We start from the raw sequence: 144,179 nt of genomic DNA on the forward strand, positions 1-144,179 counted from the left end.
CTTCTGGCGGGAGCTATAGAATCTCTTGTTGACTCTTTTTCTCTGATGTTAGCAGCCATTGATGTTTATTGATAGACCCAAGGACTCTTTCAGGTGTTGCAAATAATATTGTAGTGCTGTTGTTGGGGTTTTTGTTTGTTTGTTTATTAGGTTTATTATACTTTATAAAGAGAAACCTCTTTTCATCAATTTGGTTATCCTGAGGTTTGGTATGTATAGGAAAGGCAGGATAAATCCTTGACTTTCCCTTTTGTGTCACTTTCCAGGGTGGATACAGTTGTTTTGTTTGCTGCGTACATGATGAACCCATGGGTAAAACATAGTTGTTGTATGTTTCAATCCATTGCAGTTACTATTCTCCCTGTTGCTCAAACTGTGCTCCCTTGGCCCTTGGAAAATGCTTCAAGTTGGCTGGTTCCCTTTGCCATGGCCTTGGTGGTCTTTGATAATTGTGTAGTCATCTTGTATATGCTGTGCCCCAGCCATGAAGTCATCCATTTCCTTGGGAACCCAACTTCTTTCCAGAGAGTGATAATTGTAGATCAAAATTGAGGTGTTAGGCGTGCTCTGTGGTAGTGGTTTGGTCTTTGTTTCTTGATTTTAGTAGACAGAACTAGGAAATACATGCTTTAGCTTTTTTTTTTTTTAAAAGAAAAAACTACATGAATTTATAGTGGTATTTCAAATTCAGCTCAGGACTACAGGGTTTTTAATGTAACCTCATTGATCTTATACCTGCTCTTCTTTCTCTCATTTGAAAAACTGCCTTCTTAAAATCACCAAAATAATTACACAATGTCTTAAATCCTCAGAATAACAAAGTCCAAAATTATCACAAAATTATCACGAAAACAGTTAAAGTTTTCTTTTGCAATTCATATTGTCCTTAGGGTTTATGCCATTAGAGATGTACAAATTACTGTTTTAAAATAACTTGGAACAGTTCCTCTCTGTGGTTTTACCCCAAACTTGAATTAGGGTTATGGTTATGGTTATTGACTTGGTGTTGCTTTACATTTTTAGAGACTGCTTTTCATTTTAATTTTTTAAATAATTAGGTAAACTACTTACATGGTTCCAAAGCCAAATTCACAAAATGAACTATATTTAGAGAATTCTGTACTCTGTATTCCCTCCATCTTATTACCTTGTTCTGCGATAGGTAATCCTTTTTTCTTTTTGCCCTTTCATTTAAAAAAATGTAAACAAATGGTAAAGGATAGCATACTCTATACACTTTCCTCAATCTTGCTGTTTTTCCCTTTACAATATATTGGACATCACTTCATAGAACCAGACAGAACATTTTCCTATGAAGTGTTCCATTATAAGGACATAACAGTGTTTATATAACCAGTAACCCTTGATTGACATTTGGGTTGTTTCCAGTCCTTTCATATTAAAAATATTGCAGCAATATGCATTTGTCTTTTTGCCTTTGTATCTCTCTGGGGCCAGTTTTTCCTCTCTAAGGATTCTACCGCTTTCTCTCCCCAACAACAATATATGAGAATCATAATCTTGAATCAAAGAAAGCCTGGGGCGTCCCTGGTTCTCATATCTGCACGTTGTACCCGCGACCCCGCCTGGCCCCCGGAAGGACAGAGAGGCGTGAGTGGAGGGCTGTTCCACAGCCAGCCCACCTGCACACACTGGAGCTGTGGTGGCAGTCAGCAGCCACCAGGAAGAGGTGAGACAAGCCAACTGGATCACTGGCTCCTTGGTGATAGAAAGGTAGCTAGGTTTTTGGATAACTTTTAAAAACTCATCTTATTTATAAAGTGTGATACCTCCAATACTAGCAAACAAAAGGGAAAATAAGTTTAAAACAAAATATCACTGCAAAGTCACAGTCAACTTGTTGGGCTTATGGGGATCTAAGCATGTGCCTGGGAGAGCCGTGAAGTCAGACTCAGTGGTCACGTTCCTCCAGCTACCACCTCAGCTCTTACCAAGCTCACGCTGTAGAGGTGGAAGGTAGGCTTGTGTGACTTTTACCTTGTACATTTGAATATATGTAGGTTTTTCTAAGCTGCATAAAAATTCCTGAATGACTCCTGTGTTCCAGGTGCTGTTTTAGTTGCTTAGGATGTAGGGGATGACCAGATGGACAGGGACGCCGACCCCGCGGCGCTGGCGTTTCGGCGTGTGAGGAGACAATGTGCATGTGAACAAGAAAAGGATTCGGTTCTGAGGAGGGATGAGTGCTATGAAAATGAAAGCAGCCTATGAGGGTGGTTAGTGCATGGGGAATGCGCGCAGCTCAACCATCCATGTAGCCCAGATGTTGTAAACACTGTCATTGTGTGTAGTGACAGTTAGATCCCAGCTCGTGGTGTTTGGATTGTGACTCAGAATTTTGAGTGTGTGAATGCAACAGCGATAAAAGGAGGCCTGGGCTGCCCCACTGGGTTCATGGGCACAAAGCGAAGGCAGCATCACGGAGACAATGGTGCTGACTTGGAAAAGAGGGAACAGGAGACCCTGGGGGACCTGCAGGGACAAAGCCTATTGCGTTTTTTTTTGTTTTGTTTTGTTTTGTTCTGTTTTTGGTTATTACTGCTGTTATAAAATATCCCCACATTTAGCAGCTTAAAACAACTATTCTGTCATGCTCATGGGTTCTGTGGGGCAGGAATTTGATGGAGCACAGGGAGATGGTTCACATTTGCTCCACAACATCTGCACCCCCCTCAGCCGGGAACATTCCCAGCAGGTGCCGGGTTCCCTAGGGGGTCATGCACGGACTTGCACGTTGGCCTGGGCGGGGAAACCTTGCAGGCCGGACTAACAGGCAGACAGCTTTCCTTGGGCTCTTCATGTGGATTAGCTTCTTCAGAGCATGGTGGCCTCAGAAGGGTGGGACCCCTGACGTGGTTACTCAAAGTTCCTAGAGTGAGTGTCCAGAAAATAAGGTAGAAGCTGTATGGCCTTTATGACCACCTTGGAAGTCACCTGTGCCATACTTTGTTGGTCAAAGGAGCCACAAACACCACTGAGTCAAGGGAAGTGGGTGTGGACCAGTGAATCCTCGCTGAGTTGTGTTGAGTTGAACTGAGAAGTTTCAAAGGGTTTTTAGGGCCATGTTTTAAACTGCCACCCCTAGTTTTCTGTGTGGGGACCAGTGTCTCATGAAACCTGGCTTCCTGTGGGTTTACGAGAAACTCCTTGTCCTTTCCTTCACGCCCAAGCTCTTATGGGTGTTTGGTTCAGACAGACGATCCCTGCCATGGACAGGTTGTATACTCGCACTGGGAGAGATCTCACTTCTCCCTCAAGAGGATACCTTTGACTACAGTGAAAATGGTCCAAACCCAATGGCATTGTAAGCTCGCTGGGGCCAGAGGTTGGGGAGAGAGACCACTGGTAGGGTTGGGACCAGTTCGTGGAGAACTTCGCACTAACGATGGTTCCGATTAGAGAGACTCTTGTGGGAAATGCAGGCCACAGTCGGGCACCCTCGCTCTCACCAGGAGGATTTCCAGCCAGACCCAGCACTGGTAATGCCACAGAAATGTCAGCTGCCTTGCAGACCAGAATATGACTTGGCGGAGAATGGGCTTGGGCTGACAGAATTTTCTAAATCTGACCACCTTTAAATGAAAAATTAGACATTTGCAGTCTAGTTCTTTATCTCCAGGAAGCTCTTTAGGTCTACTTTCGAGGGGAAAACAGGCTTGCGGCATGCACCCCTCACTTACTTACGCAGGAGTCACAGCCACAGAGCAGGGACGTTTATACCACGGCCTGCCTGCCTTCCTTTTACAGTCGGCTGAGTGGTCGGATGTGTTTCTGTGAAGATCTTTGCTTCTTAAACTGACTTGTCTTCCCCAGCCAGCCCTCTGGTTCCATCCCAGGAAGACAGTGTTCCTCACCCGGACTGAGCCCTGCAAGTACCACTGCTTCATTCCCTCCTTCAGCCAGGGGTGGGGGCCAGGCCGGGTTGGAGGCTGCGCCCTGAAAGCGGGGCATCTCTCTCATGCCAGCGCGGTAGTCTGCCCAGGGGACAGATGTGTCGCTACGGAGCATGCACTGTTTCCCAAAGGCAGGTGGAACTTAGAGCGCAGCCCCAACCGCTAGAGCCCTGAGTGACCTGGCCACAGCCCACCGCTGGCCCACGCTGAGGGCACTCCCACACCCACGCGCGCCAGCCTCCTTTCTGCCCCTTGACTCAGCCACGCTCATTCCCGCCTTGCTCAGCGCTTCACTTGAGGTGGCTCTGAGCTCCCCTTCTCAGGCTGCCCCAGCCCCACTTGGCAATGCTGCTCTTCACTCTGCAGTGCCCCAGGCCCCTTATCCTGTTACATTTTCTTGAAAAACACTTTTCACTTCCTGGAATTAATGTGTTGTTTTTTTTACCTGGTGTTTTCTGTCTCTCCCCAAAGCACAGAAGCTGTTGGTTCCCCATCCAGGACCCATTTCCCTTTACTACCTTTCCAAAAGAAGACTGTTTTGCTCAGACCCCCTTTCCTTCTTGTTATGGGCTGAATTGTGTTCCACCCCAAATTCCTATGTGGAATTTGCTTTTTAAACCTGACCCCCAAGACCTCGGAATGTGGCTGTACTTAGAGATGGGGTCTTTAAAGATGTAAGGATAAGGTGAGGTCGTCAGGGTGGACCCATATGCAATATGAATGATGTCTTTATAGGGAGATTAGGATATAGACACACACAGAGGAAGACCATGTGAAGACAAGGGAGGAGAGGGCAGCCATCTACAAGCCAAAAAGAGAGGCCTCAGAAGAAATCAACCTTGTTGACTGATGCCTGGTCTCAGACTTCTAGTGTCCAGAATTGTGAGAAAATAAAGGTTTGTTGTTTATGCCACCTGGTCTATGGTACTTTATCATGGCAGCTCCGGCAAACTAACACACTCCTTGTTCCAGCCTGTGTCTCAGAGGAAGGTGACCCCCACCCTCACCCCCTAGGCTCCAAGGCAACCATAGTGAATCACCCTGGGCCAGTGAGTGTCAGAGACCAGCCCAGGGCAGCCATGCATGGCATTCCCCAGGGGGCTGTGACATGTCCACATGTCCAGGGACTGTCCCAGGCAGAGTTCAGGGAAGGGCTCTTTTCCTATGTGTGTGAAAAGGCCTCTTCTGTACTACATGAGAAGAAATAGGCTGGAAGCCATTTTTTTGACAGTGAGAGAAGCTGGTTCATTGTAAAGAAAACTGGTGAAAAGCAGAGCCAAAGGAAATGGGGCTGAGGTCCCAGTCAGAATTTGCCTGGAAACTTCCCGCCTCTGGACTTCCTGTTACATGCAATGGCGTGGTAATGGTGTAAGTGGGTCTGAGATGGAGCCTTGATGTTGGTAGCCCAGAGCACCTTGGTCTCACTGGCTAGAAACCCAGCTCCACGAGCTCAGGCCCCTTGTCTGCATGTTGCCTGATGCCGCCCCAGCTGCTGCCTGCCCTGCTGGGTGTTCCGTACTTGTCTGTGGACCGATGACTGATGAGACCAATGTGAATGTGTTAAGAGGGGCCACCCATGGCTGTCACCAACAACTTGGTTTTAACTTACTTTTTCAAGAGAAGGGCCCTGAGACAATGGGTTGGGGAAGGGAATATTAGAAAGGCGAGCATGCCCTTGCCGGTGTGGCCCAGTCGGTCGGAGCATCATTGTCCTGTACACTGAAAGGTGGGGGGTTTGATTCCCCATCAGGTCAATTGCCTGGGTTGTGGGTTTGGTCCCTGGTCAGGGCACATATGGGAGGCAACCGATCAATGTTTCTCTCATTTTTAAATCAATATTTTAAAATTAAAACAAAAAGATGATGAATGTGAAGAATACAGGAGTGAGGGCCTCCTAAATATGCAAATTCTTCATAGAAAGCATGGACAAATTGACAGACAAGCCACAAAACAAAACAGATGGTGTTTGTGGCAGATATTGGTGAATTTGGCCAAATCTTTCTCATTGTCCCCACTTTGGGCCCACAATAGGGCTGGCACTTCTGTCCCCAGTGGCTGGGCCTGGTGGGCCGGGTCTTGGCTAAGAAGGGATGCAAGTCCCCGAGGGCCTAATATGGAGAGTTCTCACTAACATCGTTGTATATCCCACACTTTAAGTGAAACAATACATAATGAAACCAGTTTTACAACACACTAATTGATGTAAATGGGAGTTAAGTTCCTATGGCATCTCATCAATGTCATAATGAAGTGACGTTACTCAAGGATCTGCTGTACATCCAGCTGTGACAGTGCAGCCCCCCAGTACTCTCTCCTCTCCAGCACGGCAACTGGCCCCATGACAGGGTGACGCCACCCGGTCAGCTCAGGTTCCCCAGGGATACCGTGAGCTGTTGACCAAGATGTGGGCAGAATGTGGAAAAAATCATCCTTTGTTATTTTAAGCCATGGAGATTTTAGGACTGCTTGTTACTTCAACATAACTCTCCTGAGTGATACAGGAAAGAAAGAGAAAAAAGAGAGACTCCCTTATCATAGATGCTGATAACAAGCTATGGACTGAGGAGTAGAATGAACTCAGTTCCTTATGCCAGCTTTACCAAAAAACAGTAAGAAAACCATACACACATAACTGATGCCTGCAACCGCCAAACCAGCCTAGAATGATTCATCTCAAGGTTGAGGCAGGCTTCCCACTGACATGGAAGAGTTTTAGGTCCTAAAGGTGAACTCAGCTCTGTCCTAGCCTCTTGCCTTGGGAGCAGAAAAGGCCTTGTGTTGTTAGCGGAACTGTGTCCTCCAAAAAGGTATGTTCAGTCCTAACACCTGATACCTGTGAATGTGACCTTGCTTGGAAATAGGTTCTTGCAGATATAGTTAGTTAAGTTAAAATGAGGTCATACATTACGGTGAGCCTTAATCCAATGACTGGTAACCTTATAAGAAAAGAAATCGAAGACATAGACACACATACAGGGAGAAGACAAAGGCAGAAACCGGAGTTAGGCTGTCACAGCCAAGAAATGCCAAGGATTGCCAGGAATCACCAGGAGCTGGAAGAGGCAGGAAAGACCCTCCCCTGGAGCCTTCAGAGGAAATGCTGCCCTGCCCACACCTCGATCTCAGACTTGCGGCCTCCAGACGGTGAGAGGGCACATTTGTTGTTTTTAGGCTCCTAGTCTGTGGTCCTGTTACAGCAGCAGTAGGAAACTCAGATGCCTTGTACCCCAGTCTCCCTTTTAGAACATCTGCTGAGAGTCAGTCGTCTCCATCACGGGGAACACGGACAGCCATCGACTGCCAAGCACACACTTCTCTTGGAAAGCCCCTCCCCCAGCCCAGCCGTCCCAGTCAATAATCCCGGATCACTGTACTAGTGTAACTGCTGCCACGTGAGATTTAGAGAAAGCCACCTTGCAATGAGTGCAGGGTCACTCTGGGGACATTCAGGAGGCCGATTTTCAAACACGGTGTCCTTTTTTCTTTATTTTTTCTTTTTGAAAGAGAAGTTGGCTAATTTTATAGCAAGTAATGATATAATTCTACTTATTTCAGCAAGAATAGCTGAAACAAAGTGTCAGTCAGCATGTTTAATAGAGATTCATTGACTCCGGGGAGAGGGAAGGATTAGCCTAGAGGATGGGGACGGAATGAGAGCCACTCTACCCTCAGGCTCTGCAGGGTCCAGAACTGCCTCCCCAGCTGCCTTCCCCTCACCTTCTCTGTGTGGCTTTTCAGAGGCTGCTTCAGGACCCACACAACCTGTAAACTATACCCTTCAGAGCACCCGCATCACACACGGCTAAACATAAACACCTGCCACTCCCTCACTCAGAAAGACCAGACACGTCACTCTGCCAGCAACTCTCCAGTTGACACACCTGATCCACCCCTGCCAAGACCATCCCAAGATTCCCTGTAGTCTCAAAATCTCCATAATTATCTTTCCCTAAGATCCCCTGGTCCCTCGAAATGCCACCTTTCTCTGGTTGCAGCTAGTGATAAAACTGACTTTGTTGGCTGTAAATGGGGTCCAGGTAGTCTTTGAGAGATGGGCCCCAACACCCAGCTCAAGCAACCAGTGGCCTCCACCACGGTCTCTGGATCCACTGGTGTGTTGCAGTCAACTGTGAAGTGTGTACTAGGTAGCTGGTGACTGGGACTAGTTAGGAGTCCCACATCTGCAAATGAGAAAGGAGGAGTGCTTGCTCAGGGGGAAGTGTGCAAAGCCTTGGAGGGCACCTTGTATAGGCAGGTGAATGTCACATAGAGAGAAGCATCTATGCATCTGGCTGTGTGTAGGGGATCCACCGGCTGCTTACTCATGTTCTCTTCCTCTCTCAATTCTCTCTTATCTCCTCTCCTTTGTTTCTGCCCTTGTCTGGGGAATTCTTGAATTACTTGACCAGAAAGGCACAACATTCCCCTCTGTGTTGTTTCCTGGTTTGGCCACTGCCACTGCAAACCTCGAATGTTCAAAAAAATCTTTTTCATCCTTTCACCTAGAAGTTCACCATTTTTCATATGGTTGGGGGACAATAGCAGTATATTTTTAATGTTTAATACTTGAATGATTTAATGACTATTGAGTGAGGGCTTTTTACGTGCCCAGTCCTTGCAGGGACATGGCCTTGAACAAGACACAACGCCCCTGTGCTGCTTCCAGACCATCAGGGAGGAAAATTTTAAACAATGGTGTGAGAGTTGCTGAGCCCAGAAAAGGGAGGGAGAGGGTTCCTTGCCCAATGTTCACTACAGCTGCCCCAACAACAAAGGACATGTGGGTGAGCCTCAGAGAAAGAGAAGGGCCAGCATGAGGCTGGACTGCAGGCCGCTGCCATCCCGAACGCCCATCTCCCAATCCGGTGACGGGCCTGCAGCGTTGTGGACGACAGCCCCTGCTAACCCGTGGGTGGGCCCAGGAGGCCGTTTCGTGGTCCTGCATGCAGCCCCACACCACAGCCCCCTGTGGCAACGGTGTTCTCGCTGAGATTTCACCGGGCACCAGCAGTGTGTTCCTGGCCGACTATCTCCCAGGTCTCCCCCTTCTTCGCAGGTTCCTCTTCCCTGCCTTGCCTTTTGGCCTCCCAGATGGAAGATCCCGTACATCCCATTTAAAAAAGTCAAGGTCGTTTTTCTCTCCTGCCTTTCCCTGGTACAAATCTAGTGGTAGGGTGCGTCCCAAAGAACACACAACCTGCAAAGCTGCTGGCAGAGGGGAGCGGGAGCAGCAGGGCCTGGGGAGGCGGGCCTCTGCTCACATCGCCTCCCCTGCGCGTGAGAACACAGAACCCTTCACGGCAGCACAAGGACAGGCATTCAGCCCCTGAGACAATCAGGAATTCACTGGGACCAGGTTTTCCTTCTTCGTGGACTGAAATGGCTGTTTTATGTGCATTTGGCTGAAATAAGGGGCACTTCTGTTGATTCCGGGTTTACCTAACTGAGTTCAGCTACAGGAGGAAGTTTAAGTTGGCTTGCAGTCCTCGGGCACATGGAAAGCTGAAAAGAGCTGGTTTGTCAGCAGACATGGGGCTGAATCACAAATTTGTTCAGGAAATCCAAGATTAAAGCCCAGTTTATATTATTATGTAACAGATATACCTGCCAAGCAACATATCCAGGCAAATAAATTTGAAGTATTTTTTAGTAGAGCTGGAATACAAAACTCATATTTACTTAAGACTCATGTGAATGATAAATAAGGCCACTTCTGTGGAAGCCCTTAAAAAAGTAGTTTAAAAATTTGGAGCTGAGTGATCATCCCAAACACTCTGGAATGAGGAGCATCTTGCCAGCAGGATGAGTCCCTGGACAGCCTGGCAAGAAAGAAGGCCTGAGAGAAAAGGACTTGAAGGTGGCACGCGTCAGTCTTCCTACCAGTTATGAATAACTGTTACTGAAGTGCAGATATTGAAAAGTGGACCAGGTTTCCACTTTTGGAAAAAAGGATCTCTGAAAATCCACTTCACAAAAGTCATGGGAGAACTCTGGCAAAAACAATCTAAAGCCATTCCCGCCCCCCCCACCCCCCCAGAATTCTGGAAATTAAGTTCAAAGAGATGAATTCAAAGAGAATTTACTGAGGAAAAACAGCTGAGCCTTGGTAAATGGCTGGTGGTGAAGACCTGCCTGGATCTCACTCTGCCCTCCCCAGCCCAGTTACAGTAAGAACTAACATTTCGGGAGTCATCAGATAAGTGCAATGGATTTGGAGCTCCTCAAGAGCCACCAAAACCATCACTTTTGATCTACATGACAGCTCACTGACAAGGTATATTCTCAAGGCGTCATCTGACCAGACTCAGGAACAATGAAAAAAACTCAGGGCTCCTTTGAGAAATGGCTAATTTGAGGACTGAGGTGGGAACATACAAAATGAGCCCGGAGCACCTCTGCCAAGTTCATTCAGGTTGTTGGCAGAATTCAGTGACCTGTGGCTGTAAGACTGAAGTTCCCATGGCGCTCTCACAACACGGCAACCTCTTCAAGGCTGGCAGGAAGACCTCCTGATGCTTCTCACCTTTGACTTCGAGAAGGGCCCAGTGTCTTTTAAGTGTTCAACTGACCAGTTGAGACCCACCCAGGAATCTCAATTTCAATGAACTCAAAACGAAGTGAATTGAGACCTTAATTATATCAAAGGTAAACTTGCTTAGTCTGTTATGTATCATAAATTAATCCTACCGTGAAATCCATCACTCACAGTAATGCCCACTCAAAGGGAGTGGTTCAAGTATACCAGGGCACAAACTCTTGGAGCCATCTTAGAATTCAGCCTACCACAAAGTGGGCGGGGCATGGGGAAGAAACAGAAACCACTTTTTCATAACAAAACTTTTTCTTTTCATAATTTATTAATCCAAAATAAACCTCATAACAAATTTCATCACAATAAACTTTTGACTATATACATATATAACTTGTTTAAAATTACATTCAAGTCTAATGTGTCACTAACTTAATAAGACCATTTTTGTGTACCAAATGTAAACTGCCAATTAAAATGTGATATTCTATCAACTGTAAAAGACAATCCAATCTTAGAGATGTTAGCTATAACAATATGTACCCCAGAATTAATGACAAGTTTTTTTCCACATTTTTAAATAATGTAAAGGAGTATAAATTTCACAGGAATCAACCAACACCACTTTGAGGTGAGTTGGGTAGCTTATCCCTTCCTACTAAAAACACGTATATTCTCTTCTTTCCTCTTAACCCTCCAAATACGTCTATTCCTAGATGTTGTGTTTCCTCTTTTCTTATACCGGTTTCTTACTGTGTGCTGTCAACAGGAGTCAAGACAGTGAACAAAGCCTTCAGTGAAGAGGGGTAAGGGGCAGAAACGTGGATTTGGGGAGATGAATGTAGGTTTGATTCTTGGCTCACATTTATTATCTCGCCTTTGGCTGCAGGTAAGAGAACCCAAGTCAAAGGGGCTTAAACAGTTAAAAAAAAAATACACACACCCATACATCAAATTTCATGTGGTGTAACATGCACTCTGTAGGCTGGCTGTCTTCTAAGGTTGGTGAATTCCATGGCCCAGCTAACAAGGAGCCAGCTCCTTAACTTTCTTCTGTCATCTTCAGCTGGTTTGCTAGCTCCCCTTGAAGTCATTAGACAGCTGCATCCGTTCTGGGTGTCATATTCAGACACGGCAATGTCTAGCCTCTTCCTGTGTCTTAAGAGATGATCACTTTTCCAGAAGTGTACCAGAGGACATGTATTCCTATTTCAAGCCTAGACCAGCTGCTGGCAAAGAGAGTGGCACTTCCAATATTTGTTGTGACCAGCGGTTTTCAACCTTGCCGGTGCTTCAGAATCACCTGGAAGCTACTGAAAACCTCATGTCCACACCCCAGCACAACCCCCCAGCACCACCGCACAGCCAGAATTTCTGGGAGTGGGCCCCAGGCATCAGTGTCTCTTACAAGTCTTCCTAGGTGACTCCAATGTGAAGCCAAGATCAAGGACCACAATTTTAGACCCTTGTTTAAACACCACAAAGGGTTGAGGCCAGGGCCCACCATCCACAAAGCACAGACAATGCCATAGAAGAGGGGACGTTTCAGCACAACCGAAGTTGTTGGGAAGGGGGGCACAGGTGTGTGCTGCTACACGCCTAAGAACATGAGCTAGGAGACCTTCTTATAGATATGGTTTCCTCACTGGTAAATAGTAACAACTGATTTTACTATCAAAATGCCAGTGATAGAACTGTGATCGGTATTAAGAAGGATGTCACGTACATATCCTAGCAATTGTCCCGGAAGTGCTTACCCTGAGAGACTCTGATTTCACTAACCCCCTAATGGGGTGCTGGTGCTTCTAACTGGCAGTACAAGCCCCTAATATTATTTAGGCTGGATGACCAATCACAGTATTTTGATCTGTACAAGTGACCTGGGAAGAAATCTTTAACTGTAACCCCCCCTCCCCTGGCCCCCAATGGGTATGCTTATCAGAAACTAGCCGGTGAATGGAGACAGCTGTGCAGGAAGTCAGGATATCTACGAAGACAGGGGACAAACTACTTAACATCTCTGGGTCTGAATTCCTTAAGTACTACACCTGGATCAAGTTGAAACACCAAAAAGATTATCTTATAAACTGACAGAATTTGAGTTTTACTGTTATGTGCCTTTTAGTAACTGATCACAAAAAGTTACTGTCACACAGAATCTTAGAGATGAGAGTTTTGTCTATTATATTCAGTGATTTCAATAATGCAGACCTACATAAGAACTGTTTTTGTGAAATTATTATTAGGAGAGGTTTTGCATTCTACCTTTCTGATAATAAGTGGTAAATAGATTACCTCTTCATCCTTTCTGTTTTGGCTCCAAAAAAGATCAGACATAATTTTAATATAGCCATGACAGCCATGTTGGTCACGTAAGTGTAAATCCATTATAGCTTTCTTACTGATATTTCCTCTGCTCCAGATGCTTTAATTAATGTGGCTGTATTACAAGTACACTTGCCTGGAGCTGCAGGGGTCAGTGGGATTTAGTTCACAGGAGGAAACCAAGTGAAGCAGAGAGGAGCCAAGGGCAGCAGGAACTAGATCTCGGCAGGCTGAGATGGTGAGACTGCAGAGAACTTAAAACCCAGCAGACAAGTGGGTTCTGATTCGGGGTACTACACAGTAGAGGCACAGCTGAAGCAGTACACTGGGAAATCTGCTCTAAGGAAAGGGAAGTGGACCAGAGGGGAGAAAATGGAAAATGGAGGCAGGTCAGCTGGAAGGTGCTGTAACAATCCAGTTATGAGAGACTGCTTTACGTGCACAGGGCATATTTAAGAGAGTGTCTCTCTTCTAACTTGATTGAACACAATTTAAGAGATTTCACTGACAGGTTTGCCTCTTCATTTCCTCTCTTGCTTTAGTGGATTAGGTTGCAACCAAGTAACTTTGACTCTTATTTTCAAGTAGGACTTTGCTAAGAAGTGTCACTAACTTTGGTGTCCTCTATTCAGCAATTTAGTGATGCTATTATTTTTCCCAGCAGTAAAACAATGGTGATAGTTTCTGTTTCACAGTATTTTTCTAATAATAATCAATACCACTCTATGTAAGTGCCCGTTTAGAATCTCATTATCCGTGCTTGGGCAATTCTGTATTTCAGTATTATGTTACAGATGTCATCACACTACTGAAGTTTACATTTTACATAAGTGTATAATCTGACTACAGTTTCTGAACCAATGAGAAAGATAACCACTCCAGTATCTTAACAAAAAAGTTAAGAACTCAAAGTTTTGGAATGGTACAGTAAGAGACTTTGTTCCACTTTTATTTTTCATAGTAAGAAAATGGAAACAACTTAAATGTCCAATGACAGGAAACTGGTTTAAAAAAAAGTCACAGAACCATTAATTTAAGTCATAAAATAGAATCGTGAGCAGCCATTAAAAACATTGTACAAGTATTTAATGACATGAAAAATTCTAACTATATATCCATCTTCTATCAATTACCCCATGCCTTCCAAGAGAAACCCAAGTTTTCTCTCTTCAGTCTTGCATCTCTTCATTATCACTCGGCCTAACCGTGCTTCCTATTTTATTGAGAAAACTAGATGAATCAAAACAGACCTCTGTAATTTCCTACTGTGACATTTACCCAGCAGCCAGCAGCTATGCCACCCATCTCCTCTCCCGTTCCAACGGCTGAACTCCAACAGCGGGGTGAAGAGAACCCTTTCACTTATACACTGGATTCTGTCCCTCCGAGGGCGCCATCCATTAAAGAAACTGCATGTCATCCTAATGATACAAGAAGGTGCTTTAAATGAGGAATCCAGTACATCACTCCAAATCATTGGTCTTGAACAGTCCTGAACATACGTATAAGCACTCTTCATCCATACAAAGCTACATAAGAAAAAAGAAAACAAAAACACTTCAGCTGGTGAAAATTAACCAACATAGCCACCCTATTTCTTCCCCCTGAAAAACATATAGCAGAAGAAAACTGTAACACAAAAATCCAAACTGAATTAAATATCCCTGTTGGGAATCTGAAAAATCAACTTGAATTGAAATTCAAAAGCTAAGGGTATAACAGAAAAAGAAATTAGAAGTAATGAAACAAGAGTTGACTGACCTCGGAAATAATACAAGAAAAAAATCATATAAAAAATGAGAACTGTATTACAAGAAAGATTTGAATGGAAACTTAATAAGGGCTATTAGACTAAAGTGGAAAAGAAGAATAAAAATGAGTTGAAGAAAGTAGTATTTATGAAAGAAAGAAAAAACATTATGGAGAGGGAAAACATGCATATACAATATACACATTAACTATAATATGACAGAAGCTAAAAGCAAACGTTCAGTCATTAAACAGATGTGAATGGATTAATTCCTTATCAAAAGAAAAGAATTTTTGGTTTGGCTCACAAGCAGAACCCAACTATATGCTCCATATAAGATATAAATCTAAAACTTAATAAGAAAAGCTAAGAATAATGTGATGGGCAAAGGAGTATTAAAAGCAAGTGCAGGGGTCAAATATATGGTGATAGAAGGAGATTTGGCTTTGGGTGGTGAGCGCACAATGCAGTATACGGATGAGGTATTTTAGAATCGTACACCTGAAACCTATATAATTTATTAACCAATGTCACAAGTAAGTACTACAAAAAAATTTTAAATAAAGTTTTCTGTAAAAGAAGACAAAAGTAACTGCAAACAATTTCCAGTTGCAATGCAGAATCTGAAACCACATCTGGAAACTTCCTTCACTGTTATGTGAAAATCCATTAGTCCATACAGCACGTTGCGTGGATGTTTTACCCATGCATAATTTTGTAATGTCATATGTTGTTTATTTGGAAAATGTTAGCTTAATAATTTGTGCAGATACTTCAAATGTTCTATTATAATCATTAATATTATATGTTCTATTCAAATGTTCTATTATAATATTATAGTATTTAAAAAATCACACTCTTTAACATCACCAACTGCACGAAAAAAATCTTTATGTACAGGAAAGCTTCCAAGCTCACATAGGCAGATAAAATGTTCCTAAATTGTCCTTATGCTCAAAAGCCAGAATTTTATAATTGAAAACAAATATTTTCACTTGTTTTCCTTAAAGTGACAGTCACTCCATTCATTTGTGGAAAAGTGCCTGCCAAACCTGCACACCTGAAGAAACCAGCTGGCCCCACAGTTGTTCTTTTAAATAAAGAGTATTCATTAAAAAAAAAAAAAGCAGCTAATTCTGCTTGATCTCAGATGATAGCACAAGTGCTTGTCCTTAGAATACCACTTAGTAGAAATACTTGATACATCTTCCTATTTTGCTAGACATAATACTGAAAGATGGGCACTCAAGAATTGAGGTTTAATAGCATGAATACTTTTTACTGCTTCATCAAGGGTATTCTTAAATGAAATTGGTGCTTGATGCAAATGTTTTCAGAGAGAATGCTCTTCAACTTTTAGAAACTAGAGTCCCATTGGACTCTTCCAGTGGAAATGCCTCTACTGTTTGCCCATTAAGTATAATATTGACTTTCTCACTGAATATAACATATTATATATTATATTTAAAAAATCCATCCAATGGTCTCATATGCAGAAAACTTAAAAATATTCCAAAAAGAACTGTTAAAATAAACAAATTCAGCAAAGTAAAAGGATATACAGTCAACAAACAAAAATCTGTTACATTTCTATACACTAACAATACACAGTCTGAAAAGGAAATTAATTGATTAGTAAATAAATTGATTAGTAATTACTTGATTAGTAAATTCCATTTACTATATTGCAAAAGAATTCAAATACTTAGGAATTAACTTAGCCAAGAGAAGACTACAATGAAAACTACAAAACAATGCTGAAGGAATTTAAAGACATAAAAAAATGGAAAGACAGCCCTTGTTCATGAATTAGAAGCCTTAATATTGTTAAGATGTCAATACTACACGAAATGACCTACAGACTCAATGTAATCCCTATCAAAATCCAGAAAGAGAGAAATCCATCTTAAAATTCTTATGAAATCTCAAGTGGCCCCAATTAGCCAGAACAAAGCTGAAAACGAACAAAGACCAATGGAACAGAATACGGAGCCCAGAAATAAACACTCACATACTTGGTCAAATGACTTTCAACAAGGAGTCAAGATGATTTAATGGGGAAAGGACATCTTTTCAACAAATGGTGCTGGGAAAACTGGATATCCACATGCAAAGGAGTGACGTTGGACCCTCACCTTACAGCATATACAAAATTAACACAAAATGATCAAAGATCTAAACTTAAGAGCTAGAGTTATATAACTCTTATAAGAAAACATAGGCTAAGTGGGGGTCAAGAGGTGGAGGGATTGACCAAAAAGGAAAAAGGACTCACAGACATGGACAACAGTGTGGTGACTGTAGAAGGGAAAGGGGTAATGGGGAAAAAAATGATAGTTAAAAAAAAACCTTTCAGAAACACACACACACACACACACACAAGCACATGCACACAGGATAAAAGTTTCACAACATTGGATTTGGCAATGATTTCTTGAATATGACACCAAAGGTATAGAAAGTGAAAATAAACAAACTGGGTTTCATAAAAATTTTAAAATCTTCTGCACGAAAGGATGCAATCACCAGAGTAAAAAGGCAACCTACAGAATCTGAGAAAATACTTGCAAATCACATATATCCACAGGTGATTAATATCCAGAATATATAGATAACTCCTAAAACTTAACAACAAAAAAAACCCGAATTCAAAAATGGGAAAAGGACTTCAATAGACATACCTCCAAAGAAGATATGCAGATGGCTAATAAGCACATGAGAAGATGTTCAACATCACTAATCATTAAGGAAATACAAATCAAAACTATGAGATACCACCTCTCTCACATACTCACACACACACAAAGTGTTGGTGAGGCTGTAGAGAAACTTTAACACTGCACTGTTGGTGGGAATATAAGTTGGTATAGCTGCTGGGGAAAAGAGTATGGTGATTCCTTGAAAAATTAAAAGCAGAGGGGAGATGCAAGATGGCTCAGGAGTAAGCGGAAGCTACACTAACCTACCAGGACCAATCTGGAATTGCAACTAAATTGTAGAGAAATCATCCTGAACAATCAAGTGAACACTAGCTGGAGAGCAGCCTTATAACCAAGGACAGATAAAGGAAACCATTTCACCATGAGACTGGTAGGGAGTGCGAAGGAGATGTGAGAGGGCTGGCTGGGCCCCCACGGGTGGCAGTTGAAGTTCCAGAGGGATATTTCAGCGGCCAGGGGCATGGTCCCCTGACAAGTGTGGGGTCTAAACTCCAAGCTGAGCTCCCCAGCCTACAGCACCAGAGCCAGAAAGGATCCCAGAAGACATCCAGCTGTGAAAAGCAGAAGGGTTTCTGTCCACCAGGGACAGATGGCTCTGGAGATGCGGCGAGCCTCCTGAAGGGCCAACACACAAAATTTTGTTTGCAGGCATTTACCCTGGGCTCTGGCAGAAGGAGGGCCAAGTGGACTAGAGACACTTGAGGAGAGTCTGGGGATGGTGGATCTGGGGAGAGAACTGAAGGACCAGCCACCAGAATCCCTGTGATGAGTCATTCCCCATATTGCAGGAGCTATCTCTCTCAGGCAGAGCACTCCTCTCCAAGTGGCATCAGCCTGAGAAGAAGCAACAGCACCATCCACAGGAATTACTCTTCTTCACTCTCTAGGGAGCTTAAGCCTGTGGTTGATTACAGCTTGATTAGTTTAACAAGTGATTGGTTTAACAACTAAGGCAGAAAATAGAAAGCTGCAGCCAAAATGGGAAGACAAAGAAAAAGACCCCAAATGAAAGAGGAGAATTCTCCGTAAGAACTGGATGAAATGGAGGCAAACAATTTATCAGAGAGTTTAGAGTAATGCTTATATGCATACTCAACAGCATGAAAAAAGACACAGAAACCATAAAATGACCAGTCAGATATAAAGAATGCAATATCTGAAATAAGTAGTACACTGAGGGAATAAACAGTAGGTTAGATGAAGCAGAGGATCAAATCAGTGATTTGGAAGACATGGTAGAAAAAAACACCCAGGCAGAGCAGCAAAAAGAAAAAAGGATTTTTAAAAAATGAGGCAAGCTTAAGAAATATTGTGGACAACATGAAGCGTAACATTTGCCTCACTGGAACATCAGAAAGAGAAGCTATTTGAAGAAATAATAACCAAAAACTTCCCTAATGTGGTGAAGGAAAAAGACACGCAAGTCCAAGAAGCTCAGAGAATCCCAAACAAGCTGGACCCAAAGAGGCCTATACCGAAACACATCATAATTAAAATGACAAAGAGAGAATCCTAAAATAATCCTAAAATCCACAAGAGAAAATCTACGAGGGAAGACCAATTAGATTATCATCTGATTAGTCTACCAAAACATTTCAGGCCAGAAGCGAGTGGCGTGAAATATTGAAGGTGATAAAAAGCAAGGATCTACAAACAAAGCTACTTTACCCAGCAAGGCTCTCATTTAAAATTGAAGAAGAAATAAGGAGCTTTCCAAACAAGGAAAAACTAAAGGAGTTTGTTAACACCAAACCAATACTGCAACAAATGTTAAAGGGCTTACTTGAAGAAGAAGAAAAAGAGAAAGAAAAAAGAAACAGAGGAAAACAGTTTAATAAAATTGCACTACATCCATGTCTATTAATAATCACCTTAAATGTAAATGGCTTAAATACTCCAACCAAAAGACACGGGGTAGCTGAATAAATAAGAAAACAAGACCCACATATATGCTGCTTCCAAGTGACACATCTCAGATCAAAAGATATACACAGATTAAAAGTAAAGGGATGGAAAGAGGTATTTCATGCACATGGAAAAGAAAAAAAAAAAACCTGAGATAGCAGTACTTATATCTGACAAATTAGACTTTAAAACCAAGGCTATAGTAAGAGAAAAGGACACTACATACTGATAAAGGTAACAATCCAACAAGAGGATATAACCCTAGTAAACATTTACACACCCAACGTGGAAGCACTGAAATATAAAGCAAATACTGATGAACATAAAGACGGACTGACAGAAAAAGTCATATTTGGGGGTTTTAACACCTCACTGACTTAAATGGATAGATCTTCCAGACAGAAAATCAACAAGCAGACAGTGGCTGGCCTTAAATGACATACTAGATCAAACAGATTTAACTGATATCTTCAGAGCATTTCATCCCAAAGAAGCAGAACATACATACTTTTCAAGTGCATGTAGAATTTTTTTCAGGATAGACCACATATTGGGACACATAACACATCTCAATAAATTTAAGAAGACTGAAATCATATCAAACACCTCTGACCACAGTGCTATGAAACTAGAAATCAATCACAAGGGCACTGAAAAACACACAAAGACATGGAAGCTAAATAGCCTGTTATTAAATAATGAATGGTCAATAATGAGGTCAAGGAAGAAATCAAAAGATACCTTGAAACAAGTGAAAATGAGGATACAGCAATCCAAAATTTGTGGGATACAGGGAAAGCAATCCTAAGAGGGAAACTCAGACCATTACAGGCCTATCTCAAAAAACAAGAACAAGCTCAAGTAAACAATCTAACTTTACACCTAAAGGAACTTGAAAAAGAACAACAAAGCCAAAGTGAATAGAAGGAAGTAATAAAGATCAGAGCAGAAAAAAATGAAATAGTCTTAAATATGATACAAAAGATCAATGAATCCAAGAGCTGGTTCTTTGAAAACATAAACAAGATTGACAAACCTTTAATGACACTCATTAAGAAAAAAAGAGGAAAGACCCAAGTAAGTAAAATCAGAAATGAAAGAGGAGAAATAACAACTGACACCAAAGAAATACAAAGTACTGTTAACAAAATAGCATGAACAACCATATGCCAACAAACTGGACAACCTGGATGAAGTGGATAAATTCCTAGAAACATAGACGTAATCTTCCAAAGCTAAATCAGTACGAATCAGGGAATCTGAACAGACAGATTACAGCTAGTGAAACTGAAGCAGTAATCAAAAAATTACCAACAAACAAAAGCCTGGACTGGACGGCTTCACAGGTGAGTTTTACCAAACATATCCCGAGAAGAACTAACACCTCTCCTTCTCAAACTATTTCATAAAATTCAAGAGGAGAGAAGGCTCCTAAACTCATTTTACAAGGCCAGCATTATCCTAATTCCAAAACCAGATGAAGACACTACAAAGAAAGAAAATTAAAAGCCAGTATCACTGATGAACATAGATGCTAAAATGCTCAAAATGATATTAGCAAACTGAATACAGCAGTGCATCACAAAGATCATACACCATGATCAAGTGGGATTTATTCTGTGAATGCAAGGTTGGTACAACATTTGCAAATCAGTAAATGTGATTCACCACATAAACAAAATGAAAGATAAAACTACATGATCACATCAATACATGCATAAAAAGCATTTGATAAAAATCCATCACCAATTTGTGTTAAAAACCCTCAGCAAACTGGAAATAGAGGGAAAGACTCTATTTAGAATCTTTCTAAATATTTATATCTATATATTAAATGTTTAATATATAGATAATATAAGTAAATATTAATATCTATATTAAATATTTAGTTTGGTGTAAATGGGATTACATCAAACTAAAAAGTTTTTGCTTAGCAAAGGAAATCATCAACAACATAAAGACAACCCACAGAATGGGAGAACATATTTGCTAGTACATTTCCTAAGGGGTTAATATCCAAAATTTATAAGTACTTATAAAACTCAATACCAAAGAACCCTCAAAAACCCAATTAAAAAATGGCGAAAAGACCTGAATAGATATTTCTCCAAAGAAGACATACGGATGACTAATAGACATATGAAAAGATGCTCAATATCACTAGTCATCAGAAAAATGCAAATTAAAACTACAATTAGATACCATCTCATACCTGTCAGAATGGCTATCAACAAACAGCAAGTGCTGGTGAGGATATGGAGGAAAGGGGAACCCTTTTGCACTGTTGGTGGGAACGCAGACTAGTACAACTGCTGTGGAAAGTAGTAAGAAGATGCCTCAAAAAATTAAAAATGGATCTGCCTTTTGACCCAGCGATCCCACTTCTGGGAATATATCCAAAGGAACCCAAAACACTAATTCAAAGGAACATAAGCACCCCTATGTTCACTGCAGCATTATTTACAATCACCGAGATAAGGAGCAGCCCAAGTGTCCATCAGTAGATGAGTGGATAAAACAACTATGGGACACTTATACAGTGGAGTACTATGCAGCCATAAATAAGAAAATTGTACCTGTTGTGACAGTATAGATGGACCTGGAGAACGTTACGCTAAGTGAAATAAGCCAGGCAGAGAAAGACAACACCATATGATTTCATTCATATGTGGAATCTAATGAACAAACTGCACTAACAAGGAAAATGGGGATGGGTTCATAGATGAAAAGCAGATGACAGTGGGGGAGGGGGAGTTACGGAGTAGAGGGATTGAGCAAAAAGGAAAAAGGATTAGAGTTACAATATGAGCTAGCAATTCTACCTCTGGGTATATATTTAGAATTGAAAGTAGGGTTTCAAAAAGGTATTTATATACCCATGTCTATAACAACATTATTCACAGTAGTTAAAACGTGAAAGCAATTCAAGTGATCACCAATAGGTAAATGAGTAACTAAAATGTAATGCCATTTTTTGCCACGTATAATGTGCTCCCCTGTATAATGCACATCCATGTTTTTAGTCCAAACTTTCAGGAAAAAATCTTTCGTTTTAATTTTCTAATTCAATTATTGTTTACTTATATTTAGATACTTTATTTTGGTATTATAAAGGAACTTTAGTATTTATTTTTGAACATACAGATATCATTATTACTTTCTAGAGTTTCACTTCTAATGCAAAAGCATAAATAAAATTAAAAACATTTATATACAGAATTAGAACTACCCATGTATAATGCGCATCTTTCTTTTTCTCTCAAAAATTTGGGCTAAAATTGGGCATTATACATGGCAAAATGTGGTATATACATACAATTAAATATTATTCAGCTTTACCATTAAATAAAAGAAACAATTACTTTCGATTCTTCCATTCTCCTTATAGCCACAGCCACATCCTTTTTTTATGTAATCTAGCAGTTCCCCCCACAGAGAAAGTACACGAGTGTAATTCCTACCCTTGACTTTGGCCAATGGGTTGCAAGTAACAGTGATGAGAAAAGGGCCTCCTGAGCCGCTGTGAAATGACCATGCCCAGTAGCCCACCGGTCCCAGACAAATGTGGGGCAGAACCATCCCAATCAACCTGCTATATGAAGTAGAGCCAGCCCAGCCAATCTTTCCTACAGATGCATGAAAAAGAATCTTTATTTTTACATGGTATGGAGTTTGTGGTTGTTGTTAAAAACCATTATGGCAGCAAATGTTAACTTATACAATTTACAAAGGATTAAAATATAAATGTAAGAAAGTAACACTTAGAAAAAGACTATCAAAGTAAGTAATTCTGCTCACTGAGACACCTCAAAAAAAATGAAGAGAGCCCACAAAATGGAAGAAGACCTGCCACGTATCTCACAAAGCATTCTATCAGGAATACATGAAACCGATTTACAGAGAACAATCAGCCCAATAGAAATGTAAGCAAAAGACATTAACAGGCACTTTGCCAAAGGTGAAACTTAAAAGCTAATAAGCGTAAGAAAGGATGCCAAACTTCATGAAAATAAAGCCATATGAGACACCATTTTTACACCGACTAAATTGGTTAAAAAAAAAGTTAAGTCTTAAGAAAACAAAGATTGGCAAATGGATCAACAATTCTTTTAACCAGTTGGTGGGAGTACAACTGCTTTACAGAAAATTGGTATCATCTTAAATACTAAGAGGATGCAACAATTCTACTCCTTGGTATGCACCCAGGAGAGCTCACACATGTTTTTATCAGGAGACAGGAACAATTATTTGTAGTATTTAAAAAACTGAAAAAAAACCCCCTCAATGTCCATGAATAGTAGAATAACTAAATAAACTATATTTATATTTATATAAATTTATTACTTTATTTATTTATAAAATTTATTATTTAATATATTTTATAAATATATTAAACTATATTTAATGACTGAAATGAGATGTAGGAGTAAAAATGAATGAATGACAGCTGCATGCATCTACATAAATCTTAGAAGGGTAATGTTGAGTGAAAATAGCAAGTCACCAATTAATATAGAGTATGATAATATTTAAATAAAGTCCAAACACAAACACAACTGAATATACTATTTAGCGAATCATGTGCCTTCGGTAAATTTACAGAGAAAAAGAGGAGGAAAATAAAAATATAAAAGATAGTGATAAACCCAGAGGAGGAAGACAGTCCATGGAGACCTACAATATACTGGATCTGGCACAAATAATGCCCCTATTTTATTACAAAATCATAAGCATGCAATTCTATAGCATAACAATCACACTCAAGCACGCCATATGACATTTTAGGTCAAATGTTCAAATTGAAACTATAACTATGCCCATATTATTACCCTACCAACCACACTCAAGCAGGTGTTACTTCTGCCAGACCCTATATATCTATGCCTATGTACCAAATATTTTAAAATTTTTTTAGTGGAGGAGGAAAGAGAAAAGATTTATTTTTAAGAAAAAGTAAAAAGTCTTGTTTCCATGCCAACTTCTAGAAATGTTTAAGAAAAAAAGAAATGTGCTAAATCCTAATTTTACCTTTTTAAATGTATTTTATTTTCATGACTTCTTTTCAGTATCCAAAACCTAATATAAAAAAAAAATCACGTTATTGTTTTTATGCATCATGTGTATTATCCTACTCCTGTAATTTTCTCATGATCCCCAAAATAGTCATTTTCTCATGATCCCAATAATATTCATTCTAGTAATAATCTAATATTATTGACTGAAAGAGAAACTGATAAACAAATTTTATGTCACTTTTCCATATATATTTCATACTAATAAACAACCATCCACATATTTGGTACGACTTCTAATTCCAGAGTAATCCTTCAGATTTACAACCTAAAAATATCCAGAAATAAGCATCTTTGATTTTCTAACATTTGCATATGCTTCAAAAAAAACCCCAAAAACCTGCTGTAAGATGGTATGGTTTCGGTTTAAAAGAATCTTTTATTTTCAAGTTATATTTCAAGTTAATTTTGGAGATACGTGCTCCAAATAACATATGGGAAATGACAATATAAATGACTACAATTTTTCAATTACCCTTTCTCATAGACTGAAAGAACATCTGAAGAAAACATTTTGAGGTAACTACAGTATTCTGTGATGTAACTCTAAAATGCTTATCAACCAATGATCTTTAACTTTCCTTCCAAGAGTATAACAGGGAATACCTTTCTCCTATTTGCTGTTTCCCTTTTTTAGCTGAGCTATTAGCACTTCTAATTGCACTGAAGGTTTTAAGAACATTCCAATTTCATACCAGCAATGAATGTAAATTTTCCTTTAAGCTACAAGGAAAAATGTAAAAATGAGTAATAACATTCTAAACTGAAGGAAATTCTTAAATTATCAGTCCTAATGTACACCACATGCTAAGCTATGAGGAACTTTCCTTCAAGAACAGTAGCTTTTCAAATTCTCACCCTCAGTTCAGATTCTTTAAAAAAAGACAAAAGATGACTAAAATCGTACTTACTTTAGCCAACAGTTCCTGTGTTTCAGCAGTCAGAGGAGCATGTGAAAACTTGCAGTGCTCTCCCTGGTAACATTTTGTTCCTGTATGGTAAAACTTGCAAGGATATTCATGTATCCCAAATGTTAAGGAAAAGAACAATCTTCATCCAAATAAAATAATTTGTTATTCATTTAATGACTTTATTTTTCTTACTTAAAGGCCTTTCTAACTATCAGAAATACTGAACTGTCCATTTAAAATTCCTCATTTAAGACAATAAATTATTAATTGGGTTATATGAAAAAAACCTAATTTCAGGATGATGATTTATATAAATCAAGTTTATTGGCTATCACAGGACTCTTTCTGCTTCATATCCATTCGTATAATAAACAACAGATAGGCTTCACTGATATAAGAAACAGATGTGTATAAATACCTTGAGATGTGTGATTATTTTTAAAACATTATTTTGGGGTAGAGGAAGTTAAGTCAATGACAATGATTACGTCTTACCAAATCTGGATCCTCATGTTATAATAAGAGCAATTTATACAGTGTCAACATTGTTTCCTAGGAAAAGATTCTTGAGTTAGAATTTGAGATTTTTTGTACTGGATAAATGAGAATGACCAAAGCTGCTATTAGCCTAAAATGTTCATGTTCCATGTTTTTATAGCGTGTCTGTACCATGAGCACTGCAGTGAGGGTTATTCTTCAAATTAAGTGAGAGCTAACCCTACAGCGGTGTCCCGCCCACAGTCTGCGGGCCACATGTGGCCCAGGATGGCTATGAATGTGGCCCAACACAAAATCATTAATTGACTTAGAACCTTTTTTTTTTATCAGTTTTCATTAGTGTTTGTGTATTTAATGTACGGCCTAAGATACTCTTCTTCTTCTGATGTGGCCTGGAGATACAAGAATTTGAACACCCCTGTGACTACAGAATACAGAAAACAAGCATTCCCAAATTTAGCAGTTCCTGCCTCTTCTTATGAAAGAGCTTACATGAATATAGATTCAATGAGTGAATGTCAATGCAGAAACTCTGACAAAGTCTTTCTGGGACCTGAACAGGCCTTATGAAACCTGCCATGCTTCTGAGAGAATTTCTAAGGGATCCCTCTTTTCTTACGGGGGAAAAAAATCTGTGTACAACTTAATCATTTCAATACTTACTGATTTGAGCTTAGATGATATAATTTTGCCATAGCTAAAACACCAAGTTTCACTCAAAATTATACATATTTAAAATGTTTGTGTTAAGTATTTATGAAGAGTGAAGTTATAATATCTTGTGATAAAGGATATTATGCAAATACAGACAGTTTTCACCTCTGGTACAATATCCTTGTACGTAAAACTTACACATTTCCTTTTTCTTCTCTATCTCTGCATCATGATCAAATTTACACTCGTCTCCCTGTGCCAAAAGAAAGAACAAGGAAAAGGCATTGTTTCTCCAAGTTAAGTCATTTTAATTTCTACTAAACTCTAGATAAACAAATAACTCCAGAAAAAAACCCCAAAGTCTTAGAAGCTGTACAGTCTAATTCTTAATGAGTTATCTTATGACATCACATTCATCTACTTAAAATTTTAAGTCCTAAACATTTGTAATATAAAACATTAAAAAAAATATCTTTCTTAAACATAAAATAGCAAAATTTTCCATGTGAACCTTTTCTAGAAGGAAACAGGTATGCTTTTAGAGTGTTTAATGGAAACAGGAGTTGGTTTTAGTACATTTTTGCTACACCTTAGATTTTAGTATATTTTTGTTTATAAACTTTTTATACCTTAATACATTTCCTTTCAAGGAAATATTTACAAACTTGTTTTCCCTTGCGTTCCACTGTGTGTTGGTTGATGAACCCCTGACTCATTCGCACGTGCTGCTTCTCTTTAGGTTTACCATCCTTTGAAAACAAAAGCAAAAAACTAAATGTGAGAAACAGAAAAATATTTTATTACACTGCACAAAATTATTTCAAACCACCTATAAAACATTAAGAGGTGACTCTTCTAAATTGATCCTCATGTACAGATTTGGACTTTTGTACACCAGTTGAAAAACGAATGCTCTGTCAGTTTCAACAGCATTTCATCATTGGACATTAGTATTTATACAACCTGTTTATTGTACTTTGTCCTTACTTTTTAAAAATGAATTTAAAAAATTAAAAATAGAAGTGTTACTACTTGTGATAAAAAGTGAAGTGTAAGAACAAGGCTCTTCAGAACAATGGAGACTAAGCTGGAAATCATAAGGCGAACTGAAAGCAGTGGAATGTTTCATTTCAACGAGACGCTCTCTGGGTGTGAGCTGAGTATACTAATCAGATCAAATAAATGTAACTAGCACTGTACCATCAAAGATTGTGATGAAAAAAAAAAAGGGGGATTTCATAAAACATTTTAGCTCTTTAGAAGCATAAACCACTGTTAGCATGTTAACTTGTAATATACCTTCTAGCTTCTGCACACAAAGTTTCTGAATAGTTTGAGAAATACAGTATGTACAAAGAAAGAAGCTGGCCGTACATTTATATGTCTGCTTCGCAAGAATGTCAAATTTCCACTTAGCACTATCAAATATGTCTTATAAATAAGTTAGTTTAAGTCTGCTTTTATTTGGTTATGTTATTAACTTGTACCATGTTTATAATTTGTTCTTCATGTAGAGGAGCTCTCAGCGCTGGCTGGGTAGCCTTTTAAACCAATGCAAACCAAATGGAAGGAAAGACTGACGGGGGCGCCAAGACTGAAAGTCCCGGCGCTGGCCCGGCCCTGCGTGACCACGGGCAGTCACCCGAACCTTGGGGCTTCAGATTTCTCATTTGTAAAATACGGAAGCAGAGCCAGACTTTACATAAATATGTTTCAATCATAATATTTGGTATTTCTAGTATTGTACCACTTGTCCCCTTGGCCAGACATAATAAAAATGGTTGCCACACATTTTAGAAACCCCTTAGAAAGGCAGAGTCCAGAGGAGTCACTTACTGTCCCACCCTGACTACATATACAGACCGAGGAAGAGGAACTACAAGCAAAATCAAAGTACAAGGAAGGTAGGGGATGGCTCGTAAGGTCAATGCTCAGATACATTCATTTTCCAGAGACAGTCAAGAACCAGCAGACTAGGGAGTGCAACAGCAGACTCTTTGTAAGACTGTGGCCTTTCAAATGTGCTCATGTTTACTGTATCTTCTCTCTGCTACTCCATCTGTTTTCCCATAGACACTGACAGCACAATACTAAAAAATTCAGGGGCTCATGGGCATGTATCCAGGGTATCAGGTACAAAGTGCTGGTGGCTCCTGCGTGAGAGAGAACATGGAGCCCACTGGGCTCGGAAATTTCACTGCCGATGACCCTCACTTTGTGGCCTGTCATTGAGGATAAGATAGAAATCGTCCCTGTACCTGTTCCTGTGAGCCATTGTTCCTCACTGGTGCACTGGATCCCTTGTTTGCAGTGCCAGGCCATTTCCGCTTCATTTTCTTCTGTTTACCATTCTTGTGGGCAGCTTTAAGGTTTTTCTTTTTTTGTTTAACAGCTAAAAATAGAAAGTTTATTTTTTTTAATTTTTATTTATTATTTATTTTTTTAAAGATTTTATTTATTTATTTTTAGAGAGAGGAAGGAAGGGAGATAGAGAGGGAGACAAACATCAATGTGTGGTTGCCCCTCCCACGTCCCCTAATGGGAACCTGGCCAGCAACCCAGGCACGTGCCCTGACTGGGAACCCAACCGGTGACCCTTCGGTTCATAGGCCAGCACTCAATCCACTAAGCCCCACCAGCCAGGGCAGAAAATTAACTTCAATGATGACATAAAAGTACAATAGCAATTTACTCTTTAAAAGTACGCTCTAAAATAATCCAGAAGTACTGCTCAATGAGTGAAACAGGCATGATGCTGATCTGTCTTCCTAGAAACTGGGAGATTAAGAGATCAAAGAGAGAATCAATACATTCTGGATGCCAATTCATTCTCTGTGAAAACATATACAGTATTATAAGGAAAAAAAAAAGATAATGACTGAAATCAGCCTTGCTGGCCACAAGCCAAATCCTTCTGAAGTGTTCAGAGTATTAGGGCTCTAACTAGGAACTGCTGCAGCACTATAACAATAAAACTTCATGTTTAAACTGACTACATATATTACTATCACGTTTTCCACTGAAAACATTTTATAATAGATTGAATTTATCTATGACCCATTGTAAACAGAAAAACATTTATAGGGGGGAGTTAGTAAAATGAGAGGATTAAGAATTTCATCTATACAATGATATTGTAGTAACTATGTATGGTGTCAGACGGGTACAAGACATAATTATATAACTGATTTTGCAAGTTGTATAAATGACCATCACTATGCTGTAAATCTGAAACTAAGATACTCCCATATGTTAACTATAATTGAAATTTTTTTTAATTAGAAAAAAACCCACAAATACAAGCCTTAGAAAAAGAATTTCACTTATAATTCTCATTTGTCCTCATTATCTATGGGTACATTTCATTTCAGTAATCTAAAAGAATATATGTCTGAGTTTAGCCTGACCATTATCACTCCTGACATTAAGTCGATTCATCTTCAGATGACAGCAATACAAACAGGCATATCTTGTCCTTTATACATGCAGGGGCAGTTTCGCATTCTCCCTTTCAAAGTAGTCATGGCCTTTGATAACCCTCCTGAACTCAGTTCCTCCTGCAAACTGAGAGTTGTACACTGAGGGGCCAGATCTTAGTGGGCGTCTCAGGCCACACAAGCCCACATCTGGTGTAAAGATTCATTAAAAACTATTATCTTAGAAAATGCCCAATTCATGGACAATTGTGACTGCTCCTCTATATAGACTTTATATCAGGCTCCCCGCCCCAACCACATGGAAAAATGTGTTCCATGAAACCTATGCCTGGTGCCAAAAAGGTTGGGGACAGCTGCCTAAATGATAAAATAGTTAGACCTTTACCTTTCTGTGTACACTGCGCTTCCTCTTCCTTCATGGATTCTTCAGGAAATGGTAAGGATTGAGCAGCATTTGCCATTTCTTTGGCTTTTATATACTGTTGAAGCTCTTTAGCAAAATTATCTTCTGATTCCTGATTGCAGATATCATTATCACTGTATACATCATAGTCTTTGCTTCTTGATTTTCTACGTAGTAAATTCTTCGGTGATGTTATAGAGTTTCCAAAGTGCCTAAACTAAGTAAAAATTAAAATTTCAATTTAAAAAACCTAGCATTATTCAAAATAATGTGGTTATGAAGAAGAAACAAAGACTGGCCATAAACTGATCATTGCTGAGGTTGGATGATGGGTATACGGGGTTCATATATTATTTTTTCCACTCTTACATATTTGAAATTTTCCAGAAATTAAAAAAATAAGTGCCTAGCATGACAGCCATCCTTAAAGATAATTTGAGGGAAGATTCTGAATTGGTATACTTTATGTGCTCTGCTGGATTAAGAGTAAACCCCCAAATCTTAATTACTTGGTATAAAGAAATTACAATATTATAGTTCACATTTCATTTCTCCCTTTGCAGTGACTATACTTTTAAATGGTTTAATTCAGTAACTCATGATTTCATAAAAGTAAATGGTAACGGTCCGATTAAAAACCCACTATACTAAGATATATCATAGCTACCAAAGCCCACTCTCTTTCCCACAATTCACAGCACTGTTGGCATAAGAGGTGGCAGCCACAATGACAAGGGAGGAAAAATTGCCTGGTTCTCTACTCAGGTTATCTTTACTTTCAGAAATCCTTTTCTGACTGCTGCTGGAGCTGTTCCGAGATGACAGCTGCAAGCACAGGCACCCACTGTAGCGGAAGCCCCACAGCTGGCAGCTGACCCTGGAGAGCCTGGGGTGATCACAGCAGACAACTTAAACCACTCTGAGTATAAAAATTTCCAAGTACTGGATACACAGGTGTACCCAGCTCTATACTTATAATCAATATACATAATATATTTCAATTAAAAAGTTTATTTAAAAAATCCACATGTAAAGGGCTCCTTTTTTTCTTCTTTTTTTAAGGGATCCTATTTTGATGTCAGGAAGAGATGACATGTCTATTGTTAAACTGGCCAATGATTCTGCTCCAGAGGACACTTCTAGGCCTGGTTTCTTAGTCTACTTTCTCATCACTGATGGAGGCAAAGAACTCAAGACAAACAATAAACAGAACAGAAGACTCACTATTATAATCTATATGAGGTGGTCCAATTTAAAGGTTTAGTAACTGTAGGTCTAGAAAATGAATGTGCTCCTGCTTGAAGAATCCAAACAAACTGAAAAAGTCTGCTAAACTACAAAGCAATTCGGCAGTTTTTAGGCCACCAAACTCTTCATCTCCACATCCTCAAGGAAGAGCACTTTTTCCCCAACTAATACCATACAAAAAACCTTATAAACAAAAACTCTGGTTAGGAGTTGGCAAACACTGGCCTGGCCTCCTGTTTCTGTAAATAAAGTTTTGCTGGAGCACAGTCACACTCATTCATTCATCACCTTTTATCTATGGCTGCTTAGTTGTGGCAGAGACGATATGGCTCACAAAGTCAGAAAGATGCACTATCCGATCCTTCATGAAGAAGCTGGCTGGCTCCTGTGATGACTACTGTGTTTACCTTGCTTTTATGCTCACTAGTTTTATTTAGTGGGCAGAGAAAGAACCAAAAAAATCATTCCATATGCCAAAGCTCCTACCAAGTTCAGCTTCGTCAAATACACTGAGATAAGATTCATTCAGAGTATATGAACCCAAATATTACAACAATCCAAACGAGTGACTAAGTGTCTTTCCTTACGTAAAACATGCAGGTCTAAAGTACTGAAGCAGACCTCTTTAATTTCAAGTAATAACATGCCTGATTTATTTGCATTAAAGAAAGAGAGTAAATGACTTAGTAACATAATAAAACTAGGACAATCATCAGCTATGTTGCTTTACCACACATTAGAGATGAGTATTTCCAGTTGATATGATTCTTTTCAGAAGGCATCGAAATACACAAAATACAAACGCAGCTTAAATACTTTTCTTCACACAACTAGCTATAAACTCACTGCTTTGATGTTTGCTGTTTTCTATATAATTTAGAAAGCATACAAACATGATATAACTTTTTCTCCCTTTTGTAAAGAAAACTAAATAAAGTAGTTTTAAGTAAAAGCTTATCTTGCTTTTGATTTGGGATAGTTTATTCAACTAGTCTTGCTTCCTGACATTCCACAGAAATAAAGTACAGAAATGTAAAAATTCATAGTTCCATGGTAGGGTGGGGGTAAGGGTAGGTGGAGAGGCCATCAATAATTGAGAGGAATTCAGCAAGTAATTGAGAGGAATTCAGCAAGTTCTTGGCAGATTTTTGATAAACAAAAACAAGTTCTAAGATGGAGGCTGGGCTTCTGTTGAGTGCGAGAAATGAGGCTACAACGGAGGACAAATTAAAATTCTACATTAAAACAGACAAAGCTATTCTAACAAGTTCTCTCTGCACAGCCCTCGCCAGAACACAATCAAAGAGAAGTTTACCCTTAGAGAGAGCGGGGAGCGGGGTGTTTACCTTGGGCAAAATGAGAAGACCGTTCTCCAAAGAAATGGAATAAAATGCCAGATAAAAGCCAAGTCCCGTATGTGATTAGTAAGACGTCAGAGCAAGTTCTCCACGTTCTGGCTTTTGGAAGCACCTCAGTGCACTATAAATTTCAGTGACAGAACTTGATAGCATTTTGCCAAGCCATGACATTTTTTTCATTACCAGTGCACAACCACCATGTCAAAACATGAAAAGTAAACTTCAAATGCCATGTATTGGGTTGGCCAAAAAGTCCATTTAATTTTTCCTGTAAAATAAAAGACAGATTTCTCATTTTCATCAATAACTTTATTGATTTGGATATTTTTAGTATGTTGACTATCTCCCACTATTCGCTCGTAATGGGTAGAGGCCAGGGCTGCTTCTAAACATCTTCCAGTACATAAAACAAAGTCCCACAGCAAAAAATTATTTGGCCAAAATGTCAATAGTACCAAGAAACTTTGCAAACCACTTTTGACGTGATCGATCAGTCACAGTACCTTCCCCACACACTACATAAGTCTTTCTTTGCATTTCAGTTGTGTTTTTACCTTTCTTAAAATAATAAAGCATAATATGCTGAAAATATTGCATAATTTCTTCCATATTCAACATTAAAATGGCTGCACAAAAATTCACCATTTTTGATGAGTTTTTTAAAAAATGCACACCGATATGACAGCTGTTACAATATAATCTAACAAAACTGTTTCAAATGAAGTTCAAGACAACTAAGCACTACTAAGAGCCATTGTATGGAAAAAGACTAAAACTTTTTGGCCAACCTAATATTTAAGGCACAATGAAGTGTGGATTACTTTATTGTCCAATTAGATGGCAAAACATTATGGTGATTATGTAATGATTCTTTAATGGTTAAAGAACATAATATATTTCAACAGTGCCATATTAAGCATTCATCACAATGGTCCCAACTCAATGATTAGAAAAATTCAAAAAAGTAAAACAAACTATCACAGAATTATTTCTTCACAAAAATAAAAAATGAAAATGAGGATGATATCAAAGCAAGTTTCTGAATGGGTTGTTTGCTGGCCACCAAAGAAGGCTGAGAGGGAGTTAATGAAATCTTGTTTGATTGCAGCAATTGAAAAAGTGGCCATAGACAATAAAGTTACTTAAGACAATTGGCCTTTTGGCAAGAATAGCTGCTCAAAGACATGAGGAAATTGGGAGAAACTTTGACAATTAAAAAAATAATACAAATATTATCAAGTGGCTTTCCTTGGCTCTTGAAGAGTTGACAGATGTTATTGATACTGCTCAGTATTACTGTGCTGTCCAAAGATAAAACAAGAAGCAAGATGCCCATTCCCACACAAATTTGTAGCAGGTATGGTTTCTGGGCTCAAACCACAGTTCTTGTAGTGACTTTAATACAAATGCAAAGAAAAATGTCATTTCAAAATCCATTTACCTCTGCCACTGAGAAACTATCACCTAATCTTTAAATGGAAATGATTAATCTGCAATGTAATGACATGCTACAAGACAAACTTAAAGCAAAGAGTCTAATAAAGTTCTACAAATGCCTTCCAAGCAATAAATATGCCCAATGAAAATCATGCTGTGGACTGGCAGTACCTGTCAGTAGTAAAAGACATCTTCAAAGATGGAAATGTATAGAATCTAATTACAGATCAGTACTAACAGAAGAATCTTTGCCATCAATTTTGATAGGAGCACTAACTCCAATTAAACAACTTACTATCCCAAAAAGAAGAATCCCATTCTTTCATTAGTAAACCTGTATTACAAAACCTTTTTTCCCTTGCTGTTTTGTCCTCTACAGAAAATGTTTACTGACTTCTATCTAGAGAATAAAACAAAAAGGTAGGAAAAGGAGAAAACTGATCCAGAAGCAGCAAATATGATTCAAGGGAAAAAAAAAGAAGTTAATAATTAAAAATACACAAAAATATTCAAGATGATATTACATTCCAAAAAACAATGCTAGAATGCAGCAACAAAATAGAGAACAAGAAATAACTCTTGAAAAGTTAAATCATGATTCACTAAATAAAGATAAACAAAAATAGGGGAAATTTTTTAGAATATAAAAGATGCCCTGACCAGTGTGGCTCAGTTAGTTGGGCACCAACCCACAAAGTGAAAGGTCACTGGATTGATTCCCAGTCAGGACACACGCCTGGGCTGCAGGTTTGGTCCCCTTCAGGGTTGCGAATGTGAGGCAACCAATCAATGTTTTTCTCTCACATCAATGTTTCTCTCCCTCCCTTCTCTCTCTAAAAAAAAAAAGCAAATATTTTTTTAAAAATATAAAGGACAAAGAGAACAAAAATAAAAAAGAAGATATGCCTCTTATTTGAAGGGTGTGAATGGAGTATGAGTGAACAGTCTCACCAAACACTAAGCACACTAAATGAAAAAAGATTCACAATCTTTAGGAACACCAAAAAATAGAGAAGAACCTAAAAGCTTCCAGAGAAAACCAGATACTTACCACGGAACTAGAATCAGACTGGCAACACTTCACATTAGCAACACTGGTGGACAGAAGAAAATGAAGCAATTTAACCTCAAACTTGATACTATTTCAGCCAAACTACCTATCAATTATGAGGATAAATTCAAGATATTTCCAGAAAGGTTAATAAGAACTGAAAAGTTTAACCTCATAAATTACTATATATGCCAGCCAAATGAGAAACCAACATAAAAAGGATGTAATTAACAACAACCTCACCAAACACCTAGCAACAGATCTAATAACAAAAAGAGTATAAGATGTAAGACATCTACCAAGAGAATGATATAACACTGCTGAGAGAAATTAAAGAGGACCTAGAGAAAACTCATTGTTCTGAAGATGTCAACAGATTCACGTCAAATGATCTATATATTCAATGCATTCTCAATAAAATTCCCACTAGGGTTTTCTGTGGAATTTGACAAACTGCCTCTAAAACTTATATGAAAATACAAAGGGCTAAGAACGGCCAAGACATAAGGAAGAAAAACAAGGTGTGAGGACTTGTTTACCTGATACACAAACTCATTATAAAAAGCTGGAGTAATTAACACAGGTCTTGAGGGACAGAACAGACAAATGAACCAGTGGAGGAGGATAGTCCAGCAACAGACCCATTGGAACATGAACACTTGGCTTTTGACAACGGTGACACTGCAGACCTGTGAAGGCAAAAACAGTCCTTTCTTCCCAATGAATGGAACCAGAATGACTGGGTACAATAACAGAAAAGAAAAGTAAAACAAAATGTGTTGTTCCCACTGCCTCATAGTGTCTACAAATATCAATATTGGGTGACTATAAACTTAAATGTGAAAGGCAAAACAATAAAGACACTATTGGAAAATATTTTTATCTTAGGATATTTGAATAAAACAGAAAGCAGTAACTATAGAGGAAAAGTTTAACAAGTTTGAATATATTAAAGTTATAAACTTTTCATCACAAAAAGCCATTGAGTGGAAAGCAAGCCACAAAATGAGAAGATATTTGCAACACATAATCCACAAGAAAGGGAAAACCCCCTTTATATCCAGAATAAAGAACTATAAATGAAGGTAAAAACAAAAACAAACCAATTTAAATAAAGGACAGCCCTGGCCAGGTTGCTCAGTTGGTTGGAGCATTGTCCTGTGCATGAAAAGGCTGTGGATTTGATTCTGGTCAGGGCACATGCCTGCGTTGCGGGTTCGATCCCCAGTCAGGGCACATACCTAGGTTGTGGATTTGATCCCCGGTTGGGGCAGGAATGGAAGGCAACCAATCAATGTTTCTCTCTCTCTCCCTGTCCCCTTCTCTGTCTCTCTCCATCAATAAACATATTCTTGGGTGAGGATTTAAAAACAAAAAAAGGACAAAAAGACTTAACAGGCACAAAAAAAGGGGGGAATCCAAATGTACAAATGTACGTAAAGATGCTCCATCACAACAGTAATCAAGAAAATACAAACTTGTTTACAATGAGATACCTCACGAGATGGCAAAAAACTAGAAATATAGCAATATCAAGTATGGAACACCAGAAATACAGTCCTTCATACTGCTGCCTCTGGAGGAAAAAGAAAAATCAGAACCCCTTTAGAATACAGGTTGCCATTACGGTAAAGATAAAGATGCTTAAAAACTCAGCAGTTCCACTCCTACATAAATGCAGAGTTGTCCCCACTTAACCATTCCTAGACCTGCACTGGATGCCTAAAACTGCTGGTGGTATCAAACTCTATATATGCTATATTTTTTCCTAATATGCAAACCTATGATACAGTTTAATTTATAAATTAGGCACAGTAAAATATGAACAATAAGAAAATAGAACAATTGTAACAACATATTTGTTATAATAAAAGTTATGTGAATGTGGTCTCTCTCTCAAAATATCTTATTGTACTGTACTCACACCTTTTCACAGAAAGGAAGCACCTTCCAGCTTCTCTTTAAAATATCCAAATTGCCAGCATCACTACTCTTGCACTTTGGGGCCATTTTTAAGTAAAATAAGGGTCACTTGAACACAAGCACTGTGATACCATGGCAATCAATCTGATAACCAAAATGCCTACCAAGGGATCAACGGGCTGGAAGTGTCTACAGCGTGATGGGCTGGACCAAAAGGGACGCATCACGTCCTAGGTGCGATGGAGTGGGATCGCATGAGATTTCATCATGCTACTTAGAACAGTGTTCAATTTAAAACTTACAAATTGTTCTTTTTTGGAATGTTCCATTTAATATTTTTAGACCATGGCTGACCGTGAGTAACTGAAACCAAGGAAAGCAAAACTGTAAGGGGAACCACCATACCTGTGCAGCAGGGTACCAGCAGCAGCACTGCCACAGCTCTGAAAATGGGACTCCGATCCAAAGTCTACCAGCAATAGAATCTAGTATGGTCAAATAATGGAATACTATGCAGCTAAGAAAAGGAACAAACATGTATATACCGTAGTACCTATAAATCTTACAAATATAATGTTGAGAAAAAGAACATACAGGGCACTACTTTTTCTATTAAATGCAAAAACGGGAAAGAAAAAACCTGTATTCTTATGGGTGACAGCTTTCGTAAAACTGTAAAGAAGAACAAGGAAATGATTAATAGACAAGTTAGGACTGTACTTATCTCTAGAAAGAAACAAGGGGTATGGCTGAGAAGAGAGGCACCAGAGGCTTGATGGTAATGATCTTCCTTGACTTCCAACGTGCTGACCTGGGTGCTCTCTTTTTAACTAACTGAGATACGTTCACCTTCTACATACTTGTGAGTAAAGAGCCTAGGCTAAAGCACACCTCCTTAGGAGTAATTTAGGTGTTCATCTTCTCATAGTGCTGTTTCTTAGGAACTACTGAAGGTAATCCTGGAATGCTGCACCTGCCCATCTCCTATACGGGGTTATAGTACACATGGATTAGAGGACTTTAAATGGGCAGGGAGGATTGGGACCCAAATTAATAAAACAGTAGAAAAAAGTGGGAAATTCAAGCTGCATTTTTTCCCTGTCAATCTTGGCTCTCGTCCACAGCAGCATACATGCCCCAAAGGGCAAAAGAAGTGATATACTTGGGTAGCTGAGAGGCTTCCTGAGCAGCTAAAGATGCTACACCTGCTATATTTTCTGTCTTAAAACCTTTTACAAAGCTAAGTACAAGAGTACCAAAGTAAAGCCTATTTGTGTCTGTGAGTCTTATTGTCAATTAAAACCAATTCTTTTGTAATGTGTCAAAATTCATAATTTAAAAAAAAAGTTCAAAAGAAAAAAAAGGCAAGAAAGGAATAGATATTGGCTTTGTTATGGGTTGAGTGTGTGCCCCCATAGTCTTATATTGAAGTCCCAACCCCGAGTACCTTAAAATGTGACTTTGTTTGAAAATTGGGCCATTGTATATATAATTACAATAAGGTATTAGGGTGTGCTCTAATCCTCTATGACCAGTGTCCCTATGAAAAGGGGAAATTGAGACACAGACACACGCACAGGGAGAACACCATTCAAACATGTAGATAAAGGTCCTGGCGCTACGTCTGGGAGCCAAGGAAAAGAACACTAAAGATGGCAGCAAATCACCAGAGGGTAGGGGAAAGGCCTGGGACAGATTCCCTTTCACAGCCCTAAAAAGGAGCCCACCCTGCCAACACCTTGAGCTCAGACTTCTGGACTCTAGAACCATAAAACAATAAATTTCTACTTTTTAAGTTCCTCGTTTGTAGTACTTTGTTATGGCAGTCCTAGCAAACTAATACAAATTTTAAGCTTCAAATCACTCAAAGTTAGCAACAAATATCCTTAATATTTTGATCTGATTTGAAAGAAGTTTCAGAAACACTTCACAACCCATTTCAGAAATAAGGAAAACAAAAATAAAACCAGTGCACTGAAAACAGTTCATGTTAAAAGACAAAGTCCTTAAATGATAATTTTTATAAAAAAGTGCAATCAGGTTTGATATAAGTAACTGGGTCTCAAATGTCAACTAAAATGGGACAAACAGGATCCCTAAAAATGTCTCATATCCATTCCTATCTGTTTTTTCAATATGCCAACTTATCTTACTTTTTTGGGAATATGCGCACACTCCAGTTTTACTTCCCATTTTATTTTCTTGTCTTGTGTTTCTTCAACTTCTGTATCATCTATTTCATCATCGATTCTGTAGCAAAAATATCAAATAACACAAGAGGAGTTTTTTCAACCTGCAAAGAGTTCACATCACAGCATCAAAATCCATATCTTTGGCTTATCTTCCACTTGCCCTCAAAGAAATTCCAAATGCAAATTCTACTCCAAATACTCCAGAGAAATAATGAACAAAATTATAAACAGCAGTAAATGGCAACATTTTTATGAGTAAAATATGAGTAAAAAGTAAAGCTGCAATTTTAGATCTCATTATATAGCCTCAATGTTCAAGTATTAGGAGCTTTTAAATTTATCCATTCACTTATCATTCCATTCATTCAAAAAATACTGAGTATTTACCATACACCAGGACCTGGACCTTAAATCCTAGGATACAACAATCAACAAAACAGACCTTGTCCCTGCCTTCTGTGAACTTTCTATCTGCTAGGGAGAAAGGAGGAAAGCAATTTCAATATGGTATGGTAAGTACAGGTGTATATAGATGAAGAACACAACCTAGGTTTGGGGGCCAGAGGCTTTCTGAACCTAAAAGACATGCAAGATTTAGCAAACAAAAAGGAGTGCAAGGGAGACCAGTATTTCAGGTAGAATTCTGGGTGCCTTCCCGGGTCAGGAGAGCCCCAAACTTATATTCTAAGTGGGAAGAGGAAAAAGAGAAGTTGTTTTCACACTCACAAGGACTGAGAAGTTGAACCTGTATACACGTCGTCTGAAACAATTACTTGATAACCCAAGAAAACTAGAAGTGAACCCAAGAAAGATAAAGATGGGAAATACAAAAAAGTAATGAACAAAGAAGCCAATATAATTTATAGTAAACCTAAATAACGGTTGATACTATAGATACAGGGGCACTGAACACAATTTTGTCTCAGAAAGCAGTGGCTATTGAAGAAAGCTTAAGACATGCATTACATGCCAGAAAAAGGCGAAGACCAGACAATGTGTACATACTCAAAACAACATCTTATAAGAATGTGAAGAGTGGCTTTGTGCTTCTTTCCAAGTTATAGGAGGAGCTTGGGTATCACAGTTCCATCCAATCCAACAGTTTACCACTGATCTGTCTCCATTCAGAGTTTCAGAGTTACACCCATCAGATAAGATACCAAGTTTTCAGCCTCCCACAGAAGCTACCATTGTTCTACCAAGAGCCAATAAACCAAATACTGTGGACTTTCATTGTTCTGGTTTTAGGTAATGAATCATAGGTAGCAAGAAGTAATCTATCCTTGGGCAGAATAATAATGACAATAGCAGATTAACACTTGCATTATGATTACTCTGTGCTAGGCACTGTCTCATACATATTTCGCATATCATGACAACCCTATGGCATACACACTACTGTTTAAAAGCCTGTTTTACAGATGAGAACACTGAATTATGGAAAGCCTATGTAACTCATCACAGACCTAATAAACGGTGGAGCTGAGATTGAAACCCAGCTCCCAGGGTAAACCCAGGCGGGCAGAGCCAAATTGCAATTCACCATATCCAATTCAAATCTACCAGACATAATTTTAATATATGCAAATCTGAACATTGATCTAATTCTCCTGCTATCTTAAGCTCCAACTCCAACCTTCTAACAAGACTGACCAAAAACTCTGAAGTTGACCTTGACTTCTCTCATATCCGTCATTCAATACATGAGGACACCCAGTTTATCTTTAAAATATTTCCATATTTGACTACTTCTTGACACTAATACTATGATGCAAGCTACTCTTGCCCCTCTACATTCTACTCTCAACACATGCGGATGATCTGCCTAAACTGTCCCTCTCTGCTGAAAACCCTCCAATGGCCTCTCATCTCATTCACGGAAGGAGCCAAAGCCCTTACAATGGCACCTGTAAGTCCCTACACGATCAGTTTCCCTAACCTACCCTGTACCACTCTACTCTTACTCCACTCGTCATTCTGGCCATTTTGCTCCCACCACCTAATCACACCGAGTTCACTGCACCTGAGGACCTGTAAATGGAACACTGTCCTGCTAAACGTCAATCTCCCTCGCGTCCTTTCAGTCCCTACTCAAATATTACTTATCAATGTTGTAAGTCAGGCTCTCCTTGACTACCTTCTTTAAAATATCTACATTCTCCCCACTATCCCATCCTCTCCTCTTATCCAACTACCTTTCTTTCATTTTCTCTATGGCACTGATTGCCTAAAATCCCATACAGTTAAATCCTCACTTAACATCATTCATAGGTTCTTAGAACTGTGGTGAAGCCTATAATGAAACTAATTTTACCATAGGCCAACTGATACACGCCTAAGTTAGGTTCCCATGGCATCTCATCAACGTTAGAACTAAAAGATATTGAACAAAATTATATTACTTGAGCACCTATTATATATTTATATATTGTCTGTGCCCCAAGAATATAAATCTCACGAGTACAAGATTCTTTAATCTCTTTTGTTCATTGCTATAGCCCCAGGGCCTAAAATAATGTCTTGTACATAGCAGGTCTTCAATGAATGAATAGTTCCATAATAAAATAACTAGGAAAAAAATACCCATTTAAAACAAAAACCTTTATGCATTGAAAATAATGCCATAGGCAAAGCCAAAAAATAAATAATAAATTGAGGGTAAATATCTACAGACCAGGGATCCTAAAAGTTTAAAGAGAAAGATATGCAAAGGATATGAACAACAGTTCACAGGTGCTCAACAAAACCATAATACAGTACTACTCTTCATCTGACATTTTGGCAAATATCCAAAAGTGTCATTAAAGTATGACATAAAAATGGTTCAGTAAAATTTTCAAACCGATGAGTGTTATTGGTTTTTTATATGTTGTTACTGTCTTTTTTTGTGATGATTCACCTTGCTGAATTCTCTGATGTATTTTAATAGTTTATTGATTCCTTTTCTTTTTCTTTGTAGATGATTCTATCATCTGCAAGTAATTAGTGTCTTTGTCTCTTTTTAATATTTATAGGTCTTATTTTAGCCACTGTGCCCTACAAATATTGAGATGAAATCACGGGTTCTAGAGAAAGACTAAGTAACTTAATCCCACTTTTGCTACTTACATTGTGTAATCTTGGCAAGTTTGTGCCTCAACTTTCTCATCTACAAAAATGAAAATACTTTCTCTTAAAGGTTGAGAAGGTTAAATGACATTTTGCGTAAAGTACCATAGTAAACCTGTAAGTTGGAGACTAAATTAAAGAAATAGTTTCAATTAAGGTATGTGAGACAGAGAGAAGTGAAAAGATTTGAGTGATACGAAGGTAAAGTCAACCAGATTAAGAGATTTATCACAGATGAGAGAAATAAAGGAATAAGGGCAGTGTGTTATGGTTTTTGCCTAAGGAAACTGTGGCAAAGATGCAGATTTAGAAGAAAAGGTGGGTTTTAGCATTTCAAAGTCACAGAGAAAAGAGTGAAAGAATATCTGAGTGTAAACAAACTACACTATCCAAGAATGAGATCAATAAATTAGCGCCATTTAGCCAGCGGCCTCTGTTCATATTTAGTAATTATATCTAAATGGTGTTTGCTGACTTATGACGGTTTTTAGGGTCTTTGGATGCTGATCAGTGGACTAGAAGCATACTACTCACTCTTTATTCTTCACTGCTTGGTGAACTGACGGTTTGGCATTTTCTACAAAAAAAAAGTGCCTAGCACGTGTCGGTGAGAAATGACAGATGATCTCTGTGTCCCAGCAGCTCACACGTGCTATCAGGACACAGGCGGCTCCCAACCCGCCCGGAGGAAGAGGGGGAGCATTCCGGTGTCGTGTCGTTCTGCCCGCGCCCCGCGCCCCTGGCTTCCACCCGCGCACTCGCCCAGCTCCGTCGCCCCACATCCGAGTGGCCCGCGAACCCCCTACCTCCTTACGCCCCGCGCAGCACGGAGCCCACCGAAAGAGCGAGGGGGTCGAACCCGCTAGGGCCCCCGCGCTCAAAGCAGGAAAACATGGGGCATCACCTGTCGCCGGAGTCCGCGGCGTTGGAGTCCGTGGGTGGTTTCCTGCCCAAGGCCGGGTTCGGAGGTTTGGAGAAAAGATTCTCAAAATCCATCCTCCAGCCAAGATCCCCGCAGCTGCAGGAGCGGAGAAATGAGAGAGCCGCGCAGGCCGGTGGCGCATGCGCCACCAGGGCCCTCGGAGCACGCGATTCTCGCTCCACTACGCACGCGCTCTACCATTCCCCAGGTTCCGCGCAGGCACCGCCCTAAGTCTGTGAATATTCTTGTTGTGCTTTTCGACCAGTTTTGTGAAAAATATTTACTGTAGTTTTTAGCTTTGGTCCTTAGGATTCTCCTTTGAATCGAAACCCCAGCAGCTACCATTGATTTGAGCACTTGCTTGATTGACAGTAGGCATGTTTCACATTCAACCTCCCTAATGCTCACAAGCTCGCAGGACTCCTACTACAGATGCTCTTCCTTGTGTTCTAGATGAGGATACAAGTGTGGACAGTCTACGTGACTTGGGGAGTGTTGTCATACAATAGGATTAAACACAACATTTAGGCAGAAATTTCATTAAAAAAATACCAAGAACTAATAAGGTTCAGAAGACAGCCTGTGTGGTTGGTAAGTTTTGAAAGGGGAATATTTGAGCTCAGTATTGATGCAATTTCGACAGGAAGAGATGAAGCTAGGACTGTTAAAAATGGCGGTCTGGAGAATGACCGTTTCCCTGTCCCTTTTATACAATAGAATCAAAGGAGAAATTATAAAGTGCACAAAATCCATTGGTGGTAGATTAGGGAGGCGGGACAAAGCTATGCACTCAAATCATTAGAACGGGATAAAAAGCAAAATGTAGAGATACCTAACTCTTTTACAGGGGTGGGTATAGGATAATTAACATTTACAATCAATGGGCAGCAAGATAATGAGGAGTTTCACTGTCTCCGTCTTTGGTGCCGGGGAGGTGTTGAAAAGAAAATTACTTTTACTTTTTAAAGACTTGTTATCCTAGATGCATAAGCACAATGGACAAGGCTCACTTAAGGCAAAGAGTGAAGATGCTAAGAAAGCTACACGCCTGGAACTTATGAATTGCCATCACCTGTCCAGTTGGCAACTGGTGATCAAACCCTCCTGGGTAGCTACTCAGTCACCCAGCCTGCCAAACCTGCCATGCGGCACCCCCTGAGCGTGGCTGGCCTACTGTAGCCCGTTTTCGTTCACATTAAGCAGGGACAAAGGAAATCAGGTATTTGGGAGGATCAACCATGAAGTCCACCATTTTAATAAAAACCAAGGAATTTTCCTCCAGGACTAAGCCAAGCTATTTCCCCAAAACGCGATCCTGAACACTAAACATTACAAAAAGAAAGGCTCACTACAACTTTTAACGAGAAAGTACATTCCTCCATCATTTAGCAAAGATTTTATTAAAAAACGAGTGAACAGTGCACGATCTTTACTACCCCACACCGGCGGACGGCTTCGGAAGCCGTTTGTTAGGGGTCTCCCTAAACTTCGGTTGGCAGCATCCCCGGGACTGCACCGAGACGCTGCGCACCGACTTGCCGGGGGTGGTAGCGTCCCAGACCCAAGCGCCTCCGCCGCCCGGACCGAGACGCCTCCTCCGCAACACCAAGGCTGGGGACCCGCCCCTGAAGATTACTGACGGCTGTATCACCCAATGGCTGACATGCTCGGGGCTTTGGGCGGGGCGCGCGGAGGGATATTGCGCCTCTATCTCCGACTGGAGTGCGGCGCCATCTTGTCGAGCGCAGTCTCGGGGCCGCCATGTCGGTGAGGAGCAGTCGCCACTGCGGCCATTGTCCAAACCCCCGCGTCGCGGCGCTCCCGCCCGCCCGCTCCCGAGCCTCGGCCGCCGGCGGCGAGTAGAGACTAGCGCGGCGGCGCCGGCCGCGGCCGCGCCCCGTGTTTGCAGAGAGCCCATCTCTCTGGCGTGGTTGTTAACAGACTGGAAAGTCTGTGTCTGTGTCGCTCACTAGTAACCGTGAGTTTTTACCGCCTCGTCACGGCGGGCGGCCGGGGTCCCGTGCCCCGCAGACCGGCCCGCAGCCCCGCCCCGCTCCTGACCAAACATGACAGACTGTGAACACGCAGGGCGCGGCAGGTCGGAACCTTGTCTGTCTGTGTGTCGGAGGAGAGGGCTGGGCGGGGGCGGGCGGGCCCTGCATGACCGAGGTGTCTCCGGGCCGCCGCGCTGGACGGCGCCCTGGGAGGCCGGGCTGGCGGCGGCGGGGAGGCTGGCCCCCTCCCGTCCTGTCCCGTCCCTGCCCACCGCGCGGGTCCTTCCGGCCTCCTGCCCCGCCCGCCGCAAGTGCGACCCCCGCCCCGGGCTGGGGCTGCGGGCCAGGGCCAGAGAGGACCTGCCACGAATTGGTAATACTGGTGTTGTCTTTGACCGGTACCCTAGCACATTCCGAAAAATAAACATGTTTGGGGTTTTTTTTTTGTTTGTTTTTTGTTTTGTTTTGTTTTTAGGAAATATTTAAGCAACCCGAAATGCCATGTACTTGAAATGGCAAATACCAAGTTTAAAATGTTAACACAAATACTTAGGCTCTGCCAACCTGAGTGTAGCACTTAGTGGAAGCTCCATGTATTATCTATCCCATCTAGCCCAATTTTGTAAATACGGTATATCACTTGAACATTTAACTGAGAATCTGATTTTTAAAATTATGTTATGCCTTTATAGGCATACTCTTGGTTCCATTTAATGGTTTGGGGTATTTACGGATTTTAAATAGCGTAACCAGCATATTAAAGTTTTGGTTAGGCTTTTAGCTTAACAGTCTTATGCGGGGGTTGGGGGGGGATGGTGAATGACGTTTTGGTCAACAATGGATCGACTGTACCACGGAGGTCCTATAGGATTACACAGTAATGGAGCTGAAAAATTCCTATTGGCCAGTGACGCGTAGCTGTTTTAACATTTTAGCACAAGACATTATTCACTTGTTTGTGGTGATGCTGGTGTAAACATACCCACAGCGCTGCCAATCCTGTAGAAGTATAGAACATAAAATTACAGTAGTAGGATGCACCATCTAGGTTTGTGTAAGTGCACCCTGATGCTCACACAATGATGAAATCACCTAACTACACGTTTCTCAGAATACATTCCCTTTGTTAAGCAGCACATTCCTGTACATTGATATCTTAATGGTTAAGAAAAAGGAAGAGCTTTCCTTAATATTGCTAGACTCCATTAAATGTGATTGAAAAACTCATTGCACCTAATTCTTATGTAGAATATTTTAAAATCTAGAACCTGGCAATTATTCCTTTGGGAATATAAGTAGTGAAAAGTACACATTGCACCCTAGACTATATAGAAATTCTACCTGTGGAGTAATGTGATCTGCTTTTGGTAAAGCATTCCAAACACTTAAAAAAAAAATCCAGAAGCAGAAATCTGGTAACCTTGAGAGGGATAAAAATTATATTTTGACAACTTTGGTACTGTTCTAATAAAAGTAGATCACCAGAAAGCATTAAACATGTCGTAGTTTTTAGAAAGTTAAAAAAAAAAACACACTTAAAATTATGAGTATATAAGCTTGTACTTGACATAGTCTTTTTCGTGTTTTTTTAAACATTATTTTGTTCCTAAAATGAGAAAATTGTTGGAATAGGTTAACTAATGTCTTGAGAAGTTTTCCACTGTGAATACCTGTGGACTAACCGATGATGAGATTTTGCCTATGGAGGCTAAAATTCATTTTTCTTTGTGTATGTGGAAGAAGAAAATCTGTTCTCAGTTCACAGAGCACTTCAGTATGTAGAATTATGTAGTCTGTGCAGTAGGAAAACCATGTCACCAAATTCAGGTGTCAACATAATTTTGATAGTAAGGAACTGCGATGCCAGACTTTAAAATTAATTTGAAATTTTGAAACACGGTTAGAAGTTAAAAAGAAATTTTTAAGGAATTCTTTGTAAGATATTAACAGCTTGGTAGGAATTTAAGTAGTAGTGATATTTCATCTATTGTTTTACACTAGGACTAAGAATATTTTCTACTGATTTCTAAAACAAAAACATTTGTTCCATCTTAATTTATTCAGTTGTTACGTGGCAGTATTATGAGGCAAAAAGAGATGGTTTATTTTTTTCATGTATTTTTTGGGGGGGGTCTACCTATATGAAAAACAAAACAAGTGCATCAAAAAACAAAGTGAACTGGGAGTCAAGAGAAACGGCTCTAGCTCTACTTAGCTTTATGAACTTGAGTGGGCCTAGTTTCTTAACTGATCTGAGGTTTCTACAAGAATTTGTCAAGTTCTACAAGATCTGGTTCTCAAACATCTCTGGGGAGTGTTTTAAAAGGTGTTGGTGTCATTGCCATGTCTGAGTCTCAGCCTGAGTTTTGAGGTCTTCAGAAGCTCAGATTATTCTATTAACTGCTAATTTGAAAACTACTATAGTAGATAACTGTTTTCCAAACTTAATCATTGAATCCCTTTGAGGAATCAGAATCTCTAGAGGAGAATGTTGGTAGTCTGTATTTTTAATAAACTCCCCTGGTAATTCTTAAGAAATTTGGAAAAAAATTCACTAGTCTGTGGAATCCCAAAATATTCTTCCTTCTACATTTTAGTTATTTTATACTGTAATAAAAGTTTCTGTGAATTAGGTGGTGAAGATATATGAATTCTGGTATTTGAAGCTAGACATTGTCTCAAGGGTATTCTTTTTTTGATGTTCCTGAAAATTAAGGTATATTGTGAGTGAAGGAAAAAAGGTAAATGTATGATTTTTATTTACAACTGCTTTGATTATACAAATTAAAATACTACTATTTCAGTTTACCTGTGAATGAGATTCTAAATGTAAATGAATAGTCACATAACACATTTTTTCTCTTTAAAAAATGTTTCTGTGCACGTTTTATATGGTGAATATTTTGCGTAGGATTTGTTTGCCAAATAAGTTAGCTTTTTAAAAAATTACCCATTTGGTGTCCTTTCCTCTAAATATCTTCATGCCTGGAGTGAAAACACTGTATTTTTATAAAGTGTTATTAATACAAAAATACTTAACCAATAAACGTGACTATGTAGAATGTTAGTGGAGGACTTCTGTCTAGGTCTTTAGAAATAAATAATAGAGGTTGGCGAAAATCAAAGGAGGATAAAATTCTTGTTTCTTTTTTCATTCCATTCTTCCCTTTCATCCAGTTCCTGTAGCACAATTCCAACCACCTACCTTTGTATTGTAGCTAAATGTTTACCCAATTAAGACAATTCACAACTCCTAAAAGCTAAATAATGAGTCCTTGCTTTGGACACATCTGCAGCAGAGTAGGAAAGATAAATATACATCCAAGTAACTCTTGTACAATTTTCTGAAATATTCTAAAGGTAAAAAGTTTTACAAGTACCTCACTGGGGAAAAAGATAATTTTAACATGAACAGTATAAGGAGCGTATGATTCTCAGAGTCTTCAATTGCTAGGTATGGTTAGTCTTTGCTCATTACGAGCAAGGAATGTTATTCTTTGCTCATTACGAGCAACCTTCCTATCTTCTTTCCCTCCACTCCCACTTTGCTTCCTCATGTAAATTAAGAACAACAGAACTCCACATAGTCAGAATGGTAGGGCTTTTTATACCGCCCTGCCCCGCCCTTCCTCTCCCTCACCCCCACAGAATGATTGAAACCTTACTGAGAGACTTGGGAAATACGGAGGAATGAGGATGGAGGAGATGATAATACTTTTGATTTGTAGTGGGGCTTTCCTTTGATTCTCACATTAATCCATGAGATGGTGTAGCATTACAGTGTGTCATATTTGTTTGAGGTTCCACAGATAGAATCTAGATAAGAACACAGGTATGCCAACTCCTCCCTGCAGTATTATTTTCACTTTTCATTAAATTTTCACAGGCAAGTAAAGCAGTAAGTGCTAGCCTTCACTTCTTGGATTGTTTGGTAATGTGCTGATATTTTAAAAGAGCCCTGCATTCTAAATAAAGCCTGGGTTCTGATCCTAGTTTTTCCTCTAACTTGGTTAGTGCTCCTCTCTGTTTTGTGATTATTTTTTTTTCTTTGTGAAATCAGGTAGTTGAGCTAGATTACTTCCAACTTCCCTTCTCATTTTAATGTCAGTAATTTTAATTAAATTGCAGATGCAGTTTCTTACATCAGAGTTCAGTTGATGCTCTACACAATATCTGGTTTGTACTTTAGTATGTTTACTGAAGTAAATGCCTTCCCTCACTAGGCCATTAATTAATTAATTAATTACAATCAATTAATTGTAATTAATTAATTAGGTAAAATATGCATGACATAGAATTTACCATCATAATCATTTTAAGTTTACAATTCAGTGGTCTTAAGTACAGTCATACTATTTTGCAGCCACTCTCCAGAACTCTTCATTGAACTCATTTTGAACTCTTCGGTTGCAAAACTGAAACACTCAATATATTTTGATTCCTGAATCTGCTAATTTAACTATTATAAAAATTAGAGTGAGTTTTTATCAAAAAAACTCAAATTAGACATCATGTTCAGATTCGATGTTGGAAAGCACTTTGACTCTTAGGAAGACATTTTTCTTTTCCTTGCCCCTTATAGACAAATTATTTCATTCACTTTTAAATTTCATTCATTAACTTTTTATTCAACAGATATTTCTGTGCCATGTTAAGCACTGGGAAAACAAATCTGAGTACAACATCACTGAAGTTGCTTTCCAGGATTATGATTTAGTAGGAGAAACATTGGTAAATACCTAGTGATAGCACCATGTATAATGGAGATGTGAACTGAGTGTAGTGGTGGCGTAGGTGGAAGCGTCAGGTAGGCATTATGAGATACCTAGGTCTGGAGGGTGAATAAGAGTTTTGGCCAAGCAAAAAGAGAAATACATGGACAACATGGAGAAATGAAATAGTACATTCAGAGATGGTACAAGTATTAGTATGTGGAGTGTGTACAACACATTAGGCAATGAGGAAGAGGCTTAAATAAATTAGGGGTCAGAACCTGAAGCATGTATAGGTACTGGCAGTTTTTTAAGCAGAATGATCAGATGAGTTTTGGGGTATGATACACCTTGAGACTAGGAGAAAGTGGACTACTGAAAGGGATCAGTAGAAGAAGACCAGTTAGGGAACTTTCAATCACCTTCCTTAAGTATCAGGCACCTAATATTTACTATATGTTGTTCTGGGCTCAGGGAAGAGAATAAAGAAAAGAATTCTTTACGTAATGGAACTCACATTTTCTTTGGAGAAAGAAGCAATAAACATGAAAAACATGTTAGATGATAAAGAATAAAGGGTGATGGGGCATCCCATGGGTGGAAAGGGTATTTCTATTTTAAATAGGGTGTTTTGGGGCAACACTTACTGAAAAAGTAACATTTGAGCAAAACCCTGATAGGGGAACAATCCAGGCCAGAACATCTCGGGGAAGAGCGTTCCAGATAAGGGATAAGAGAAGGTGGAAAAAGCCAGGAGCCCGGAAGGAACCTAGTGTCATTTAGGTTGAAACAGTGGAGCATTGTAGGTACAGAAAAGAACAAACCAAGGGGAGAGCTGTAAGAGATGAAGTTAGATGGGCAACAGGTGATTGTGAGGGCCTTGTAAGCCATTGTAAGGAACTTGGATTTCACTGAGTGGAACGGAAGCCACTGGAGGATTTGAACAGAGGAGGTGTTAACTCTTTAGTAAGAGGGGTAACAAGAAAGCTGCTTCAGTGACCTTAGTGACAGGTTATGATTTAGCCAGAGAGGTGAGAATGGTTGGATTTTGGATATGGTTTGAGGTAGAACCAATAGGATTTGCTGCTAGATGGATGTTGAGCATGAAAGCAAGGAATGAGAGCTATCATAAAAGTCTAGAAATTGGGTGATGAGCCACTGGTCAACAGCATTGGCAGTGAGAAAGCAGACAAAAGGCAAAATTTATGAGCTGTTTCTTAAAGTTGATAGAACTGGAGATAAAGATCGGAGAGTTTTCAGCAGACAAGTTAGTTGAAATGATGAGATCACACATGTATGTGGAGGAGACCAGAAAGAAGATGGAAGTTTTCTAGAAGCCAAGGAAGGGATGATCACAGAATAGGTAAAGGAAAGTAAGACTATACTAAAGTAGGACATTTAAAAACGAATGAAGGAGTGCTGCAGGATTTGCAGACTCATGGTCTTGAGGCCTAATGTCTGCCCATATTGTGGTTTGCCTGACAGGGTGTCTAAAAATATTTGTGTTTGAATGCCATCAGGTTTGGTTTGTTCTCCAACCTCCACAGTCCTATCACTCATATGTTGTCTGCTAACTCGGCTCCCAAGCAAAGTTATCTTCACTCATTAGGCGACCTGCCTGCACTTACGAATCTGAGTTTGTGACCCCTTGTTACACAGTCAAGTTATGTTTTCACCTGGGCAGACAAGCAATCTGGCTACCAAAAAACCTCACAGAGATGATGACTTTGAATTCACCAGGTCAAGCCTCTACTTGCTGTCAGCATATTCTTTTGTCTATAGGTGCCCCCTGGAGTTATACAACATAGGGTCCCTGCTTTACTTTTTCAGATTCAGAAACTGATCAGTCTCAGAGCTGATCAGACTTCAGTATGTTATTTCATGCTCAAAAATAATAACAATGGCTAACATTTACTTGGCGCTTACTGTATGACAGGTTCTAAGTGCTTTGAATTATTTAGCCTTCACAACAACCCTAGAAAGTATTCCCCATCTTTACAAATGAGGAAGCAGACACTAAGAGACTGATGTATTTTTCCAAGGTTACAGTAAATCAATGGAAACTCAAATAACCTGACTCTAGAGCTCAAACTTTTATTGGAGGAAAGACATCACCATCACCAGAGAATGTATATGTATGTATGTGTACATATCAGAATGCCAATTTGGTCATGTAAAATGAGGATTGGATGTTGGAATCAGGGAGTATATTATTTTGTAGAATGATACTTGGAAAACCAAATTATTAAAAGTTGCCTAATAAGACATGCGATTAGAACAAGGCAGTTGATTATAAATTACTGTAATTTTAAATGGCATGAGACTCAGATAAAGTGATATTTCCATCTCCATAATACATTTGCCAAGCAGATTCTTGTATCTTTCTGCCTTACAAGGTCCTCTCTCCTGGGCAGTGCTTCTGCAGGCACTGGTCACATTTGTTTCCATGTTTTCTTTTTCATCACTTCCATTGCTCATCAACCCTACTTTCTCATAGATAAATTTCTTTCCATTTCATGTTAATATCTTAAATTTAGTCAGTCATCTTTTACTTGGTTCCATGTGTCTGACTTCCTGATCTCTGTCCTGGTTCATCTTGTTTTGGTTTTATGGTTGAACTTTCTGAGGGCATTCTTATTTCTGGTATCTTTTCTGAGGTGTTTGGGTCCTGGGAGGTATTACTTGACTGCTGATGCTATTTACCAACCCAGATAGTAGTCACTGGATGTCCTTAGCAAAAGCAGTTCCAACAATTACTTCTCTTGGCAAAGAACAACCTTTCTCTCTGAGAGAGAGAGCGAGTGCGCGCTTTGTTTATACTGTGAGTTCAAAGCTTAACACTATAAATGAACTGTTTTAATACTTCAGCTTTCATAAACCATAGACACGTTCTTGAGTGGCAAATAAATAATAACCAAAGCAAATTCCAAGGAGTTTTTAAAGAGAGACCTAAGTTAATTGTCATTAAAATTATACATAAAACAATTATGAAAATCAATAACAATGTTATAAAAGTGGTAGAAAAATAAAGAATGTAGGTTTAGAACTCATGATACGTGATATTTTACATATATTGCTGTTTACAATTCATATACTTTAATTCATTTGGTCTATATGACAGCAGTTACTAATAGTTTAGGAAACAGATTCAGAGGGTAAATAACTTGTCCAGAGTGACTAAATATCTGAATGAGAATCAGTCTGTCTTGTGATAGAAAATCATAATGATAGTAAATTTGGTATCAGATGCTGGGTTAGGTTTTGGACACTTAAAAGGGTTTTGGTCTTTTTTTTTAAGGTATTACTCGATCACAGGCAATTTCATCCTAGTTCATTATAAATTCATCTTATACGTCAGTTTTTTCTGAATCCAAAACATTAACAATTGAATTTATAAAGAATATTAATTTTCACATACTTTTAGGGAATATGAAGTAAATTTAACAGATCTGCAAACTTTTAGCTACAAAAAACACGTTTCAGTCTGTTAAGGAAATTCATTGAAAATGCATAAAGAGCATGAGAACTGATACCTCTTTTGTTTATATTTTCCTTGCCTACTAGCAGTTGACAATAAAATGTTAGATCACTGGTATGTCTGTAGGGTTGAATTCTTTATAACCTCTGCTCTTTAGCCTATAAGGGGAGAGTCGTGGGTTGATTTCTATACCCTTGGAGAACATAGGAGTCTGTTTAAAAATTACAGTTTGGGTAAGCAAATGAAAGTGAATAATGCATTTAAGTAAGAAATACCTACATCTTTTGGGTGTATAAATACATTGCACCAAATATGCATTTTTTTGAATGTCAAATGTCGAAGTGTGAAAATGAGTATTTGACCAAAGCTGGGACTGAAGCCAGTATCATTATCATATACTGATCTTCTGGAATATGTGGATCAATCTTAAATATTCTTCAAATTATTATAATTTATTAAACATTTTAGTAGTCTAATTAAAAAAATAGTACATGATAGTACAGTAACAATTTTCAGCACTGCCTATTACTCTGTTCCTCCTATGATTGCTGTAGTGCACATGATGGATACTGAATGGAGGGCCACTTTTAACTAAGATTAGTGGAATACAAGATAGTTGGGGGAACTTTTTTCCCCACTAACATTTTCTTATTTATATATTTTTAAAACATCTGGATGATTGATTATGTTGCACATAACTTCAGAGTTTTTTCTCATGAAATTTTGAGGTAACAAAATTAACCTTCTGTTTTTAATTCATAATAAAAGATATGAATTCCCAAATAGGACTTTTTTTTGAAAGATTCATGGAACTAAATAATTAAAAATTACACATCATCTTCAGAGGTTATTTTATTGAATGCTGTGAATACTAGTATACCAAATAATTGAACAAAGTTAGAATTATTACAAAAATTTCTATAATTCACCCTTGTATATTTCATTTAAAGTTTATTCATTTGTCAGCTCAAAAAGGATATTTTTTCTGAAGTCAGCTATGAGTATTATTACTCTATTTGATTATTTGAAAATTTTTAACTTATATTCTTCATAAAGTAGCTCTTATAATCATCAATAATTACATTTTTCTCTTGCATTCATGTATATTTATGCTTTATCTGATAAGATGTCAATATATAAAGCACAGAATGAGATTCTCATTCTAAGTTGTACCTAAAACACCTTCTTAACTTAGAAAATAAATATGTAGATACTAACAGTAAATTCAGATGACATGGCTTTTTTATGTATGACTTTGTTACATTGAATAATACTGACCTAATGGTCATAGTCGCTGATCATGTTACATTCAGAGACACCAGAAGTGACTTGAAAGCAACTGAGGCATAATGGAGAAACATGCTTTAGCTGAATACTTAAGCCAAAGCCTAATTTTGGAACATCTTTTAAAAAAAAACAACCAACACTCCCATCACACTCTCAAATCTTGAAGCCCCTGTAGCTCATATTATAATTAATCTGGTATCAGTTAATTTGAGAGGTTGGACACTTACAAAGCAAGTGTCCTCAGATACTGAGTCAGAGGCGGTTTCATTTGGTGGTCGTAGATTCATCCAACAAGACTTTTTCAGCTTTTGTTTGACATCATGACACCTAGCCGGTTGCTTTCTGGCTTTCAAATTCTAAGGGTATTTTATTTGCCGAAATTTGTTTCTATTGAATTTCTAGTTTCTCTGAAGAGCCTATATCAAGAGGATGAATTGAAAGGGAACGAAAGTAAGTGAATTTTGGCTTAGTGAGATATCCCAGATAGAATATCAAATATAAAAATAATTTTTAAAGTGTAGTCTCAAAAAACTATGACAAATGTGTTCACAGTTTTGTTTGAGTCATGTAATAGTCTGTCTCTGCTTATGGCATAAAGGATATTTGGGGAATGAAATGCTTTTCCTTCATGATGTCAAATGTACAAATTTAAGGATATATTTTTAAATTCTTAATTTCATAGATTAACATACAGCGATCTCTTCTGCCTGGCATTGGATGGGGGAGGAATTAATAACATTTTACAAGAAAGCAGTTGTAAATATTTTCAAAGGAACTCTGTAAAATAAAATACATGGTGTGCTTTTCTATCTTACTAAATAGACAGTTACTGATTTATCCTTTTCTTTTAAAAAAGATTATTTATAGGAGAAGGGAGGGAGAAAGGAGAGAAGCATCAATGTGTGGTTGCCTCGCACGTGCCCCCTTCTGGGGACCTGGCCCACAACCCAGGCCTGTGACTGGTTCACAGGCCAGCGCTTAGTCCACTGAGCCACGCCAACCAGGGCTGATTTAACCTTTTCTAAGTTACTTTGGGTCATCATGAATATTTGTTGTCACCATAGTCACTCTGAACACTAGGTATTACATTGTGTCTCGTATTTTGTTGTTACATTCAAGAGACTTTGGAAATATGGGAGCTTCCACACACGTTGTTGTTGTGTTGCTTAATGATAGAAGTAGAAATGCCCTCATGAACAGACTTCAAACTTGGTCCACTCTAGCTTCCTTTCTGCTTTCCCTTGTTTTGGATAGTTTTTCATTATTATTTATTCTCTGAAGGAAAGTATGGAAAATTTCCCCTTAGAATTCATGCCTCTTGGATTTATAACCTTTTCCAATTTCAATGAAAGTACCTGTAGTCTAGCATACCCATTTTATTCAAATATATCTATTTCAAGTAAATCATAAGAGGAAAGGAAACTTTAGTTGAGGGCTGTCTGCCTAGGTACAGTGCTAAATGATTATCTAACTTTATCTCACTTAATCCTTAACTGCATTGGTAAATTGGTTAATCCCATTTTGTAGATGAGCAAACTGAGTATGGGGTGTGAGACAGTTTGTTCAAGTTCATACAGGTAGTTTAAGACTGAGAAGCAGGACTTGAACCCAGATCTTTCCAGCTCTAGAGCTTCTGTTCTACCCTATTGTGAATGATGTCTTCTTAAGTACAGTATTCAGTTTTAACATGCCATGAATTTAAAGTATTAATTAGTCCTTTTAAGAAATCTATTGTTGTTGGTTATTGTTCTTATTAACACTCCTTTAACTTTCAGTTTCAGGTGACTTCCCTTGGCCAAACACTTAGTCTTCATTAAATAAGAGGGTTTTTTTGTTTGCTTGTTTGTTTTGTTTTGTTTTGTTTTTGGTGTGAGTCTTCTTTAGGTGAAAATTGCTGCTCTAGCAGCCTCATTAGTATTACACTGTCTTATCTGGATATTGATGCTTAACCCCTTTTTGTCTTAATTAAATGGCAAATCTTAGTAATAGCAGCAATTTTCATTTCTTCTAGCATCCCCTCTTTTCTTTCCCTCTTCCGACCTTGATGTGGAGGCTTTCACCTCATAGGCTGTTACTTATACTGCACCACTCTTTATTAGCTTGTGGAAGATCCTGAAATGAAATAGGGAGACCTGTTTTTTAATTTCTGTGTGATTTAGGTCTTTTTACATCTTAAAAATCTATGCAATAAAAATTTTTACTAAAATTTTTTGACTGATTTTCTTTGAGCACTTAAAAAAATACTGTTCAATAAAAAAAGAATACCTTATATCCAGGTTCTATATTATCAGTCCAACTAGTCCAGACTGGTGGCTACCATTTCCTGACAATCATTCAAAGAACTGGAATTGAAGTAACTCATACCTACTTTAGCATATTAGAAATTCAATTTTCAGACCTTAACAGTCTTTGTATCATCTCTTAAAATACCACCTAAATGGTGCATTGATGAAGTCCCCTTTTTCCAATATTGTGAAAAATTTTAAACATAAAAATGTGGAATTTTACAGTAAATGTCCCCATATTCTGTCTACCAGGTAGTGAGGTTCTTTAACTTTTTAAAAATTGATTTTTAGAGGGGGGAGAGAGAAAACCATAAATTTGTTGTTTCATTTATTTATACATTCATTGGTGGTTTCTTGTATGTGCCTGACCGGGGATCAAGCCCACAACCTTGACATAGCAGGACAGTACTCTAACCAACTGAGCTCCCCAGCGAGGGCTTAAATGATCTTCTTTATATCAGCTGCTATCAAGTGGTTTGTCTGGTTGCAAGTTACTCCTAAGAACAAACCATTGTGGTTAAGATGATGGGCCTGAGGATCAGAGTGCCTGGGGTTTGGGTTCTAGCTCTGCCATCTGTTAGCAGTTAAGTTCTGTCTCCTTTCTTTACCTGGTTAATGAAGATAATAATAGTATTTGATAGGGTTCACCTGGTGGTGAAATGAACTGATTACACATGTCTGGCAGCAGAGTAAGTGTTCATTGTTAATTATCATCACACTAGTTTTATTTTTACTGCAAATTTGAATCAAGATGTTATTTTGCTTCAGAATTATTTAATTATGAGCACATTAGCTGGAATCAAAGATAGACAAATAGTGAAAGAATTAGATCATTAAAATTTAGACTAAAATTATTGAGCATTGTTCTTAAATTATTTGTTAAAGTATGTATCCATAATCCTCTGATGGCTCCAAGATTTTTAAAAGTTCTTTTCCAGGCAGTAATTGGTCTTGCAGGGTTAATTTGTTCTCTCTTATTTTTTCTTAAATATTTTGTTTGTTTATTTTTTAGAGAGAGGGGAAGGGAGGGAGTAATAGAGGGAGAGAAACATCAATGCAAGAAAGAAACATTGATCGGTTGCCTCTCATACAAGCTCCATCCTGGGACTGAACCCGCAGCTTGGGCCAGTGCCCTGACCTGCAGTCGAATTGCTGACTTTTCGTTTTTCAGGACAATGCCCAACCAACTGAGCCACACTAGTCAGGGCAAATTGTCCTCTTTTAAAGGCACAGCTGAAATGTAATTGTTTACATTTTCTGTTCATATCTATATTAGAATGACTGCAGGACTACTGAAACCAACTGGTATGATAATGAGTAGTGGATGGTTATGCCTCTAAAAATAGCCTGAAGTTTTATTTATATTCTCTGTTGCTTTTGTTATTTTATTGATTTCTGTCCTTACATTTATTATTTTCATTCTTCTTGTTCTTTTGGATTTGCCCATTTTCAAAGTCTTTAGTTGAATGTATGTATAGTTCATTTGTTTTTAATCTTTTTTTATTATCTGAAAATGTGTTTAAATAAAAGCATAGATCTCCCTTTAAGGACTCCTTTTCTTTGTTCAAAAGGTCTTTTAACTTAAAACTTCATGGTGTACTCTGCACCAAATTTATACTGGGAAATTCATGAGGAAGATGTATTGCTTGAATTTAGATTTTTCATTAATACAGTACTGATATACTTATTACCTATACCAGGTGATATATATGTGTGTGTATTTGTGTATACATGTATGTGTGTATGGATGTATACATGTACATGTATGTACATATGGATACTTTGAAAATTTTGATTTCTGGAAAGATTGGAATTATCTGCTGCTATGATATAGAAAATTAACTCATTATAATTCATATCCTTACTATTTTTAAAGAAAATCTTGATGTTATGAAAAGGAATGGTCTTGGCAGTAATAATGATAATGATATAAAAGTATAAATCATGGGAATATTTGTAATATTCAAGAAGGATTTCATGAAGGATAATAGCCTATTTACTTCTCAGTATTTGTTGCTTTCCAACTAATTTTTTCTTCCTCAGCACTGTCGGGGAAAAAGCATTCCCATCAGTGACAGTGGGTGTATCTAAGTGAGTGTGGCTAGTGTCAGAATCTCCATGTACATGCCATTCTTTTAGGCTCCCACTGGATTATTGTAGTGTGTCCCAGCTGCTTCCCTGCACCTATTCTCTTCCCTCTAGGTCTGTCTTTTACTTAGAGTGGAAGCCATATTACATCACTTCCTTTCCTGGAAACGCTTCAGAGCTTCCTTATTTCTCTCAGGATGCTCAAAGCTTTGCATGATCCTAGTGTCACCTGTCACTTTAGCATAAGTTTGAACCAGCCACCCTCCTTTCCTTTATGATACAGTGACACTGGCCTTGTCTCAGTTCCTTTCTCAGTTCTTCTACACAGATATTTTGCTCATTCTATTTCCTGTTTGCCAGAAGTGTCACTCCCCCACCCTTCATCTCTCAGTTAAGTCCTTATCTCAGTTCATTCATGACTTCCTCAGGGAGGGCCTTCCAGACTTTCTCCTGCTGTGTGTGTTCATAGCACTATTTACCTTCCTCACATATTTGTTTGGCTGTTTATTTTTATGATTCTTCGATGTCTGTCTGTCTCCCTCACCACTAGATTGAAATATTATGAGAGAAAATCATGTCTTTTTCTTTTTTGCCAGTGTATGCCTGCTGAAAAGGTAATGAATAAGTATTTAAGTGGATTTCTGGCTAAGATGGAGGCGTAGGTAGATAAGCTTCACTTCCTTGCACAACCAAAAGAAGGATAACAACCAATTTAAAAACAAACCAACCAGAACTGCCATAAAATCTAATTGTATGGAAGTCTGACAACCAAGGAGTTGAAGAAACATTCATCCAGACTTGTAGGAGAGGCAGAGATGGGAAGCCGGGGTAGACAGGACACGTGGTAAGGCAGTGGTAGGCAGACCAGGTGGTCCCACATTCATGTGCGGATAAACCAGGAGGAACAACTGGGAAGTGAAACAGACCACGGAACCCCAGATTCCAGCGCCAGGAAAGAAAGCTTCAAAACCTCTGGCTGTAAAAACGTGTGGGGGTTGTAGCAGCAGGAGAAACTGCCAGTCTCACAGGAGAGTCCATTGGAAGAGCCCATGGGGTCCTAGAATGTACACAAGCCCACCCATCGGCAGTCAGCACCAGAAGGGTGCAATTTGCTTGTGGGTAGCGGGGGAAGTGGCTGAAAGGGGTGAGAGCTGAGCAAGTGGCATTGTTCCCTCTCTGGCCCCTCTGCCACAGTGTCACAGTGCTGCAAGTGGATTGCCCCACCCTGTCGAATACCGAAGGCTCTGCCCCTTACAACGTAACAGGTGTGTGGAGACAAAGAAATAAGGCCCAAATGAAAGAACAGATCAAAACTCCAGAAAAAGAACTAAGCAATGAGGAGTTATCCAACCTATTAGATGCAGAGTTCAAAACTCTGGTAATCAGGATGCTCACAGAAATGGTTGAGTATAGGTGCAAAATAAAGGAAGCAGTGATGGCTATCCAAAGTGAAATAAAAATATTCAGGGAACCAATAGTGAAGGAAAGCAAACTCTAGGACTCAAATCAATGATTTGAAACAAAAGGAAGAAATAAACATTCAACCAGAACAAAATGAAGAAACAAGAATTCCAAAAAATGAGGAGAGGGTTAGGAAACTCTGGGACAACTTTAAACATTCCAACATCTGAATCATAGGGAATATCAGAAGAAGAAGAAGAAATTGAAAACTTACTTGAAAAAAGTAATGAAAGAATGAAAGAAAAGTTTCCCAGTCTGGCAAAGGGAATAGACATACAAGTCCGGGAAGCTCAGAGAGTCCCAAAGAAGTTAGACCCAAAGAGGAACACAACAAGACACATTGTAACTAAATTACCCAAGATTAAAGATAAGTAGAGAATCTGAAAAGCAGCAAGAGGAAAGGAGACAATTACCTACAAAGGAGTTCCCATAAGACTATCAGCCGATTTCTTAAAAGAAACCTTGCAGGCAAGAAGGCGCTGGAAAGAAGTATTCAAAGTCATGAAAAGCAAGGACCTACATTCAAGATTACTCTCTCCAGCAAAGCTATCATTTAGAATGGAAGGGCAGATAAAGAGCTTCCCAGACAAGAAAAAGATAAAGGAGTTCATCACCACCAAGCCCTTAATATATGAAATGCTAAAGGGACTTATCTAATAAAAAGAAGATCAAAACTATGAACAGCAAAATGACAACAAACTCACAAATAACAACTGAACCTAGAAAAACAAAAACGAAGCAAACAACTAGAACAGGAACAGAATCACAGAAATGGAGATCACATGCAGTATTATCAGCAGGGATAGGGAGGAGGGAGAATGGGGGAAAAGATACAGGGAATAAAAAGCATAATTGGTAGGTACAAACTAGACAGGGGAGGTTAAGAATAGTATAAGAAATGGAGAACCTAAAGGATTTATTGTGTATGAGCCGTGGACACGAACTAAGTGGGGAGTGCTGGAGGGAAGGGGGGTAGAGGGCGGAGGGAGATACAGGGGAAAAACTGGGACAACTGTAATAGCATAATCAATAAAATATAGTTGAAAAAATATTTTCTAAATGAAATTTTTTTCCCCCTGGGGGGGAAAGTTTTTATGTACATTACAGTTTTTGAGAATCACTGCTCTAGATGTTGATTTCATCTCTGGATTAAATCAGAATGTGGGGCATTTAGGTACTTAAACAATATTACTTTGTTTCTTCATTTAATTGCTTTTTCTCAGTTGAACTGTGACAGCATGTCCTTGGTTCACATTGAGATATGCTGTAAGTGATAAAACGTCGAATTGGTTATATGGGTACTATTGATGATAGTATCCATTGTATCAGATAATAGTGTCTTCATGAGGACTCAGGACAAATCTCTCTGACCTCCCAGAAAAAAATGTGTTTCTCTTGAACAACTGGTCTGTTTTTGTCCTGGCAGCACTTTTGTCTTGCACCTAGTCCTTATTTTTTGAAGCTCAGAGCCAAATTGGCAGCTTACATCTAAAAGTTAGTTCGAGGTTTCTGGCATGTCCCTCTGAAAACTAATCTTAATCTTAGCATCATCTAAATCTTTAGAATTTTAACTGATTTGTTTACATATTTTATAGTTCGTTCAATAAAAGGATCTATAATTAGCTTTCAAGGAATGATAAAAGTCCACCAGAGCCTTTTTTTTTTTTAAAGTTCCTCTGCTTGCTGGGTAAGAAATGAGTTCAGTGTGTCTCTCCATGCTGAAAGTGGATAGGTTAAGAGGAAAATGAGGAATGTGTTATATATTGGGAGGAATTCTAGGTGTTAATTTCTGATTGGTTCATTTAAGAACTAGAACTTCCTCTGTTTTTTTTTTTTTCCTCATCACAAAAGCACAGGCATTGCTTTATAGAGATGCCTGAGGAGTTATATGAGAGTTGCCTGTTAGGCTCAGGGACCTACAGTTAGCACTTTTGTGTGCACGTGCTGGGAACTGGCAGAGTTTTATTTTAACTGTCCCCCCTTAGTCCTACCAGCTCCAGGCAGCAGTTACATGTTCACTGCTGTGTTGGTTATGATCCCTGTGGGAGTTCTGATCAAAGACTTTGCTTGGTATTTGGCTCAGCTGAATATCAGAGTCCCTTTGTTTTTCCTCTGTTGCAAAATAAAATTTTGTGCCATCTGATTAAATGGCAGCTGTGCAGTAGCATATCTGACTCTAGAGACCAGGTATTGGAGGACAAGAGCAGCCACAACTATTATAAGGAGAAGCTGGAAGATATTGTAGAGTGATAACCAAAGAGCCCTCACTTTAACCAGTGTATCAGATCTTCAGAGTCCACTTTTGATGGCCAAAGTTCTTGTTTCTTTTAGTTTGAGTATAGACTGCTCAACTTTCCCTGTGGCATTCATTACTCCATGAGCAGCAGGAAGTGTTAGCAGTGTTTCATGTTTTTCTTGGCTTGCCAGCAAGAAACCTAGGACTTTACAGCATTATTTATCTTTACAGTCAATGTTAGTAACAAGTTTTGATAAGTTTTCCAGGTATATGACTCCTATAGTTGAAAATAGAGCCCTGATGATTCTAGCTTAGAGGGAGTAACAGTTTTTTCTCCAGGGAGATCACTCTCCCTTCAGACACTGAAGCATGAGAAGCATGGCTTCCTGAAGTACATGGAAGGAAAATATCTGTAATTGTCTAATTATTACATGTTACACATAGGTGTTACTTGTTTATGCAAGTTAGGTTTTGATTGGATAAATAGGAGTAAGCATGTTGATTCCAGAAATGAAGACTAGAAGAGCCACATACAGTTGTAAAAACAAAAAGGAATTACCTGTACTAAGTCCCATTACTGAAGGCATTTTTATTTGGGTTGCGGCTTTGACAAATTCTAACATTGGCTTGAGAAGTAAAACAAACCAAGTGAAAATAACTGTGGCTCTAGATTGTCAAAAAGGGATAATCTGAGTTTCAGCCAACCAGATACCTTCCAGGTGTCAAAATGTGTTGGATAAAGGATAAGATCAAATGTGCTTTGAAGGCTTAAGATACCCAGACTTTACCACTAGTGGTTTGTAAATAGAAACTTTTTTCTGGGACAAATATGATAAGCCATCTAGGATGTAAATGTCCAAGGGCCAGTTGGAGATACACAAAGATTTGTGTCAGGTAGATCTTCCATGGCCCCAGTATGACAGCCAGCCAGTACTAGCCTTGCGAGAAGTACTTTGTTTGGAAGGTGTCAGAGAGTTGGGTGAACGATTAATCAAGAGTCAAATCTAAGCTATATGGGTTGAGGAGAAAGATCCGGGCAGGTGCAGGCACAATTCAGACTCAAGCGTTTTCTTTCAAGCCTGCTGACACATTCAGGCAGTTAATTGCATAGACCAGAGGTCCTGAATGCCAGGGCTGTGGACTCATACCAGTATGTGGCCTGTTAGAACCAGCTGCACAGCAGGAGGTGAGCAGGTGCTAGCGAGCAAAGCTGCTCTTTCATTACTGCCTGAGTTCTGCACTCCTGTCCCGCCCCCCATCTGTCCATGGAAAAATTGTCATCCATGGAACTGGTCCCTAATGCCAAAAAGGTTGGGGTCTGCTGACAGCAAATTCAAGATCACTATAGGGTCATCTCCTCATGTCCGTCATCCAGCAAGAGAACATTGAAACCCAGGAGGCCAGATGGTCATAGGTGACATCAGGAAGAGTTTATATTGCTAAGCCTTTTTTAGCCTGAGGTGTAGCATAAGGAGTGGGCAAGGTAGATGAGAACTTGCTTCACAGCAGCCTCTCTTAAAGCAGGGAGGTGTGTGAGAAAGTCTTGTACCAGCACCTCCAGTACTGCCTATCTTTCAACACTCAACAATTTTCCACCCGTGTGCCATGGCGTACTGGTGTGCCGCAAGAATTTTTAAAATATGTAATACTTAACTATTTAGTTGGGTCACTGACCTCTTTTCCCTAGATTGTCCAATTTTAAAAAAATGACAGCAGCCAGTACAATAATTGTTGTCTGGTGTGAATGAATCAAAATTATACCTTTTCTGTGTGTGTCCATTGGGCAAAAAATATACTTTTTGGTGTGGTGCAGAATTTTAGTAATTTATGTGTGCTATGAAATGGAAAAGGTTGAAAATCTCTACTCTGGAGGATCACAGGGTGCTCTGCCAAGGCTCAGGTCACCTACAGTTGGGCCTGCCTGTGTGGCTGATGTGGACACATGAAGGTTTCGGGGGTCTGGTGCAGAGCAGCTCCCCATTATTATCCATGGGAAAGGAGAGAGGACAGGGTGAATCAGGATAAGGCCTGAAGACAAAAGTGTTAGAGGCGGTAGCTTCCAGTTCCTAGGGAATTTGTGTTTTATTGCGCTTCAGATAAACAGTTTACTGTAATGTCTGTCCTGGACTCTGAAGGAATCCTGGATATCTTCACACAGTCACTTGGTACATTCTGAAAAGTGTCGTCCTTTTGACCATTGCTTATCCCAAGAAGCTTGTAGTGTCTGTCATCAGAAGTACTGGTATCGCCTTTCATCAAGGCTTTTGTATTTCATCCAAAGACTCAGCTTCTGATCTGTAGTTTGTAATGGGAGCCTTTAGGCAGCATGAAAGAGAAGCAGAAACTGCCTGTAGAAGTAACACTGAATGGTTCAAGTTAGTTTATTTTACTAGCCAACAAAATCGGAATGTAAAAAAGATTCCTCTATCGAGACATATTCAGTTTATGAGGATTTAGTGAATAATGACCTCAAAATAGGAATGGATCAGGGACAGTGAAGGTAGTGACCAATTTCAGTCTTTAGTTTATACCACAGTATGTTACAATTTTCTCCAAGTTGTCTACAGCCTACATATTTAAATAGATAAAACCTTTTTTGACATTATTATTTTTTAAAATGACAGCTCTATGGAAACAAAATTCACCCATGTAAAGTATGCAATTCCTTGATATTCACAGAGTTGCACAACAGTTACTACTGTCTAATTTAGAACATTTTTATCACTCAAGAAAGAAACTCCATTGACAATGCCAGTCACTCCCCATTCCTCCCTCTAATCTATCTGGCAGCCCCTAGTCTACTTTCTGTCTGTGAATTTGCCTAACATAAATTCTTTAAGAAATACTTTTGTTTATTTGGACAGTTATTTACTTGTCTCTAAACATGAATATGATGCTAAAAGGATAGTCATTATTTTTACATTAATAAAAAGTGATTCATATATAACTGACTAGGAACTTCTCTTTCTGATTTAGTAAATTTAAAAAATTACCTTGGGTTTAGTAAACAAAATAGCTTTCATCTAGTGTTGACTCTAGAGAATGTAAGTGCTCTTGGTTAGTTATGTTACGTCTTATATTTTTATTTTTTCCAAGAGCTACGTTAGTGACTAATATATCAGTAGGGGTCAGTTAAGGAAGCTTTATTTTATTCTAGTGACAGAGCTAGAATTAGAATCTAGCTTCCCTTCCATTAAGTATCCTCTTTCCATTATACCACACATGTTTCTATATGTCCCCAAAGCTGATTTTTTTAAAAGATTGTTTTTAATTTATGTTTTTAGAGGGCAAAGGAGGGAGAAAGAGAGGGAGAGAAACATCACTGTGTGGTTGTCTCTCACGGACCCCCTACCAGGGACCTGGCCTGCAACCCAGACATGTGTCCTGACTGGGAATGAAACCGGCAACCCTTTGGTTCTCAGGTCAGCATTCACTCCACTGTACCACATCAGCCAGGGCCCAAAAGCTAATTTTTTAAAAAGCATTTGGAAGTAGTTAAAGCAGTGTGCATGATTGTTTTTTATTTCCTTGTTCTCCTATGTTTTGCAACCAAACATAAAACCACAAGTTTAGATACGTTATAGTATGAATGCTGAAATGATAAATAAGGGAGAAAAAAAAAAACAACTTTCACCCTGGCTGATGTTGCTCAGTTGGTTGGAGAGTCATCCCATAAACCTAAAGTTTGCAGTTGGATCCTTGGTTGGGCGCCTATGGGAGGCAAACAATCCATCCATGCTGCTCTGTCACATCAATGTTTCTCTCTCTCCCCTCCCCGCCCCCAAAGCAATGAAAAAATGTCCTCAGGTGAGGATTAAAAAAATTAAAAACTTTCAGTGTTTTTTAAAAAAGATTTTTATTTATTTATTTATTTATTTATTTATTTATTTATTTATTTATTTATATAGTGAGGGGAAGGGAGGGAGAAAGAGAAACATCAGTCGGTTGCCTCTTGCACACTCCCAGCTAGGGGCTGGGCCTAGGCATGTGCCCTGACTGGGAATCAAATTGTCAACCTTTTGGTTTGTAGAATGATGCCCAGCCCACTGAGCCACACCAGTCAGGGCAAAACTTTCAGTGTTTTCATAGTGACAGAATTTGTCTAAAGTAGGAGGACTTAAATTCTATGCAGCATTTCAACTTGAGTACTTTAAGTAACTCTAGTCAAAATGCTGAATATAAATTAGTGTTTTTAAGACATAGAATTCTGTCCTGGCCAGTGTGGCCTAGTTGGTTGGAATGTTGTCCTGTAACCCAAAGGTTGTGGGTTCGATTGCTGATCATGACACATACCCAGCATGTGGGTTCAAGCCCCAGTCTAGGCATGTACAGGTGGCAGTTGATCAATATTTCTCTTTCACCCTTCTTCTCTCTTAACAAAACAAAAAACAAAAACAATGAAAAGTGTCTTCAGGTGAGGATTAAAAAAAGAAAAGATAAAAATGCTTCAAGGAGCTCAAGTTGGGGAAGATAACTGCCCACACATTGGGCTTTTTGTGTTTGTATTTTAAATTCTACAGTGAAATATAGATAGTAAAGCACACAATTCTTAAATGTACAATTTGATGAAGTTTCACACATATACATATATGAGTATATAATAATCACCACACAGATAATATCCAGAGTATCTCAACTCCCAGAAGGCTCTTTAGTACTTGGTGTTTGTCAGGTACAATCTTTCAAGAGGTCATCACTATTCTGACTTATGTAAACATGGATTTGTGGCGCATGTGAATGGCATCAAATGAGTCTCATGTCTGGCTTCTCATGATTATATCATGAGATTCAGTCATACTATGTATAGCAGTAATTTTTTTTTTGCTTTATAGTATTCTGTTATATAAGTAAGCCACAATTTATGTATCCATTCTCCTGTTCGTGAAGATTTAGGTTGTTTATAATTTTTTCACCATTATGCCTAAAACTGCTAAGAATATCCTCATATTTGTCTTTTGGTGAATATATGTACTCATTTTTCTTGGGTCATAAGGTTTCATAATATTATAAAAGTTCAGAACATTTTTATTAAAACATCCAGAATGTTAAGCCTTCCTCACAAGAAATTTTCAAGTTCACCTGAATGGATATATACCTCTTTGATTCTATAATAGAAACTGGAAGAAAATACCATTGATTTCACTGTCAATTTTGGGTGATAGCATGGGCCTGTTCTATAATAGCAAGGGTTATGGATGTTACACATTTGGTCATTCAGTAAACAGGCAGTGCATGGTGCTAGGAGTTAGAGATACAACTATGAAGGACACTCATATACCCTGCTTCCACCAACCAATGAACAACTCATTCAAACACTAATGTCTGGACTGCAGTTATAAAGAAATGAGAATTATTAGGGGAGTAATTAGGATGGAGCACCTCACGTAAACCTAGGTAGTCAGTGAAGCATCTTGGAGGTAGTGACATCTAAACTGGGTCCTTAAGATTGAATTGGAATTAGCCAAGTGAAGGAGTGAGGGGGGTTGAGTATTAAGAGTAGCTGGGCAATTAGAGTCTCTAAGGCAGTGTCTGAGGCTTGGAAAATGAAGAAATAGAAAGTACTGTAGCCGGGTAAGCAGGGACTCTGTGATCAAGGACGTTCTGGCAATATCGAGTTTTGACATCCCCCTCAGGTCATTGATAGTGCCTTTCTATCATGGAAAAGTTTACCCGTAAAGTGAGTGTAGTAGAATGAACCCTCATATACATGTCCCACTGTCCAGCAATTCCAGCTCGTGGCCAATTTTGTTGAGACCACCTCCTCCATCCCCAGTGAATTGTTTTGAAGAGAATGTGATTCATTACATCATCATTGAAGATTTTTAGCAGGAAAATGACATGATCAGTTTCGCATTTTAGAAATCACACATTTCTAGCAATTTTAAAGTATCTTTAAAATGTACACACTAGTTTTGAGGGCTTCTCATTTGCTTCAAGTCACACAAAGACATCTGTCTGTCTGCACTACCATCTATTTGTAGTAGTTTGCATTTTTTCAAACTATGGAAGCAGGATTAAATATTAAAATTATTTTATGTATGTATCTTCCCATGTAGATCAGTTGATGAATTTGCATTTAAAAATACTGTTAATGAACATTTTTGCTTCTATAACTATGAACATGTCATAGTCAACATAAATTTTTTTTTTCTGGGATTCAGCCTCCATAATAGCAAAGACACTGGTATTTGGAAAGTAGAATTAGATTTATGGTTTTATTATGAATAATTTTTTTACAGATTCAAGTTGAATTTACTATTCTGCTTTTGTTACTTATCTACTTACTGAAATTTGCTTTCTGAGGTTTACTCTGATGGTGAGAATTAATATAGATTGCTTTTATTTTAAAATGATTTGTAGCTGTTGACAGGTCCCTAAGTTAAAAATCTCTTCTTGTAGTTAGAGTGTTTTCTTCCTAAAGTGTTTTAATTTCATGATTTAAAAAAATATTTTAGTGGATGGTAACTATTGTAATACTTTGGGATGATACTGCTTTTATGCATTTATTTTGTCACAATCAGTAATCTTAATCTAAGAGGTTGGCAAACGTTGGCTGCTGAGACTTGTTCGTACATTTTTTTGAAGGGTTATTTTGAAAAAGGAGGAATTTGCAAAAGAAACTATATGCGACCTTGCAAATTTAAAATATTTACTTAGTACCTGACCATTTACAGAAAAAGTTTGCTGACCCTGATCTAAGTTAATATACTTTAAATTCCTGGCACACACTTCTTTTGGAAATGTGTCTGTAGAATTTGTTTTAGATTTGACATTTGAAAATTAAAATTTTCATTGTCTTCTACAGAGAAGATGGTGAATTAGAAGATGGTGAAATAGATGATGCAGGATTTGAAGAAACACAAGAACAGGAAGCAAAAGAGGATGAGAAGCAGAAAAATGAGAAAGCCTACAGAAAATCAAGGAAAAAACACAAGAAAGAAAGAGAGAAGAAAAAATCCAAAAGGAGAAAACGTGAGAAACATAAGGTTAGTTAGAATCTACTTTTTATTCTTTTGGTAAGTTTTTATGAAATATAAAATACCGAAGATTAGAAAGTATAAATCATTGCCTATTTTCTAATAAAACATGAATTATATCTTTATTTATGTGATTAATACATTTTTTAACATGAATATTTTAAAGATTTAAAAAATAATCAAGGTAGCTTTTAATGTAAATTAAAATAAACCTTTTTAATTGATGGGAGTTTGTGAGATGCTGAAGCTTAAGGAAGGAAAGTTTCATTCTCTACAGATAACCGATTAACAACACTGGCATTGTCCATCCATTTATTGATATATTCACATGTATCATGTGCTTGCTGTGGAAGTCTCTGTGCTGTATGCTTGGAGTTATGGTAATAAGTGAAGCAGTCTCTGTTCTGTTAGAGATTACAATGAAGCAGGGGAGGAGAGAGGCAATAAACCAATGAAAAACAAATGCTATCAAAAAAGCAATAGAGCTCTGAATAGATGTGAATTGGGGTAGAGATGGGAAACCTCTTCTGACAATGAAGTCAGGGGAGTAGTGGGGTAGTTTTTGAAACTCCCGAAATTTCTCCCATAAAAATAAAGCAATTAGGTTAACAAAATCAAAAACTTATTGGCAACTCATGTACAAAAAAAAAATGAAGTAACAAGTTATCCCCACAAATGTCAAAAATACAAATGTGTAAGACTAAACCACAAACAACAACTGCATAATGAAGCAGAGGGAAGGTAAAGGAACTTCCAGAAAACAAACTGCCAACAGGTGTTCCACTCAAATGGCGGAGTCCCCAGTGAACATGGGAAGCCTGTGGGTCAAACTGGGAACAGAAGCAGAAGCTGAGAGGGGCTTTTGTGTAAGAGGACCACGTAAAATTGAATGGTGCTGGACTGATTGGAGCCTGTTGAACTCCAGTAGTCATTTAACCCAGTGTGGGACAGTCCCACACTGAGAAAGTGATTACTGGAAGTAGAATCTAAACTGAGAGGACAAGCACACAGGGCCAAGGAAAGAAATGGGGGAAGCATATCTTAGAAGATACACAGCTATATTTTTTAATACTTCATGCTAACATCAGAAGAAATAACCCTAGAGAAATGAAGCCAGGCAAGCTTTCTGGCCCATTCCTCCTTTTAGACCTGAGCAACAAGAAAAGGACCATGATCACATTACATATAAGTTATTATTATAAAAAGAAAACAATGGAGAGAATAATAGTCTTCCAGAAAAAGAATGTCCACAAAACATGTAAAAAACTTAACCTAATATTTCAAAATGTTTAAAAAAATTAAGAAAATACAGATTATAATCAAACAGCATAAATAGAATTTGGGATAAATGTCAGTTGGTCATCTAGGAAAAAAGATGAAGTCCCTTATTAAAAAAAGAAAAACAGGTTTATATAAAAAATTTTGATATCAACCTTTTATGCCAGAAGATAATGTAAGCAAAAGATTTTATATCCAGCTAAATACCAACATTCAAATAGAACGGCTTCAGAAAAACTGTCTGTAATAGAATTCAGGAAATATTGTTATCATGAACCTTCCTATAGAATGTACTAGAGAACAAGTTTGGAAAACCAAAATGACTGGGTGAGAAAGTGAGAGTGATCTACACACACACAAATACTTTACCTGTAAAACTAAGACTGAATGGACACAAAGGGGGCAGCATGCTGTGTATCAGAACATGACAGCTGTCAAAATGTCAGGAAAAACGGTGTACATAGTAAGTAGGATAAGCTTATTGATTGCCTTATAGGCATTAACTGAGAATAAAAGGATATATTTCAAATTATGATCCTAGGAATGAAAGAGAGAAAGCAGAAGGGGAGGGGTTACTGCTTAATTTCAATACTGGTGCTACTTGTAAACAAACAGTATGTGAAGAAGGGACTGTGACTCGTTAATGGAAACTGGCAGTAAGAGGGAAGTAATTCATGTATATTAAGTCTCTTAAAACTTAAGTCTGATTAGGTTACCAGACACTTGACCTAGGGAGTATATTATGAAATGAATGAAATGAAATTTATGAATGAATCAAATTTGAGTGAAGAAAAAGCATAATTTAGGAGAAAAGAACCTGGAAAAGCCAGCACATTCCAGTAATGGCTAAAACTTGTCTTCTCTTCAGGAGAACTAAACCTAAGTGGGGAATGTGTCACAAGAATGGGAGGGTGATTGCTTTACAGCATGCCTCTTGTTGCATGGACTTCTGCTTGCTGCTGGGACACATAGTGCTCTGTCTCAGCCCATGTCCCAGCTTATCCTCTCATGGGTGTCTTTGTTGGGGCAAGTGCCCTAGTGGCTTTGACATGCTTAATTAGTGCCCGCAGAGAGTGGTAATTTCTTGGGAGGGAGAGAGCAAGACCTTCACTTGGCAAATGTAATATTGCCCCTTCTTGCAGGTCCTGCAAGGGGTATTTGGGTGTAAATTGAAGTGCTAGAGAAAAGAAAGATGCTTTGAGAAGCAACCTGGGGAGAAATACTAGAAGCCATTGGGTGGGGGTGGGGGGCGAGGAGATACTGCAAAGCCACCTGGGGAAGAGAGGTGCTGCAAGCTTACAACAGGCCAGTGATCTAAACTGTCTTTTTTTTCTGGCCAGGTTTAGAAGCAGAAAAAGCTAAGCAATCATGTGGCGGGTGATGGGAGTTCCCTATGAGGCCCCTGCGTGTCTTAGGGATTGACCCCAGACAGCTCCATGAGACCCCCAGTCACACAGCCCAAGGATTTGGGCTGGAGGGAGAAAATGCCTCATTTGTCTTCGGAGCCCAGGCAGGACTGAGCACTCCTACCAGATATCATTGTTTCTACCTCCAAAGGCCTAGCACGTTTGAATGCCCTATCCCCACACTGCAACATCTCTTTTACTCCAAAGGTGAGAAACTACTCACAGTACCCTAAATGGCTGGAGACAAAAGGATGAAATCTGAGTCACAGCACCAAGTAAATGTTATGGGAGAAATTCCCAGAAACTCTGTTCTTCTTACTGATGCGTAAAGAATTACAGATCAGCAAGTCTGCTGAGGTATAAGCAAAGTTTATTAGTGCTAAGTTCTAATGGGAAAGCAAAAGCAAAGGTGACAAAAGCAGGGTGGCCAGTGGTTGGGTGTCAGCATCTGGGTGGCCAGAGGCTAGGTAGCTAGAAGTTGGGTGGCCAAAAAAGAGAGAGTCCTTTGTCTGAGAATTTATATAGTTGGTAGGATGAGTGTGAGGATGGGGATGATTGACAGGTAAAGGTGGTACTAGCTTCTCCTCTCCCCCACTGGGAGACATGACTACCCAAATGTAGGAATGTGTGGAGGTCTGTTAGCCCGAATCCTTATCTTCCTCCAGACTCTTACATGTTCTTGCACAATGAGTCTCTTAAACACAAGTCTTTCTAAATACTAAAAGATACATCCCCCAACAATGCAAAACCCAACTCTGAGCTATGCACAGAGGAAAGATTTTAAAAATGAGTCAAGCCATGCAGGCAAATAGAAAGAAAGAGAAGGTAGAAGTCACAATGTTGATATGTGAAAAAGTCAAGTTTAGGTCCAAAAGGCATTGAGAGAAACAAAGAGGGGCATTTAATAATGTTAATTGTTACAACTTACAGTGAAGATATTAATATTTCATATCTCCAAAACACCAACTTTCATATAGCAAAAACTATAGGAGCTGTGAGAAGAAATAGGCAGGAAGGAACACACTAACAGAAGACATACCAGTATACCTCTCTTAACCCAAAAAGATTAACCAGGTAAATGAAAAAGTGGTAAGGATATTAAAGAGATATTATAAATATATAGTAAGCTCTAAATCCTGAGAATACATTTTCCTGTCTAATACATGCAAATGAAATATATCGTAGGCCACAAAGAAAACTCCAGGTAATTCAGTAGAGTAGAAATAGCACCAAGAGCAATATTAAACCACAATGCAATAAAACTAGACATTATAACAAAGTCAAGAAACAAAAATGCTTTTCTGTTTTTAATTTGAATACTTGCTATAAATTTCATATAGAACACTGCGGAAACATTAAAGCTGCAGAATTTCATGAAAATGGTAATTATAAAATCTTGACATATAAGGATTATTAGAGTATAGCTTAAGCACTTAACCGGAAGAAAAATTATAGAATTATAGTGTTAAAAGCTAGAAAACAGCAAAGTAAGACTAAAGTAATAAAAGGATATAATAAAGTTACAAGCAGAACTTAAAAATTAGAATGAAGAACATGTACTTAAAAAGAAATCAACAACCTATATGAATCATTGGCCAAACTAATAAAAAAAGGAAAAGCAAAAATAAAATTCGATATGTTGAGGGTAAGAACTTTTGAAACCTTTATTTTCCTTCATACGGTACTTTTCAGCACTTTGCTTCAAAATCCTAACCTGATCACCTAGTTCATTAGACACATTTTTCTGCTTTTCATGTTCCTGAATGTTGTAACATTGTTACTAAATTTTCTGCCACTACATAACAAGGATCTCCCTTCTTCCAATTTTAGTAAACTTGATAACAAGGGTCTCCCTTCTTCCACTTTTGGTAAGATATATCTCACTTTCCTTTTAAGTTGCCATAAAATCTAAAATTTTGCTAACAATCATTCAGGACAATTCAGGCTTTCACTAATTAATGCTTCTTTAAGTCCTTTCAGTTTATATATACTTCCTTGTTCCCAAACTGCTGCTACCTTATAAAATAGGTACTTTTTATGGCAGCACAGCCCTCCTGGACATCACAATTGTGTTAGTAAATGCTGTTGCAACAACCTATTACCTCAGTTCAGAAGTTTAAACCAACAAAAATTTATCTCCCTGTTTCTGTGGGTCAGGAATGTCTGTGAAGCTTATTAACTTGGTGGCTGTGGCTCAGCATTCCTCCTGAGGCTGCAATAATCTCTAGGCTCAACTGCAGCAGGATACTCTTCCAAGTTTACTTTCTTGGCTCCTTACCATGTGGACCCTCTGCAGACTGCCTCAGTGTCCTCATGGTTAGCTGGCTGCCTCCCAAGCAAGTGAACTGACAGTGAGGAGAGCACCAGAGCCCCCATGATGACAGCTACTGTATTTTTATAACCTGATCTCAGAGGCATATGCCGTCACTTCTGACATTCTGTTTGCTAGACATGAGTTTCTAAGTCTTGTCTGTACTCAAGGGGAGAGGAATTAATCCCCACCTCTTGAAGGTAGGAGGAATAAAGAATTTATAGACTTACCTTTAAAACTACCATCCAGAAATAGATAGGAACACACAAATAGGAATAATATGGGGGGTGACCCTAACATGCTATGGCATAGTGAAGCCTCAGTTATTAAAGCAGTGTGATACTGGTGCGTGGAAAACAGGCCAATGGAGCAGTAAACAAACTTAGAAATAGACTGAATGCCTGTGGAAAATTAGTATATGATAAAGGGGCATCTCAAACCTGTGTGTAAAGATGAACTGAAGTTTCAGAGACAAGAAGCACAAATTCCCCACTTGGGTGTATGAGAGGGATCCCTTTCTACTGAACCCATAAATTCTACCAGTTGGTTCCAAGTATATGCTGCATTTGATCTTGCATGAGAAAGCAATTCTTGCACAGAAAGCAAATAACACAGCCTAATAAGGAAGGTACATTCTAACGTCTATTTTGCCCTCAGAAAATTTGTAACTTTTGTTACAAACATAATAGGACATTGTACCAGTTCAGTGTGCTGATTTCTTGCTTGCAATCCAGGCCTCTCTCTTACTTGCTGCCCTCTGCTCCAGGTTAGGAGGTTATACAATCTCAAGTAGGAAGGCTCAGCTCAATACCTCTTCCTTCTAGGATACTGTAGCTGGTCCCAGACCCCTTTGCCCTAAGGTTAGTTTTATTAAACTTTCTCCCTATAAGATTTGTTAATTTAATTGACTGTAAACTCTTTAAGTAGCATGAAATAACTAGGTAATATGTAAGAATTTATTGGCTAGTGTTGATAAATACATTGATTAAAGAAGAAAAATACATAACTCTACAGAGAGCTTTGATTTTATTTGGTGAAATTAGCGATTTTCATTGAACATTGAACATAGTCATGTACAATTATCAAATGAAAACTATGTAATAAAGTGTATTGTAGAGCTAAAGTTAGACATTTGGCAATGTGCAAATTGTACAGTTCAAATAACATAAAAGACAATGAGGAAAGGTAGTCAGAAGTAAGGATTAGAGCTGATATTTAAAAAATAGAATTTGAGCTCTCGCTGGTGTGGCTCAGTGGCTTAAGTGCTGGCCTGCGAACCAAAGGGTTGCTGGTTCGATTCCCAGTCAGGGCACATGCCTGAGTTGGGGGCCAGGTCCCCAGTGGGAGGTGACGCGAGATGCAGCCACACATTGATGTTTCTCTCCCTCTCTTTTTCTTTCCCTTCCATTTTCTAAAATAAGTAAAATCTTAAAAAAGAAAAAGAATTTGAAAAGGAGGAAAATGTTCCGGTGTTGGGAAATACCATCAACGGAGGCTGCAGAAATGTTTCGTATATGAAAGACCTCATGGAGACTGGATACATTTAGAAATGTTCTCATTTTATTTTATTTTTTAAATTTTTTTAATTATGTATTATTGATTATGCTATTACAGTTGTCCCAATTTTTCGCCCTTTGCCTCCCCACCCCCTACTGTCGGCCAACCCCACACCGTTCATGTCCCTGGATCATGCATATGTTCTTTAGATACTCCATTTTCTATACTGTACTTTACATTCCCATGGCTATTCTGTAATATAATAAAAAATTAAAAAAATCAGTATTCTTCTCTTTGCAAAGATAACATTTGTTTTCTTCTTCTTCTAGCATAATTCTCCATCTAGTGATGACAGTTCAGACCACAGCCTTGATTCAGATGTCGAACATACAGAAAGTTCCCACAAAAAAAGAACTGGTTTCTACAGGGACTATGACATCACATTTTCTCAGGTATTACCTTTTTCATTGTAATAAAGTATACATAACATAAAATTTACCATTTTAACCATTCTTAAATATACAATTTAGTGGCATTAAATAGGTTCACAGTGTTGTGTAACCATCATCATTATCCCTTTCCAGAACTTTTTCATCATCCCAAAGAGAAAATGTGTTCCCACAGGCAATAAAACCTCATTTCTCCTCCCCTGGCCCCATGTAACTACTGCTATACTTTGTCTCTCTGAATTTGCACACTCTGGGTCCTCATATAGGTAGAATTGTACAGTATTTGTCCTTTTGTATCTGGTTTATTATGCTTATAATTTTTTCAAGTTTTAACCATGTTGTAGTGTATCATGTGTCAGAATTGTTTTCCTTTTTAGGGCTGAATAATACGCCATTGTATGCGTATGTCACATTTTGTTTAAGATTTTTATAGAATTTATTTTTAAAAAGAGGGGAAGGGAGGGAGAGAAAGAGGGAGAGAAACATTGATGTGCGAGAGAAACATTGATCATTTGCCTCTCACACATCTCCAGTCTGGGACGTGGCTCACAGCCCAGGCATGTGCCCTGACCAGAATCAGACCAGCGAACTTTCACCTTGCTGGTCAACGCCCAACCCACTGAGCCACAACAGTCAGGGGTACCACATTTTGTTTATTCATTCCTCTGTTGATGGACACTTGGTTTGCTTCCAACTTTTGGCTGTTGTGAGTAATGCTGCTACAAACATGGGCGTATGGTGATAGTCATGGAATTTCGGGATCATTGGTAATTCTATGTTTAACTTTCTGAGGAACCACCATACTTTTTCCCACAAAGGCTGCATCATTTTACATTCCCACCAACAGTGTATGAAGGTTTCTGATTTTATATATCCTTGTCAAATGTTATTTTCTATGGGATTTTAAAAAAGAATAGCCTTACTAATGTATATGAAATGGTATTCATTGTGGTTTTGAGGTACTGCTTTTTAAAATGGGAAAAATTAAACTTTCAGTTTTATTCCTTGCTTTCTGATATTGTGAAAAAATATTTTATAAGTTATATGCTTTAAAATACATCATATATTAGTGTGTTGGTCTGCCATAAGAAAATACTGCAGACCAGGTGGATTAAACAATAGAAATTTATTTTCTCACAATCCGGAGACTGGAAGTCCAAGATCAAGGTGCCAGCAGAGTGGTTTCCTTGAGGATAAGGAAAGGAAATGTTTAGGCCTTTCTCCTTGGCTTGTAGAGATGGGCCACCTTCTTGCTACTGAGTCTTCACATGGTCATCCCTCTGTGCAGCATGCATCCCTAGTGTCTCTCTGCATGTTCACATTTCTTCTTATAAGGACACCAGTCATATTGGATCAAGGCTCCCCATTAGCCTTATTTTAATCACCACTTTAAAGGCCTGATCTCTAACTACATTGTGAGGTACTGAGGGTTAAGACCTCAACATATAAATTTTGTGACATGTCCCTCTTTAAATGCAAAAATTATTTGAAGTATTTTAAACACAAAACATTTTAAAACAACATGATATACTTTATATCTTTCTTAAGTATGTTGCACTATATGAACAAAGTCTTCAATATAAAAATTATTTGTGCTAGAACATTCTCAGGAACACTGGAGAATGTTCAGGTCACTGTGTTTCTATCTGAAAACCCGCAGACTTTCTGAGGTCCAGCTTCTGCCAGTCTATCCATATGCTTGTATGCAAGTGCTATGTTCTTTCATGTGATTTGGTTTTCCAATCTCTTGTGAGCCTAGAAACCACATTATTATGTCTGTTCAAGTTCTTTCTGTTGCCTTCTGTTTCTCTACTGCCATCTTTATAGTTGAGGTTGCTCAGTGACCATTGAATAAATAGGTTTTATAAAATGTCTTTTTTTAACATTGAAAAGAATTATACTCTAGTTAATAATTTTATGTAGTTAGGTGCATATAAGAATATATATTCATATATGTATCCATATACACTCACCGTGTCCTACAATTTTGAAGTGAATGGTACTGCCATTTCTCAGAACATGTGAATATTCATTAGAATTACTTTCACTGCTAATGACAACATTTTTAAATTAATGCTATTTCAGCAAACACTGATATGGTATACCTAAATTTCACTATTTGCATTTGGATTTATTTATTTAGAAATAGTCAAAAGTCATTTGGGAACTCTTCCAATGAATGAAAAATGCTCAGGATGGGCATTGCTATTTCAGAAAATATCAAGTAATGAGATTTATAAGCTCTTGATTCATAAGCTGTCACTAGAAGTAATTCCCGAAGAGGAGATACAGAATATTTAAGATAGTGGCAGAAGTAATGTAGCAAGTACATAGCCTTCTTTGGAGACCACTGTGAAGAACAGTTAATATGTATAAACAATAGGGCATTTGTTTTAAGTAACTCATATTTTCTTTAACAGTATAGTTATTATGATTATATTGACTAATATATATCCCTAGGATGCAATGCAACTGTTTTTGTTTCAAGAACTCAGTTTAAAAAATTAAGAAAAAGTATGATCATTTATATGTACCCACAGTTCATTTCTAGTGCTATTCTGAGTTTAAAGCATTTTTTTGTGGTGTGGGTTTGCTGTCAAATTCTCTCCGCTTTTATTTATTGGGAAGTCATTTATTTCACTTTCATTTTTAGTAATTTTTTATTTTGTCATAAGAACTCAGAGAAAAGTTGCCAGAATGGCACCCCTGTGAGTCTTTCATCTAGATTCGCTGTGATTAACATTTTACTGCACATGCTTTGCTTTATTCTTCATTTCTCTCTTCTCTTTGCCTCTTCTTATATTTGCCTTTAAACCCATCTGTTATGTTCTTTATTTGTAATTTGTATTTTTCACATCTAGAGATTTATTTGATTCCTCTTCAGATCTTTAAAGTAATTTTTATAGTTTCAATTTATCTTCTGAATTACTCATGTCTTTTAGTTGACTATAGCAAGCACAGATATTTAAAAATTTATGTCACATAAATTCCAACATCTGGGCCCTGTATTTCTTTTACCTGTTGCTTTTGTGGTTCTTTTATGGGGGTCTTGTCTTATATGTCTGGGTTTTTGTTTGTTTTTGTATTGTGTGCTAAACATTTTATAGAAATAACTTGAGGCCTAGGATGATGATCATGTCTTCCAGAGAGGATTTTTACTTGCCCTTTCTAGATTCCTACTACCCCATACAAACTTTATTTCATTGTCAGAACTTGAGAGTTTTCTGGGTCACCTAATGACTTAAAGGTTGGACTGCAGCCTCTGAGTCACATTTTGAGATTCTCCGAAAATTGACAGGTGGGGGTTGCTGAGGCTTTTATTTTTTCCAGACTCTGGACTCCCTTTTTGTTCCCATAGATCAGAAATGCTGTTGGACCTTACAACTGATTTTTCATGATGGGCTGATGCTCTCAGAGCAAAAACAACTGGACATGCTTGTCACTTAGGGACTTTCATCTGCTCCATAGATAATAAATAGCCCAGTAATCAATCCTTCACCAATTACTAGCTCTCTGATAGCTACAGTGGACCTGAAAAAAAAAATTTTGTCTAACTTTTCTATGTTTTTTAGGAGGAGGACCGCTCTAAATTAATTACCTAGTCTGCCTTTAGGAGAAGAGAAAGTTCTGTACCATTTCCTCCACGTGTGTTTTAGAGTTGACTCACTAAGATTAGAAAGTACCCTAAGTACAGCCTAAAAACCCCATTTTCTTAAAAAAGAAAAAAGGTATCTACTATACAACTTCTACAAAATTACAAGCCAGAAATAGAATATAGTATTAATATTAGAGGTCTCAACATATCTTCCTATTTCCTCATCTTTGTCCAGGGCCTCCTGGTACTTCATTTCATATTCATAGAGAGTGCATGGGGCTGAATCCTGGTTAGTAGAAACAGGATATTCTAGGGGTGTAGATGACCTAATAATCAGTCAGTACAGTGGTTGGAGAAGCTATATCCTGTAGTAGAACTTACTGTCTTTTTCATTTCTTTTATCTTTTTTCAGGAGGGCTTTAAAAAACACTTGCTAGATCCTTGTTGGTGAGTGTGTTTTGTTCACTCAGATGATGAACATGTGCAGCATAAAAAGACATTCTGCTAGATCACTAATGGGGCTGTTCTGTAGCCAGTGTGGGTGGCTCTCTGACCCTCAGGAAGCTACATTAGAGTCTTCCACTGTGCAGGGAGCCCTGCAATGGGTCGTTTGCATCATTCAAGGGCTTTTAGGAACATTTGTAGTGGGGAAAACTAGGAAGGATCTAAACTGAAAGCTGGAGATAATTCTATTTTAAAAACTAGGAATATGAAGATTATTTTTGTAAAGGCTATGAAAGATCACAAAATTGAATTAATACTAAGAAAAAGGAATTTGTGACAAACATCTCATCTCTAGAGAAAAATTCATACTCATCCATTAACAGTAATTTTTAGTCATAAAGCATTGAAATATATCACTGAAGCATCAATGTAATTACATTTTTATAAAAGAAAATGGAGGCACCATTCAACTAATTAATTTTTAACTTAATTTAAGCAATTATTTTTTGTTTTATTGCCCTTTTTAAGAAATGTCATTTGCACTGCCTTTTGTCTATATGCCTTTTGATTCCTCTTCTGAATTTCTGAAGTGCTAGACTGAGAATAGTTTATAAACTTGAAAAATACTGCTTAAAACAAGTGAAAAATCTAATACAGTTTCTTCAAAATTTTAAATTGATGAGCTAATTGATTTTCTTGACTTGATTAGTTACATATTTTCTTTACTGAAAAGAACTTAATGTTTCTCTGCATTTTGTTAAAAACACTTAGTCTCATGTTGGTATTCTGCCAGGGCAGTATTTTTGTATCACATTTAAAATTTACTAAGCTGAAGATGAATCATGGTCTGGGTTTTTCTGGATTCTCAAGTCGTAATTATATGCAACTTTTGTCTTATAAAAAATTGACAGAAGGTATGATAGAGCTAAAAAAATGTTTCAGTGAGTAGAGATAGGCTTGAATACTGTCATTAAATAGACTTCTAGGACTGAAGTATGTTTCTTGTTTTCGTATGCTTTAGTAAAGAAGCAATAAAGTTAAAATATATTGTAATAAAGTTTTTAATGAACAATATATTTACTATGTGTCTTTTATTTCTAGTGAAATATCTACTTTTAATATTAGACCTCAGATATAAATGTTTTCTTTTTATGAAATTTTCCAAACATATAGTTTTTTTAATTAAATGTAATATGCTTAAATGTGTAATTTGGGAATTATATACTGTTAGGAGACTATATATACTTTCTACCCCTCCCCCAAGCAATTTTACTAACTTTACCTTATTTTCAGAAAGACCTTTTCTATTTTGGGGGAAGGAATTCATGTATGATGGTGTGGATTTTTAAGTATCCTGTGTGTACAAATGTTGAGACATGGGACATAGAAAGCAAAAAGCGAATAAAACATACCAGCAAAGATCTTTCAACATTATGAAATTTGATAATGTTAGAGTAGCATTTACTTTTTGAACTTAGTTTTAAATAGTGTCCTAGATCAGTACTACCCAAGAGGCAGAACTAATAACTATCTCCTTTCTCCCAGTTTTCTGGGGGAGAAAAGATGTCCTGTGTTAATCAATTCCTATATGTAACTGAAAAATTCTATTAGTGATTGTCCATTTTCACTTAGCATGGATATATATCAGGAAGCTACATGACATCAAGGAAGAGTCAACATAACAAGAAATTTAAAAGTAAAGAATATGGTGAGTACAGTACCTACAGTGATGACAACTTCGGTAACTACAGTGATGACAACTTCGGTAATTACAGTCAGGACATGGAGGAAGATTTTGCCAGTCAGCTGAAACAGTACAGACAAGCTAAAGAACCCTCCAACATTGCTTTGGGATCATCGTTTTCTAAAGAACCAGGGAAAAAACAAAGAATGAAAGGAATTCAGCAAGGTAAGTTTGAAAATGTCAATCTGTTTTTGAATATGAGAACCTTATTAAAACAGGTAGCTGTGGAATGAAAACTTACCTTCCTTAGCCCCTTCTCAGGATCAGTTTATTCTTGTAGTTCCTGATTTGTTTTTATTTATTTTGTGGACCCTCAGGACAAAAATCTACAAATATTTCAATCTGTATGATTTCTTAATATTTGAATTAAAAATATATTCTAATATTTTAAAAGTATATAAAAGTGTAAAACAATTTTCCTGTTAGGTTTTTCCCTTCCCTTCTGTATGATACAATATACTGATAAAAAAGAACCTACCTTTTCCCGTTTTCTCTGTTGCTTTATGTATTACTCTATATATTTTAGACCTGTAAGGACAGAGTTCTGGGAAGCTATTCTTTTGTTAGGCTTTAAAATATGGTAGTCACCTTTCTATGCAGGTGTACTTAGAACTATAGACATCCTTTGAGATTGGAAATAAGAGCATAATCTGAATAAATTTCTATAGTCATCACCTATTTATCTGCTATATTGAGAACACATGATCCCTGGAGAGATCAGGGCAAGTTGTCATAGAAACTGTAGGTCACATAAGGGTTGTATCAAGCTTGAGAAATGTCCGGTCAGTGTGTCTGGGTCAAGAAAACTGGAGCAAGATGAGGCTGAAGTTAAATAGTAGGCACCCAAATCCTGTGTGTACCCATCCTTTAATTATCATTGAGAAAAAGAGTCAGTTTTAAGTAAATTTGTTTATTTCTGTGGCTTTTTATTTCCTAGCAAAATCCTTTGAAAAATAGGAAGCTAGGCTTTACTGAACTAAAGAAAAAGGAATTTGTCTGTGCACCTGCTACTGTAATTAAAAATCTGTTGCTGGATTCAAACAGTGGTGTGAAGATGATTCCACATGGGAATAGTGGGAATGTGGAAGCCTCTTCATCTCTTCCCACGGGAATTTTTCTGTCATGCTCTTTCTGTTTTTTTTTTGACATTCATTTCCCCCGGGTTATGAAAGGAATATATAGTCAAAACCTTTTGCAAGGTTTATAGTCAAAAACATGCAAAAACCTTTTTCTATGTGTAGAAAAGATAACCCGACAAAGATCAAAGATAAAAATAATTTGAATCTCTACATCCAGAGATACTTTAACATTTTTGACATAACATTCTTTCAGAATTTTTCTGACAGTTATTTTAAACAAAAAATTATTCATACTGTGGTAATTTGTTTTTCCTCTTTAACTTTGACCTGTACCTCAGTCATTCGTATGTTAACAAGTACTTTTAATGCCTGCATTCTGTTCAGTTAAGTAGATATATCATAATTTGTCTACCAGTTTATAAGATTTGTTTGATAGTACTACATTTTGCCATGTATAATGCACACCCATGTTTTTAGCCCAAACTTGCAGGAAGAAAATACTTGCAGGAAGAAAATCTTTTAATTTTTTAATTCAATTTTTTAATTTACTTCTATTTAGATACTTGTTTTTTGTACTATAAAGGAATGTTAGCTTTTATTTTTGAACATATGGTACAAGAAATTCTATGTAACAAATAATTACAAAACACAAGAACAGATACAAGGTACAAGAAATTTTATGTACCAGTAACAAATTTATGATATTTACTCATCATAGAAGGCCAAGAACTCTTTATCACTGTCAGTATCAGCAGTATCGTCGTCTTCAACTTATACAAAGTCTTCTGAAGAGTCACTTTTCTCATCCCGGTAATTTTCATCATCTTCAGTTCCATCCATAGAATTGCTGATGCCGCATTTTTAAAATGGTTTCACCACCACTTCCTTCTTGACACAGTCCTATGATCTTAAGATCCAGTCACAAGCCCAGGTGATGAATGTTTTCCTGATCCTACCTGTAGATGATAAATCATTACCAGCTGCCTGCATCCACCACATCCACTCCTCCTTCACTGGGGCCTTAAAGGGCTTGTTTACTGACACATCGAGATGTTGCAGTTGGCTGGCTAGCCCACCAGGTATCACAGCAAGTTGGGCCTTCAAGTCTGCTGCGGTTGCTTTTTGCATGTTGTGTAACGTGGGCTTTGAAGTGATCAAAAAGAAGCAAAGCTGATTTTTTAAGTAATCCTCCAGGCCTTCGTGACCAGACTTTGTTAAACCAAATTTTCATGCCTTCTTCATTCATCCGTCCTTTTTCATGCATGTGGACAGTAACTCCACTTGGAATCTTTTCTTTTGGAAATGTTTTTCTTTTAAAGATGATCATAGAGGGCAGCTTTGTCCCATCTGCACAACAGGCTAGAACAACAGTGGAATGTGTTTTCTAATGACCACTCATTTTAACAGCCACGGTCTTTGCTCCTTTGACGCCCACAGTTCTGCTGGATGGCACATCAAATGTGAGTGGGACCTCATCCATATTGGTGATGTGCGACAGCTCAAAGCTCTAAGTCTTCTGACGATTGATAACATAAAAATGAAATTCCAAAACTTGATTCTTACCGGCTGCTGGAAGTTTTGGGGCAAGCTTTGTTCATGTCCTCACGCTCAAACCTCCTCTCTTCATATAGCTAAAGCCCCTGAGAAATCATCAGCGTTTTTCTCTCGTGCAGTCCTTTGACCTTCTTGTATCATCTTGGTTGAAACAGAGATCCCAGTTTGAAACTGCTCCAGAATCCAGGTCTTCACCTCCTGCTCCACCTCCGGGTGCTCTAGAGGTTTTCCCTTGCATTGCCTTCTGTCTGGGCACCTGAAGGAGCTTTCCTTCCTGCTGCCTCCCCAACCTGATGACACTCCCAGTGGGAGGAGTCCAGACTGTCTCTCAGCAGCTCTGCTGCTATGCTTTTTAGCATACTTAGTAACTTTCAGCTTAAAGCTTGCAGTGTACGAAAACTGTTCCAACATTTTCCAATAATTTCTCCCACCTAAAGTGTATGAAGAGAAATGTTGCGCTGTTCATTCTATGGTAATAAAGTCGGCATCACCTAACTTATCAAGTAATAACAAGCAGCATCGTATATCTTATTCTGTGGATAACAACATGTTGCTCTTTGTTTCATTTCTTTGAGTCATTGGCTGAAACTGCTTTCATTGCAAGTTCATCATAAGTTCACCAATCCCGATTATCATATTCCAGTGTATTATTTTGCATACAGATATCATTATTGCTTTCTAGAGTCACACTTTTAATGCATAAGCATAAATAAAAGAATTAAAAACATTTATATAGATTAGAATTAGTACTACCCATGTATAATGCACATCCTTGTTTTTCCCTCAAAAATTTGGGGGAAAAGTGCACATTTTACATGGCAAAATATGGTTATTATTTGAGATTTATGTTGAACCCAATTTTTTAAAATTCTGTGGTTAACCTTGCATATTTATACATGTCTCAGAAAACATCTTGGCAAACATTTTTCTTAATAAATTTTGAAATGTAGAATTGATTCAAAAGACATAGCCACACATTTGAAGATTTTCAATTCCCATACTAAGTTGATATCCAAAAAGGTGAGATACCAGTTTATAACACCTCGATAGTGTGTAAAAATGCCAAACTCTCCAGTTCCCTACCCATGCTATTCTTTGAGGTGAAAATTGGTATGTTATTTTTTAAATTTTAATTTCTTTTAATGAGATTAAACATTTTTTCATATATTTATTGGCTGTTTTGTAGGTTTAAGATTAGAAAATTATTATTAGTTCATTATAACTTTGGTAAAATAAGAATCATTTTGTATTTTAACTTCCTATCCTAATATATAATTATTGCTATTTGGGTATCTTTTTAGGTACTTTTGAATAACAACTTTTAAAAAGTAAAAGACAAGTATAAATTTTACCTGGAGATATATGTTATCTACCCAAAGTTATCAATAGAAACTCAATTCGCTGTAACTTAACCACTAATACCTACAATGTCTTCTATAGAGAGGAAGATTATACTTAATTCTCTAAAGAACAGAAAGTCTTGTTACTTTTTATTCTAAGGAAAATTGAAAAGAATGAAACTTCTCCAGCCATGTACATCCTTGTTCCTTGTCTTCCTTATACTGTTAACATCCCTTAAGTAGCAAAAGAATAAGAAGCAATACCTAGGAAGTAAAATGTAAAGATTGAATTAAATTTTCTCATTGAATCTAGAGGGGAAAAGTGCACTGTACATTATAGACTTAAAAATAAGCTATTTCCTACAAACTAATATATTGACAGGTATGATGTTTTTCTATAGTATTTGAAGTACATTTTAACTTTTTTAGGTATTGAACAGAGAGTTAAAACTTTTAATGTTGGTCGCGGACGAGGTTTGCCGAAGAAAATCAAACGCAAAGACCGTGGGGGAAGAGCCAGTAAAGGGCCTAATATGTTTTCAGGAATGGATGACTTTCAAGAGGTACTGAGAGTTTATACATAATGAGGAGAGTAGCTTCTCCATCTTTTAACCTATGTGGTAGCAAAGAAAGCATTGTGATTTTAATGCTACTTTCCTAGTAAATGACAAATTCCCAGTTCAGATCAAATAAGTATAAATAAATTCCAAAAAATAACTATTTCTTAATTAGTCACAATTCTAATAAAGAGATGTAAATTTAGGTGATTTCCACACAAAATTGTTACATTTGAAAGCACCTCAAAGTAAAAGTGGTATGTTTGAAAGCAAAAATGTACGTTCTCTGTTGGGCTTTCCTTTCCTAAGAGTCATCTTCCCCAGATACAAATGGCAATAAAATGGTAATAGCTCAATATGTAGCAGGGCCAAGAAGGGAGATGATGGTAAATTAACTTACTAGAGTTGAAGGCATTGGAAGAGAATAAAAGGAGATAGAAATATTTGGAAAAATGAATTGATTAACCATACATATGATAGATAACAAATAAGTATATGTTGAACTTGCACATGTACATTTCAGCTGTGTAGCAACTTTCTGTTTTCTGTATTCTGCCATAGTTCCAGTGAGGTGTGACTGAATTTACAGAGCAATGGTGGGTTATATAGCTACAACCTTGATTGAGAGAAGAGGGATAGCAATATATTGTACTTGTAAATGCTTGGTTTTCTGATCTCTGGGTTTAAAGATAATGGGTAAAGATTTCTTCCGTTGTACTCCTTAATATATTACTTAGGGAGATGTTAATAGGTGTGGCTTATAAATGAAGTTCAGACCCAGATAAATTTGTGAAACCCTGCATATGCCACACTTCTCTTAGGGATTCTAAAGTCAGTGTGAACATATTAAAGGCTCTGGGCAGGTTAGGCATAAGGAAGCCTATATTCCATGGAATAGCTTTGAGCAAGCCTAGGATTTCTGGGTGATTCTAAACTGTCTGTGCATCTGCCTACACCAGTAGACCTCCAGAATGTGTGGCTTTCTCTAGACCAAATTGGTATGACTACTTTCTAAGTAAGCTTTCTTTTACATGCATACCTACACCCTATACCTGGGTGGGGGGAGTTGGGGAACTTCCAGGAAAGCATGGCTTTAGGCAAGTTGCTATCTGTCTTTGAGTTTCAGTTTGCTTAATCAGTAAAATGAGAGTACATAAAGTATTAAATTAACTCTAAGGGTCCCATCAAACACTAACATTTTAGATGTTTACATATCTGGGCTGCAAGTAAAAAATTCTTTATCCTGTACTAGAAAGTGAGAATAAATTCTTCTGCATTCATCAGGTTTAGACTATTTTTTCTTATATTTATCAAGATTAAAATATGTCATCGACTGTCAGTTTATGGATTGTCATGACAGATTTTGTCCTGTGATCTTGGAAACAAGTGGGACAGTGTTCCTGATGAGGCCCTTCCATGGTCAAGTGGACACGCTGAGTGGTCAGCGTAGATCCACTTCCATCCTAGCCTTTTCAAGGAGTATAAGAGCCCCAGAGGCCATATAAATTCAGGGATGCCAGCATATCTACACTAGTTTTCTTGAAAACTCAAGGGTAGTCACAGAACAAGCCAACTTTTAATGGATTTTAAAGACCTTAATTGGTCATAGGATTCTTAAAATTTTTTTACTCTTTATAGTAGCTAATAAATTTTCTGTAGAAGCATGTTATTTCCTGGTAGATGCTTCCATTTACCCTTCCTTATATATTTTTTAAAAATCTTACATGCTCTTATCCCTTGTACCAATATAATACATCCTCTAGAGTAAATAAATTAAAATGACCCAGTAGGTAGTTTGGGTTTCTCTCTCTCCCTCCACCTTTCCTTTCTCTCCCTTTTTCTTGAGTTGTGTTTTCTTAAGATGTGTGTGAGATAGCGTGGAGTTCTATCCTGACTCTGCTAACATGCCATGTGACTTTTGGTAAGTCACTAACTTCTCTAATCTGCATTTTTAGTATTTGTTCAGGGAGAATGATGAACCAGATTACTTCTGTGATCCTTCCAGCAATTACTTAATAAGAGGACATTTGTGGTTCTTCTGTAGGCTCAAACTTAAAAGAGCAAATCTTCTAGGTACTTTATTTTGTCCTAAAATTTTATTTGTTATAATTACTTAGATTTTCTAGAATACCTTGATTATAGTTAGGTTCTCATAGCTATGGATACTGAGATACTTTCTACTCATTTAAGCAGAACTAAATTGAAAAATAAAACCAAAAACCCACAATCCTCTATTAAGACACAGTGGCATTTCATTAGAAAATAATGTAGACTGACAGAAAGGCTGAGTTATTAATAAAACATAGGTACTGCTTGGTGCATTTTTCAGGGGGGTTTGGTAATAATCACCAAATATTTTTACTTTTTAATTTCAGAGTTATATTCCTCAAGTTGACTCACTAACTTTGCATAATGAACTCTCTTTGTCTATTTTATTACAGCCATGATTCTTTGTATAGACAGCATATGTGAGCTGGTCATTTATATCTACTTGGTCTAAGTTAGCCTAGAAATAGAAAATGTCTTAAAGTCAAATTTATGTAGATTTAAGACATTTTAAATGATCCTATTATAGTATAAGCAATTTTATTATGCTTTCCTGGGGCAATTTAGGTATACTTATATTTTTAAAAAGAATATCTAAGATTATCTGTTTTCTTGGTATTCTTATGCCTTTTAAATTTTTAAAAATTATTTATTGATTTTTTTTTGGAGGGAGGGAGGAAGAGAGAGAGCGAGCGAGAAACATTGATTTGATGTTCACTTATTTATGCATTCATTTGGTTGATTCTTGTATGTACCCTGACCAGGGATCAAACTCAAAACCTTGGCGTTTTGGGACAGCACCCTAACCAACTGTCCTGCCAGGACCTTCTTGTCTTTTAAAAGAATTCTTTTTCTTTCTCTCTTTTTTGTGTGTCAGGAAAAGGGGGTGGCAATTTCCTCTAGTGGAGAATGCCCTGAGCCCTTCTCTGAAATGGCATTTATTTATTTATTTATTTATTTATTTATTTTAACTATTTCCTTTTTCTTTTTTATTTTTTAATTTATAAATCATGCTTATTCTATTATAGTTGTCTCAGTTTTTACCCCTTTACCCCCCTCACCTATCCCACCCCCACCCCCCACTCCCACAGTCAATTCCCACTCTGTTGTCCATGTCCATGGGTCATTCGTACATGTTCTTTGTCTAGTCCATTCCCCTTCTTTCCACCATTATCCTCTTTCCCCATCCCCTCTGGTTACTTTCATTCTGCTCCATGTTTCCGTGCCTGTGGTTTATTTTGTTCATTAGTTTATTTTGTTGAATAGAGTCCACTTATAGGTGAGATCATATGGTATTTGTCTTTCATCAACTGGCTTATTTCACTTAGCTTAATATTCTCCAGTTCCATACATGTTTTTGCAAAAGGTAGGAGTTCCATATCTCTCTCTCTCTCTTTTAAAAGAATTCGTATAGCAAAATGTGTATTGCAGCTGTGAGCACTGAGGATAAGATTTAAGTCTAGCCATATGTTACCAGAAGTGTTTGCTGTGAGGCAATTTCTTATTTTCAATTGGTCATGCAGTATTGTTCTCAGTCTTCTAGTAAATTGAGGGAAAGGAGAAAACTGGAATCAGATCAAAAGAACAAATAGTCACTGCACACCCAAAGCGCACCACCACGTGCATGCTGGGAGCATGAAGAACAGTGCTGTTTCATGGCATCATGAATGGCAGTCCTTTGCATGGCCAAACACCAACCCCTGTCCTAAGTCTTCTTACACTCAGCAGAAGTCAAGTTAGGGGCTGAGGAGAGCCAAGGAAAACAAGTAGGGCTGTAAGATTTTACAACATACACTTTTCCCCTTAATTTTTAAAATTTATAAATTAAAGGGAATACATACTGAGTTTTTTTCCATAAAACAATACAAACTAACCACACATGCAAAAAAAAATCTCTAATTTTTTAAAGATTCATCTGGAGACACATACTGTTAATTGTGGGGACATACTCTTAGTTTTTTATCTTTATTATTATAAAATTGGGATAAGTTTTGGAAGTGTAGAATGTTCCTAGGTTTTTTGTTTGGTGTTTTTTCCCCACTATGGAAGTAGTTCTGCAGTAGTTATTTTATGAATAAATCTTTGCTTCCCTCCCTGATAATTCCTTTAGAATAATCCTAAATGTCAAACAATATAGATACTTTAAGTCTTTTATAGCATACCTGTTGACACTATATGAGAATGCATGTTTTATTGTTGATTTGCCAAAACTGAGTATTATTGTTAATTTTCATGATTATCATAATTTTATTTTTTAAAATGTAGTTATGTATCCTTATTAAAATAGAAATAAGGTTCTTTGCAACCACTAGTAGCAATAAGCAGCTTGAAAAGTATTGAAGAAGCATATCTCTTCAATGTCTTATCTTGACCACTTTCAATAGTTAGTCTGTACTGCTTTCCAGATCCATTTGACTATATATTTTAATAACAATTTCATATTTTATATGTTGCATTAAAATACATTTTTTTCTTGCAGTATAATAAACCAGGGAAAAAATGGAAGGTAATGACTCAGGAATTTATTAATCAGCACACAGTGGAACACAAAGGAAAACAAATATGTAAATACTTTCTGGAAGGAAGATGTATTAAGGTAAATTTATAGGGATATGATAAATCATTTTACTTCCAAAATACTCTTTAAAATTTAAGGCTTTGGGCAGTTTTTTCATTTCTCATTTAATTTTAATAAAACTAGTTCTTCAAGATGTATCTTGATGAAAATACTATATACATCAGAACTTATTTAATTATATTTTGGGACAATAATTGTTGAAATTACATTTTTTACATAAACATAATGCTATGTGGCAAGTACTGTTCAAAGTGGTTTAGTCATATTAAATATTTTAATCTTTACAACAACCCTAGGAAATAGTTACTATTATTGACCCATTGTAAACATGGCCACACCAGAGGCCCCAACAGAGGCTTAGCTAGATGTGGCGAGTGGGCAGAGGCCCCTGAGGCCGTGGCACTGTGTAGCCACACCCAGCATCTTGGGCAAAAACTCAGAAGAATTGTTTGAATTATTATTAGCTCATTATTTAAAGACTGAAGATATAACCATAGTTCAGTTATGAAATGCTATGGAGAATATTTAATTCAATTGTCTTTGTTCCTCCTTTTTGTGAACAGGGAGATCAATGTAAATTTGATCATGATGCAGAGTTGGAGAAGAAGAAAGAGATCTGCAAATTTTACTTACAAGGATATTGTACTAAAGGGGAGAACTGCATTTACATGCATAATATCCTTTACTGAAAATAATGTTAACCAAAATACTGAGGTTTGAAAGCATAATTGAAGGGTTTAGAAATCATATGTACAACCTAGAAAGCTTAGTTTGGTTTTAAATTTAAAACAACACATTACATAAACTAAGTCTAGTCAGCCATTTTACTTCAATAAAGCAGACTAAGTTTTATTCTTAGGGAAATGAAATAACTTCCCTGTGGGAAAAAAATCTGTGAAATAAAGGTACTGTGTATTTAATGTACTCAGCTTATAAGCATTTCAATAGCATGTGCTTCCTGAAGGAGTAGTTGGCAAAATATTTATTTTATGACTTAAGTATTTTTACTTAGGTTCATAAGTAATAAATTATCATTGTTTAATATTATAAAATCAAAGTCTCATCAAATCTATGGTGGGGGGAAGGCAGAGACAAATGTATTTGAAAAAATAAAAAATACCTTACCCCCAATTATCACTGTATATTCTTCCCTACTTCTTCCTTTGGAAATTTAAACATCTAAATTGTACTCCTGCCCCCACCCAAGTTGGTATAACACTATATGTTTATAGTAATCCTTTAAAGATTTTATTTATTTATTTTTAGAGAGGGGAAGGGAGGGGGAAAGAGAGGGAAACATCAGTGTGTGGTTGTCTCTTGAACACCCCCTAATGGGGACCTGGCCTGCAACCCAGGCATGCGCCCTGACTGGGAATGGAACTGGCAACCCTTTGGTTCACAGGCCGGCACTCAATCCACTGAGCCACACCAGCCAGGACTATAGTAGTCTTTTAAAAATATACATAGTATATCTGTCCATGGTGTCTCCCCCATCCCCAAAATATCTGACTGGTTTTTCACTGCCATTAATGACTAATGGAGCCTTTCTCCCTCAATCTGAAACTCATCTTTATCATGATGAAATGTTTTATATACATGTTTTTGTTCTAGAGTTTCTGTTTGGCTCCATTGTTGGTTTGTTCTCATGTCTCTGCTGCTTTGCTGTGATTATTTCTGCCTGACCAGCACATTTGATATTTGGTAGCTTCTCACGTTTACTTTTCCAGATAAAATTTTAAAATGTCTAGTTCAAAAAGTAATGTAAAAAAGGAAAGTAAAAAAAATCCCTATGATCATAGATCTACATGTAAAAACTATACAGATACTAGAGGTGTATGTGGATAGATTCCTTTATTATCCAAACAGAAGTATGACTTAAAATCCTGAAGCAGTAAGGGAAAAGATTGAAAATTTGCATAAAAAATTTAAAATTTGCGTAACAAAAATATTACATAAGAAAAGTAGAAAGTAAAAAATACAGTGGGAAAAGTTGTTTGCAACTTATATCACTTACAAAGAGGTAACAGCGCGATATGAGTTTCTAAAATTGACAAGAAAAATGGGGAAGAGATGCAGATAATTCACAAAAAGAAATGCAAATAACCCGAAACAGGAAAAGATGCTCAATCTTGTCGATAGTATGAGAAATTCAATTTAATGTATGCCCATGATAACTTTTGCAGCCATCAGATTTGCAAAAATCTCCCCAAATGTAACAGCACATTTTGTTAGCAAGGTTGTAAAAAAATAGACACACTCAGACCTTGTTGTTGGGAATGTGAAATGGAGCACCCTTGTAGAGGAGAGCTGGGCCGTGTTGGCAGGATTACACACGAGTTTACCCTCTTGACATAAGTCATACCATTTTGCAAGTTCTGGTAAATTAATGGATTTGGGCAGTGATTGCTGATGGCTGTTAAAATCATTAAGTGAAAAGTTGATCGAGAAACTTTGTAATTGATGAAGTGGGCTGACAACACCTGCACCAGCTAATCAGTCTTAGCACTAAAAAGAAACAACTGGACATCAAATGCATCTTGATATGATGCAATAGGGAGTATTTAACACCTATGACAAATTTTAAAATTAACAAATGATACAAAAATAAAAGGGATGGTAATTTCTAGGGATCAATAAAGGGACTTGAGATATATGTTGACTAGATGCAATTTGTGAATCAGGTTTGGATCCTGATCTGAACACAGCAATTATAAAAAGACCTTTTTTTGGAAACAGTTTGAAAAATGTATATATTGACAGGGTATTAGTAGGTAAAGGGATAAAATAGATGCATTAATGTCTCATATTGATGATAAGGTTGTGATTGTTAAGAAAAATATTCCTTACCTGCTTGAAATAAACAGAGATATTCACAGATTAAATGTATTTGGAATATACTTTTGAATACTCCAGTGTTTTTTGATGGAGAACTGTGAGGACAGTATGGGGTGGCATAGATCTCACAAAATTGACAGATGATGAAATTGTTGAACTGACAAGGCCAGCATGACGGAGCTGATTGTACTGTTCTCTCTACTTTGGTATATGTTTGATAATTTTAAAGCTAACTTTAAAAAAGAACTCTTAAGTAACGTCACTCTTCAGGAGTAATTATGCTAATAGTATGGCATAAAGTCTTTCAAATTTTTTTCTGTGCTAAAGTTTATAAGTAGAGATACACATTTATACCTAATTTTTATAAAAATGTGATTAAGCTGTGATTGTGAAGATTGTATTTTTATTTAGCATTTACATCTTTACTTTATATGGATTCTATTTTAATATATGATGTTCAGTAAGGACCTAATTTTTTTCCAAATGGTTAACTCATTGTCTCATCTTCAGTGATTTAAAATGACATCTTCACCCGAATTTCCCCATGTGCACAGTTCAGCTTCTACACTACTATTATACATGGTGCTATTTGACTGTTCCCTTTATAAATGTTTAATATTTAGTAGGGCAAACAATCGTCCTTTCTTGATCAAAGTGTTACAATAAATTTGCCTTACTCAAAAAGAAATAACATTTTTTACATTTTTTCCAGATTTGACATATTTCTTCAGAAACCAGACACCTTATTAAACTCTTTCTGAAAGCTTTCAGTCTATCCTTATGTTTTTTTCTCACAGTCATGCCATCTGTAAATAATTTATACCTCCTATTTTAAATGTGTTGGCTACATGTCTAGAATAATGTTAAATAGTAATGATCATGGAAGACATAGTATACATTTTAATAATAATGTCCTTCTGCTTTAACTTGAGGCTATAGTTTTAAGATAGATTTTTAAAAAAATCAAATTATGAATATTCTTATTTTACTAAGAGTTTTTTAAATCAAAAGAGAATTTTGAATTTTATCAGTCCCTATTCACACTTGCTAAGATGATTGTGTAATTTTTCTCTTTTGACCATATCAGTGTAATGATTACAGTAATAAACTTCCTAAAACCATCTTGAAATTCTCTTTGAACATACATCATCTGAAAATGGTGTATTTTTCACCATGCTTCGAGGTTTAATGTCTTCTTTAGAAGTTTGTCTCCAAAACCTTGAGCGAGACTAACTTTTAAGTCAGACTAGCCTGTAGCTCACATTGTTGGGTTGGCCTGAACATGACATATCAAGCCCCTTATTCTTCATGGATATAAAGTTTTGCTACAAAATTTGTTTGTTTTGCATAATATTTTATTGTGGAAAGTAATAGGGTGTGCATAGTCATTATAAATATTTTTCTTTAAAAAGTGTTTCCTAGTTTTAGTAAAGAGAAATTTAAATTGTTTAAATGTTTAGCTGCATGAGTAAAATATTTAATCTTAAAATAGAATAAATTACCTGATATGATTATAGAAAATCCAGTACAATATATAATCAAAGTCCTGTTGATACAGCAAAGTTATGCTTTTGGTTTAAAAATATTTGTGTTTGGTCTGTTCCTTAATATTTTTATTTACATGAATTTCCATGCAAGTTCTATCATAGTGGAGCAAAATGTTACCAAGGAGACAAGTGTAAATTTTCACATGATGAATTGACTAAAGAAACGAAGAAACTTTTGGACAAAGTGTGTAATATTTTTGTACCTTTATTATTTGTTAGGTCCCTCTTCAGATTCATTTGACTTGCATCACGTTTTATAAAACTGCTGAGAAGTCAAAAGACTTGTTATTTCATGTTTTGTTAATACACTGTGTTAGGAAAGCAGCAATTTTGGGCTAGAAATTAAGAATCTTTTATTCTTATCCTTGTTCTGCTATTAAAAAGTTAATTTGAGAAATATCCTTTACCACTTTGAACCTCATTCTCTTTATCAAAAGTTGGTTACCTATCTATGACCCATTGCAGCTTAATATATTTTTCTATTAAAAGAACTACTTTACTGAAATCTTCACAGTTTTTAATGTAAAAGAAAGCTTATTTTAATGTGGTTATCTTTGCCAATCATTTTAAGGTGTTGAACACTGAAGAGGAACCCACAAATGAGGATGAAAGAGAGTTAGAAGAACTTAGGAAGCATGGCATAACCCCTCTTCCCAAACCACCTCCAGGAGTGGGGCTTCTGCCAACCCCATCAGAGCACTTTCCCTTTTCTGATCCTGAGGATGATTTTCAGACTGATCTCTCTGATGATTTCAAGAAAATTCCATCTCTTTTTGAAATAGTTGTGAAACCTACTGTGGATTTAGCACATAAGATTGGGAAGAAGTAAGTTAAAAATTTCAAAAATGGCAGCATTTTTCCCCTAAACACTTTTGTTTTTTTTTAAAGAAATTGCCTCATTCATTCATTCATTCGCAGAATGGGGTTTACTAGAGAGCAGTAAGTACCATACAGAATTTCTGGCAAAACCGCAGTCCAATTTGTAGTATATGCAGTCCAAAATAAAAGGAGCCAGGAGAAAAACTCAACTATACCACGGAATAGTCTAGCAGAAAATCTACTGCTGAGATTACACAGCAGAGCAGCCAGAACACTGGGACTTGATGCTTGAACCTTATAACAGCTCCCCAGAAGAACCAGATGTCTCCAACATCATGTCCTTGACCCCTAGAAATTCTTAGTAAGAAACTAACTTCTATCCCTATTGATCATGAGAGTAAGCTCAGGTAGAAGTAGCAGCTGTGTGGCATGTACCTCGATTGCTGCTTTCCATGTCCCCTGTGTCCCTGCCCTCTGCTGCCTCCCATTGACTTATCTACAGAATCCTTGACCCAGCTTCAAGCCTCTCCACACAGCAATGAGGACTAGAAGAGAATCAGTCAAAACTTTTCCCTCTGGGTGGCAGGATAAGGGGTGATTCATTTATCTTCGTACTTTCTGTATTTTTCAAAATACCAATAATGAGTAAGTTTTAGAACAGCTGATAATAAGCAGCAATTAAGAAAATTGAAGGCAAGATGCACATGTTGGCACTTCCAGTTATAGATAATTTGGAATAAATGGCATCTTAGAAACAGAGTATTCTATTCTGATACAGAAAAACACATAACCAATACCTATTTAGAAATGTGACATTCTTGTTTGCCTCTTCTCTTTGAACTAAGAAATATTATTCTTTCTGTCAACAGGCCACCAGCATTTTATAGCAGTGCCTCACCTCCAGGACCACAATTTCAGGAAAGCAGCCCACATCCTCAGCATATTTATAGTTCTGGGTCAAGTCCAGGTCCTGGACCTAATATGTCTCAGGGACACAATAGTCCTGTGATGCACCCAGGCTCCCCTGGACATCATCCATGTGCAGGACCTCCTTGTCTACCAATGCCACCAAGCCCACCTTTGCCACCTGGTCCACATGGAGTTGTAGGTTCCCATAGCCAAGCTGGAGTACTTGTTCAACCAGATGCACCTTTGTCAGTACCAGGTATGAGTGGTGCTTACCATTGCCCAGGCTTTCCAGAACACATGATGAAAGTACCCAGAGAGAATCACTGTTCTCCAGGCTCAACACACATGCATGGTTCTGGTGAAATGCAGTACAACACCAGTTATGAGTCCCTACAAAACCCAGCTGAGTACTATGATAATTACTATTCACATCATGCCGTACCTAATTTTCAACCACCTAATAACTCTAGCGGTAAGTTTACCTTTCAGAATAATTCATTCTAATGGAGTCCTATTTTTCATTAAAATTATGATAAGAAAGTATGTTTTAAATAAAACGAAGTAAAGTGTGATAAAACTGAGACCTTAAAATATGTTTTAAATTTAAATATTTGTAACTATAGAATTTCAAATAACTTTTAAAAATATTTATAATTGCATATACTAATTTGCTAATCAAATGTGATTATTATTAGAGCTTCAATGTCTTATAATTCACAGTGGTACTCCCTAATGGAGTTTCATGATGAATTAATGTTGTCTTTTTCCATGTTATGTGTGTAGATGGGGTGTGGCATGGTGAGTTTGCTCCGCATCAGCCTCCCATTGTTCAAGACTCACCTAATCATGGGAATGGGTGTGATGGCAGCAGCACCATGACTGGCCATGATCCGCTGCCTGCACCAGGTCTCTTCCCTGCGGTGCAGAGAGCTCTTTTTGTCAGACTTACTCAGAAATACCAAGAAGATGAAGAACCAAGCAACACCCAAACTCAAAGGGCATCCAGCAAGGAAGAAGGTATGTCAGATGTAATGACAGCATCCCACCTGTTTTGGTCATTCAGTTCCTGAACTGCTCTTGAATAGGTTAATGTTTAAAAAATGAGTACCTCTGAACTATCTATCCTGTTTTCAGTTTACCTTGTAGCTCCTCTCTTTTGGAGATTATTTGTGGTTTCCAGTGCTGTCAATGTATTAGCAGTTCATTTCAGAGTATTTGACTTGAACTAGTGATTAGTTCTGAAATTAGAGTGCAAGGACTAAGTGAGCAGACTTGCTATTAAGCCTTTTTGTTTTGGAAGAAAAGAAATAGAAAAGCAACAGGATACCTTCCAGTTCAGGAATTTTGACTTCTAGACCAAGTTCAAAATGATTCAGTTATTAGAGAAATTTTTATGGGCATAGTCTATATACTTCAGATTCTGCTATAATATTAAGGAATATTATTTTTAATGTAAAAGATTATATGCAGGCACTAAATTTACCCTAGTATTTTTGATACTGGTAAGTGTACAACAATTAAGTCATTTAATTAAGGAGAGAAAAGTTTAAAGCATCCAGTTATAAATTACAAAATTGATATGTTTAGCCATTTTTAAACAAAATTTGTGAAGAACTATGTAAAACTATATATATAAAACACGAAGTAATTAACAAGCTATTACATTAACATTATGTTTTCAAATAAGGTAGCATTAACTCTTTATTTATTTAACATCACAAGGAAATGAGGGATTCCTAGTAACTTCATTTCCTGTACAATTTATGTTTATTCCTTTAAACGCTAAAACTTAATTTTAAGAAACAGCCATTTAATGGTAGGCTTTCTATAGAGTCTTAAAGAGCTTTATGCTTTCATAAACAAGAAAATCAGCCCTGGCCGAGTTGCTCAGTTGGTTGGAGTATCATCCCGTACACCAAAAGGCTGAGAGTTGGAGTGTTTTCAGGAAGCAACTCATCAACGTTTCTGCCTCACATCAATGTTTCTGTTGTTCTCTCAAATCAATAAACATATCCTCATACGAGGATTTTTTTAATTAAAAAAAAGAAAACCAAAACTTTCCTAATGAAAAAAAATTTTATACTATAACTTTATACAATTGGTGATGTTTTATGAGGGTTGTTTTCTCTGTACACAGAAAAAGTCTTGATGAGCTAGAGCTTTTTTGTGTTTGTGTTTATTTTACCAATTTTATTTAATGCCTTTATAAATCTTATCTATCCTTTGATAGAAAGCTGTTAACCATCATTTTCTATCTAATATCTGTTTTTTATTGACTTCTGCTATTCCAGTTTCCCTCTGTTCTATATTCATTCTCATCCCAAAAAAGATTTGACTGCTTATAAAATATATTGATATGAAAGTGAGAATCAAAGAGCATCTTATCTTTTTGAGTCAGGTAACAAATTCTATGAGGAGTGAAGTTACTCTTCAGAAATATTTAAAGTAACTGACAAGCCCAGCTCTAGACCTGGAGGTCAAAGACAAGGAAAGAGACGAGATGTCTAGAAGTCATTTTCCCAGACTCTGAGATACCAGTCAAACCTTTTGCTATTGTGACATAGTGTATTCTATATTAAACCACATTCCCACCCTAAAAATCTCTCATTTTGTGAGCACTGCTCTGTTAAAACTAAGTATGTGACACTAGTTTGGTGTAGTAGAAACACATTAGCAAGCAGTACAAGGAGGTAAAATTAGAATATCAACAATGGTGCGCGTATGTTTGTCCAGCTCAGTCACCCTGTGTCTGTTAAGGAGAGTAGGAGACTCACGTTATCATACCTTCTACTCAACTAGAAAGCAGGCCTCCAAATAGTTCAGCTTCTTAACACTGTGTCTAACACACGAGGGATAAACAGACATTAGGAGTAAGGCCCAAAGTGTTGTCATAAAGGTCAAGTATATAAAGTTCAGTGTGTTAGTTTTGTTTGTTATTTTTAATTTAATGTTTGAATAGCTAATATAGTCACTTCTAAAAATTTTATTACATCTTGAAATGTAGTAAAATATAAATGAACAGTTTCCACCTCACCCCTCATTTGCTCAGTTCCAATTGCTTCCTTAACTGTCATTATCAGCATTTTGTTTTCTTTCCAAATATACTTCTTACATCTTTCCCTTGCTGTCTCGATAAATCCAGAGCTTAAAGGGTTGCTTGAATTAAAGAGATCCAAAACTTTTTAGTATTCCTTTCACAGAGTATTTTCCCTTCTCCCCGAGCCCTGTTATACCACACACATACTACATTCTGTTTGGCCATTTGGGATGAGGCCCCAGCTTTCTCTGGCTGGAATGACATTGCCCATGTTCTAACATCACAACTCTGTCTTTATAGAATATAATAATGGAATTGATCATTGTCACACCACATCCTGTCTTGTTCCAGTGTTGAAACCCTATACTCACTTCAGAAATAGCATGTGCCTTTTTATGTTACTTAAGGCCAAATCTGAATGCTTCATTCTTTATAGTAAGTCTTTGTCTCTATTTAGATGATACTGTTAACTGGTATTCCAGTAGTGAAGAGGAAGAAGGGAGCAGTGTCAAGGCAATACTGAAAACATTACAGAAACAAACAGAAACTTTAAGGAATCAGCAACAATCTTCCTTGGAACCTGGCACTCCTACTGATCCAAGACTTGCTAAAGAAAAGAGTAAAGAAAACCAGGTTGCTGACCCTCGACTCAGGACCACCCCAAGGCAAGACGTTAGAAAATCTTCTGATTCTACCGCACAGGGTCTCAGACTTGTGTGGGATCCCAGGAAACTAAGAGGGAATGGAAGTGGGCACGTAGGCTCCTCTGCTGGAGCAGTGAAGTGTGATTTACATCATGCACATGCTGGTGTTAATGTCAAACAAAAGAGAGGAGATGATGAGGAAGAGGACACAGAAAGAGAACTGAGAGAAAAAGCTTCCTTAATACCTCTGGACTCTCCCCCTGGTGCAGTGCTCCAGGATCCAAGGTCGCAGCTGAGGCAGTTCAGTCACATTAAAATGGATATTACGCTCACCAAGCCCAGCTTTGCAAAACACATTGTGTGGGCTCCAGAAGACTTACTTCCAGTCCCTTTACCAAAACCTGACCCCGTATCTTCAATTAGTTTACCTCTGCCCCCCCTTATAGCTGACCAGAGGCTCAGTAGATTATGGAATGCAAAAAGCGATCTCCATCAAAGCACAGTGCCCATCGATTCAAAATTAGCAGCCAAAGCCAAAATTAACACAACAAACAGAGAAGGCTACCTGGAACAATTTGGGGACTTGCACAGTTCAGCAAGTAAACTAGGAGACCCCAGGCTGCAAAAAAAATGTGATCCTAGACTTCACAGACTGCACAATGCAGCGTCTCAGCAAGCAGTTACGAAGGAGCCACATACATCAAAGGGTGCCCCTCACTTAGCCAAGTCAAGCCCTGGGGTGTCACAGGCCTCAGTGGCAGTAACCAGCAACTCGGGGCTTGGGGCTTTGCCTCCATATGCCCCCAAACTCTCATCTTCAGCCAGCGTTCCACTGGGGACTCCAAGTTCAGTTCTCAGTGGTATTAGTTTGTATGACCCTAGGGAGCATGGTTCATCATCCACACCAGAGCTAGCAACAGAAAATGCAGAAAACCAGAAAAAAGGTGGTGGTTTAAAAAGTAGTGACAAAAACGAGCCTTCTCCTGGAGAAGAAATCCTGCCACAGAAAACCACTCCAGATGTGGAAGTCACTGTTGGTGGGCCAGCTGACCCACAGGTGAATGTTCTCAGGAGCTCCTGTGCAGTTCAGGTGCCCGCAGTGCACAGTCTTCCCATTCAGGCATTAACAGGCTTAATTAGACCCCAGTACAGCGATCCAAGGCAGTCAAGGCAGATGGGACAGCTGAGCCCCACCCCAGATGATGAACCCAGTGGAGAAACAGATGACAAATCTCTGAAAGAGGTTTTTAAAACTTTTGATCCAACTGCTTCACCATTTTGCTAGCTATTGTGTAATTAAGCAGTTCTTTTCAGTCGTGACCATTGCAGTCCTCTGCTGTTTTGTAACTGGTTTACCTCTATAGTTTATTTATTTTTAAATTATAAACACTTTTCAGCTGCTAGTATCAGAACCACATGAATTTATATCCTCTAAAGGCTGTGGTATTTTATATAATATTTTTATAAATTTAAGAGACTGTAGCAATTGACATAGAAACTTATTTATCATGTTAGTGTCAGTAAAAATACTTTTATTGTAAATAAACCATCATGAACTCAACACTCTGCCTGAATATATGCCAGTTGTCTTTCATAATCAATGTTTGGATAAATGATTACCACTTTTATATGGTTGTTTGTTTCAAGCAAGCAATATGATGTACATTACTTTTGGGAAACAGTATTTTGATTAGGATCCTCTGTATTTGTTAACACATAACTGATTAATATGTAATGCTACCTGCTAACAAAAATGTAAAATGAAGTAAAGAAAACATTTTTTTAATTACAATTAGCAGAGCAGTTCATGTTTAAGGGCATCACATTTATTAGTGTGGGCAATATTATTTGTGTAAATGAAACGTTTGAATGTCATATCTTTTAAAAGTATTTTTATTGTATCATAGAAGTTAGAGATATATAAATAGATTGTTTTGCTAAAGTGAAAAATTCCCAAGTTCTCTGATATAACTTTTTAAATTTAATTTTTCATATAAGTAGTTATAAGTTACTATTGTCACATTGTGATGTTTATGTGTTTTAATGTTTTTTGTCTTTAGCAGCATAATTTGTATTACTTTTTCAAATGATATAACCACAATAATTGTATTCATCATGACTTTGGCAATTTTTATAAAATTTTAAAAGCTCAAGTGAAAGTCTGTAATCATTGCATATTTTCTCTTAAATAGCAAGAAAACACAGAGATGTTGTAGTCAACTGTGTGGCTACCAATAAAGAATTTTTCAGATCTCATGTGACTGGCATTTTATAACAGAGGAAATAAATACTCCATGTCCTGATAGTTTAGAAACCAACTAAATTGATTAGAAATTGCATTTTTATAAAATATAATTTCTATACATTCTTGTGTATTTATTCCAATTTTATTGATATTCATTTCTTGAGCTGGAGGATTGTGACAGTATTTGCTGATAACAGTTCCAGTAAGTAACTTGAAAAGGAGTATTTCGTTGGAAAAGATAACGAAAATACAGAAAATCAGTCCTTGGGTGAAAACAGCTACTCCTGAGAGGTGATGTTAAAAGTATACAGCAAACTATTTCTGTGGGAACCTAATATTCAGATAGCATATGGTTTATGTTAATGCCTACCTATGTTCCCTTCCTAACTCTTGACCTTTATTACTCTGATTCTGTGCTTCCATGGAGTTAAATGAACAGGACCCTACCAATCTAAGAAGCTCACTCTGTTCAAGGGAATGTGAATTCCTGCAATTACATTTTGGTTGTGTTGTTGCCTAAAATGGCTCTGGATAACATTTTTGGGTTAAATATGCATTTTAAAGCCACCATAGAAAGTATTTTCTGATTTACTGTCCAAACAAACTTTATTGTTAATTGAGAAGTCATTGAAATGGATAAAACTGACCAAAAAATGATTATATATAATATAGAGATATATACACTTATATATAAGTATATATATTTATATATAAAATATACTTTATATATACATATATACTTATATAAGTATATATAATATATAATGTCATATATGGTTATATATCTTTGTTACATATATAGATTATATATGTATCTTTATTAAAAAACAAATGTAACCCAAATTCTTAAGATATTTTTTACTACTAAGACATGTTAAAAGGTTAATTAAAAAGTAAGGTTTAAAAACCAATAATGCAAATTATAATGTTCATGTACACAGTATCCTTGAAATGGATAAAACTGACAGAAAAGTTATATATAACCTGTATATATACTTATATACACTTATATATACACATATATGATTATATAATATATAATATGTGACTATATATCTTTTTTGTTATATATATGTTACGTATATGTAATATATATCTTTGTTAAAGACCAAATGTAATCCAAATCCTTAACAGAAGATATTTTTTTAAAAGATAGATTTATTTATTCTTAGACAGAGGGGAAGGGAGGGAGAAAGACAGGAGAGAAACACCCATGTGAGAGAGAAACACCCATGTGAGAGAGAAACATTGATCAGTTGCCTCTTGCACATGCCCCAGTCTGACACCAGGCCCACAACCCAGGCATATGCCCTGGCCATGAATTGAGCCGGCAACCTTTCGCTTTGCGGAACAAAGCCCAACCCACTGAGCTACACCAGTCAGGGCAACAGAAGATACTTTTACTACTAAGGAGTTAAAAGGTTAATTAAAAAGTAAGGTTTAAAAATCATTAATGCAAATTGTAATGTTCATTTACTTGGTATCCTTGAGTCCCTGTTATATCAGCTGATGTCCTAGAGGGTATTTAATAAGAAGGTTTGGACTTTCAAATTTAACATTTTATTAATATTTAAAATGATTTCTATTTGCGATGCTTTTTTTATTGTGATAACATTTAGGGGATATTCTGTTATATCTTATCAGCCTGGATTATTTTAATATTCTTTTTTTTCCTATTTTCTCAGCAAAATTTAGTAAGTAGCGATTTTCCCCAATGAATAAGCTCCTCCTCAAGGTAAATTGGTGTTTTTAGAATCCATGTAATTTGACTTAAACTATAGTATACTAACAAGTATGTTATGTGTCTATTTTTAGAAGCCAAACATTTACAGATAACAGAAATAACTTGTGTCTTAAAATCTGGATTAGATTCACTGATTGAGATATGACTTAACCATTTGTATTGGTTTGTGACAGAAGTTTTATGCTTGTTCACTTTAATGTTGAGCCAGAATAGAATATATCAGGATGTTGATTCCCAATACCCAGATGATCATTATTTAGATCAAGCAAATGTTTTCCCATATCTTGTTTAGTTCTCACTCCAAACTCCTGAATCTAGAGTGTTCCTAGTTAGGACCTCATTCTGAACTTTGAAAATGAACCACGTGTTAGGAGTGATTTCAAACTCTTGACTCAGGGGCTAGGTCTGTTTCCGTAGGACAACTCTGTGACCCACCTGTATGTACCAAACCCCAGTTAGGCTGCAGCCAAAGCAGCCTAAATTTGAAATGATGTTGGGTTAGGTTTCTGTGTCTGTTGACTTGTATAGGGCTTCAAATAGTGGTTTTTCTTTTTAGTCCTACTTTAAGCCTGGAAGAATAGTAGATTAGTAAATAAATTATGTGCATTCAGATAAGCCATTTTGTTAATTAGAAGGTAGGGAGAAAAGAACTTACAAGGGCTGGGGGTTTAAAGCCCACAAATTCATGTTCTTGTTGTGATATGATTTATAAGTGTTTTTATCTCATGTCTAGTTCCTTCTCTCTGAAATGGGGATAATTTTCACTGCTCACAGATTTAAGGAGTAAATTAATTATTAATTTAAAGTATTTATAAGTATCAAATTGCTTTATAACTTTCACAAACATAATCATTACACTCTCATTAGAGTAACAAAGCCCAAGTTAACCTGCCTTTTTTGGAAAGGATACAGGCCTCAGAAAGGACGTTAGGTTAACATCAACATAATATTTCGAATCTCTAATTTTTTAATAAAAATCAAATTTTAAATTGTATCTTATGCTTTTGAAGACAGGAGCCATATATGTCTCCTTACTTTTCTGTTTCCCCATTGTAACAAGCCTAGTTCTAGGCACACAGTGGGTGCTTTATTAACTGATTCTCAATTGCTTCCCAATATCCATCCAGGTTTAGATTTTACACATGCTATCAACTATTAGTGCAGATGTGGCAAAGCCATTCCGTGATTGCATTAGAAGGAATGCAGTTCATAACTTACACCTCTTTCAGTAGACACAGGGCACATACCTTCTACCTTCTTCCCCCCTGCGCCTGTCACCTGGTCAGCTGAGCAATGTGAAGGTAGGGCTGTGGCAGCTTTACTTAGGAGTTAAATGTTTCTACAATAATACATAACTCTTAAAGAGTCTTCCAGATTTACAAGGTAACTTTACTGCTTAATGGTGGAGGTTTAAATGGATCAATAATTTATTCCTATAGATTTATGAAGGATTCTTTCTGTAACCAGAGGAATTGTATAACTAGAGTTTTATGTTTTTATTTTAAATATCTTTCTCTAATGTCCCCCATTCAGTTCTCACAGTATCAACTAAAATTATGAAGATATGCCTAACCTAAAGAATTTCCAGTAGCATTAAAACATTTTTTTCCCTTAACACCATGAACAGAAATTTACCCTTTCAAGTCATCAATTGCATTCTAACGTGGGCCTCCTGTCTGGTCCTTAAACACCCTAATTTCTCTTGGGAACAGAACAACCACATTCTACAGTTGGCAAATCACTGTGGTTACAGTGGAACTCTGTTTCTTCAAACAAGATCGTGAGTTCTTGGAATATGTTATAGTTTTGTTCATCCTTGAATCTCTTGTTTTTTTTTAAACTTAGAATTTATTAACAATATATAGTTAACTATTACATTTTAGAATAAAATCAGCTCTGTGAATTATCAGGCCCCATACGTCTTGGCTCACTACTCTGTGTGTGTTACATACTATTGAGTGTCCCTGACTCCTGGTGAACCCATAAATGAGTGATATCCACAGTGTCCTACCCTCAGTCACCTCACTCAGCTCCTGTAGACTTATGACTGTTGCTTTTCTTATAGAGTCAATTCACCTCATATTTGGTCTTCCTCTTTTCCTGCTGTCTTCTATTTTTCCCAGCATTATTGTCTTTTTCCCAAGAACCCTTCTCACAGTATGCCTAAGTAGGACAGTTTCAGTTCTGCCATTTTTGTCTCAAGCAATGTTTTATGTTTAGTTTGTTCTAGGACCCACTTGTTCATCTTTCTGGTGTTGTGGAGTATCTGTAAAGCAACCCTCCAACACCATGTTTCAAATGAATCAATTGTTTTCCTGTCAGCCTTCTTCCTTCTCCAGCTTTTGCATCCATACATAGCAATTGGGAATAGGAGGGTGTAGATGACCTTAGCCTTGGTCTCTAATGACACATCTTTGCTCTTGGTGATTTCTCCTAACTCTCCATTGCTGCCCTTTCTAGTCTCAGCCTTCTGTTGATTTCTTGGCTGCGATCTTCATTTGAATTGATGGATGATTGTATCAGGTAATATTTTGTCAGGGGTCTGATACATAGTTTATTGTAAAGGAATTAAAATATAGAGAGGCCTAAATTTTCTTTATTGTTGGCACTATTACAGATGTCCCCCATTCCTCGCCCTTGGCCCACCTCCACCCAGCCCGCACCCCTGGCCTTCACCACTTTGTTGTCTGTGTCCGTGGACTATACATACGAGGTCTGTCTGGAAAAAGTCCAGCCATTGTTTATATAATGAGAATGGTTTGCACAACATCAGTGTAACCTGGCAGTCAAGGAGAGTGGACTGGAATGCACATAGGTGAACAATGAAGACTTCACTGTACTAGTCAGAGAGGGTAGTAGACCCAGCTGAGTGACCATGTGTACTCTGTGGCCATTGCATTCAAAACGACTGAGTAGAGCAACGAATCTGTGTCAAATTTTGCGTTAAGCTTGAACATTCCTCCGTGGAAACTATTTGGATGATTCAGAAGGTTGCAGCTATGGACAGCTGATGATTGGCAGCTTCATCACAACAACACACCCACTCATGCATCACATCTCATGCAGAGTTTTTTTGTGAAACATCAAGTCACCCAAGTGACTCAGCACCCTCTACAGCGCAGATTTGGTGCCCTGCAACTTCTGACTTTTCCCAAAACTAAAATCACCTTTAAAAAGAACGAAGTTTCAGACTGTTGATGAGATTCAGAAAAATACAACGGGGTAGCTGATGGCAATTGGGAGAACTGTGTGAGGTCCCAAGGTGCCTACCTTAAAGGGGACTATGGTGTCATCATCCTATGTACAGTGTTTCCTGTATCTTCAATAAATGTCTCTATTTTTCATCTTACATGGCTGGATACCTTCTGGACAGACCTCAAATGTTCTTGTGCCAATCTCTTCCAATCCTCCCCACTCCCCTCTGAGATGTCAGTGTTGTCCACTGTGTTATTCCCAAACCTCCATTTCAAGCAACAGCTTGGGGTTAGTTGTCAGAATATATGTTTTATATGCTTTTTAAATAGAGAAGGTGATAAATAATAACCTAACCATTATTACAAGTAAGAGGTTTTAGTCCACCTGTGTGTTACAGGAATTTTCCCTCCAAATGTTTGAGAGGGAAGTCAAATAAGATGAGAGAATATCTTTCCAAGACAGAGAATGATATTTCCTTATAAAAGTGACAGTCAAGAAATAGTTTTTTGTATACTTGGCAAAGTTTTAAAAAACCTTCATTCCTGGCCCTAAACCCACTGCTCCCCCCACCCATGATTAAAAAGGGCTCAGCATAGCTCCAGGGTGCCAGGGCCCAGGTCACCTTGCTTTTAGTCAAGGACTTCTGTGCCTATTTGTGGCAACGGTACTGGTGGCACTTGCGCCCTAAGCTGCAGGGTGTGTGTGTGTAGGAGGACTTGTGTCCAGACTTCTTATGGCCTATTTTCTATCCGATCCACAAGCACCATCTATGGGCTGAAATCCAAGTTAAAGCTATTCAGTATGAAATGGGATTTTTTAAAACTTCCTAGCATCATTATTTCAATTTTCCAAGTTGTATCTCAAACGTTGGGGAAATGCTGTCTTGATTGTTTCACTCTGGAAGGTTTTAATAAGTACCAGTTATAGAGTAACTAAATTTTTAATCTTCTATCTGTTCAAAATGTAGATTATTATTCTTAAGGATGAACAAATCACTTGGTAAAATCAGGAATATCTATTATTTATTCTCATTTACTAATAACTTTCCTGAGATTACATTCTGTTGCAAGTTTTTATAATTTTTTTCTGTGACACATTTTTATTGTCTGACTTTAAATAAAAATGTTTCTAATAATATCTGGCAATGCATTGCTTTGTATTAATATATATTATTTAAAGACAGAATATAGGGGAGCCATCTTCTCACATAAGAGCTTGTAAATGAAGCCCATTCCTAGTCTTTGTGAAAGAAGAGGGTGGCTATGAGCTTGTCCTTCAATATATCCTTAGTCCACAGAGGTCGTGCTACACATATCACACAGACTAACAGCATTTAAGGCCCTACTTCCTTACAATGCCCTTCTTCTGAAAAGTATCTCTCACAGTAGCATAAATTAATTTTCTATTAGAGGATCTAAAACTGAGAGGTTGTGAGCAAATGTGCTGCTTAGAGCAGAAGAGGAACTCCAGGATCGAGGTAGGATCTCATGGCAGGGAAGGCTCTCAAGGAGCCAGGTCATTCTTTCCCCCAGGGACAAGAGCAGTGATGAGCTGTCTCATGCTTCCCTCAAAGGTCAGGAAACCTCATTAAAAAACATTTCCTGGCTTCTTGTATGTTCAGTCTTGAATGAGGTAGCGAAGTTGAGGACTGGATTTAATTGTGTGTTTTAATTATATTTTATTGATTATGTTATTGCAGTAGTACAAATTTTCCCCCTTTTCCCCCTCCACCCAGCACCCTCCACTCCCTCAGGCAATTCGCACACCATTGTTCATGTCCATGATCATGCATGTAAGTTCTTTGGCTACTCCATTTCCTGTACTATACCTTACATCCCCATGGCTATTCTGTAACTACCTATTTGGACTTAATCCCATCACTTCACCCATTACCCCAAACTCCCATCCCATCTAGTAACCATCAAAACCCTCTCCATACCCATGATTCTGTCTCTGTTCTTGTTTATTTAGTTTGTTTTTTAGATTCAGTTATTGAAAGGTATGTATTTATTGCCATTTCATAGTTCATAGTTTTGATCTTTTCAAGTCCCTTTAACATTTCATATAGTAATGGTTTGGTGTTGATGAACTCCTTTAGCTGTTTCTTGTTTGGGAAGCTCTTTATCTGCCCTTTGATTCTAAATGATAGCTTTGCTGGGTAAAGCAATCCTGGCTGTAGTTCTGTGCTTTTCATGACTTCGAATGTCTCTTACCAATTTCTTCTAGCCTATAAAGTTTCTTTTGAGAAATCAGCCAACCGTCATATGGAAATTCCCCTATAGGTAACTTAACTGCTTTTCTCTTGCTGCTTTTAAGATTCTCTCTTTATCTTTAACCTTTGGCATTTTAATTATGATGTGTCTTGGAGTGGGCCTTTTTGCATCTATCTTGTATGGGACTCTTTGCTTCCTGGACTCGCATGTCTATTTCCTTCACCAATTTAGGGAAGTTTTCTTTCATTAATTTTTCAAATAAATTTCCAATTTCTTGCTCTTTCTCTTCTCCTTCAGGCACTCCTATGATGTGAATGTTGGACCACTTGAAATTGTCCCAGAGGCTGCTTATTCTACCCTTATTTTTCTGGATTGTGTTTTCTTCTTGTTCTGATTGGTTGTTTTTTGCTTCCTTATATTCCAAGTCATTGATTTGATTCTTGGCTTCATCCATTTTACTGTTGTTTCCCTGTAAATTGCTCTTTATTTCAATTAGTGTATCCTTTGTTTCTGACTGGATCTTTTTTATGCTGTTAGGTCCTCACTAAGTTCCTTGAGCATCCTTATAACCAGTGTTTTGAACTCCACATCTAATAGACTGCTTATCTCCTTTTGTTTATTTCTTTTTTGGGAGTTTTGATCTGTTCTTTCATTTGGACCATATTTCTTTGTCTCCTCATTTTGGCAGCCTCCCTGTTTTTGTATCTATGTATTTGGCAGAGCTGCTATAACTCCCTGTCTTGGTAGTGTGGCCTAATGTAGTAAGTATCCTCTAGGGTCCAGTGGCACAGCCTCTCCTATCACCCAAGCTGAGTATTCAAGTTGTGCCCTTAGTGTGGGCTGAGTACACTCTCTTCTTGTAGTTGAGACTTGATTGCTATTGGCAAGTCAATGGGAGGGATTTACCCAGACCAGTCAGCTGCAAGGACTGGCTGTGACCACTGACCACCACCAACCTTCACCCTCTGTAAAGGATCAGCTGTGCAAGGGCAGGGTGGTGGTACTCCATCATGGTCATGTCCCCTGGGTGTGCAGGCTCTGGAGTCTCCTGGCTGGTGCTGGCCAAGATCAGCCCCCACCTATGTTTTTCCCAGGGCCACTCTGCCTGAGTTATGAAGCAATCTGAGATGGCTGCTATTTGTGCTGAGCCTGGAGTTTCCCAGGCAAAGCCAAACTGTGAACCTAGGCTAGTTGCTGCTAGTGTTGGGCCTGTGGCCACTTAGCAAGAGATAAAGGTGCTGGGGGCTCACTGAGGCCGGGTGTTTCTTGTTTGAGAGGATTTAGGACGTTGTAAAGCATGAGCTAAGACCAGTCATTCACATGGGAATACAGCTTGGGTGCGACGGAGTCTCTGGGGATATCCAGGGTGAGGCAAACAGTGCTAGCCAAGCCTATGGAGTCTTAGATACGGCACCAACCTGTTGGCTCTGTGGCTCTGTGCGGGGAGGTTTCAGAAAAGGGACAGTGCTCTCTGCCTGCCTTTATGTCCCCCAGCTCTTGCCTTGGTGCCACTTCAGTTTCTCCCTGTATGCCACTAGTGCCTTTCAATGCTACGCTGGTGCTAGAGCTCAGAGGGGGTGAGTCTGAGTAAGTCTGTTTGTGGGTTCTTTAAAGAGGAACTGCTCAGGACTCCAGGAGTTTTTCCACTGACTTAGTCACCACTGGTTTTTGCAGCCAGAGGTTATGGAGACTTATCTTGCTGGTGCTGGAACCCCTGGCTGGGGGGCCAGGTGTGGGGCTGGGACCCTTGCTCCTGAGATATCCCTCCCAAATTTTTATCCACCACACATAGGTGTGAGACCAGCCCATTTCATGTTGTCCCCTACCCCACCAGTCAGGATGGGTGTGGTTTCTTTAATTCCGTAGTTGTCAGACTTCCACTCAACTCGATTGTGATGGTTATGAGTGATAGTTATTCTGTATTTTAGTTGTAGTTTTGATGTAGTTGTGGGAGGAGGCAAGCCGTATTTACCTATGCCACCATCTTGAGCGGAAGTTGATGGATTTAATTGTTAAGCAGCTCTGACTGTGGACACTTCTTTCCTGGGAGCTAGCAGTCTAGCCTGTGTGATGTAGCAGTGGACCAGTCAGAATGTCACTGAGCATCACTTCCTCATCGACAAAGCAAGGATCCATCACTTACTTAAAAAATGGTGTTTGAGCACTTAGCATGTGCTATTGGGTATTGAGTTACAGAGATGGATAAGACAGGCTGATTTTTCAATGACTTACTGCAAAGTGAGTGAAGTCCCACTGCTACGTGGTGAATATCAAATGATCAAGTATACAGGACACATATTAGAAACTATAAGGAACAAAAGAAAAGTATGGCGGACATACTGTTTCTTAATCATTCAAATTTCACCATGCCCCTTTCTAACACCCTCACACTGGAGGTGGTTCTGCCTCTGACTTCAACCTCTGCAATGGCGCCTCTGCTGCACAACGTTTACAATAATTACAGTAAAACCTCCATATAGCTAAACTGATGGCACTGTGCTGGGGATTTACATGCATCATCTCACAACCCAATAGCGAGTACGCTCAGGGCATGCATCATGCTCCAAGGAGGCAGGCCCTCATTCCCTTTTCAAAGACGAGCAAACAGTGTAGAGAGGATCACTTGTCTAAGGTCACACAGCTGGCAGCGCCAGCATTTACATACACCTGCCTGGGCTGAAACATACTGCTTTGCAGTACTCAGATCAGGAAGGGCACAGCCACTTAGATTAGTGATCCCCCCAATTTTGGTTCCAGTTCTTAAGACGTCATTCCATTGTCTGCAAGTACCTTTTGGCAGGTGTTTATATTATATTTATAGTTACTTAGTTCAAACTTGTTTTCATTTTGCTAATCCAATAACAACTTCCCAAGGATATAGTTTTCTCCGGTTTCACAAAATGAGAGCTGGGAATGAAGACGATTTTCAGTGTTCTCTCCATGTGGTCTTCTGGAGCTTTAGAATCTCATTCTGTGTTTTGTTGAAGTGGGTGGTAAGTAGATCCCTGGCCAGATCGCTACTTGAGAATGGGATACACCACCTTCCCTTGTGAGGCTAATTAAGATCTGTTTTGGGTGACTGCACAGGTTTGCATTGGCTTTCCAAAGATTGTTACATACAGCAAACCTCCTGTCCATTCAAGATGTGATATTTACAGGCAGGAAAAAAAAAACAAACCTAATTTTATCTGAAGAATTAAAATCATGTTGAAACAAACAGACAAAAAAACCTCTTGAAAGGGACTTAAGGTGATCCTAAATCGTCCTCTTTGGTAATCAAGGTCAGACAAGGGCTACAATTTTACTTTATGCTTAAGTAGGGGGACTGGCCAAAATTAAATAAGTACAGTCCAACAGTAGATATCATTAAATATGGTGATATGTCTACGCAGGCTACTTTTTTCAGTACTATCAATAAAATGTTTAGTTAAATATTTATTGCCTTAATAAATTAGTTTCAACCTAGAAAAGCTTTGGAAAGGCTCACACATTTACAGTTATCTTTTCCTGACATTGAGTACACTGAACACCTAATGAGTAAGAAAAAATGCTGATTGCCCTTTTTCTGGGCTCCTCAAAACAATAAGTCAATCAGCTGCTGAAGCTGGGATTGGAGCAGTGAATATGGATGGCCACCACTGTTTCTTTGATGGCACCCAAGAAAGTGAAAAGACCAAAGTGTGCCTATAAAGCAAAGCAAAATTCTAGTACAGGATGAATCAGCCATAACTAAAGATAAGCAAATGTTTCCACTGAACTTACAGGCATGCAACACCCCAGATCTCTTGAGGGTCCCTAAGTGATCTTAATTATCCTTAGAAGTACTTTCCCCAAACATGAGTGAAGCCTCTCTACGTCCCTGAGAATTCATCTCCATCCCCGAAGTAGCATCAGAAATGGTCATTAAAAGGTGTGTTATTTTAAAGATTATTAATGAACTTTCTCTTTTTGTCTTTCTGAGTTTGCAAAATATTGCCTCATTGGCTTACAACATCCATCCAACTGGGTCAGTAGAAAGAGACCATTACAGTTCGTTACAATGGACACAAAAAGAAGGAAAGTAATATTCAACTTTGACCCTCAAAAATGTATCTTTGCAGCAGTACCATAACCTCATTTGAAATGATTGTCTAAATTTCTTTATTCTCCCTTCAATATATCAATGACTAGAGTTTTACTTAAAAGAGGGCCAAACAGAAGAGGACGAGGGTGAAGGATGGAATCAAGGAAAGAAGACTTTTTCTCTCACCACTGAGAATCCTGAGAAAAAGGAGGAGAGAGGCTTAGTCAGATGTGCGTCCAGATTGTTTTCTTGGGGGCAGTGGGTAATAAGAGCAAGGAGGCTGATGCAGAGCCCCATCGCTGCCCTGTGGCAGCTAAGCTTACATGAGTATATTTTCTCAGAGTGTCCTGATTCTCCTGGGCACTCTCAGCTCCTGTGTGGCATGGGTGCTCACTGACAAAATGAGGTGACCAAACAGAAGCCAGGGAAGCCCCCCCACCCCAGTAGTGTTTAGCCATTAAGAATTGAGAAGAAGCAGTCAGTGAGGAGGGTTGGTTGATACTCCTTGGAAGTATTTCCCAATCAAAAAAAAGGGGGGGGGGGGTCACAGTGTCCCCAGGTACAGATGCAGCATGAGAGGCCAGCAGGTGTTGCAGTCAATGATTGGAATAATGGGTATCAACCAGTGGTCACCCGAGGACCAGTAATAAGCTACAGGTTTCCCTACCCCATGCCATAAAGGTATACAAACCACTCCTTTCCATATCTCAGAGGTGTGAGCTAAACTCTGTAGCCTTGTAGGCTGTTGCTGAAGAGCAGCCTACTTTCCATCAAGCATCTGGGTGCGTGGTACCAGAGCTCATTACGGCAGACTGGGTTGCGTTTAATCTGAGGCTTCAGCTAATATTTCATTAGAACACTGGCTCAGAGAGAGTCCTCCAGATGTCCCAAAGGGTGTGCAATTCTCACACAGAGCGCAGGGTTTATTGAGAAGATAGCCCGTTAGACATCCCAGGAGGCAGTGTTGGCCATCCACGTCCAGGAAGGCAGACACTGAAAGCTTGGCAATGCATGGCTCAAAAGGTCTTCGATACATAAAAAGGAAGAGAGTGACATGAACAAAGCCAAGCAAACATGGTGAAAGATAGGATATATAGAAAATTAATTACAATGAGCACTCCACTGTGTCACTTTGCGTCCCCACAGGCTGGTTCCCATTTGTGACCAGAGTCTCAAGGCCAGTGCCCACACAAAAGAGAGTTTGACTTGGAGAATGTTTCTCAGCTTTCATAATGCTTCTTGAACCCAGGCCATGAGGGGTGGGGGCGGGGTACAGTTTGTGCCTGTTCTCCTCAGGCCCAGCTCATCGCAGTCCAGGTGTGAGGTTTCCTGAAGTCTGTGGTGTACCAGTTTCCTTCTCCACTGCATGCACAGGGCGGCAACTTCCAGTTCCTCTGGATCTGAGGACAGTTGTCTCAGACCCTGGACGAGGGAAGGGAGAAAGATAGTTAAGTTCTCAGTGACACTATGCACACTTTCCCAGTGTCTGCTGATTGGGCTCGTAGGGGATTTGTCTAAGAGAGGTTGGGGCTAGTTTTTTAATGTTCTAGCCCTAAGTTAATAGAGATCAAGAAATAGCGTTTGAAGTGGGTTGGCACCCACTTATTCTTAAAGGATATTCTTAAAGCACAACAGCACAAAGAATCTTATGTTCATCACAATACAATGTTCTGAGAATGAGATAATTTTTAAAAACTCTTTACACCAAATTCTGCCTCCTTTTGGATTGCGCCTTATTCATTTTGCTTTAGGCAAATTCTCCATGGGTCTGACCAGCAGCCTGAGCAAAGCCAGGACACAGGTGTGCACTTGGCTTCGCTGTCAGGTTAACCTCCATGCAGATGGCCTGGAGATTGGGACGTGGGGACCGGCCCAGCCTCAGCTGGTGCTGCAGGGCCAGTAGGAGGCTGTGGGTTGTGGCTGTGCTGGAGGGAGGGACACTGTTCTGTAGTGGCCACATCTGAGCTTCTTCTGTCAACCTTCTTTATAATCAAGTCTGGAACTTGTGGCTAAAATATGCACATTTTTCAAATGCTTTTCACTGGATGTGTCTCCAAATGAAAATTCTCCCTCTATGTACTTAGCACCTCCATGCACTAGCCCACTAGTCCAGGTCTGTGACTTCATGGAGTTTACATCCTAATAAAAGAGCCAGACTAATACATAAATGCAAGGGGAAAAAACAAGATGAATATGTCACTATAAATTATGGTAAGTGCTACAAGGCACTTAATTGTACAAGGCACTAAAACAGAGAGAACTGATTTAGTTTAGCTATAGATAGGTATTTCATCCTAAAGAGGTGAAATTTAAGTTTGGGCCTAAAGGGTAGAAGGAGCCAAAAGGGGCTGGGGGTAGATCTCACAGGTAGAATAATACATGTGGAAGCATGTATCAAGGCCCTGGACAAATGTTCTTTTAGGTGTTCACATATTTTCCACTTCCAGCTTCTAGTTAGGGTATAGAAAGCTGGAAAGAGTATTACTCTCACCCTAAAATCATGAAAGTCAAAGGATTCACCAAATCATAACTTTTTTTGAATGCATTAGAGAGCTGAGGTTGAAGGGCATCTAACTAGCCTGAAATCCAAGAAAAGATAGCCACTTCCAAGTGGAGACAGGGACACAGCACTGGCTTCTTTAGGATGGAACTTAGAAAAAAGATGGACTACTAAAGAATCTAATAAGAATACTTCAGCTAAAATTCTTAACAAATTGCTAATGGCCAAGTGTACACTAGCATGAGTATATAGGACCCATGAGAGCCACAACCCAAGAACAATCCACACCTGTTCGTAGGCTTCCTCCAGGCCCTCCCCTGGGATCATGAGAATGGTCAGGAACGGGGCAGGAGGTTGGGAACCGCCTCTCTTGTAGTGGGGAGGAGGGCAGCCACCACTGTGACAGAAGCACGAAGCCCTGCCCCCATTGTTTCCTTATGGAACAAAAGCCCAAAGTCACTGAGTGAAGGACAGCCAACCCTGTCATTCCTAGGGCATAGGTCAACACCATTGCGACTAGAGAAAGGGACAGAATACAGGCCTCTACCCCTGGGGAAGGAGCAGAAAGCCATCCTGAATTCATACCAGTAAAAGTCTCCTATTGCTGGGGAAGGAGCAGGATTGGTGAGGAAATCCCAACCCCTAAACCTGGGATGCTGGGCCCACCTACAATTGAGGCTGAATAAGGACAACAACGCACACCACCACCTCCTCTCCAGGCATTGAGACACAAGTGACAAGCTGTGGGAGAGGCAGGAACCTGGAGAAGAACAGCAATGAGGTGCACATGCACAAGGCAAGCCTTAAGCTGGGAGTAGAATAGGAATATTTATAAAAACCCAAACCCCAACTACACACAAAAGTAATGCTAGAAAATTTGGAGCTGGTGGTGCATCAAGGGTAACTATAACAATAACAACCACAGTCAGCTCAAATCCTGACTGTACTGACTCACCCCCACACAAAAGGCCTAGAAGGAGAGGATACCCATTTTCAGGCATACATGCTATTCAGTTCATCTCTACCAGTCTACACTTTTAATCATTTTCAATGGGAAATTATGAGACACACAAAAAAAGGAAAAACAATTATTGTCAAGAGATAAGAAATTAAACAACCCAGACTCAGATATGAGCTACTTGTTAAAACTATCAGATGAGAAGTTAAAAATGATCATGGTTACTATATTAATGACTTTAGGGGGAAAAGTAGGCAAAATGCGTAAGATGGAGAATTTTTAGCAGAGAGACAAAAACTAATAGAAATAATTGAATGAAGATGCTAAAAATAAGAAAAAACATGGTAAAAGATGAAGAACGCTTTGACAGGCTCATCAGCAGCTGAACAAAGGATCGGTGAACTGAAGGTAGGTCAATAGAAATCAGCCAAACTGAAACACACAGGAAACCACGTGGTAGGTTTGGGGAGGGAATCAGGTTAAATTTAACAACTAAGAGGTAGGCAGAGTTTCCTCACAAATGTGTGAGGCTTATCATGTTCCTGTCAGGCTGTGGCCTGAGTCACAGTGCTGCATACGTGAGCTCTCTGCCCAGCACCTGCCCTTGGGGTCAGCACTTACCCTGAGACTGGCGGCCTCCGCGGCCCTCACGGTCTTGGAGACAGCATGGAGGAGCTGCTGCGCATTTCCCAGCAGGAGCTCCTCAGAGGACTTGCTTCTTGCCAGGGAGGCCTTTACGCTGGGGTTTACAGGAGGAAAACTGCTGACATTACACTGGATAATGTCTGGTGCAATCTCAAATAACCAAATACCAGAGCTCTTGCAATATGCGCCTTTGTGGGGACTACTCAGAGAAAGACTGTTCTAATGGTGTAATTTGACGTTTCAAAATAAAAATGTACATTTGGATACTTTAAAAGTATGCCTTATATAGTATCTGCAAATTAAAAAGAAGAAATGTTTTTAATGAAAATAGCTGAAGAGTAATACAGAAAAAATACCAACATCCATATATAATGAAAGGGAACAAGACATTTTGTATAGAATTGCATTCGGGACTTAAAAGTTCTAATCAAAGATCAGGCTGGTACTTCCTGAATTACATACCACAGTGATACTTAAAAAAACTCAGTGTAACTGAATTCAGTGAGACAAGTTGTTTTTTATTGAAAATGAAGATGCTGTGAAACCTGAGTAATGAACTTCAGTAAAATCTCAGGGCTTTCAGATCCGTTGAGAGCTTGACAGATATACCTGTATGAATCATGCCCTTTTATCTTCTGTGTTCTGATGCACTGACATCTTAGGGCCTTGCTGACCTTGGAAAGATTGCCCCTCCCAAAGGGAGCCAGTTCCTGGAGGTAGCGAATAATTCACCTCCAAGTTTACCTTTCATATGCAAACTAACCCACCCAAACCCCACATCCCACCACCTCCCTGTGGAGCTCCTCCCCCCTGGGCCACTGTTCCCTGTCCTGATCACACTAGGCCAGGTACCAGACAACTAGGGACAGCCTCGGTACCGCAGAGCCCGCTGAAATCATTCAAATTTGCCAATCCTAAACCCATTTGGCCTGCTCACCTTCCCTTGTCTGTTCCTTCCCACAAAAACCACAATAAGTTCTTGTCTGTTTCCCCTCACTCCTGCTTTTGACCAATCCTGCATGGTTCCATGTGGCCCCAGCGGCATCCTCTTTCTAGGGACCTGTGAGGGGCTGTCGTCCTTTATGACAGTCACCTCCACGTCTGTGTGTTTTACCATACATGATTTAAGCAAACCCTGTGTACTCTTACAACAATACCTGTATTTGAAATGCTAAAATTAATTACAGTTTCTGTAGTTTAAGTAGAGAAAGTTGAGTAGCTAATCTTGAGATGATCACGTGCCTGAAATATTTCCTAGATCAGTGATTTTCAACCTTTTTCCTCTCACGGCACACAAACTAATTACTAAAATTCTGCAACACACCAAAAAATATATTATTTTTTGCCTATCTGACAAAAAATAGGTTTAATTTTTATTCATTCATACTGGATGGCTATTGTTGTGTTAGTTGTTGGAATTTTTTTATTTGACAGTCTAAGGGAAAAGAGGTCAGTACCTCTGACTAAACGTTTTAAAAGTTCTTATGGCACAACAGTTGAAAATCATTGTCCTAGATAACAGTAACCAGATTTTATTTTGGGTTTAAAAACAATTTAGGTACCCTGATCTTTGCGATTTTACTTTTATGCCTCACAGTAATTGATAACAATTTTAACTATGAGCTTTTCCATAATATCAGAATAACACTAACAGAAGTTTGTTACTGATAAATGTGCACTGCTGGTATTAAGGCACTCAGGCTGAAATGAGACTGGACCATACTTATATTACAATGTTCTATATTATCAACATAAAAGCTCCAGTAAGGAGACAGCAAAAAATGTTCAACTTCAGAGTCTGGGCACATTCAATGAATTCATTTTAACATAAACTGTGTGCTCCCATAGTTTGTCTTGGGTAGGTTGACACTGAAAATGCTTCCACTTTTCAATTAATGTATTTTTAGAGATAACTGTCTTTTTTTGTGAGACATGATTAGTATAAAAACAAACAGAGAACTAATGGTCAGAATTTAAACTGAATTATAGAGACTTCCAGCCAAGATAGAAGTATAGGTAAACACGCTTTACCTCTACACACAACTACAGCAAAAATTACAACTGGACTACAAAACAAATTTCACCCAGATTCATCAGGAAATTGAGCTGTATGGAAGTCTGACAACCAAGGATTTAAAGAAGCCACATTCGTTCAGATGGGTAGGAGGGGCAGAGACATAGAGGTACACAGAGGCATAGAAACAAGAAATGAGTTGTCCCACCTTCACGTGTGGTGGATAAAAATCGGGAAGGATACTTTGGGAGCAAGCAATTCCAGCCCGAGACCAGACCAGTTAGCCCCAGGTTCCAGCACCAGGAAGATAAGTCTCCATAGTTTCTGGCTTCAAAAACCAGTGGGGGTTGGGGCAGCAGAAGAAACTGTGGAATTCTCAAGAAATTTAAGGAGCCTGCAACAGACTTAGGATTCATATAGACTCAACTCCTCTGAGATCCAGCATCAGAGCAACAGCTGAAAGGGCAAATGTGGCACAGGGGAAAAAGTAAAGTGACTGGCAAGGGGACAAGTGCCAAAGAGACAGCTTCCTCTTGGGCAATCTTCAGAGACCAGGTAGTGGCATTGTCCCCTCTCTGAGCCCTTCCCCACACATAGCCACAAAGTGGCAAAATGGGTTGCCCTGACCTGGCGACTACCTAAGGCTCTGACCCACAGAATTTTTAGCTGCCTTTTCTATATTAGGCCATGTCACCAAGATATGGATTCAAAGCAGCTCTACCTAATACACAGAAACAAACACAGGGATGCTACCAAACTGAGGAGTCAAAGACACATGGCCCAAATGAAAGAACAGAACAAAACTCCAAGAAAATAACTAAATGAAAGGGAGAAAAGCAATCTATCAGATGCAGAGTTCAAAACACTGGTTGTAAGGATGCTCCAAGACATCATTGGGGCTATGTGATCCAAGATGGCAGAGGAGTAAGTAGAAGCTACATTAACCTCCTCCCAGGACCAATCTGGAATTACAACTAAATTGTACAAAAATCACCCAGAATAACCAGTGGAACAATAGCTAGAGAGAAGCCTTATAACCATGGACAGACAAAAGAAACAGCTTCACCACAATGTGACTGGTACAGAGTGCAGAGAAGATGCAAGCAGGCTGGATGGGCTCCCACAGGCAGCAGCTTTAGTGCCAGAAGGAGATTCAGTGGCCAGGGTGTTCTCCCTAAGATATGTGGGTTTCTAAACAACAAGCAGGCCTCCTCCACTTACAGCACCAGAGCTGGGAAACAAACCCAGCTAACATCCAACTGTGAAAAGCAACAGGGTTTCTATCTGCTAGAAAGAGGTGGCTGGAGTCACAGAGAGCCTTTTAAATGGCCAGCACACATAATTTCATTTGGAGCCACTTACTCTGGGCTCTGGAAAGGGGGCGGGGGCAAAGAGGACTAGAGATGCTAGAGGAGAGTCTGGACACAGTGGCTTAGGGGGGAGAACTGAGGGTACAGCTGCTAGATCCCTGTGCTGTGTCATCTTCCATATTGCAGGAGCCATCGTGCTCAGAGCACTCCCTTCCAAGTGGCATCAGCTTGAGGGGAAGCAAGAGCCCTACCCTCAGGAATTACTCTGCTCAACCATGTGGTGCTTAAGCCTGACTGCTGATTAAAGAGTGACTAGATTAACAACTGAAGGAGTAAGCCATAGACTGTAGGTCCCTGGTAGTTGGAATAGGCTGCCTAGGGACAGACTGAGAACCATCCAGCATTACCTGGGGCTGATCCAGAAAGAGAAAACATTGAAACATTCCACTGTGGTCTTCTTCATGATTTGTGTTATTTTCTCTCCTGCATAGCTTTTTAACATTCATTTCTTGTCCTTCAAGTTTGTGCATATTAAGTCACTAGTTTTTATATTACAGTTTATTTCATGTCTCAAATTTTGCTCTTCCCTTCTTTTATTCCATTTTACCTTCTTCTTTCCTCTTCTTCTCTTTGTTTACAATTTTTTTTCCTCTCTAGCTACAACTCATTTCCATTCCACACACCATATCTCCCTGCTCTAGCCTCTCAAAACCATTTTTCTTGTCATTAGTCATCTCACATTCTTTTTTCCATCTTTAAAATATCCTAATTCTCTCTCTTCCCTTATCAGTCTTCGCTCATCGGTGGATATGATGTTGTTGCATTTCTACAATTTTGTTTCTAGATCATCGCTATTTTTGTATTTCAGATCTCAAATTTTGCCATTCCCCTCTCCTAGTCCATTTTGCCTTCTTCCTGCCCTTTCTTTTTTTTAATTCTAAATTTTAATTTTTCCCCGCTTTAGTCTGTTTTCATTCCTCACTCTTAGTATTCCTTATCTTCTATCACCTCAAAGCCACTTCTCTTTCCTATAGACAACTCTTAAGCTTTCCTTTCTTTCTTTCTTTTTGCCCTCTTATTCCCTTCCCATCTTCATTAACCTTTGCTCATTGTTGTTGATAGCATTGTGGTGGATCTTCTTCTCTAATTTGGTTCCTTTACTTTTACTTCTCTTTCTCACTACTTTATATATATATATATATATACATATATATATGTATATATATAGTAATGAGAAATAGCATTTTATATATATAAATATATATTTATATATAATATATAATATATAAATATATACACACAGAGTTGTCCCATTTATTTTCTCCCTTCTATTCCCCTCTGCCCTGTACCCTCACTCCCACCAGCATTACCAACCCCCCACCCCCCACTCCCAGTTCATGTCCATGGCTCAGACGTATAAGTTCTTTGGCTTCTCCATTTCCTATACTATTCTTAACCTCCCCCTGTCTATTTTGTACCTACTATTTATGCTTCTTATTCCCTGTACCTTTCCCCCCATTCTACCCCCTCCCCCTCCCCTCTGATCTCCATTTCTGCAATTCTGTTCCTGTCCTAGTTGTTTGCTTAGGTCGTTTTGTTTTCTTTAGGTTCAGTTGTTGACAGTTGTGAGTTTGTTGTCATTTTACTGTTCATAGTTTTGATCTTCTTTTGCTTAGATAAGTCCCTTTAACATTTCTTATAATAAGGGCTTGGTGATGATGAACTCCTTTAACTTTACCTTATCTGGGAAGCACTTTATCTGCTCTTCCATTCTAAATGATAGCTTTGCTGGGTAGAATAACTTTGGATGTAGGTCCTTGCCTTTCATGACTTTGAATACTTCTTTCCAGTCCTTTCTGGCCTGCAAAGAACACTGGATTGCTCAGTCTGTATCGCTCCTCAGCTGTTCCTCCCGGTTTATCCACACACAAATGTAGGACTGCCTGCTTCTCCAGCCACCACCTTGCCGCATGTCCTCTCTGCCCCAGCTGTCCGTCTTCGCCCCTCTCCTACCGTTCTGGATGAATGTTTGTTCAACTGCTTGGTTGTCAGGCTTCCGTACAGTTCAATTTCTGGCAGTTCTGGTTATTTTTTGTTTTCAAATTGGTGTTGTCCTTCTTTTGGTTGTGCAAGGAGGTAAAGTGTATCTGCCTATGTCTCCATCTGGGCCAGAAATTCAGAGGAATCCTTCTTGATCATGGTGGATGATCTTTTTAACATATGCTGGATCCAGCTTGCCAATATTTTGTTGAGGATATTAGCAGCTATATTCATCAGCGATATTGTCCTGTAGTTGTCTTTCTTTGTTGTGTCTTTATCTGGTTTTGGGATTAGGATGATGCTGGCCTCATAAAAAGAGTTTGGGAGTGAGGGGTCCCCTGTCCTGTGAAGTCCACCTGGATATTACAGATGAAGAAATAAGTCGTTTCCGACACTCTTGGTCTGCCAGGAGAAAGTGGGTGGCTATTCCCTCTAGTGGAGAATGCCCAGAGCCCTTCTCTGAAATGGCTTTTATTGAGAATGATATGTGCAGGGGTATACAGCATATGGGCAAAACCTATCAATCCATATGAGAGGGCTATAAATAACAATAAAAGGAACACATATCAGCCTTGGTTTAGGGTCTGTTAGACACACTGATGTCAGATGGTCATTAAGCCAAGTTTCAGGGGCTCAGGAATCTTTTACCCTGCTTTGAAACTAAACACTTTGTTTTTCATTATCAGGGTAGTGCTTTAGTTAATATAATGCACTCTTTAGGCCAGATCTCCCCATGGAACCCTTGGTGCTAATATTGGGTCATGTCTGTCTGGTTGAACAGGCTCTTTTCAAAGACTGGCTCACATGGGGCTACAATTCCTGATATCACACAAAGTGGTCCCCAACATGGGAGCCACTTTTTTCCTCTTCTTGCATTTTTAAAAATAGTTTGAGAAGGATAGTGGTTAGCTCTTCTTTAAATGTTTTGTAAAATTCTCCTGTGAAACCGTCTGGTGCAGGGCTTCTGTGTGCTGGGAGTATTTTTTATTACTGCTTCAATGTCACTACCTGTTAGTCTGTTCAAGCTTTCTGCTTCTTCTGCTTCTTCTTCATTCAGTTTTGTAAGATTGTATGTTTCTTGAAGTTTCTCCACTTCACCCAGGTTGTCAAATTTCTTGGCATATAGTTGTTCATAGTAATTTCTTACAAACCTTTTTATTACTGGGGTATCAGTTGTAATTTCTCCTCTTTGATTTCTGATACTATTTATTTGGGTCCTCTCCCTTTTTATCTTGATGAGTCTGGTTAAAGTCTTGTCAATTTTGTTTCTTTTCAAAGGACCAGCTCCTGGATGTATTGTTCCTTTGAATTGTTCTTTTAGTCTCTATGTCATTTAATTCTGCTCTAATCTTGATTATTTCCTTCCTTCTACTCACTCTGGGCTTTGTTTGTTGTTGTTCCTCCAGTTCTTATAGATGCAGGGTCAGGTTGTTTATTTGAAATGTTTCTATCTTTTTTAGATAGGCCTGTATTGCTATGAACTCTCTCAGGACTGCCTTTGCTGTGTACATAGGTTTTGGACTTTTTTTTTTTTTAATTAATTTATTTACTTTTTAAATACATTTGTCTCTGCCTTCCCCCCACCTCTTTCCCTTGCCCCCTCCCACCTTCCCTCCCTCAGCTCTTCCCCTTTGGTTTTGTCCATGAGTCCTTGCTATATGTTCCTTGACTTTCCCCTTCCCTTCCCTTTCCCTGCCCCCCCCCCTTCCCTCTTGTCTCTGTTGATTTCTTTTCCTTTCAGTGTTGCTGGTCATATTTTCCTTGCTTCTTTGCATTGTTGGTTAGGTTCCGCTTATAGGTGAGATCATATGGTATTTGTCTTTCGCCCCCTGGCTTATTTCGCTTAGCATGATGCTCTCCAGTTCCATCCATGCTGTCGCAAAGTTTAGTACTTCTTTTTTTCTTTCTGCTGCGTAGTATTCCATTGTGTATATGTACCATAATTTTTTGATCCAGTCATCTACTGATGGGCATTTAGGTTGCTTCCAACACTTGGCTATTGTAAATTGTGCTGCTATGAACATTGGGGTGCATAGGTTCTTTTGTATTGGCGTTTTGGTGTTCTCAGGGTATAGTCCCAGCAGGGGAATCGCTGGATCAAAAGGCAGTTCCATTTTCAGCTTTCTGAGGAAATTCCACACTGCTTTCCATAGTGGCTGCACCAGTCTGCATTCCCACCAACAGTGGACTAGGGTTCCCTTTTCTCCACAGCCTCGCCAGCACCTGTTGTTTGTGGATCTGTTTATGATGGCCATTCTGACCGGTGTGAGGTGGTACCTCATGGTGGTTTTGATCTGCATTTCTCTGATGGCTAGTGATGCAGAGCATCCTTTCAAATGCCTCTGGGCCCTCTGTATCTCCTCCTTAGAAAAGCATCTGCCCAGGTCCTTTGCCCATTTTTTGATTGGATCGTTTGTCTTCTTGGAGTAAAGTCGAGTGAGTTCTTTGTATATCTTGGAGATCAAACCTCTATCTGATGTATCATTAGCAAATATATTTTCCCAAATGGTTGGCTCCCTTTTCATTTTGCTGATGTTTTCTTTAGCCGTGCAGAAGCTTCTTATTTTGATGAGGTCCCACTTGTTTATTCTTTCCTTTATGTCCCTTGCTTTAGGAGACATATCAGTGAAAAAATTGCTGCGTGGGATATCTGAGAGTTTCCTGCCAATGTTCTCCTCTAGGACTTTGATGGTGTTGCGACTTATATTTAAGTCTTTTATCCATCTTGAGTTTATTTTTGTGTATGGTGTCAGCTGATGGTCCAATTTCAATTTTTTGCATGTAGCCATCCAGCTCTCCCAACACCATTTGTTGAAGAGGCTGTTATTGCCCCATTTTACCAACTTCTGTTCTGTATTCCTTTTCATTTGTTTCCAGAAATTTTAATTTCTTCCTTGTTCTCATTATTAACCCATCCATTGTTTAATAGCATGCTATTCAATCTCCATGAATTTGAATGCTTTTGAGTTTTTTCCTTGAGGTTATTGTCTAGTTTCAAGCCATTGTGGTCTGAGGAAATGCTTGATATGATTTCAATTTTTTTAATATGTTAAGGCTTGTTTTGTGTCCTACTATGTGGTCTACCTTTGAATATGTTTCATGTGCATTTGAAATGAATGTATATTTTGTTTCTTTGAGGTGAAAGATTCTGTATATTTCAATTAAGTCCATTTGATATAGAGTATTGGTCAATGCCAAAATATCCTTGTTGATTCTTTGCTTGGAAGATGTATCCATTGTTGACAATGGGTTGTTAAAATCCCCTACTGTGAGTGTGTTGCTGTTGACATCTTTCTTAAAGTACTCCAAGATTTTCCTTATATATTTAGATGTGCCTATGTTGGGTCTATATATGTTTACAATGTTTATGTCTTCTTGATGGATTATTCCCTTGAGTATTATGAAGCGTCCTTCTTTGTCTCTTTTTATGGCTTTTTTAAAAAATCTATTTTGTCTGACATTAATACTGTTACCTCAGCCTTTTTTTTTTTTTTTTTCATTTCTGTTTGCTTGGAACATTTTTTCCCATCCCTTTACTTTCAGTCTCTGTAGATCTTTTGTTCTGAGAAGGGTCTCTTGTAGACAGCATGTGCATTGGTCATGTTTTCTTATCCATTCAGCTACCCTGTGTCTTTTGATTGGAGCATTTAATCAATTTATGTTTAACATTATTTTTGATAGGTACTTATTCATTGCCATTTTTTCCCTTTGTACTTGTGTTCCCCCGTCCCCTCTCTCTCCCTGTCTTCTTAAAGCAGTCCCTTTAGCATTTCTTGCAATGGTGGTTCAGTGGGGAGTATTCTTTTAGCCTTTTTTTTTTAGTCTGGGAAACTCCTTATTTCACCTGTCATTTTAAATGGTAGCCTTGCTGGGTAGAGTAGTCTTGGTTATAGGCCCTTGCTTTTCATTACTTGGAATATTTCTTGCTATTCCTTTCTGGCTTGTAGTGTTTCTGCTGAGTAATCAGCTGATAGCTTATTGGAGCTCCCTTGTATGTTACTAGCTGCTTCTCCCTTGCTGCCTTTAATATCGTCTCTTTGTCTTTGAATTTTGCCATTTTAATTATGATGTGTCTTGGAGTGGGCCTCTTTGGGTTCATTTTGATTGGGACCCCATCTGTGCTTCATGGACTTGTGTGACTTTTTCTCTCATCAAGTTAGGGAAGTCTTCCGTCACAACTTTTTCAAACAGGTTTTGTATCCATTGCTCCTCTTCTTCTCCTTCTGGTATCCATATGATATGTATATTATTATGTTTCATGTTGTCCTGCGGCTCCCTTAAACCCTCTTCATTCTGTTTGAGCCTTTTTTGTTTTGTTGCTCTGTCTGGGAATTTTTTTCTACCTTGTCCTCCAGCTCATCGATTTGATCCTCCGTTCATCTAGCCTACTTTTAATTCCTTCTACTGTGTTCTTCATTTCAGATATTGTATTCTTCATTTGCTCCTGGCTCTTATTTATAGTTTCTATGTCTTTTTTCATGCTAGTGTATTTCACAGTAGGTTCCATGTAGCTTCCCTGGTCTTCTCTGTAGTTCTCACTGAGCTCATGGAGCATCCTTATAACCATTATTATGAACTCCATATCTGATAAAGTTTGCTTTCCTCGATTTCATTTAGCACTCTTTCTGAAGATTCCTCCTTTCCTTTCGACTGGGGGTTGTTTCTTTATATCCTTATTTTAGGCAATACCTGTTTGTTTCTGCTTCCTAGACTGATCTGCTCTGACTCCTTGTCTTAGTGGTATGACCTTCTGTGATAGTAGGTATATAGGACTCAGTGGTGCAGTCTCCTTGCTTTCCCGAACTTGATACTCTTGGGATGTTTTTTAGGCCATTAGAGTGGGCTCTCGGGTTGTAATTGTGTTTTCATTGTTTTTGTGTCATTCTTTGGTGGGTCCTTCCTTCTCGATGCTGACTGAGAGACACTCCACCCACCATATCTTGTATGCTGCTATACAGGTGCTGCCAGAACAAACGAAACAGCCCAGGATATAAACCCACTCCTGTAAAATTAACCCCCACCCACAATCAGTATATGAGCCAGTATTAATAAAGGTGAAAAGAAATTAAGCCTATTATAAGAAAGAAAAAATGAATATGAGGTGATTAACTGAAATAAAAATAATTTTAAGAGGTAGAGGGAGGGGCAATAATAAGAGTAGGGAAATAAACAAGTTGAAAAGAGAAATAAAAATTTACATCACAAGTGAAAAAAGGGAGAGAAAAAGGAGGAATGGAGTAAAAGATGGGAAGCATATAGTATTAGGTTTAAACAAAAAATAAAAAAAGGACTTCAGGCCCCGATGGAGGCGTAGGTAGATACACTTTACCTCCTTGCACAACCAAAAGAAGGACAACACCAATTTGAAAACAAAAAATAACCAGAACTGCCAGAAATTGAACTGTACGGAAGCCTGACAACCAAGCAGTTGAACAAACATTCATCCAGAACGGTAGGAGAGGGGCGAAGACGGACAGCTGGGGCAGAGAGGACATGCGGCAAGGTGGTGGCTGGAGAAGCAGGCAGTCCTACATTTGTGTGTGGATAAACCGGGAGGAACAGCTGAGGAGCGATACAGACTGAGCAATCCAGTGTTCTTTGCAGGCCAGAAAGGACTGGAAAGAAGTATTCAAAGTCATGAAAGGCAAGGACCTACATCCAAAGTTATTCTACCCAGCAAAGCTATCATTTAGAATGGAAGAGCAGATAAAGTGCTTCCCAGATAAGGTAAAGTTAAAGGAGTTCATCATCACCAAGCCCTTATTATAAGAAATGTTAAAGGGACTTATCTAAGCAAAAGAAGATCAAAACTATGAACAGTAAAATGACAACAAACTCACAACTGTCAACAACTGAACCTAAAGAAAACAAAACGACCTAAGCAAACAACTAGGACAGGAACAGAATTGCAGAAATGGAGATCAGAGGGGAGGGGGGGGGGGGTAGAATGGGGGGAAAGGTACAGGGAATAAGAAGCATAAATAGTAGGTACAAAATAGACAGGGGGAGGTTAAGAATAGTATAGGAAATGGAGAAGCCAAAGAACTTATACGTCTGAGCCATGGACATGAACTGGGAGTGGGGGGTGGGGGGTTGGTAATGCTGGTGGGAGTGAGGGTACAGGGCAGAGGGGAATAGAAGGGAGAAAATAAATGGGACAACTGTAATAGCTGTAATAGCATAATCAATGAAATATATATATTTGAAGAAAGAGGGATTCATCCCAGTGATGCAAGGATGGTACAATATTCACAAATAAACGTAATCATCACAAACAAAAAGAAAGACAAAAATTGCATTATCATATCAGTTAGATGCAGAAAAAACATTTGGTAATATACAGCACCTATTTTTGATAAAATCACTCAGCAAAGTGGGAGTAGAAGGAGCATACTTCAACATAATAAAGGTCATATATGAGAAACTTACAGCCAACATCACATTCAATGGGCAGAAACTAAAAGCTTTCCGATTAAGACTGGGAACAAGGTAAGGTTGTCCGCTTTTACCACTTCAATTCAACATAGTATTGGAAGTCCTAGCCACAGCGATAAGACAAGAAAAAGAAATAAAAGGCATCCAAATTGGAAAGGAGGAAGTAAAATTGTCATGTTTTGCAGATGACATGATAGTGTACATAGAAAACCCTATAGGTTCTACCTAAAAACCTCTCAACCTAATAAGTGAGTTTGGCAAAACAGGGATACTAAGTTAATATTCAGAAATCAAAGGCATTTTTGTACACCAACAATGAAATATCAGAAACAGAAACTATGAAAAAAATCCCATTTGTTATAACAACAAGAAAAATAAACTACCTAAAAATAAATCTTAGCCAAGAGGTAAAAGACCTATACTCAGAAAACCATAGAATATTGAAGAAAGAAATGAAGATACAAACAAATGGAATCATAATCGTGTTCATGGATTGGAACAATTAATATCATCAAAATGTCCATACTACCCAAAGCAATTTATAGATTCAATGCAATCCCTATTAAAACACCAGTGACATATTTTACAGATATAGAACAAACATTTAAAAAACTTATACGGAACCATTGATGACCCCGAATAGCTGCAGCAATTTTGAGAAAGAAGAACAAAGTATGAGGGATCACAATACCTGATATCAAACTGTATTACAAGCACACTGTAATCAAAACAGTCTGATACTGGCATAAGAAGAGGCACATAGATCAATGGAATAGAATAGAGAGCCCAAAGTAAACCCATGTCTTCATGGTCAATTAACATTTGACAAAGGGAGCAGAAGCATAAAATGGAGTAAAAATAGCCTCTTCAACAAATAGTGTTGAGAGATCTGGACTGCTACATGCAAAACAATGAAACTCAACCACAAACTGACACTGTACACCATACACCGTACAAATTTACACCGTACAAAAGTAATCTCAAGATGGATAAATGATTTAAATATAAGTCGCAACACCATCAAAGTCCTAGAGGAGAACCTAGGCTATAAAATTTCATATATTCCACACAGCAATATTTTCACTGACATGTCCCCTACAGCAAGGGATATAAGGGAAAGAATAAACAAATAGGACTACATCAAATTAAAAAGCTTATGCACAACTAAGGAAGACATCAACAAAATGAAAAGGGAGCCAACCATATGGGAAAATATATTTGCCAATGATACCTCTGACAAGGGTTTGATCTCCAAAATATATAAAGAACTCACATGGCTCCACACCAGGAAGACAAACAATCCAGTTAAAAAATGGGCAACGACTTGAGCAGACACTTCTCCAAGAAGGACATACAAGAGGGCCGAGCATACAAAAGGATGATCAGCATCATTAGCCATCAGAGAGATGCAAATTAAAACCACAGTGAGATGTCACTTCACACTGGTCAGAATGGCCATCATAAACAAATCAACAAACAACAAGTGCTGGCAAGGTTGTGGAGAAAAGGAAACCCTATTACACTGTTGGTGGAAATGCAGACTGGTGCAGCCACTGTGGAAAACTGTGGAATTTCCTCAAAAAATTAAAAATGGAACTGCCTTTTGATACTGCAATTCCACTACTGGGATTATACCCTAAGAATCCTGAATCACCAATTCAAAATAAACTATGCACCCCAATGTTCATAGCAGCACTGTTTACAATAGCCAAGTGTTGGAAACAGCCCAAGTGCCCATCAGTAAATGAGTGTATCAGAAAATTGGTACATTTACACAATGGAATACTACGCAGCAGAAAGAAATAAGGAACTCCTACCCTTTGCTACAGCATGGATGGAATTGGAGAGTACTGTGCTAAGTGAAATATGCCTGGTGGTGAAAGACAAATACCATGTGATCTCACCTATAAGTGGAACCTAACCAACAAAACAAATAAGTGAGTGAAGCAGAACCAGATATATGGAAATAAAGAACAAACTGACAGTGACCAGAGGGGTGAGGGAAGGGGGATAATGGGGAAAGGAAAGGGAAGAGTCAAGGAAGATGTATAAAGGACCCAGGGATAAAGACAACGGAGGGGAGATGAATGAATGTGGGAGGGGGTGGGTAGGGTGGGGAGAGTAATTGGGGGAAAATGGGAACAACTGTAACTGAACAACAATAAAAAAATTTTTGTAAACGAGAAAAGAAAGGAGCCTCTGGTACATCTCCAAATATACCAACATCCAAATCATAGGGGTGCCAGGAGGAGGAGGGGAAGAGCAAGAAACTGAAAACTTATTTGAAAAAATAAGAAAAGAAAACTTCCTTAATTTGATGAAAGACATAGATATACACATCCAGGAAGTACAGAGAGTCCCAAACAAATTGGATCCAAAGAGGACCACACCAAGACATATCATAATTAAAATGCCAAAGATTAAAGATAAGAGAGAATCTTAAAAGCAACAAGAGAAAAGTAGATGGTTCCCTACAAAGGAGTTTCCATAAAACTGTCAGCTGATTTCTCAAAAGGTACTCTACAGGATAGAAGGTACTGGCAAGAAATATTCAAATTGATGAAAAGCAAAGACCTACAACCTAGGTTACTCTATCCAGTAAAGCTATCATTTAGAATTGAAGGGCAGATAAAGTACTCCCCAGACAATGTAAAACTTAAGGAGTTCATTCTCTTCAAGCCATTATTATATGAAATGTTAAAGGGAACTATATAAGAAAAAGAGGATCAAAACTATGAACATTAACATGGCAACAAATTCACAACTATCAACAACTGAACCTAAAAAACAAACTAAGCAATCAAGAAGAACAGGAACAGTATCATAGATATGGAAGGTTATCAGCTGCAAGGGGGAAGGGGAAGATTGGGGGGAAAGGTGCAGGGATTAAGAAGTACAAATTGGTAGGTACAAAATAGTGGGATGTTAAGAACAGTATAGGAAATGGAGTAGCCAAAGAACTTATATGCACAACACATGGACATGAACTAAGGGAGGGAATTGTTGGAGGGAATGGGGTACTGGGTGGAAGGGGGCTAAGAAGGAGAAATTGGGACAACTGTAATAGCATAATAAAAAATATATATTTTTAAAAATGTAAACATGATTATAAAGCAGAGATCAGTCACTTTTGTTTGTAGATGACATATGAACACTGGCATGTGTGTGTGATGTTGCAAAGGGATGCGGGAAACATCACTATTGATGTATCTCATTTCTAAAAATTCTGGAGAAATCAAGATGATGGAGGAGTGAATGGAAGTCACACTGCCCTCTTCCCAGAAACAATCTGGAATTGCAACTAAATTGTGGAGACATAACCTGGAGCAAATAACTGAACAATAGCGAGAGAGGAGCCTTATAACCTCAGACAGACAGAAGAATCAGCTTTAGCACAACCTAACTGGTACGGAGTGCGGCAGAGACTTGGGAAGGTAGGCGGCGCACCTGTGGGTGGCAGCACCAGAGGGATATGGAAACAGCCAGTTGGATCCCCCTGAGAAAAGAGGGATCTAAACTATAAGTGGGGATCTCCAGCCTACAGCACCAGAGCCCAAAAAGTACACAGATAACCATCAGCTGCGAAAAGCAGCAGGGTTGCTCTCTGTCAGAGACAGGCAGCTGGAGATGCAAAGAGCCTTTTAAAGGGCCAACAAATAAATTTTTGTTTGCACCCACTTACCTTAGTCTCTGGCAAAGGCGGGGGCAGAGTGGACAAGAGATGCCTGAAGAGAGACTGGGGAAGGAGGCTTTGGGGAGAGAATGGAAAGAGTAGCCAGCGGGATACTGGTGCTGACTCATCCCCCATATGGCACCAGCCATCTTGCTCAGGCAAACCACTCCCCTGAGTGGCAACAGCATGAGAGGGCACAATAGTCCTGCCCCCAGGAGGGACTCTGTCCTAGCTCGGTGGTGCTAAAACCTGAGTGCTGAGTACATAGTGGCAGCCACATATAGTATGTCCCTGGCTAAAGGGGGCGCAGAGCGGTCTAGAGACACTTGAGGGGAGAATGGAGATGGAGGCTTTGGGGAGAGAACTGAGAGAGTAGATGGTGGGATCCCAGTGCTGACTCCTCCCCCATATGGCAGCAGCCATCTGGCTCAGGCAGACCACTCCCTGGAGGGGCAGCAGCATGAGAGGATCTAATAACACCCCTCACTCAGGAGGGACTCTGCCTGTCCGATGGTGACTAAGCCTCACTACTGAGTGCACAGTGACTAGATTAACAACTGAAGGAAACAGCCACCGACAGTAGATTACTGGAAGTCTCAAACAGACTTCCTAAGGTCAGATGGTGTCAACATCTGACATCATCAGAGGCAGATCCAGAAAGAAAAAAACAGCAGTCTCCTACCATAGAAGTTCACACCACAAAGTCAGGAAATCAAGATACATCAATTTAAGAAGCAGAAGCAAAAAAGGAAAGTCTCACAAATAATAGGGAGACAAAGAAACACCCCTCAGTCTAAGGGAAAGGAGAAATCCCCACAAAGAGAACTAAATGAAAGAGAAGCAAGTAAACTATCAGCTATTGAGTTCAAAACAATGGTTCTAAGGAAGCTCAATGAGCTCATTGAGCTCAGAGAGAATTACAAAATACTACAGGGAAACTACAAGGAACTTACTGCAAACTCTATCAACATGAAAAAGGATATAGAAACTATCAGTAGGAGACAAGAGGAAATGAAGAATACAATTTCTGAATTGAAGAACACATCAGGAGGAATCAAAAGCAGGCCAGATGAAACAGAGGACCAAGTCAGCGAGCTGGAGGATAAGGTAGAAAAAAAGCTCCTAGAAAGAGCAAGAAAATGAAAAAAGACTCAAAAAGAATTAAGAGGCATTTAGGGAAATGCAGGACAACCTGAAACATAATAATATTTGTTTTATTGGGATACCAGAAGGAGAATAGGAGGATAGGGAACCTGTTTGAAAAAGTAATGATGGAAAACTTCCCTAATTTGAGGAGAGAAAAAGTCGTACAAGTCCAGGAAGCACAGAGGGTCCCATTCAAGAGGAACCCAGTGAGGCCCACTCGAAGACACATCTTAATTAAAATGGCAAATATCAAAGACAAGGAGAGGATCCTAAAGGAAGCAAGGGAGAAACAGGTAGTAACATTCAAGGGAGCCCTGATACAACTGGAAGCTGATTTCGCAACAGAAACACTGCAAGCCAGAAGGGAATGGCAAGAAATATTCCAAGCAATGAAAAGCAAAGGCCTGCAACCAAGACTGCTCTACCCAGCAAGGCTCCCAATTAAAATGGAAGGTGAAATAAGGAGTCTCCCAGACAAAAGAAGGCTAAGAATACACCTTCACCAAATCAGCATTGCAAGATATGCTAAAGGGACTGCTTTAAGAAGATGAAGAAAAGGAGTCTATGAATACCCAGTTCCTTTCACAGTCACCAATACTTGCTATTACCAATATTTTTAATGCTTATTAGTCTGATTGTGACAATGATGTTATTTTAATTGTTATTTTATTATTTGTGAAACTAAACCTGTTTTTGTATATTTCTTGCCTATTTCTATTATTTTTTATAAAACTTTAGATGACTTTTTGGTATTATATATCCATTTTTTGACTAAATGTTTGTAAAATTTTTTCTTAAAACAACTATCAATGCTTTTTTAGATGTGTTGCAAATACTTTCCTATTCTATTACTTGTCCTTTAACTTTTTTATATGTATATTGCTGTTTAATCTTAAATGTTTAATATAGTCATATTGTCAATATTTAACTTTATAGCTTCTGGGTTTGAATATGTTACTTCAGGGTAAGAAAAATATTATCTTGTATTTTCTCCTAAAACTCCTTACATTTTCCATATTGATTTTTAACTCACCTGAATATTTTTTGTGTGTAATGTGTGAAGTAGGGCTCTATATTTGTTTTATTTCAAGTAATAGTAGTCCATCGACCTTATTTGTTGAATAAGCCTTATTTTCCCCATTGATTTGAAATTTCAATTTAATCATATATTACATTGTTAGATATATACATTTGTTTCTAGAATGCTCATTTTACTTATTTGATCTACTTGATTATTTCTGTGCTGGGGTCATGTTGTTTTAATTGCTGAGACTTTATAATGGATTTAAATTTTTTAATATTTTATAATGGATTTTGACATTTAAAATAAATAAATAAAGTCAATCTGCATTTTTAAAAAAAGAGAAAAAGAAAGAACTCCTACCTTTTGTGACAACATGGATGGAACCAGAGAATATTATGCTAAGTGAAATAAGCCAGTCGATGAAAGACAAATACCATATGATCTCACCTTATATGTGAAATCTACTCAACAAAATAGACTAATGAACAAAATAAACCACGGGCATGGAAACATGGAACAGACTGAAAGTGACCTGAGGGGATGGGGAAGGAAGACAATGATGGGAAGAAGGGGAAGGGACTAAACAGAGAACATGTATGAATGACCCGTGGACATGGACAACAGAGTGGGAATTGACTGTGGGAGTGGGAGGTGGGGGTAGGATGGGTGGAGGAGGGCAAAGGAGGAAAAATAGAGACAATTGTAATAGAAGAGACATAATTTTAAAAATAAACAAATAAAAGCAAAAATAAATTCTTTATGGTTACTTTTGTTTACACCTACTCAGGAACAAGTTTTCCATGTTAAGTCTCTTTTTTCTTTCTTATGTATATTATACACTATATTTGTGATAAAATGAGAAACGACAGTGGCTTAAGTGTATTTTTGGTCCTCTGTATTAATTCTGTATATTTTCAACATTAGAAGTTCCAAAATTAATGTAGGCTCTCAGAGGATAAAACATTAAAAGGAGTATCAAAAAAATGAATTTCCTCCCTATCCCCCCAGCTCTCCCTCTGGGTCCTGAGGCAGCAAGCACAGCCATCCCCCAACAGCCGTTCCCAGGACAGTGTTTCTACCTGGAGATGATGCGGAGCTGGTTGCTCATGGTTTGGATCTGCTCCACTACACACAGAAGCTCCTGTGAACACCTTTGGTCTATGCAGTTCTTAGCAATGATGCGGATAAGCCTGGTGAAGTTTTGTCCAGAAGTTGCAACTTTCCTAGCAGAGGTGATGAGCTGCTCTTTGGTCTGTATCAAAAAAAAAAAAAAAAAAAAAAAAAAAAAGGCAGAATGAAAAGTAGGTAAACAATGCTGTCACAGTTTCCCCTAAGAAATCGGTGGCAAATTGTAAAACATCCAAAATGTGCCTGGCACAACTTACTTCAGGCTTGGAATAAACAGCTTAACTTGGTCCTCAACCTTCTCCAGAGGCACTCAGAGCAGACACTCCTGGGTTAGTAAGAAGCTTATTGTCCTGAAAACCAGCAGAATGAGGTGGACTGGGCCCATCTGCCTAGGGGGGGTGGTGCGGGCAAGGCAGCCAAGCCCCTTGTCATGATCTAGCCCTTTCCCAAAGGATCTGAGGCCTGCACTGGGCTCAGGGTTAGTTTTCAGCAGGCTCAGGGCAACAGTGAGGCTGCTAAGCAGGGCCAGGCATGGGAAATGTCTGGCTGAAGGGAGCCTTGACTAGAGCAAAGGTGTGAAGGAGGACAGTCACATGTAGAGCTTCCCAGAAGGGGACTGATAGTTAATGGGCTGGTGGCAGAACCACCTGGTAGTTAGCTGACTTGAAATTTTAATCTTCATAGGCCATATTTTTCTTCATTTAAAAGAGAGACTTGGATCAAGTCAGCAGTTTTCCATTCATATCTGTCCTTTTTTAAGCCACAGAATCCTTTATTTAAATAAAATCTTAAATATAATGGTGAATACTGAGAGAAGATGCCCTGCTCTCACCTGCTTGTCTGGAATGAACAAGTAAGTGTGCTTTCCATAGCTCACAGGAAAGTGGACATCAGTTGGAAGAGGACAACCCAGGAAAGGCCACAAGTCCTCTGTGACTGCCCTCTGGCAAAGAGAGGACAGATCCCTCCCCGCCAAATTTGGTTCTGATGTCTAGACAGGTGATGCCGCCCATGGACCAAGGTGGTATGAAGAGGTTTGTTGCCAACAGAATGAGGTTTTCTGGGGAAGAGCAGAGCAGGCTCCCAACCAGGTGTGGACAGCAGAAAAGGAGAATGGCCTGGCTTTTACTGTAGGTGGGGACAAACGTGGAGAAGGGTTTCCACACGTCAGCCGGGGCTCGTGGGCCCTGAACTTCCCAAGACAACCAAGGAGGCAGCCCAGGGCTTTCTGATTGGCTTGCCCAGATGTGGGGCAACAGGGGAAGAGGAAGGAGTAGGCTGAGTTGGAAGCAGTCAGCAAACATTTAAAATGAAGTTGGACTTGTTACTGCTCCAGCCCCGTAGAGGGACCCCTAAATGCCATGAGGAATGGACACGGGCTTAATGGACAGAACTTAACTTTGCTGGTCCCTTTCTTTCTGTGATCCTTGACTCTGGTTGGGAAACACTTCCAGGCTCCCTCTCTTCCTTGTATCATAAAGCCGTCTCAGCTTCAACAACTATTTGCTGAACAAACAAATCATGATGTGGAAAGTCTCCAGTGTGAAGAAGGGTTCAACTGAAGAGGTCAAGCTGGAACATTCCAGAATTCATAACACAGGTCTCAAAGGTGCCAGAATAAATGCAGACTGCAAGAGAGTAGTCAGGTGTAGATCTCTGCTAATATAGGAGATGCTGGACTGCCAGCCCCTCTAAGGGATGCCGCCTCTGACCTTCCTGCTTTCCTCCAGCTGCACCCCAGCCTCAGGGCTGAAGAGTTCTACACAGTGGGTACTCCAGGTGAGTGTCACAGAATCTCTCAGCTCCGAGTCGGGACTCCCAGGGCCCTCACCCCTGTGCAACCTGTTGCCCCCAAACCACTGTCTCAGATGCTTCTGTTTTATTCAAAAGCACTGGGTACTTTGGTGCTTAAAGTCTGATTGGTAAGAAGGTGGGAATTTGAAGTTTTGGGGGAGAATTCTTCATGTTACTCCATTTTATCAGACACAAGCCTCACTATTAAAGTTATCCTTTGGTTTTGCTTTAGGTGCCCTTATCCAGGGAAGTCTATGGGGTGCAAGGTTTGCGTATTCCTGGCTCCTTGGCCAGCACCCAAGTCCTATAGACATCAGGATATCAGAGAGGTTTGGAAAGAGAATGGGAGTCAGCAAGAAGAGGTAACCGCTGCCAGGTCTGACCTAATGGCCTTGGGGTCACTGTTCCAGTGTTTTCACTGGCTAGCTGAAGGGGCAGGGGTTGGGAGGAGGGATGGGACAAAACCAGGCCTGAGTAGCAGGGGTGGTGGGGCTGCCGGGTTTGGCTTGGCAGTCACAGCGGTCCAGGGGTCCCCGACAACCGGCCTTCCCGTCTGGACGCCTCTCCCACCCAGAATGAGAAATGGGGCCCCACGCAGCCTGGCCATGGGTTTTGGAGCTATGTGTACCTGGCAAACCTATGTGGAAGTTTTCTAAATGGTTTTGGTGCCATTCTAGCTCCTCCTTCCAGTCCCCATTCTGTAAATGAACTTTTATTTTTCTCTGTGTTGGTGTGTCGATGTTAAACAATCCTTAACTAAGTTGAACTAAGACGAGAACCAGAGAGAATGAGGACAGGCCACACAGGATGGAAGTCTCCCCATCCCCTCACACCAGAGGAAAGCAGCCCTCTCGCCCCAGGCTGTGCTGGCCTTGACTGGCCGTCCTGCAGGAGGCTGTTGCCCTGTTACGTCTGCTTGGGGGGGATTTTAAAGGACGAAAGTGGCTCCTTTAGTTCATCCTTCTGGGATAAAAATGAGTCCTTGATTTTGTCAAACTGCACCTTCCACCACATGATCTTCCTTGGTAGAATAAGACAAAACTGTAGTAACTGAGCCCAAAATAGGAGGGGAAGGGAAAAGTGAAGTGACATTTATGATACACCAGAGAAAGAAGAGAGCATGTAACAGTGCCCAGCGCTGAGCAGCCAAGTGCGGCCCTTGTGTCCCAGGAGCGGCCTGAGGACGGAGTGCAGCAGCTGGGCCCCCGTTTCCGCCACGGTGCCCTGTCCTCCCACCACCGCGGCCCCCTGGAGGTCAAGTACCAAGAGGTGTCCTCTCCTCCTCAAGCTCTGCGCCATCAGAAGCACCTCCTTGGCCATCTCCTGGGCCATCTGGGTGACTCTGTCCCCACCGTCTGCGCTGCGGTCCTCCTGGAGAGGCTGGCCCAGCTCAGCACGGGACCCAGCGGGGCCGCCAGGGGCACGGGCAGGGGTGCTGCAGGGCAGCCTCTGTAGGGAGAAGGCAGAGCTAGTGAGGTGCATGCCACTTGGACCCCCCGCTACCATGGGGGAGTTCATGGCATTTTTGTCATGTTTTAAAGATGAGAGGCAACCAAGAGGGCTTCCCGACCCCCCCACATGCCAGCCGCTCTTAGCACCTTCTCCAAAATAGTTAAAAGAGAAACAGCGAATCTCTGTTACTCAAGGCCATTCGTCCATCATTTGCACAAACTGAAACCTAGCACACTCAGATCCCAATATAGTTAAAATATCAGTTTCTTTCCCTCTGAACTTTTGGGCCTTATCTGGGAGAAGGGATTAGAATCTACAGCCTCTTGGAGAAATTCAGGAATCCCTAGATGTTCCAACTTTGGGGACCCAAATACTTGCACATCATTTGTTCTACATGGAAGAACTTCAGAGGTCTGCCGTAAGTAATTATAATCCCCCCTCACCTTATTATTTCCTAGTGAGCAAAAGGGCAGTCCCTGACATCCAGAAGCCAGCGGGACACTCCCAGCTGGGCCTTGAGCGGGGCCTCCCCGGAACCTCCTTCACACCCAGCTCCACACAGTTGTTCTGCACTTAACGGTAAATCTAGTGACAAAGATGAGGAGATGCGCTGCCCGACCTCAAGCTCCTTCGGGCAGGGCCCGTGCCCTGGTTCGAGTGGGCAGAAGGGGAACAACCTCCGAGTCCCCCACCCCGTCCTCTCCCCCAGCACCGCACACAGCTAACTAATGCCTCAGAAGGGATATAACTCAGCTGTTGGAAAGGCATGAGGTCGCAAATGTGATAGTCAATTCCATGTACATTGGGAGTTTTAAGTTCATGATCCTACTTGATCCTAGAAAGAAACGGAAGTTAAAGGGTAGCTGTTCAGGCTGTGGACATGCCTGCGTGTGGCCTGTGTCCTCCCATCCCTGTCCCTGTTGGTGGGCTGTGTCCAATGTTTGTCATGCTCCCATCACATGGGAAGGTGCTGCAGCTACCATGGGGCCTCGGGGGACCAGTCACCCAAGGAGGGGTGGGATGAGCCATCCCCTGTAGCTGTAGAGCTCAGGCGGGTGTTTAAGTGAGCAGCTGCTGTGTAGCACACAAGGGGACGCATATGAGCCAGGGGCCAGGAGCCCTCAGAGACTGGGGTCTAGGTGACCCACCCTGGGGCGTGGGCTCCACATTAAGGCGCTTGTCCTCAGCCTGGCCCAGGAACAAGTAGGTGCGTGGGAAGAATCCTGACAGCTCAGGTTCAACTCAGAAGTTGTCCAAATGTCACAGCAGCAACCAGCAGGTGGGCGACTGGAGGTGGGGCAGGATGTCCACAGGGATGGTAGGGCTGCAAGCTGCTTTCCGTCACCTCTGGAACTCCTGCTCCACCCCTTCCACGGTCATTATGCCCCAAATCTGAGCCTCTTCTGCAACCTAGCAAACAATCAGAATCACTTACTGTGCAGCTGTGATGTCCAGACACTGTGCTTGGCACGAAGGATCTAAAGACAGGTATGACAGGGTCCCTGAACTTCACCGCTGACCGTGTAGTCTTTCTAAGCCAGTGCACACGGAGAAGTCACCTGGCTTTGCTAACGGGCTTGTTTTTGTTTTGTTTTGTTTTTTGAGTTCAATTAAACCATCCCCCACCTTCTGAAGCCTGTTCGTTGGCCTTGTTCCAGAAGGGTGAGGTGCCCCCTGAATGCTGGCAGGGTGGGTGGAAGCCTCTTCTGGGGAAGGACCAAATAACCCAGGGCCAGCAGGCTCCCCAATGGGCCCGAGTAGGTGAGAAGGAAAAAAGGGACAGAACTCATGTGAGACTATGAATCAACTACAGTGACTGAAAACAGGGAGAAAATGACCATTAGGTGATTTGATGGCCCTTGAACTAAGGATTAGGAAAATAGGAAATATTCTTTACAACTAGTGTCTCATTGAACTGTCAGGGGCCGTACTCTTACAAAGCCAGAAAATTCTCCAGGCTCTTCTGTGATGAAGAGGCCCAGGACTGTGTTGGAGGCCCCGTAACTGCTTTGACTATTTGCTAGAAATAGACAGTTTCCAGGCTGTGACTTACAAGTGCCCAGAAGATGCACACAAACCCCTTACCAAACCACATCCCCCTCAGCAGGTTCTGACAGACACTCACAGTTCAGGGTGCTGCTCTGGGCTGTATGGAGGGGGTGTCTCTGCCCCAGTGAGTGGGAGAGTGGAGCAGACACAACATGCGCGGTGGGTCTCCCTTCCCTGCCCTTCGTGCCCTCACAAGAGAGGCCCTGAGGCAGAGCCCTTGTGCCTGCTGTTTTCAGCCTGGAGCCCTGTGTAGAGGAGGAGTGCCACCCCAAACGGAGGCCGTGCAGCGTGAGGCCTGTTCTCCACCCAAGGACTGCAGCCTGCAGCCTGCAGCGGGAGCGATGATGCCCTCCAAGGGCCGGAGACGGGCCCTCCACGGGCCGACAAGATGCCCTCTCGTCGGCCCCGGAGAGGGCATGGGGCCTGACGAGCTGGCTGTGGCCTCTGTCCTGGTGCCGCCGAGCTAGGCGGGCGGCAGTGGTGTACGTGCTCCTGTTGCATGTTTTGATGAGAAGGGGAATGTACTGGGGGAACTGATAGACACAGAATACGTTAGTCAGTGAAGTCAGTGGCATTAGGTATGTGTCAGAAAGACCCTGTGGAGAAACAGAAACAGAAGAGCCCACAGGGCCTCTGGACTGAGGGGCCCAGGGCCTGTGGAGCAAAGAGGGCCTAGAGGATGGTTGGAATCTGAGCAGCGGGGACTCAGGCCACAGGGAACAGGGAACTGCCTGCCCCACTCCCAGCCACTTTGGGAACACGGCCCCTTCTCAAGGTAATGCCATTTTAATGAGGGAAGTAAAGAGCGATGGAGTAGAGAAGCATGTGGTCTGGTCAGCTTCATCTCAGAAGAGGACCCAGGGGAGGGTTTGGAGGGTCTGGGCAGCCAAACATAAGGTCGCGAAGGGGACAGAGCAGGTTGTGCATAAAATGCTGGCTGAGCCATCTGCTAGGGAACTTCTTGAGCACCACCAACCCACTGTGTCTCCCCCTGACTCTGATCAGAG

The 144,179-nt window shown here is 38.9% G+C and overlaps 2 protein-coding genes across 2 annotated transcripts; one reads left to right on the plus strand and one right to left on the minus strand.

Annotated features, from left to right (window-relative positions):
* Window positions 1-10,807: 10,807 nt before the first annotated feature.
* On the minus strand, window positions 10,808-43,501 carry ZC3H8 (zinc finger CCCH-type containing 8). Its single transcript, XM_054575562.1, has 9 exons — window positions 43,340-43,501; window positions 39,289-39,385; window positions 30,101-30,335; window positions 28,537-28,670; window positions 26,908-27,027; window positions 26,418-26,531; window positions 25,127-25,234; window positions 24,172-24,219; window positions 10,808-14,297 (listed from the first exon to the last, which is right to left on the minus strand). Exons 1-8 carry the CDS (start codon window positions 43,429-43,431, stop codon window positions 24,193-24,195), a joined length of 927 nt encoding a protein of 308 aa, XP_054431537.1. The 5' UTR covers window positions 43,432-43,501; the 3' UTR covers window positions 10,808-14,297; window positions 24,172-24,192.
* Window positions 43,502-45,087: 1,586 nt separating this feature from the next.
* Window positions 45,088-103,763, plus strand: ZC3H6 (zinc finger CCCH-type containing 6). The gene is made up of 12 exons (XM_054575563.1): window positions 45,088-45,455; window positions 69,704-69,884; window positions 76,697-76,819; window positions 82,488-82,764; window positions 87,002-87,135; window positions 91,655-91,771; window positions 92,317-92,428; window positions 96,210-96,319; window positions 96,707-96,960; window positions 97,824-98,335; window positions 98,647-98,880; window positions 101,358-103,763. The coding sequence occupies exons 1-12, from the start codon at window positions 45,424-45,426 to the stop codon at window positions 102,827-102,829; spliced, it is 3,558 nt and encodes a 1,185-aa protein (XP_054431538.1). The 5' UTR covers window positions 45,088-45,423; the 3' UTR covers window positions 102,830-103,763.
* The last annotated feature ends 40,416 nt before the right edge of the window (window positions 103,764-144,179 follow it).

Source organism: Pteronotus mesoamericanus, unplaced genomic scaffold, assembly GCF_021234165.1.
Source record: "Pteronotus mesoamericanus isolate MK-2021 breed Mesoamerican mustached bat unplaced genomic scaffold, CSHL_Meso_final contig_311, whole genome shotgun sequence".
In the NCBI taxonomy this organism is placed as follows: Eukaryota; Metazoa; Chordata; class Mammalia; order Chiroptera; family Mormoopidae; genus Pteronotus; species Pteronotus mesoamericanus.

What these genes read in the sequence shown, in the direction of transcription:
- ZC3H8 (XM_054575562.1), bottom strand. Translation starts at nt 43,431, where the DNA reads ATGGATTTTGAGAATCTTTTCTCCAAACCTCCGAACCCGGCCTTGGGC. An exon ending in AGCGCAGTGTACACAGAAAG is followed by an intron (nt 28,671 to 30,100) that starts GTAAAGGTCTAA and finishes TTCTATTTTTAG; the next exon opens with CTGTTAAACAAAAAAAGAAA. An exon ending in ACAATGGCTCACAGGAACAG is followed by an intron (nt 27,028 to 28,536) that starts GTACAGGGACGA and finishes TTGTTTTCAAAG; the next exon opens with GATGGTAAACCTAAAGAGAA.
- ZC3H6 (XM_054575563.1), top strand. Translation starts at nt 45,424, where the DNA reads ATGACAGACTGTGAACACGCAGGGCGCGGCAG. An exon ending in GCACATAAGATTGGGAAGAA is followed by an intron (nt 96,961 to 97,823) that starts GTAAGTTAAAAA and finishes TTCTGTCAACAG; the next exon opens with GCCACCAGCATTTTATAGCA. An exon ending in ACCACCTAATAACTCTAGCG is followed by an intron (nt 98,336 to 98,646) that starts GTAAGTTTACCT and finishes TTATGTGTGTAG; the next exon opens with ATGGGGTGTGGCATGGTGAG.